The sequence below is a fragment of the Peromyscus maniculatus genome, chromosome 10, assembly GCF_049852395.1.
Source record: "Peromyscus maniculatus bairdii isolate BWxNUB_F1_BW_parent chromosome 10, HU_Pman_BW_mat_3.1, whole genome shotgun sequence".
Classification (NCBI taxonomy): domain Eukaryota; kingdom Metazoa; phylum Chordata; class Mammalia; order Rodentia; family Cricetidae; genus Peromyscus; species Peromyscus maniculatus.
This window is the reverse complement of record NC_134861.1, coordinates 66085590-66208381: the sequence shown is the minus strand read 5'-3', so window position 1 is coordinate 66208381 and position 122792 is coordinate 66085590. Positions and strand designations below refer to the sequence as shown.

Here is a 122792-nt window from a genome sequence, read left to right as displayed (position 1 = left end):
TTAATCAGATCTTTGAATTGGTGTGTGCACCCTGTGAAATAGTTAAATAATCCATGCAAAACGCATTGTTAACTGACACAGAAAAAATAAATAAAAACAGCTTAGATTTATATTGACCTCACGGGCTACCTAAATGCACTCATTTTAGAATCTATTATAATGTACTTAGGTTGCTATTTGAATTATTAGATATGAGCTGCTTTAATTAACATACTTTATGGAAGAGAAAAATGCTAAATAGTGTGGAGTAAGAGAATAGGAACAAGGAAGGTCAATTCGTATTCTCAGATGATGGGGAGTCAAAGAAAAGAAAAAAAAAACACTGCAATATCTGCTATTCTGGGCAACAAGAAAGAAAAGAAAGGAGGAAAGGAAAGGAGAAAGACAAAGAGGGAAAGTCTATCAGTCTGTAACCCCGATATGCTCATCTGGCTCCTTTAATGGATTTCAGTGGCTATTGTAGCAACAGTTCCCTTGCTGCCGTGCAAGCATAAACAGTTACTTCTGCTTTGAACTGTTTGCTTCTCAAGTAACTCCATGGTACATTTCATTCCATCTCTGAATTTGGGCAATTCCAGGTGGTGTGGAGTGATTAATGATGCAGCCTAGGACCCCATCCTTGGGTGACACCCCTGGGAAGCCGCGATTTAGCAAGGCGTAAAGGCAGAAGATGGCTGGGCACGGAGCCCTTTTCTCCATGGCCACGGTCTTTGCAGTACAGTTGTTCCAGCTGCCAAAGGCTTTCTGGTTGCCATGGAAACCCCTGGGCTCTGTGGAGAACTCAAAGCCGAGCCTCTGAAGTTAGGAATCAAACACACGAGCTCCACAAATGCAAATGAAATGCACTTGAGCCTGGGAAACACAACAAGATCACCCCTGTCGTAGGCTACGACGCCTTTGACTGCGGAAGCTCGTACAATCCATTTTGTGGGTCTCGTGTTTGTAAAATGAGAGAGTCCCTGCCTGGTATTCTTCATTACTGTCTGCTTCCAGTGATGGGAGAAGTACGTTGCAATTCGGCACACCAGAGAGCAGGCAGTAGCAGGGGGTGGGGACTGAAACGTGCTTAGAGGGAATGCACCCAGACGGCTGGCTCATTCATTCACTGGAGTTTTACATTTTCCATCTCTAGAGAGCTCATTTGTGCAGGGCATTGTGTCAGGTCCTACCTCTGAAAAGAGAAACAAGGCACTGTCCCGGAATCAAAATTAATTAACGGTAATTAATCAAAAACAGCAGGATTCTCGCAAGCCCGAAGAAAGTCTACGAGGCTCTGTCCACACGGGGACAGTTCCCTGGGCTCTCTCTTTAACGACAAATTTAAAAATAAATAAATAAATAATTCCTAGCTCAGGAGAGGAGAGAAGTAATGACCAGATATACTCCATATACGGGTGGGCAGCGGAGAAACATCCTTTCCCGTGGGACCCTGATTATCAAGGCCACGCCAATGTTTCTCAGGGGCTGGGAGGGAGAAGAGGTTTATTTTTCTTTTATTAAAAAAAAAAAAAAAAAGATAGAAAGCAAGAAAAGAAAAGGGAAAAAAAGGAGAGCCCTTTTCCCCACTGGGCTTGATTTCTAGTATGGGAAACCCCGCCTTTCTGGAGCACTGATTGGTCCAACTCTTCTTGAGATAATTTATGCCCGCGTCCACCCTGTCTGATTGGTTCCCCAGCTCAGTTCAGCTGGGAGTCGCATCCTACCTGGTTAGGAGGTGTACTGTCTTTCCACACTCGCTTGTACTCACTGGACTGCTGAGGCTTGAGGCAAACTCTGGGCTGAGGGACTCAGCTGAGCAGAGGAGAGACCATAAAAGCGACCTGATGGGTTCTCCTCGCAAAGCCTTCCTCTTCTCTCCGTCCCTCCTGTGGAGTCAAACTAGGGGAGTGAGGTTGATGTTCCTGTTACTAACCCTGCATTTGGGAAACTGGTGAGTAAATTCATGGACTTGAAACTATCTCCTTTATTTTATTTTATTTTATTTTTTTTCCCCAAAAATCATTCTAAGTAATTTGCCTTTCTCCCGGAAACGTGTAATGTTGGCCATCATTGTATTTTCTGATCTGTTTACTTGGAGACAGCGTGAAATTAGCCTGTTTCTGAAGCATGGAGCTTAGTTCACTTGTTTTTGAGTTCTATGGGATTATAAACAAATAGAGACTCCATCTCCCCAAAGGGAACTAGGAGTAGAAATGACTTGCGCACTGCATTTGGAAGTGAATGCTGCTGATTAACTTTCTGAGTGATTCTGCATTTTAAAGTTATTTCAGAAACTTCTGTTACATAGCATGATGTATGTGATGCTACTTGTATACAAGCCAATCTTGTGATTTTTTTCCTCTTCATTTTGGGGTAACTTTCTTGATTAAGTCAATCTTTCATATGCTATATGTGACCATGTATCTATCAGCTATGAAATACATATATGTATATGGATACATATATATGTGTCAGAAAAAGCTTTGTATTTTATTAGAATCAACTTTCAAAGTCCTCATTGTAATTGGTTGCCTATTAATTAAAATGCATAATCCTATGAATGTCTTAGCTGCATTTTTGTGTGATATGAACAAGTACAACTCTCCAGCCTGACAGGAACAAGACTGGACTGTAAACTATTTCAAAAACTTTGAAGTCATGCTGATAGTGAAAGAAAACGCTCACACTTGGACTCAGAGAAGACAGAGTGTGAAAGAAGTTGTTTAAGACATAGATACTTTAAAAGTTTTTTATATATTATACATGTATTGAATCACTTGTTTTATATATATATTTACATTCAAAGTTAAGGTATTTCATGCTTTAGAACTGCTTAGAACTGTGGTAAGGCCAAATTACTCTGAAGATAATTTTTGTATATAGATTTTTTTCTCATTACCAGTAGATAGAACATCTATGGATACTCAGAACGTAGCCACTGTATAATAGCATAATTAATATTGGCCTTTCTGAATTTAAATTTTGATATTTGGTATGTTTATATTTCATTTGGGTATTACAGTGTTATTTGTCTTTTTGCCTTAGGATTTTAAATGTTCTCTATGTACAGACAATGTAATGAATGATTTACTCTGTGTAATGCTCTGTAATGGTTTATGTCTTTGAATATATCACATTTTATAGAAGATATTTAATTAGAACAGGTACCTTTACACAATTGCAAAAGTAAAGTCAGATTGGCCCAGTGGTTTTCTGGAGTAACAACCTGCATGGTCTTTTTGTCTTTATAGCTGCACATTTCTATTTCAATCATGTAGGGATACTGTCTCACAAAGAGCATATTGTCTATCCTGATATATGTTTCATTTGGAATAGATTTACATTGTCTTCAGTGTAGCTGGCTACCAAGCTCTCATCAAGATGATAAGGGGTAAAGAGCTCTGCGGTGCAGTGGGCAGGACACTCACTGGGTGCATGCTCTTACCTGCCACAGCTCTTTAAACTCACCGGATACAGTAGTTTCATCTGCAAAATGAATTGTAGCAGTAGCCCTTTCTGACTGCTTCAACTGTTCAAATTCAATACATCTGAGATTTGAAATGAAATATGCAGTGGTTTATGGGTCTCTTCACAGGTCTGAGTAGTGAAAAGGAAAATTCTAATGTGACTATCATCTTCTCTTTTTTTTACTGTATGTAAAAAAGACTGAAAATAAGTTACAAGGTTCAAATTTAGAAATGATTTCTTTTATCTTTATTATATAGATAAACAGGATTTCTTTGTCAGATGAACAAATACATACTGAAACAAATCTAAATATTGCTACTGTACTATGATCTGAGTGCTTTGGTATGAGCTTTTATAATTTCATTTTATAAAGCAGGCAAATTTGTGATGAATTTTACATTCTTTCAGTATAGATTTGGAGAATATTGCCATCAATACTTATAAACTATGTATGGTCATAAATATTACTCTTTTTCCCCTTGTTCATTTGAGGTTTCTCTTCAGAACAAATCACTGACAATTCTGTCTGAAAGAATTTCAATGTCATACTAGTTTCTAAAATATACATTCAATGTCATCTATTTGGAGATTTACTAAGTTGGATTCTATTACTTTTTATATAAAATCAATGGGGAGATCTTGTTTCCTCATTAGTTTGCATGAAGAGCAAAGGGAGACAGTGTATTGACTTTCCACATTGCTGAATTATGAAAACGGATCCTCCTGTTATATCTAAAAGCTCTGGTCATGGATCCTGTGCTTCATTTTCCAGGAGAGTCTGTGGCATTCTGACAACTTGGTTTATATTTCATCAAATTGATTTCATTTTTTGTAATTTTAAAACAAATGAAAGTGTAATAAAGTTTAGAAAGAGATGAAAAAGTGTCTTGAGATTTTAGCTGTTCTAAAAAGTAACCCATAATAACCTTTGTCTGAGAAGTTACATGTTTATAAAGCCAAAGAAATATAACATATTTAAAATTTTTCCATCGATTAAAAGAAAATATGATTGTAACATTCAATTTTCCACATTAATCTATTCAAAAGCACTTACTTTTAAAATGCATTATTTCAGGTCATTTCATAAATAAGTTTTTGGGTGTTTTTTCTTGTGTTTATAGCTTTTATTTTTTTTTCTTGTAGTAAAAGCCAATGTAAATACTACATGATTACTTACTCAAAAGACCCAGAGGTAAAATGATTTTGAGATGATTATCATCATCATAATTGATGAATATCCTCAACAGAGAATCCTTTAGATTACCTAGACACAGGATACAGTCCAGTTACTTTCCATTCCATAGACTGAAATACTTGTTGACTGAGCAATAAAGGAAATGCTTCATACTGAATTCAAGTTTCATAGATATTTTGCATCTATACACATGTGATGAAATTTGTTTAGGAATGTAAGAATGAAAGTAGAGCCCCAAAGAAATAGAGGCAAAGTATGATAAAAAACCGAATAAGGACTGTTGGGGTCCTGGGAAAATGAAGGCCATAAGTGGCAAGCGACTTTCTAGATGAGAGAGAATGAGTGGGAACAAGTTAAATGAAAGATTTCAGGTGAACAATTTTACTTGGGAGGCATCAGATGAGAATTCTGGTCTTCATCATCCAATTGCAATTTTACTTTCAACTGTGTGACTTTATCCTGAGTGATTTCAGGAAAATTTTTGGAGCACGGAGAATTTATTTCCCCAAGTTACTTCAAGAACATTAAAACTATTTGGGAAGAGGACCTATCATATTATAATTTGAGAAGAGGGACATAGTAAGAAACATTCTATAGACTCATCATAATTCTAATATTGTTTATCTTGGTTAAAGTGGTTGGAAATACAGTAGAACTGAATATTGAATCATTAGATATTATTAAGCATCAATTAAGTTTTGATGAGATCATCCATTTACTTATTCAAGCATATTTATTGAGTATCAATTGGGTATAAACAGTTAAATATGGCAGGTTTACTCTAGCAAATAAGGTAAACACAAACTTTATGCAAATGGAGGATGTTTCTTTGCTTGGTTCTATATGTGGGGAATTAAAGAAAAATATCTTTCTTATAGTTCTTCACTTAAGGATTAGACTTTGTAAAATTTCCCCCACTTATGTTGGGTTATTAAAGGGATTTTATTATTTAAGTCTTGTTGAGGCAAGTATATTGTTGAGATTTCATGGGTGCTACTTCTCTGTCATGTCTCTGTCATATCTAAAAGACACTGTCTGACACAAGGTGTCATGATCCTTTGGCATGTACAATCTTTCCACCTCCTCCTCTTCAGTTTTCTCTTAGCCTTAAGTGTATGGTGGCATTGTGGGTGAGTTAATTGGGGATGAGTACTCCATGGTCTCTGCATTTGGACCAGTTGTCGATCTCTGCAATTATCTGTATTTGTTGGAAAAACAAGCTTTTTGATGAGAGGTTAGAGCTACTCATGTCTCTGAGTATAAGAACAAGTGTTGAGAATACAGTTAACAATTACATTGGTTTAAGGAAAAGGTGGTAGGAAATGCTCCTCTAGGGTTTATGATGTCTCTAGTCATGGGTAGTTGGCTAGGTTGCAGAATCAGTCATTACTTCCCTCCTATTGAGTAGGCCTTAAGTATCATTAGACAGCTGTTGGCTACCCTCCAATTAAATATTTCATTATTATACTATTGGTGTTTTTTCATCAGTTGGTAATTGTTGTGGTTAGCTGGCTTTATGATGGGTAGGAATCACAATTGTTTTTCTCTCTTGGCAGGTCAACAGCATTTTCTGATAATACAGGAGCTAGTACTCAGAGAAGCTTTCAGAACACTCTCAGCTTGGTTGCTCCAAGTCCTATGATTGAACTGTGTATTCTCTTGAGCAATAGGGTCTTACCTTTGAATTCTGGGAGGCAGCCAAGAGCAATGGTAATACCCTTTATTGTTCTGAGAGTCTATTTGACCCACTTGACCAACAACAGGCAGTATCTCATGACTGATATTGAGGGTTTTGTTAGATAGTCTGTGGCTACTGGGGTGAACATTATAACCCCATAATAAGAAGCATTATAACTCCATAATGTTTGTCTTTCTGGGTCTGGTTTACTTCACTCAGGATAATTTTTCTTGTTCCATCCATCTGCCTACAAGTTTCATGATACTATATATATTTTAACAACCAACTAATATTCCATTGTATAAATGTACCACAGTTTTGTTATCTATGCTTCAGTTGAGGGACATCTAGTGTAGCTAGAGTTTTCCTGCCTAGCCCACAGTCAGGACAAATCTCTCTCACCCGCCAGTCCCACAGTCACTCAGACCCAACCATGTAAACACAGAGACTTATATTGCTTACAAACTGTATGGCTGTGGCAGGCTTCTTGCTAACTGTTCTTATATCTTAAATTAACTCATTTCTATAAATCTATACTTTGCCACGTGGCTTATGGCTTACCGGCATCTTCATATGTGTTTGTCATGGTGGCGGCTGGCAGTGTCTCTGACTCAGCCTTCCAATTCCCAGAATTCTTCTCCTCCTTGTCCCGCCTATACTGCCTGACTACTGGCCAATCAGTGTTTTATTTACTAACCAATCAGAGCAACACATTTGCCATACAGAACATCCCACAGCAATCTAGGTTGTTTCCAGGTACTGTTTTTTTACAAATAAAACTGCTATGAACATGTTTGAGCAAGTGTCCTTGTGGTAGGACAGAGAATTCTTTGGAAATAGCTGGAACTTGAGATATATTGATTCCCAATTTTCTGAGAAACTGCCATATTGATTTCCAAAGTACCTGTATTAGTTTGCACTTCTACCAGCAATGGAGGAATGTTCCCCCCTTGCTCCACTTCCTCACCAGCATGAGCTATCATGTATGGTTTCGATCTTAGCCATTCTGAAAGGTGTAAGATGGAATCTCAGAGTAGTTTTGATTTGCATTTCTCTGATTGCTAAGGATGTTGAGCATTTCTTTAAGTGTTTCTCAGTCATTTGAGATTCCTCCATTGAGAATCTTCTGTTTAGATTTGTACCACATTTTCAATTGGACTATTTGGTTTGCTGTGTCTAGTTTCTTGAGTTCTTTATATATTTTGGATATTAACCCCTCTGTCAGATATGGAATTACGAATTTTTCCCCCAGTCTGTAGGCTGCTGTTTTGTCCCATTGATGAGGTCCTTCGCATTACAGAAGATTTTCAGTTTCATGAGGTCTTATTTATTAATTGTTGATCTTAGTGTCATGTTATTGGTAGTCTGTTCAGGAAGTAAGTCAGTGAAAATTAGTTTTCTCCAGGAAAAATTTCCATTAGCTTATCTAATCTGACTGCTCATCCACTGTACATAAGAGCAATACTAAATAAATTCAATGAGATATGCATATATGTTGGAAGGTTTATGACCTCTCTAATTATGAAAAGCCTAGCTATATACTTATGATAAAAAAATAAAACATGAAAGAGACCAAACTTTGGATACTGCTATTTGCCTCATTTTTAAAAAGGAAATAGAAAGACACAGATACTTTTAGAACATATAAAGGGTTGTCTTTCTCTTAAGTGCTGAATTCAAGAAACCCAGTGTGTTCTCTGACCGAACCTGCATTCTTTTTTGTTTGTTTGTTTGTTTTTGTTTGTTTGTTTTTAGAGACAGGGTTTCTCTGTGTAGCTTTGGTACCTGTCCTGGATCTCACTCTGTAGACCAGGCTGGCCTCGAACTCATAGAGCTCCACCTGGCTCTGCCTTCTGAGTACTGGGGTTAAAGGCATGCACCAGCACCACCAGGCATAGAACCTACATTGTTAATACCAAACATTTTTTTTTTTTATCACAGATGCATTTTAAGTCAAATCAATGGGTGTGGTTCTGGATGGAAGGGAGCTGGAGAGGGAAGGAAGAAACAATGGGAGTGTGATGTAATGGAGAAGAGGAGAGAATGGGAGAGAAGTAGGAAAGGCAGAAAAGAAGAGAGAGGAATGGAAACTTATGGCAGTGTAGTTGTGGGTTCATTGATGCAGGCACAGTAAGTAGAAAATCTTGTGTGTACCTATCACATAGTTCACTGACTGTCTTATGCAGTGCTAGATTCATTGTTTAGGGAAAACACTCGACAATCTGGAGTATTCAATCATTAAAAATTGACCACAGAGAAAAGATTAAAAGCAAGAACTTACAGTTTAGGTAGAATTTGTTTTAAGGAATGGTTACTTATTTTTCAAGGTTCTATAGAAAAATCAAGGTGAAACTTATTATGCATGGGTATACCACACACTACGACCAATAATGAAAGTCACAGGAAGCCACAGTTTCTCTACAAAGAGATAAAGGATGGCTCATCACCAGACCTATTCAAGCAGAAGCTTGTTAGAGTGTTCCTGTACTCAGTGGGAGGCTGATGAGATTTATGGGTTTTATCTATTTTTAAGCAGTATCTAATTTTCTCAGTACTAAAATAGTTTGGCCAATTGAATTCTAATGCTTTAACAAATAGCCTTAGCTATTAATCCAGTCAATGAATACTTCTTACCCATTATTCATCCAACAACTATTTACTCAGTACTCACCATGTGTTAACCAGCATTTTGGAACCTGGTGCTAATGTGGTAAGCAAGAAAAACCTTTGGCCTCTTGTGTTAGTAAGGCATAAAAAGGACACAGATATGGTACTTATGCTGGATACACAGAGATATGATGTAGTATTACTATGGAGCCCGAGTTCTCTTGCTCTGTATATTGGAGGCTTGTTAATATAAACAAGCAAATGCAATAACATTCTGTAAATTGTCTCCCATATGCTCAATGAGGTGAAGTGTTAATGGTAAATACTCTGCCATCAATGCAAATCTAAGCAAAGACAATATTCTATGAGCTGTGAATTCAGCCTTGAGTATAGAATGATAGCTTGTGTGTGGGGTGTGATATTAGAACATTTGGTAGCTTGGGGAAACTCTATTTTGATCATCTTGTGTAGCACTAAGTAGCAGCAGCATTTCTGTAAAGATTCCTTAATTTCCTATCACAATGAAGTTCTGAATGATAGGAACCATTTTCTGTCAGAGACAATGTAGTATGCGATTTGACATTTCTCTTTATGTTTTAACAGATGAATAGCAATATTGAGAGACTGTACCAAGCCACAGGGACATGAAAACACACTTGAGATCCTGGACTCTAACTTGTAACCGTTTGGGTAGCTTAGAAAAATCAATGCTTAAAATAAGTTACGTTTAATATTTACATTTTACTATTGGTGTGATCAAGTTTTGGAAATAGCTTTAGACCTGTTAGAATGAAGGTTTCTGGCCACTAATCCATCACTGTGTGGACTTCTGAGCTGATCTCTTCTGTTTGTGTAATATGTGAATTGTTTAAAGCATGGATGCGTCTGCTCCTTAGTCATCCTAGATGCATGTACTCACCAGAACACTCATCTAAGACGTAATTCAGGGTCTTCAACAAAGAGTACATTTTTCACAAAGAAGCCATGTTGACTAGATTGAATGTGATCTCACTGAGACAACTGCCTTCTATAAGGTAGGTTGTTATTTGTGCAAGTGATTTATGAACAAATGCTCATTTCCAGGATTTGCTTAGGAGTAATTCCTTTCTAACAGCCCCATATAGTCACAATTAGCATTGAGGAGAAAGAATGATTGCTTGTTGCTGTTACACTCATTTGTATCCCTTGCCTTCAGAAGGGAGTGTTCCAAGAGGAGCTTATGCTAATGAATATTGTACTCGTATTTTAGAACCCAGGACAAGAAACCCAGGACATGGTATGGGCCTCTTATTTGGATGTACTCATGCTCCATTCTTTCACTTTTAAGATATTTCAAAGTGTTCTATAATTGAATAAAAATCAACATGATGCCTTTACTTTACACATTTCTTGCAGACTTAAAGCATTTATCTGATGCATAAGGCATCAAAGATTTAGAAAATGTCAATTTCTCAAAGGATTGTGTCACATAACAATCTAATTTATGTCCTGTCAGGCTCCATGGATATAAAGTGAAATGGTGATTTGGCTGTTCATTTTAATATAATTTATTCACAGTGGCCATTTCAAAAATATGCTGTACTGAAGATTAATGCTAGCTTTCTCCTCCTCAAAAACAACAACAACAAAAAAAAACCATAATACTTACATGAAAGTATTTGCCAAAGACATTTATAATGTTTGGGCATTCACCATATCCTGGAAGACTTTTCATAAGACATTTAATTGCTTTGTTTTCTAAAGTCACTTTTAGTGGCCTAGGAAGTAGGCCAGCACTTAGGCAGGCAGAGAATTTTCAGAAGATCAAAGTTCAATTTCTAGAATTTACATTGAGGGGCTGGCAACTGTAACTCCATCTCTAATCCAGTGTACACATTGCCCTGTTCTGTCCTCCATAGGTATCTGTGATTGTGTGTCCCCACTTCCACATATACAGAGTTAAAAATAATCTCTCTTTTAAAGGACAAAGTTAACCTGGAAAATAAATAAAACACGGACAAAAATCAAAATGTTGGTAAGATATGTGTTTTGTTAGCATTTTTTGTAGCTACATTACGGATCAGTAAAGAAAACACAGATTTCAAAATTAGTATCCAAAATATTAAGAAAAGTATTTTTATCATTTTCTCTTTTTATCGTCTTCATATATATATATATATATATATATATATATATATATATATATATGTCTGTCATCATGATTTTTTTTAAAACTCTACTCTGCTATTATTCTGTCTCTTTCTCATTAGTGAAATTTTCAATTATATCTCTAATCTGATTAAATAAACTATATTTCAGAAGTTTAGGAATTGTCCAAAATCTTTTTGAAAGCAGCAATGCCCTCACCCCTAAAGGAGAAGTTATGGGCAGCTGACAGATGCTAAGAGAGGGAGATTCACTCTCCCTGGCTGCCAGTAGGAAGCTCAAGCCCTCCCTGTTGGACAGAACATATCCATGTGCAAAAGAATAGCACTAATAGGACTTAAAGGTTGTTAAAAATAAAAACAAAATATAAAAAGAGGACATGAAACTGGGGAGGGTATGGAATGGGCACTATGGGAAGTAGGAGTGAGATAGTATGTGTAGTTATTATCAAAATACATTTAAGTATGTGAGATTTCCAAATAAATATAAAATAATGCAAGATAAACAACAGCAATTAAACATACAGTATGAAAAATGGCATATTTATAGATCAATGCATTTAATATACTCCTTTTTTAATGGTTTAGTATTTTATATTACAGATGAACTCTGGTTTATTGAGATACTCTTTAGCAGACTTTCAGTTTTTTTAATATGATTGTTGTGTATATATGTGCATATACTATACATGAATTTTACTTCAATATGTTAATCAATATTTCCAAATTACTTCACACAGTGAGACTCATATTCTACTAATGGTTGTAAAATACCATTTATCCATCTTCTCACTGGTAATGGACCATTTAATAGTTTGCCAGTGTTACGCTTAAAAGTTTTGTTAACTTTTTTGTCTTCCTCTTTAAAATTTATTTTTAAAAAACTTTTTTTTTTCATTTTACATACCAGTCTGGATTCCCCCTCCCTTTCTGCCCCCCCCACTTCTTTCCATCCCCCCCCATCCAGTCCTCAGAGAGGGTAAGGCCTCCCTTGGGGGATCAACAAACTCTACCATACTAAGTTGAGGCAGGACCAAGCCCCTGTCCTCTGTGTCAAGGCTGAGAAAGGTATCCCACAGTAGGGAATGTGTACCAAAAAGCCATTTCATGCACCCAGGTTAGGTCCTGGTCCCACTGCCAGTGGGTCCCCAAACATATCTAGCCACACAGCTGTCACCCACATTTAGAGGGCCTAGTTCAATCCCATGCATGTTCCCCAGCTGTCAGGCCAGAGTCCATGAGCTCCCACCAGCTTGGGTCAGCTGTCTCTGTAGTTTTCCCCATCATGATCTTGATCTCACTTGCTCCTGTGATCCCTCCTCCCTCTCTTCAACTGAAGTCTAGGAACTCAGCCCAGTGCTTGGTTTTGGATCACTGAATCTGCTTCCATTCCGTACTGGATGTAAGGTCTATGATGACAATTAGGGTAGTCACTAATCTGAATATAAGGGAAAGTAAGTCCTGACACCCTCTCCATTATTGCTAAGAGTCTTAGCTAATGTCATCCTTGTGGACTTTTTAATGTATTATTGATTACTACCAATGAATGTTAACATAATTCCACTTTTGAATTGCCTTTCACCCTTTTGAATTATCATATACCTATTGTGATATATATTACTTTCTTGTCTCTAGCGTTATCTAAACTGAATGTTGTCACATATCTCTTAATTTTTCTCTCATTAAATTTTAACTTTCTTCCTATTGTCTTTTCTATATTTTCTTTAATAGTCAGCAGTTTATTTCTTTTTGGAATTAACTGTATCTGCAATTTTCTTTTATAAATCTGATTTTTATTCATTAGAACTTAATCACAATTTGAACATAATTTGCTAGATATTCATTATTTTATTTCTAAATGAACTAGTCATTTTTTTGATTCACTAAATGTCCATATCCTTGAATCTGATTCATTGACTTATTGTGGTTTTGCTGAGTTAAGAATTTTTAGAAATTTATTTTTAATATTTTTTATTATTTGAGAATTTAGTAAATGCATAGGATGGTGGTTTGAATAAGACATGTCCCCATAGGTTCCTATTTTGAACACTGTCCCCACTTGGTGCCACTGTTTGGGGAGATTTAGGAAGTATGTCCTTGTTATATGTCATAAGTCAATGGAGCACACATTAAGATTAAAAGCCTGGAACTATTTCTAGTTCAATCTCCCTGCTTCCTGCTTGTGTTTGAGATTTTGAGTTCTCTGCTGCCTGTTCCTATTTTCATGGCTGATATTTGCTGCAATGCCTTCTGCAATGATAGACTCTTATCCTTCAGGAAATGTAAGCCAAAACGAAATCTTTCACAAACTGTGTAGGTCATGGTGTCTCATCACAGCAGTAGAAAGGTAATAAATACACATACAGTGTGTTTGATTAAGCTCACCCTCCATTCCTCATGTTCCAAATCATACCTCATCTCCCACCTCTACTCCCTTCTACCCTTATGTGTTCTATGTTTCTCTTTTCTCCACATGTCCACTCAGCACTGGCAGTTAGTATGCTCACAGTTGTGGGAACATCTACCTGCACATGAGTATCCCTTCTAGGGAATGAATCCTTAAAGAAAATGGATGCTTTCTCCTAGCAGTCTTCACTAGCCAAAGGATCCTCAGTTGAGAGTAGAGCCTCTTGCCACATTCGTGAGAAATATTTGTGAGAACAAGTCTACATTTCCTCCTTGAAATCTACCACTTGAGTAATCTACTTATTGGAATATTTCTAATGTTTGTGAATAAAGAAGGAAAAATTAAAACTAATGAATTTTTTTAAAAAAAAATCACAAGGAAATACTACTATAGGAGATTCCTAAAATACACACAAACACAAAACGCTTAAATGAGTTATCTTGTTATTGGATGACAAAGCTATTACTGTAGAGAAGAGTCTAACAGTCTAGTGTCAGGAATGGGTTACTATTCTTTGAAGTTGTTAAAAAGTAAGGTCCCATAGCCTCCCTTATATTACAGCTTAGTGCCAATGCTCTTGGTTATCCTTTAGAAATTTCTAGTAAGACCTTATTACTGACAATACCATGCATGAGTCATAGAACAAAGAGAAATCAAACTGGAACTCACCTGAAACATTCACATGTACTGGCTAGCTTTCATAGTGCTAGGAAGACCAATACATACTGCCAGATTATAAAAATTATCACCAATCTTACCAATCTATAAAAATGACTTGTAGTGTGATAAATGTTTATTTGTATAATAGTATCACAACTGTCAAGGGACTAGACACCCATCACTTTATGATTAGATTTAACACTCACTCCATCAGATGAAAAGCACACCAAGCACTATTGTTGGGTAGACAGGTATATAGCTACTCAGGTCATAGGAACTATGGCAGAACAATCTGCTATTGTTCTGCTATATGGACAAGTTATTAAGACAAATACTGATGACTTATTAAGCCCATAGATTAGTGCATCTCTCAACTATTATTGGAGAAGAATATTTTGCATTACATGGTGATTAACACAGAGATTCAACTGGGCAAAATGTAGATAATGAAAGAGTGTTGAATGTTAAGTCATAAATAGGACATCTGTATCACATTCTTTCTTAAATACTCAAGAAACATTGTGGAAGAAAGTGCAGAAAGATTACAAATGCTGGAGTGGGTGTTTGACTCAGACACAATGGGGCATTTGCACATAAGAGCTCTAATTGTCATGACAACATGCAGAAGATGAATTTTCACAAAACTCAGCATTGAAAGGGGAAGATGAGATTGAAATCTCATTCCTAATGAGGAGTTATTGACAACTGATAGCTGCTAGAAGAGGGAAAGTCAGCTTTTTTACAGGTGTTGACTCTGGGAGGTAGACTGTACTCCAGTGAATGGTCATACATCCAAAAGAATGTGAGTAGTACAATTTGTACTTCAAGTGGCAAGTGGGCAGGAGGATACAGAGTTATGTATGTAAGGAAAGAAGTGAATCTCCATGGAACTAGGAGAGGGTGTTGAATATGACCATTGTTTAAAATTTTCAAATAAATTCTAATAAAAATGAAAATAAAATAAAGATTATTTGGCTTTTCATGAGCCAAATCACAGGTGGGGTCTATAGAGGAGATACAAATGTATGTATTCAACAAAATTTGCTCAAATATTTATAAGTGATCTGTCACCTTAATTGTTATTTTGGAGTTGATATTCAGTAAGTGGAAAAAGTGATAAACATATAATGTATATGTGACATATATTTATATATATATATCACATATATATCAGCATAAATACGCATCAATTATTTTCTTTGCCTCAAGGTTTTGACGTAATTTAAATATAAATTAAGTTTTTAATTAATTATGTGTAGTATTTAGAACAAGAAACTATGGACTGAAATATGTTGGACTGCAGTTACAAAGCCAGATTCTACAACTGCTCCTCAGACATTTGCTGTAATAAATAAGATTACCCTGACAAATCATGGCACATTTGAAAAATAGTGCCTCAAATTTTTGGATTTACTTGGACTATATAATTTTTTTTTTGAGTAAGACCATCTACAAGAAAACTTTAGACACCTAATAATTGTTGAGCATAAAATATTGACTATGCCTAGATTAATTCAGTTGAGCAAAGTAGAACTAAATTTGTTAAAATTCGCTTAAGAAATGTATATGAAAATATGACCTCACTTTGTTTTTCTACCTAAATATTTCCACAGTAGTAAAAGATTCTGAGTAATTATTTATTCCAGACTTATTATTTTTGTGTACATAAAATCTTGCTTAAATATTTCCAATTGACAATGGAAATAAGGAGCCTTTCCAACACTACTTTTGACAAATATTTACATGTTTAATGAATGCTCAGAATGTATTAGAAAATCCATTCGTTAGTTTCCCCTGTGTTTTTGGAATTGTGTCTTTTTTGCTTCTTTCCTACCAGTAAATATAAGAAGGATCACATATCTTTTTTCCCTTAATTTTGTTTGTCAATGTATTTTGAAATATATAATTATTCTCATCCTAAAACAAAACTGCATTCAAGCAAATGAAACAAGCCAAGTATATGGCCATGATCCGTGTAGAAGAGGAGATGCATTGATTATAAGAGCCAGAGCTGGTGACCCCAAGAAAACAGTATCTTCCTGGCACAACAAGTTTGATGTGCATACAAATTCACAAGGGCTGTAGCATGCACAAGACTTGTACAAATTTAGTCAAGTCAGACAAAAATCCCAGCATGGAGAAGAGGAAGTAGGCACAAAGTTCCACTCCAACCAAGAAGCTATTGCAATTGACAGATTCTTGGAAGAGAAAAATCACTTTTCTTCAGTGTGTTCCTTTGGGTATATAAGCACACTCCAGGACTGGCCTCGTGTTGGTGAACTATTTACCAACACAAAATGAACTATATGATCTCTGTGTGTATGTGTATGTGTGTCTGTGTGCTGTGTGTGTGCATGAGTGTTGTTGTTGTCATATTTGGTATTTTTGTTCTTTTGGTCTTTGTTGTGTTTTTGAGAGAAAGAGTGAGCAAGACTCAAGTTGGGTGAGCTTGGACAAAAGCAGGATTTGGAAGGACTTGGCGTAGGGGCAAAAGTATGATATATCCAAATATATTTTATGTCATAAGTGAAAGAAAGCATTAGCCATTTGGCAAGTGACAACAAGCTGCTATAGATTCTTGAGGGAAAAAAATTCCATCCAATTCCTTGTTTACATTTGATCTTTTGCAGGATCTGTTTAATTTTAACAATTACATACAAACTCACTTATATGTACTTTCCTAAAACTGGCAGTGTATGTATCTGGGAGGAATGTTGTGATATTGATCAAATCTAGATATATTACTTACATGAATTATGACAATGCTAACTTATTTAATACTTGGGTGATCAAGAACCAAGACTAGATAATTCATGGACCTGGGGTAAAACCAAATATTGTTTAAAAATGTAAACATGTAATCAAATTACTCCTAGTAACATTCTACTAGGATCTCTTGATGGCTTTGCTCAGCTATCATCAGAGAAGATTCCTCCTGCAGCAAATAGGAATAAATACAGAGACCCATAGTCAGATGTTATGTAGAAAGTGAGAGACCCTGAAACACTCAGTCTTTAAATAGAGGTCTCCATCAAATCCCTCCCATTAGGGCTCAGAGAAACTTGCAGAAGAAGAGGTCAAAAAAGTGTAAGAGCCAAAGAGATTGAGGACACCAAGGAAACAAGGCCCTCTGAATCAACAGTATCAAAGCTCTTAATTCTCACAGAGCTGGGGAACCTGCATGGGACCAAACTAGGCCCTCTGAATGTGGGTGACAGTTGTGTGGCTTGATCTGTTTGTGGGGGTCCCTGGCCGTGGGACCAGGACTTGTTCCACGTGCATGAACTGGCTTTTGGAGCCCATTCTCTATGGTGGGATACCTTCCTCAGCCTTGATGCAGCAGGATGGGGCTAGGCCCTACTCACACCTCAACTTGGTGTGCCAGATTTTGTTGACTACCCAAGGGAGGCCTTACCTTATCTGAGAGTGGATGGGGGGAGTGAGATGTGAGGAAGTTGAGGGGGGCAAGAGAAGGAGAGGGAAGGGAAACTGGGGATGTTATGTAAAATGAAAAAAAATAATTAAAATAAAAGAACTCACAGAGACTAAGCTTATCTGAGGATCGGAGGGAAAAGCCAGCCACTATATTAAATGTTGAGGTCAGGCTGTGGTAGCACATGCCTTTAATCCTAGCATTAAGAAGGCAGAGATTCATTCAGATCTCTGTGAGTTCAAGGCAACACTGGGAACAAAGTCAGGACTGGTGGTACACACTTTATTCCCAGCACTAGGTAACTACAGAGGTCCGTATAGACAGACAAGAAATAATAGAGTTGAGCAGAAAGAGGAAGTGATGTAGCCGGGCAGAAAAAGAAAGTGAGATGGCAGAACACAGAAAGGCATGTAGGTGTGGGTATACAGGAAGTAGCTTTCTTTGGCTGAAGCATTCTAGCGGTAAGAACATGTCTGCCTTCCCTGATCTCTCAGTTTTTACCTTAATATCTGGCTCCAGGTTTTTATTAAGACCATTTAGCAATTTGTCTTACACTAAGTCAACATGCTCAAGATCTGCTCAGAACTGTACCAGGTCCTCTTCGTATATATTACAGCTACTGATTCAGTGGTTTTATGGGATTCCTGAGTGTACAAATGAGTGGGTCTGTGATTCTTATGCCTTCTCTTGGACTCTTTTCCTTCTGTTTATTTGTTTTGTCCAATTCCAGTGTGTTAGGTTTTGCTTTTATCTTTTATATTATATTATACTATTATCCATGAAAAACCTGTTTGTTTTCTAATCGGAGACAGAAAGTGCATGGATCTGAATGGGAAGGGAGGTGGGGTATTAGAGGAGGAGAAGGAGTTTTCAATAAAACGGTAAAAAGGAATGTATATAGCTACAAAAATTAAAAACGAAACAAGATTAACAATTTTTACTTTAAAAATTCCTACAAGAAAACAATTATATCTTTTTTCCCAGCTACTCTCCACATGACTTATGCATGCCGACAGCAAAGTTAGGCAGCTATGGGGCTCTTCATAGTACAGCACCTGCCCTGCTTCAGTAAAGACAGCTGTGTGTGTGTGTGTGTGTGTGTGTGTGTGTGTGTGTGTGTGTGTGTGTGTGACGGCTCTGATCCTTTGCTGTTCTTCAGCCTCACTGAACTGACTTTCATTTCATTTCATTTGTTTTATGCAAGTCAGTATCAAAAAGGACCCACATCTTCTGCCAGTACATCTATTTGAGTCTTCATGGAGAGTTTTCCCCCTGACTACAGAAGGGACCACCTTCTAGATCCCCAGATGTGTGCAGCCCCTTTGCTTATTGTATTGTTTGCGTTTTAGAAGTCTCCTTGCTAGTCAACAGTGGTGCTTAGGAGACTCTATCCCACCTCATTCTGATTGATTTCTGAGAAACACAGAGTACATACCACTTTACCCTTTCAGAATGCAGTGTTTGTCCAGTGCCTAAAGATTTTCAAATATATAAACTATAAAATATAAGAACACTCTGAATCAAAAATTTTTAATGACTTGTTTAAGCTTCACAATTTCATTTAAAGATTAATACTAATACAGACTTTAAACCTTCTATCTTCTATGAAATTTCCACTGGTATTAATTTATTCACCCTTATATGTTCATCACTCAGAAAGATGCTAAGCTCATAATTAATACCCAATAGTTATTGTAAATAATATATCATCATTTGTTAAAGTAGCATTAAAATTGAAAATAGACTATGATTTACAGGAGGTCAGTTGTCTAACAAATTTGTCCAAATAAATAGTTGCCATATATTCATCATTATTCTACCTTACTCATGTATTATTATCAGTAACCTATTTTCCTAGCATTCAAGGGAATTATGTAGCATTTCATATTCATTATATTTACAAAATGAATTATGTGATTATATCTATCAATATATTATATATGTATGTGTGTGTCATCTAGTGATAAATATGTATAGAGTAAAATGCAATAGCTATAACATTATTAAATTTGCTATAACATCCTGGCAATAAAGAGAGAGTAAATCAAAAGGTTTTACCCCTTAAATGGTTGTTGAGTTCATACATAGTTGAAAATTGTATTAATATCTATGGTGTTATAATTCCAAAAAGAGTTCTAAAATTCCTAAAAGATGAAGTAACAATCTCATCCTCTTATCTCACATATGATTGCTGGGCCTATAGACTTATATAACTCTGTCAGTTTTTATTTGAAATTAGGCCCTCAAACTTCCATAACAAACATTTGCCCACTGATTATCCCCAACTCTTGGAGCTGACAATCTAACAACTACAGGACCTTTGGAGAAATTATTTGTGTCTTATATTTAATTATCACTTAAATTAAATTAAGAAGTCTCAACTTGAATTTATTTACTGAAGGTTTAATAAAAATAGTAAAATATGGGAAAAAATTCTTTAGTTTGATACTCACCTTTCTTTGAAAGGGTATTTAATCACAACTTCTTTCTCAGCTCAAAAAACCAACACTAATGACTATACCAATTATTCTAGTTAGTTTTATTTATTAATATTAACAGTATTTAAGATTCAAAAATTAATCTAATTAAATGTACAGAATGATGATAAAAATAAGATCAAAACTTGTAGTCACAATATCTAAGTATACTATTTCCTTTGAAAATGTTTAATGGTGACAACTCAGGTTATTTGTCCAAGTGTACTTATCCTGCATCATTTAATGTCTATTACTCATTCTTATTTCTGGAAAGCCAAGTTAGTATAATCTCAAAAAATAATAGTAAGAGCCGGGCGGTGCTGGCACACGCCTTTAATCCCAGCACTCGGGAGGCAGAGGCAGGCAGATCTCTGAGTTCGAGGCCAGCCTGGTCTACAAAGCGAGTTCCAGGAAAGGCGCAAAGCTACACAGAGAAACTCTGTCTCGAAAAACCAAAAAAAAAAAAAAAGTAATGAATATGTAAATTACCAAATTTGATATTTTAATAAAATTAATAGGAGGAGGAGGAGGAATTTTTCTTGTGATGATGTAGTAATCAGTTAATTAGTCTCAAAGTGTTGAAGTGTGAGTAACAGTTAGAAAATGTGTATTATATGTATTACCCAGAGATTTTCTTCTATATATACTCAATGCAATAGGCAGTAATGAACCATTTTTTCCCAGAAAATATATAGGGAATACCTATGTGAAATTTATGGCCCTGTCAGTGGATGTCACTTAAAATTATAACCTTCTTTCAAACCATGGGAAGCGGGCAGATCAATAGGCTTTCAGAGTTTAAGGAAACTCCTTAGGCAATTCATTAAACTGATCTGGATTACACCCTATTTCCTTGTAGATTAATGGAAGAGGTTCCCTCGTGTGTCAGAATCAGAACACATTGCCCTTTTTATGTGAACTATCTATAGAGTTACTCTATAATTCATCATCTAAACTAGGTCATTCTGCAAGTGAGAGGGAGGTGTTTAAAATTATTCCAGGGAAACAGGTCTACAATAGTCCCGTCCTGCGAAAACTTAAGAATATTCATCTTGGGGATGTGGGGTGGCTTGGGAGAGAGGGCTGGGGGGCAAGAGGAGAGAGCGGGTGGGATTTATGGGTGTTATGTTGAGTGAGTAGAAAATTTATTAATAAAGAAAAATGAGGAAAAAAAAGAATATTCATTTTATGCATGAAAATTGATCTGCGGTAGTTTCTTGATTTGTTTTAGGCACATGTATGTTACCAGAGTGATAAACATGGCCCCTTTCCTGGCTGTATGGTGAGGTTCACTTGTCCTTACTTAAATTCTCTCTTAAATACCAGGTAAAAGCACTTATTTTATGAAAAAATAAGTAATATAGCATCAAAGTATTTTCATGTGCCATAATGTGTCATCAGAGAACTTTTTGTAGTGCATTACAGTAAGAACTCATAAGACATGATACATATGACTCAAAAACTTTCTTGAGTGACTAGTTATAAAGAACTGTAGAAGCAGAAGCTTCAGAGTGTAATACAGATGCCAAAATGAGAAAAGACATGTTTGAGATATTTGAGAGAAAGATGTGAGAAAAGTTAGTGGGAGGAGGGGCCATTAGAAGAGAGAAGCTTTGAGAGGGAAGAGGAAGCCTTAGAGGAGGGAGGCATCAGGCAGGAATGGATTCACTACTGCTCCCTCATGTTCTGTTATTGCCTGACAGCAGCTGCTGTTAGCGGGGATCTGTATAATCTCAGGGCTGCTCCCTAGTGCCAGCAGCTGGATGGGCTGAAGAGCAATGTTTCCAAGCAAGTGAGCTAGCAGCAAATTTCAGGACTGTCATGACAATTTTGTTGACAGAATAATGTTTTGTCTCTCCCAATAAAAGGCTCCATCTAATTATTTATGTTTTTATGATTACAAATTCAATTCAGAACAGTTTTAGTTATAGATGAAGTAGCAGTTCATTTTCAGTCTATGATGTCTACTATATTAGCTCCTTTCTGTGCATAAATATTACAAATTATATACTGGAAAACTGTATAATACTACTAAATAAAAAAGCTTCAAGCTGGATGGTGGTGGTACATGCCTTTAATACCAGCACTTAGGAGGCAGAGCCAGGCAGATCTCTGTGAGTTCGAGGCCAGCCCGGGCTACCAAGTGAGTTCCAGGAAAGGCACAAAGCTACACTGAGAAACCCTGTCTTGAAAAACCAAATATATATATATATATATATATATATATATATATATATATATATATAGCTTCTTTAGTCTTATTTGTATAGAATATTAAGTATTTTCTTGCCAAACATTTAGAATCATTTTACACATTAATGATCATAGAGACAAACTGCTTACTCTTATTTTTCATATGATATTATGATCATAATATCATATTATATAGACTTGGTTAAATAATCCTGTGTAGGAGACTTTTATTTCCTACCTGCCAGTTCCCAAAATAACCTACATGGAGATTTAATATTAATTATAAATGCTGGGCTAATTGCTCAGGCTTGTTACTAGCTAACTCTTAGATTTTTAAATTAATCCTTATTTCTTATCTACCCTCTGCCACATGGTGGTGCCTTCTTTCAACACGGCAAGTCCATCTTTCAAAACTCCTCAGACTCTGCCCTTCTTCCTAACATTCTCTTTGCCCCATAAATCCTGCCTAGCTATTGGACAATCAACTTTTTATTAACAAGGAGAGCAACATGTTTTTCACAATGTACAAAAGGATTATTCCACAGCAACCCTGGAGACTGATTCCCAGAACTTATGCATGCTACACAAGTACTTGAACTCTCAACTGCTTTGCTAAGTTACTAGTTTTTTTTTTCAGATTATCTATAAACATTAATTGATTAAATATGTACAATCTATTATGTGCATATTTTACTATTTGCTAAAACATATTCACGTTGTTTAAAATATATGCTGTTTCTTAATTCAAGAAACACTTTTGTGTTTGATGTTTCTCAATCTCACTTGTTTGAACAGATCTGCCCTCTTCTAGGAAATCTTCATTAGATCAGGAATGTCACATTATTTGTTTTTGCACTTCCAGAACTTCACACATTTTAAATGCATGGTAATTTCTCCACAAATGAATGAAAATTCTGTGTGGGAGACAGAGTTCCTTAGAAAGACTTTTTTACAGAGAAGGCATAATTCATTGATAGCCACACTTTCAGAAGTGTGATCCCTTGAGGTTATTATTTTACCTTATGGGAGCCAAAGAATGAAAGATGAGTGAGGAAGCTTTATAGACTGATGTAATCTAACAAGCTTCCTAATTAAAAATCATATATGTTGTACTCCTTCAAAGTAGCAAACCCATATCCCACCATCTGGATTATGCAGTAAAGATAAATCAGATGATTCAGGGAAACTTCATAAGGAACATGTTTTCAGTTTATATGAATCTTTAGAAAAGAAAAAAATTTCTATTTTTATTCTTTAACCAGTGAGGTAGTGTAAAACAAGTCCATTCTTACTTATGAAATGGAGATGATATGAATGCATTTTCCCCCAAATTAATGCAATTTAGATGACATAATATGTGGAAGGAACCACCACAAAATACTTTGTAGGCACAGTTCCTTAAAACCATTAGTATTTGCTATGCACAATTGCTGATAATAACAATGAAACTATCAGTCATTATAGGATACAATTAGGAAAATTACATAATCAAGACAGAAAGACTCATTGAGGTTACAATTGCATCAATTTAAATTACTTATAGACGTTTATGACAATGAATCCAGAAACACTTTTAGTATTAGTAAAGAAAAATTAGTAATGAATATTTAATTCTTATAAATGAATAGGTGTCCAAAACCTGTCAATTTTACACTAATTTCCTATCTGTTTGCAATATCTGCATATCCAGTAGAGTGTAACAATTATGTGTCAAAACTGGTATTTTTCATTATCCAAATAAAACCAATATGATAATAAAATATGTAACAAGTGTTCTGAAACTGATTTGGATAGCTGGAAGGAAGATGTAAAGAAATTATCACTAATGAAATTCCTTTCTGTGATGAGATGAAATCAGAAAAGATAGCTCTGTAATGTTACCAAGGTCAGTTTTCTCTGCTGCCTGGGGAAGAGGGGGATACAGCTCACTGTGAATGTGTGTTTTTTTCTTCATCAAAATGTTGCTACCATACAAACTACAGTGGAAATACTTCAGTTTATTGAGAAATTTGACTACAATCATGTTTCAATAGAAGGTTGAGTGCTTATATATTCAGTGGCTCTTCCATATCTACCAATATTTCCTTCTGTACAGGAGGGATTGAGAGATGAAAGGAAATCTAAAATATAGCTTATTAACAATGCCTCAGTCAATATAAATTGGTATAATAATATTCCAGGGTGGCTCACCAGCCTGGATTCCAAAATTTCAGTGTTTTTGGTGTCTTAGTTTGCCTAAATATGTACTTATTTACTTTAGAGAAAACAATGAGAAATATTGAAGGAAATAATATAGGGTTCTGTTGCACAAATCTTTTTATTTTTTTTTAATTTTTCTTTTTTCTTTTATTTTACAATACTATTCAGTTCTACATAACAGCCACAGATTCTCTTGTTCTCCCCCTTCCTGTCCCCTACCCTTCCCCCCAGCCCACCCCCCATTCTCACCACCTCCAGATCAAGGCCACCCCCGAGGACTGAGATCTACCTGATAGACTCAGTCCAGGCAGGTCCAGTCCCCTCCTCCCAGATTGAGCCAAGCGTCCCTGTATAAGTCCCAGGTTTCAAACAGCTATCTCATGCAGCAAGCCCAGGACCTGGTACCACTGCCTAGATGCCTCCCAAACAGATCAAGCCAATCTACTGTCTCACCTATTCAGAGGGCCTGATCCAGTTGGGGGCCCCTCATGAACAGCCTGGACATGAGTGGGAGCAATGAATGGTGAGGGTCGAGGGAAAGAGAGCAGGAGATCCCACCTGGATCAAGAACAGAGAGGGAGAACAAGGAATAGGGTAAATGAAGACCACATGAGAAAAGGAAGAAACAAAGTGCTAAAGAGGCCTGTTGCAGGAATCTTAAAAGTTCTTATTAATAAAGTCAAACCTGAGGCGAGTTATTGGGGTCCATGCTGGTAGATCAGAGAGACAGAACAAGCCACAGCTATCTCACCTCGCCAGATCCTCAGCTGGTCTTGTCTCCTCAGACTGGAGGCCTCTGAGTCCTCATCTGGAATGGGTCTCAGCTGAACTGCTGCTCGAAAGCCTGAAGCTTAACCAGCCAAAATCTTAACCAGCCAAATGCTTCTAGTTTCTGGTCCTCACGCCTTATATATCCTTCTGCTTTCTACCACCACTCCCTGGGATTAAAGGCTGGCTTTCTTGGATTAAAGGTGTGTGTCACCATGCTTGGCTATTTCCAATGTGGCCTTGAACTCACAGAGATCCAGAGGGATTTCTATCTCTGGAATGCTAGGATTAAAGGTGTGAGTGCCACCATTTTCTAGCCTTTGTATCTAGTGGCTGTCTGTTCTCTGACCCCAGATAAATTTATTAGAGTACACAATATTTTGGGGAACACAATACCACCACAGAGGCCCACAGAAATCCACAAAGATACCCCCACAAAAGACTGCTGGCAATGGCTGAGAGACAGCCGGGACTGACCTACTCTGGTGATAGGATGGCCAAACACCCTAATAGTTGTGCCAGAAACCCCATCTAAGGACTGAGGAATTTGGATACTAGGCCCCAGGTGGAATGCTGGGAGTCTAATTAGTGAGAAAGAGGAGGGTTTATATGAGCGAGAATTGTTGAAACCAAGGTTGGATAAAGCACAGGGACAAATAGCCAAACGAATGGAAACACATGAACTGTTGCACAAATCTTAACTGGTCTTATAATATAAAACCTGGAGCCGGATATCAGGGTGAAAGCTGAAAAATCAGAGAAGCAGAGCAAGCCATAGCCACCACCTCTTACCTCACCAAATCTTCAGCCAGAAAGTGTGAATTTTTGTCTCTTCCAGTCCTATATTCCCTTCTCTGCCCAGCCATATCACTTCCTGTTTCAACTTTCCTAGTCCTGGGATTAAAGGTGTGTGATCCCAAGTGCTGGAATTAAAGATGTGTGCCATTACTGCCTGGCTCTGTTTTATTTTTAGTTTTGGATTAATCTCATGTAGCCCAGTGTGGCTGTGAGCTCACAGAAATCCAGATGAATCTCTGCCTCTGCCTCCCGAATGCTAGGATTAAAGGTGTGTGTGACCGCTGCCTGACCTCTATGGCTAATTCTGTGGCTACCTCTGTCATCTGATCTTCAGGCAGGCTTTATTTCCTAGATTATAAACAATATTATTACCACAGGGTTCTATGAGGAGAATGTACTAAATACTTTAAAAACAATTCAAGAAATGAAATACTTTGTGAAATTCTTGTCACTAGATGTGTATGGTAATTTATCATTTGTGATAACTATTGCATTCTTTGAAGTGTAGTGGAAAGCCTTCATCTTCATTTAAAAATTTCCCACAATTAAAGCAGTATTTCATTGTCTTTACTGAGCAGTGCAAGTGTCAGAATCTCAGAATCACCGATATTTCATGGGTCAAATTGACTAATTCCTCAGGGGATTTTCCCAAGCTATAATGTAATAGAATAAAGATAATGTGTCAGAAGCATGACACTGTGGCCTGGCAATGACCTTGAGACTCTACAGAGCATATTTCTTGGGTTGTACAAAAAATGCGTCCTATTTATTTTATTTTCATCATCATTTAAAAGAGATAAAATAGAAGGGCAAAGAGCATACTCAGGCTCCCTGCTTATTTGATGGGGCGTTGGTGAGAGGAACTGATGAGAGTTTAGGTAAGTCAGTTCAAGGGAAGAGTAACTAGTGCATGTCCATTTGTTTCCTAAATAGGGAATGAAAGTCAAATATACTTTCCTATACATAAAATAGGAAAATACAATGTTAAAGTATTGTGGTAACAAACTAGTCTGAAATATCTGTGGCTTACAGACCTAGGCTACTTGACCACTATAGTTCAGGTGTGGCTTGTCCATTCCACCCTCGTTCTTAGACTGAACAGATGGAGTGGGCTTAAGAGTAAATAGTCATCTAGCATTGCACATTTGTGTGATATTAAACTTTCTGCTTGGCAGTGATGAATGATTTATTGTTCAAAACCATTTAAAGGGTCAAATATGACTTTAAGAGGCCAAGATTTGTGTAATCCACTTGCAGAATGATAGTCAAATCAGAAGCTAGTGGGCTGATAAGTATTTCTGGATAGAGAAGAACAAACAGACATTGAAAAGGAAAAAAAAAACTCATTATATGCTCAAAATATCAGAATCATTGAGGAAATGAGCTAAGAAATAAAATTCTGTAAAATTAAGCTTTGACTTATTATATTAACATTGCATTATTCAGCTTTATGTACTGTGAAAAACAATTGATACAATGTATGTGAAGAAAAATCTCATTTTAGTCCCTGATTTTGGAGGTTTCATCCCATCATTGTTGGAAAAGCCACATGTCAGAAAGGTAAAGGCAAGACTGGACAACTTGCTTACCTCCTGGAAGTCTGGAAGCAAGAAGATCAGAAGACAAAGAGAATGATGTCCCAACATGCCTTTCAAAAGCCTGTTTCAATTACCTAACTTTGCATCATTAGAACCCATCTTTGAAGATCATACTAACTTTCTGTGTTTCCACAGACTGAAGACCAAAATTTTATTCATGAGTCATCAGACAACACTTAATACACAATCTACAAACACAAACGTTCAATATATGAGAAATTGTGTACATTTTCTAACATTTCATGGTGATAGGAATAAATGTGAAATAATAGTGCATAATCGTTTGAATATACTAAAATGAAATTCATATAATTTAGAATAGTTAATTTCCTTGAGTTTGTCAGTAGTAAGCTTAGATTTTAGACCTTTTTCAGTGAATAACTAAAGACAATAAAATAGGGGCTGGCACCAAGTCTAGAACGATTATCATCGAGTAAGAATGAAATGATTGTGTAGCTTGGTCTGTTTGTAAGGCTCCTAGCAGTGAAATCAGGACTGGCACATAGCTGGCTTATATTACTAGCCTTGATGCAGGGGCAGGAACTCAATCTTGCCTCAACTTTGTTCAAACCCATGGGAGGCCTGCCCATTTCTTAATGGAGATTGAGAAGGAGTGGATGGATAGGGGAGTATATGGGAGTCGGAGAGGGGGAACTGGAAGAGAGGAGAGAAGGGAAATTGTCCCTATGTAAAATTTTAAAAAGTTATATATATATATATATATATATATATATATATATATATATATATATATTCTAAAAAAAGAAAGCGGTGATTAAGTTTTCATGATAAAGAAACTACTATCTATTTGTTATATATCTAAATATCTATAACTGTGTCTGTATCTGTCTTCAATGTCTCTACAATTATTTGGTAATAAACTGAATCCACACATTTATTATGGATGTAGCTGCATTTCTATGCATAGATGCAAGCAAATGCAAATATATGTGCAGTATAACATGAAGAAAAGAGAAGAAGAAAGGTAAGAAGATGAATAGGGGCTGGATGTAGGTAATGGGCATGAGTTAGGAGAAAAGATATAAAGCTAATTGTTTGTCAAGTTCTAATTCTGTCTTTGAGATTTTGGTTTTGATTTTGGTGGTGGATAAATGCCTATAATATATATGATACTGAAAGTATAAAATTTAATGTGAAGCTACACAGCTTCTGCTGTGAATGACTGTTCAAACTGTATATAAGTTCACTGAGTTGTATTGACTTTAAATCTGATTAACTTTATTGTGTGATATTTTTATTTATTTGCAAAGTTTTATAGTACACTTTATAAAATTAAAAAGAAGCAATAAGAATCAATCAACATTTTTAAAAAGAACATAAGCTGGGTTAGGAAATACTAAAATATTGTTGTAGTTGTGTTCCCAGTTTTGTGGGTAAAGCGATTTATGTTTATCTGTTTCCAATGGCATTCAGTTTCTCACTTAGAAACTAAATTCTTAACATTTAGAACTCAAGGTTCTTTGTGTTCCTTAAAAATGTATTAAGAAGGAAAGTGTCCCTGTCTTGATCTGATAGTGAGAAAATCTTTTTTGAGATGTTTCCAATATTTGTTTTAGCATGTATATTATTTTTTAAATTTTTAATGTGTTTCTTATTTTAATACTACCTTATTAGTTAATACAGTTTAAAGTAATATATGTATGTATATATGTGTGTGCGTGTGTGTGTTTTCTGCGATCATACTACCATATGTTAGAATAATTTTGAAATAACTTACATATATAAACGCATGGGTTTTGATGAAACTTTTACTATACAACATTCTCTTTGAATCATTTAGCGTTGATAAAGCAGATGATGAAGATGATGAAGATTTAACTATGAATAAAACATGGGTCTTGGCACCAAAAATTCATGAAGGAGACATCACACAAATTCTCAACTCATTACTTCAAGGTTATGATAACAAACTTCGTCCAGACATAGGAGGTGAGTCTGATGTATCCATCTGGGATTTTGAAGACCTCACTGGTGCTATTTTAGTGTCTTCTCCTATCCAATGCATTCTACAGATTGCTATGGCTGAGGATGGTTAACTGCAGTGGTCACTGTCTTTGAGGAGGTCACAGTCTGAGAAGACACAGAAAACAAACACTTTCAATGAGGTTGTTTGTCAACTGGTAATATAAGAAGTGTTAGCAGAGAGTTCTGATGAAATTGCTTGGAAGACCAAGAAGAAGCTCATCAAAGGGATGGCGTTGAAAAGAAAATAAAAGGTTCCAGTTTGGTGGCAGCGGCACACATTTAATTAGCATTAGAATTATATGTAGTGATGGCAAAGTTATTGAGGGTAATCAACTTTATTCAAGACGGTGTCTCTAAGTCCGTTGCAAATATGTACACATTTAATACCACAATGAACTGGCAAACTTCTCATAGTAACCTTAAAACAAAACCAAGTAAACAAAAATCCATATTTTAATTGATATTTTGTTAAGATTACAGCTAACAATGAAATCTTTTACATATTTAAATTTCCTAGTGAAAATATATTTAATGATGTAAGTTATTTTTCCTTGAATAACATTTTTTTGTTGTCTTTTGGTTTTGATGTTTGTTTGTTTTGGTTTGATTTTCTTTTTAAATATTCTTCTCAGGGGCACTGCAGGAGTGAGGGGAGAATATGGAGGGACTGGGAGCTGAGTGGAACTAAGGTTCAGGATGTGAAATTCCCAAGATTCAATAAAAAAGTTTTGATAAAAGATGTACAAAGCTGCTATAAATATAAAAATATAAATATTGTTAAATATATTTAGATATGTTTAAATTTTATGAACAGTAATCATATTTTCGTAAATGTAAATTTAGCTTATATAAATAAAACCAATTTTGTATTTCTACTCAAAGTTGATTAACCTTCATTATTTATTGTGAGAAAACTCTGAATTTATTTTAGTAATATAAAGATGTGATTATTTTATCAGTAATGAATACTTTACTTCTTTAATTTCATTCAAAGTGCCCTGGCAGGACTATAGTACAAAGTTCAATAGTTTTGATTTGTTTTTGATTATCAGAGACCTAACTCACAATTCGGTGGTATGTAGAAATGATGGTTGCTATGATATAATTTTGACACTCTGCTTGTTACTTTCTCTTAGTGTATATCAAGTATTATTATTCTATTGAAACTTCAAATACCTTCTGATATAGACGATATTTTGTCAGTATTTTATATGGTCTTTCTTCTACAAATAAGATTCAATCATTTAACAACATTAGCCAAACTTTAAATGGATTTGATTTACTTTTATTAGAAGTAAATGTGCTTTTGACTGTGGATTTGTGTACTTTAGTGCAATGTCCCTAAGGTTGGAAAAGGGTTCGATCACCTGGAGCTGGAAGTACAGACAGTTTTGAGCAGCCTGACATGGCTACCCAGAAGCAGTTTCTATTTTCTGCCAAGGAAACGTGTACTCTTAACCATGGAGACACCTTTCCAGCCCCAAGCCAAGTTTTCATGTTTTCAAAGCTTAGTCATGGAACTTATTAAAGTAACTTTTAAAAACTGCCATTACACTATATTAGGTATTATTTTTCCTGGGACATACTTAGGATGAAGCTTCTTCATGCATCTATTCACATCTTTACCTCAGTATAAACCACACATATTAATGTATAATATATAATACACTTTATAAGAATCCACCTATGTTTATGGAGGACAGCCAATAGTCATGTTATTGTTGGTGCTCTCTATGTGTTTTGAAAAGTGATTTTAGTGACATATGCAAACAGGTTGCACTTTACCCCCCTTTTCGTCACTGTCTATTTAAGATCAATGTTAATACTTCCTTAAAGTGAAAAACAACCTTTGGAAACTTATGTTAGGTTAGAGTTTGACTTGTGGGAAAAATCTACAATATAGAAGTGTTTTAGTAGATGTAATTATATGCAACCTTTAAAATTCTTTTCCAAGTTTTGATGATAAACTATACAATGGATTTGCTCTATTTTTAAATTACCCAAGTTAAATAGTTTATATTATACTTCTGTTTTTAATGTTCCCATGATTTCAACATTTCTCTTTATTAACTTTATTTATCTTTATTCTTTTTATTAACAATCTGTTCTTTTATTTATGAAACAACATTGAATAACCTTTTACATTTTATTCTTATGTTATAGAATCCAATTTTTGCTTGGCCAATTTTCTTTTTTATTTTAATTTTCTTCATTTTACATATCAATCACAGTTCTCCCTCCCTCCTCCCCTCCCTCTCCCCCTACCTCTTCTCCACCCCGCCCTCCATCCACTGTAGCTGGTGTTTTTCTGTGTCCTGCCTGGTCCACAGCCCCTCAGATCCAAGTAAACACACAGAGGCTTATGTTAATTAAAACTGCTTGGCCATTAGCTCAGGCCTTCCACTGACTAGCTCTTACACTTAAACTCAGCCCATTTCTGTTAGTCTGTATGTTGCCACGTGTTACCTGTGTGCCATTACATGCTGTTCCCTGGACGACTACAGGCTGGTATCTCCTGGCTCAGCCTGTCTCTTCCCAAAATTCTCCTTGTCTGCTCACTCCACCTATACTTTCTGCCTGGCTACTGACCAATCAGCATCTTATTAAACCAGCATACAAAAGCATTATCCCACAGCAATCTGTTCTTCAAAGAGGATAAGGCCTCCCATGGGGAATCAACAAGGTCTGACACATTAAAGTTGAGGCAGGGCTAAGCCCCTCCCTACTGCATCAAAGCTGAGCAAGGTATCCCGCCATAGGGAGTGGACTCCAAAAAGCCAGTTCCTACATCAGGGATAAATCCAAGTCCCACTACCAGGAGCCTCACAAGCAGACAAAGCCAGGCAATTGACACTCACATTCAGAGGGCCTAGTTAGGTCCCCTGCAGTTTTCCCCAGCCCTCCATCCAGAATCCTGAGTTCCCACTAGCATGGGTCCACAGTCTCTGTGGGTTTCCCCATCATGAGCTTGACCCACCCTGCTCATACAATCCTTCCTCCCTCTCTTCATCTGAAGCCTAGGAGTTCAGCCCTCTCCATGATTGCTAGGAGTCTTAGCTGGTGTCATCCTTGTAGATTCCTGGGGATGTCCCTAGCATCAGGCTTCTCCCTAATCCCCTACTGGCTCCATTTATCAAGCTCTTTCATTTCTTTCTCTCTCTCTCTCTCTCTCTCTCTCTCTTTCTCTCTCTCTCTCTCTCTCTCTCTCTCTCTCTCTCTCTCTCTCTCTCTCTCTCTCTCTCCTTGTTCATCAAATTCATTTCCTCATGTTCTGATCCTCTATCCCTATCCTTCTCCTCCCCAGCCATTTCATTGCTGTAAAAATATTTGCTTTATTCCATTAGTCAAAATTAAAATTGAGACATTAAAAATATCTATATGTGCTTTTCAGTAATCTGTAATGTTAACATTATAAACCCAATCTAAGAGAAAGGAAGAGATCCTTGGCACAAGGCTTCTATTTGATCCTTAGATCTTCTAACTTCATGCCCCTCTGACACCCCAAATGTTTGTGTTTATATGACCTTAATAATTAATAGAGAAAGGGAAATGGTATTTTCTGGTTATTCAAGACCAAGTGGTCAGCCCCCAAATCATATACATATACATGATCACATATGTATACATATGTATTGATATGCAAGACCAAACACTAAACATTCTAAGTAGAATGCACTTATACAATTAGGCACACATACATATCAATATTTATATATAATGTAATAATAACAATAAAAGAAAAAGTCATTAATGATTTCTTTTTTTTATTGAAAATACCTTTTTTTTAAATACAATACATTCTGATTTTGGCTTCTCCTCTCCCTTCTCCTCCAAGTTTCTCCACCCCTCCCTTTCCATGTTTGTTGTTCGAATCTAAGATGGTCTTTTAATAAAAAACCTAGAGCCAGATATCAGGGTGAAAGCTGAAAGATCAGAGAAGCAGAGCAAGCCACGGCCACCACCTATTACCTCACCAACTCCTAACCCTGAGCAACTGCACAAATTCTCAGACTGAAAGCATCTGAGTTCTCATCCAAATGGGTCTCAGCTGAACTGCCTTAGTTCCTGTTTTCCTTATATACCTTTCTCCACCCTGCTGTCACTTCCTGGGATTAAAGCATGTGTGCTTCCCAGTACTGGGATAAAAGGTGTGTGCCACCACTGCCTGGCTCTGTTTCCAGGGTGGCCTTGAACTCAGAAATCCAGACAGATCTCTATCACCTGAATGATAGGATGAAGGGTGTGTGCCACTACTGTCTGTCCTCTATGTCTAATCTAGTGGCTGGCTCTGTCCTCTGATCTTCATGCAATTTTATTATGGCACACAATATATCACCACACATGTTGATCCACACTCTTTCTGTATCTTGTTAGAAAACCTTAATGTGAGGACTCATACTAAATAATACCAAAATAAATACTAAATTAAATGAACAAATCAGAATATGACAAAACAACCAAACAAGAAAAAAAGCCAAAGATAAAGCACAATAAACAAATATAGACAGAGAGACACACGTGTTTGCACACATAGAATTCCCATACAAATCCCAAACTGCACGCTATAATATATATTCAAAGACCTGTAATGAAATTAAAAAAAAAAAAAACCACCTGACTTAACATTATGAGATAAAGAACCTTAAAAGATGCTTTTGCCTTCGTTTTGTGTTGGCCATCTACTGCTGGATATGTGGCGTTTCCTTAAGAGTGGTTTGTTTCCCCAGTGAGACTAACCTAGAGAAAAAAAAATTTCATTTGCAAGTAGTTAACAGTGAGGGGTAGCTTTTGATTTATGGAAGGAGCCCAGTGTTCCCTTCTTGCGTCTAAAACCCCATTTGGTGCAGACCAGTGTTGGCCCTGTGCATATGTTTGCTAACCCTGCTGTGTCAGGATTTGATGGAGAGATCTCATTCATGATTTTCAGTTGGGAGCAATGCAGGGTACAGTGAAGGGATTGGAGGGAAGAAAGGGAAAATGGAAAATTATGCAATGTCTTAAAGAGAGAGAAAGAGCATTGTCCAGTTGAGTGCCCTTTACTTTGAATTTGCATAATAGCTTTATTACAGTTGCAATCCTTTTGCCTAGAGTATCACAAGAGTGATGCAGTCCCTTTTCAGCCCACTGCATCAGGAGGATGTGATACTGCTTTGTCCAAGTCCAACTTATTACTTGTGATATTAATGTTCTTCATACACTTAAGTATTGAGTCTTCCAATTTAATTGAATTAAAGATATTATTTTTCCCTTTTCTGGTTAATATATTTTAAAGTGATAGTGTGAAACTATGCAAAAGTATTTCATCACACCCCTGTCCATTATTCTAGAATTATCAGTGAGTCATACCTGTGACATTTATTACTGCTCTATTTTCCAAACAGACTCAATATTGCCATTATTCATTCCACACATATTGGCTGTAATTCTATCATAAGGTACAATGGCTCTTTCTCTTACAGTTGTTTACCTATTATTACTAGATTCATCAAAGACCACGAGCAATTATTTTGTTTTACACTTCATAATCCATCATTGTCATTATTCATTGCATTGTGCAGTGTGAAACATTAAGCCACAGGAGCCTCTTATAATTTGTTTCCTTTGTCTGTGTCTGTGTCCCTATTGTGTTATAAACTCCTGGTTTCTTTGATCACATCGGACATTCTAGCTCATCTTGACCCAGAACTAGAATTCACTCATCCACCAAGGACATTGAGTTCTTTGTACTTTCATTTGATTTTTAGAATGACATTTGGAATTTAAGATCTAAGCCCCAGGTGTATTCATCACTACTTAGTTTCATTCATTTTTTTCTCTTCTCAGTGAATTACAGTAGGAATTTTCTATACATATTCATAGGCTTCAATACTCACTGATTTTCTTTTATACATGTACTATGAGGCATGACTTTGCACTGTAGTTTTGACTTAATATACAAACATTACAACTTTCATTCTAGGCCTCAGTTCCTTCTTTTTACAGCTTCCCTCGCCAACAATGAGAACTTGATTTTCATGTCTATACAATGTATTCTCATATTTGGTCAATCCTCATAAAGACATATTATTTCAGAACTTAATAAATTTCTATGCACAATATATATCTCTGAAAACAACTTTCCTAATGAATGAAAAAGTCATATAGAATTGTATGCTTCATATTTAATTTACTCATACATTTTGAATTATTTCCTGTGTTTGGTACAAATTCTGAATCTAACTACATTTTCCAAATTGTTATTGTGTTAACTCAGTATCATGTATTATTTTATTACTTGAGATTTTCTTATTATATATTATATTTAAAGTATTTAATTATTTTTTTTATTCTCTAGTATCTTGTTTATATACATCAACAGAGCACTAACCATGGTTAATAAGCATAATATGGAAGTAAAATATTTATATTCATATATTTTATAGCAAATTTCATCTCATAATTTTACAGTGTTATTAATTTTCCATGTTTCCTGGGATATTCTTGCATTTATGCTTGAATATACCAATTTTACTACCAATATATTGGTCCTAAAAATCTTAATAGTTTTATTGGAATTATACTGTATTTGTAAATTTACTTCGAGAGAACTGTCATTTTTTTTAACATGACATTGTCTAATAAAGTGATGTGACTGACTCTTCATTTCTTCATATTAATTTGTGATCTCCATGCTTCCCATATGGTTTATTTTTACATGTACTCTACTTAATATTTTTAATGTTGCAAGAATTGTTTTCTCTTCCATTATATTTCATAACATATTCTACCATTTCATGATGTTTATTTTACAAATTATTTTCAAAATATGCTATCAGAATCTATATAATTACTCTAAGCTTTGTCAGTTAACATGCAGTATCAATAATATTCAGTAGTAGTCTAGTCTTTATATGTTCTGCTACCTCACAGAAAACAACATTTTCAAATTTGTTTTCATTTTGTTCTATATTTTAGTGTTTTTCTACAGTATCAAATTTTAATTTTTTATCATATTAGTCATTTTTTTGTTGTTGAAATTTTCTGAGTCATTACTTCTGTGGATAGATTTTCCTTACATCATTTATGAGTGGAAAACCTTTTCTGTTGACTTGGTCTTTATGTGTAGAACATACAGGTGTAAAAGCGTGGGTTCATTCTTCCTTTACAGAGTTTTCTCTTGGTATGGTATTTCACCTCTGGCACACTTTGCTTGTTCCTTTTGAAAAGTGTAATGACAATCCAATACTTTTTTTCTTGTAGCTTATTAGATGTTAAGTTTTTCTGAGGGTTCCTGAAAATTCAAAAATATTTCAAAAGAACAGCTTTATTAACAAATGCCTAAGAACCATTCAGTTTAGTTAACTTCCCTCCCACTTAATTTAAAATAAAATCAACTGTTTTTTAATGCAAGGAAAAATTATTTATTTCACACTATTGCATTATTATTTCTATCCCAATGTATTGATATCTTCATTGATTCTATTATAGATAAGTTAGTAACAGTTGCCTGCCTTGTATTTATCTTGTATTTAACTTTTTATAATGATTACAACCTATTACTGAATTTCTTCTGTATTTACTATTGGTCATCTGTAATTCCATCTTTGTGTTTTGTTTCACATAGTTCTATAGTTGGCTTCTGCCTCTTGGTTTAAAGGACAGGAACTGCACCCCAGGCTTACTGTCTGGATTTCTGGTTCAAAGTGATTAGTCTTAATTTTCCAAATTCTTGTTTGAATAGAGCAAACTACTTTGAGTATTTTCCTGTGAGGTTTCTACTGTGCATTGTCTGTAAGCATTTTTTGTCTGTAAGCATTTTCTCCATAATTGGATTATGATGTTGTTTCTTTTTTAATTATTTTTGCAATAATTCTTTTGTCTAATTATTTTATGATCTGGAGACTTTTTCCATAGTTTCATACTTTCAATCCATTGATGTTCTCATATGGCCACTTGCACAGCTTTAGTGGATTTAGTGGCTGTGGTGGTGGTGTTTCTTCTGTGTTGGAAAAGGAGTGAATTACATACAGATTATTGGATTCTATTTCTTGTCGAAATATATAATTCTCATTTTGCTACTTTTCTTTTTCCATTCAATTTTTAAAGCATGTTTCTATTTTCACTTTTGACACTGTGCTTTGCCCAGAAACACCTTGTTTTGAAGAATGTTCTTTTATAACACATTTAGTCGTAGATTCCTTTCCTTTTACTATTTGTTGTAGTCTCAGAACACATTTTTAAGTACCTTCAGATTGATGACACACAGGTTCACTTTAATGGGATTTTCACATCAATCTCAAGCCTGTTACCGACTCCCTTCTCTCACAAACTTTATTTCAACCTTGTTGATAGAAGAAAACGTCTTACACAGAGTGAGACTGTGCCAGAGGTATTTCTAACAGAATTTGTTCTCATTCCACTCTCTCCCCCACTTCATTCTCCTTTATCTCTCTTTCTGTCTTTTTCCAGAAAGTTGTTTTGGAATTTGAACATAGGTGTCTTCTCTGTACTACTATTTGTTCCTTTTTGTTAGACTACTGTCTTGCTGGAAATATTGGAACCTAAGGCAGATTATACACATTTCTTGAAGCAATTCTTTGGCCACACAGAGATTAATCTTCTTTAATTTCTTCTGGGAAATATGGGGAATTAATGATTATTGCTTAATCTTAATAATTAAACAGTGTTTCCAAAGTATTTTTATCAATGGATTTTTTTTTTCTACTGAGCAATAGTGATTTTATTTGCTAGCCTTCAGCTATGGGTTCAGAACCTGGCACTAATTATCTCTGAAGTAACTGAAAATTTTCCTCATTCTCCCATACATTTCACAGCTGTTTATATTCGATTTGTCGGTATCACATGTACAACTTTGGGACAACAGATCCCTGGAGAAGTTTCATGCAGAGTTCCCAACCCCGCTCTATGTCCCTTTTCTTGTTGCAAAGAAACCCTAGCTGTCTCAACGGCACTGACTCCTTTTACTCTTCAGCTTGGTGTGGTAGTGCAAGCTGTGATACAGCTACCTGACTCTGGATGGATAGCATGATGCCAAGAAAAAGTATTTTTCCAACTTTTAAAAAACTTTAATTTTGAGTAATTTTGCCTATAAACAATATTCACAGTCAATCATAGGGGCAGTGAGTCAATATGATAAAGCAGTTACAAATTTCTGTTATTTTTTCTTAATTCTGTAGTTTGTACCTTATAAACATTAAGCTTGGTTTCCAAATTAGCCTGAAACATTTTCTTTAATTTTTTACATTCATGTTTTCTCATCTTCTGTAGGGCTATAGATGAAAGGATCTGATTGAATACCAGTATGCAAGAGTTACCTATGATATATAAAATGGACTCATAGTTAGGAAATATATATTTTGTGATTGTTAATGGAATATTTTTGTCAACACTGAAAAACAAGTAGAATAAACTGAAAGTCTCCCATTTTTTATAAATAAACATGGAAACTAATTTTTTTCTTTTTGTTTTTTTTCAAGACAGGGTTTCTCTGCATAGTTTTGGTGCCTGTCCTGGATCTCAATCTGTAGACCAGGCTGGCCTCGAACTCACAGACATCTGCCTGCCTCTGCCTCCTGAGTGCTGTGATTAAAGGCATGTGCCACTGCCACCCAGCGAGACTATTTTCTTATTAGTAATAGTTTCATCTTGGTATCTTTTCCTTTTTGTAGTCTTATGAAAACACAGTTCTTAAAAATACATTGCACATGTATTATCCAAATTTTGTTTCTGTATACAATAAACAATTAGTTTACATATTAATAAAATAATAATACAAGAATCAGAATATCTTTATTAACAGCAAATATTATATCTTGAACTAAGAGTGATCCTTCACTTGGATCATCAGTGGCCTTGATTTATTGTGTTGGTCAGCAATACTACCAGTAACAGAATGTCACATGGCATGAGTCCTAACACCAGAATTAATATTTGCCTAATATACACAGCTTCATCTTTTTTTTTTTTTTTGGTTTTTTTTTGAGACAGGGTTTCTCTGTGTAGCTTTGCGCCTTTTCCTGGAACTCACTTGGTAGCCCAGGCTGGCCTCGAACTCACAGAGATCCACCTGGCTCTGCCTCCCGAGTGCTGGGATTAAAGGCGTGCGCCACCACCGCCCGGCCAGCTTCATCTTTTAATAGGCTCAGAAAATTGATATTATGGAGTCAGAGCAACTCATTAATATATAGAAGTTCCTACATTTTAATATGATAAACATGTCTTATAAAATAAATACCCTAAAGAGTTATTTGTTTTTACTGTAGGCAGTATCCAGTCTAAGTGTTGAGTATTAAACACAGAAAACAAATATTTGTTGATTTATGAGTATAAATGAAAAAATCTGATTATGAAAGAGTTGTGTGTTTAGATCAGTTGTAATTGCTTAGAGATAGCAATAAATATACTTACAAATTCAAATAAGGGACCTGTTATATTGTTGCTAATTGGCTTCATAAAAATTATCCTTTAAATCCTGGCTGTAATTAGCTTAATTATCTACTTATTGCCTCCAGTAAATAGTTAGCAGAAATAAATGACAATTAAAGGCACTCATCTCAGAAGTCATCACTCTCACATAAAATTCAAACCTCTGAATCACGTGACCTATTTTATTTAAGACAATTACATGAGGCTAGCAAGTTAAATTCCCTTTTCTTGTGCTTTGTCAGTTTGAAAACTCAACTTTCTTTTCAACTAATTCAAAATGACTTATTTATATTTCTGGTTAAGTAAATATGTGTACCACTTAATAATTCTTTTTGTCTGAGGGAACACATAAACAAATCTATATAGAGAATGAATGAGCCCCCAAGTACAGATGCTAATCATTGCAAGAGATTCAAAAATAAACATCACGGCTTTGTGGGCACCGTTTTTCAAAATGACTACCAATTTCCGCTGAATTTTTGTTGCTTGAAGGCTTTGCTGTATATACCAGTAAATCACAAGTGAAAAAATATTGAGACTGACAGATTCAGCCCTATGTAGACAAGAAAGGCATCCAGTGAAGGCTAACACAGCCCTTGAACATGGGTGATGAATATCAGGTCAGAAAGGGAAAGTGTACAAGGCTTACCATGGTAGAACGGTGAAACAAACCTCTTTAACACCATACTGTGATGCACACAAACCTCTAACCACAAGGAGAGTTTTCTCCTCATGCATTTTCTTTATCAAGTTCTCAGGAAGACATAATGGATCCCCTTGCAACTCTTGTCCTTTCATGTCCACTTTGTACATACCTTATGTCTGTTCCTCAACTAGAAGCCATTGAACCAAAGATTAAATGACCCTCTGCATGTTATATTGTGGAGGTTATGAGTAGAGTTTAAGAAACTATCTAAAACTATTCTTCATGGCAGAAAGGAACATTGTAATTATTCTGGTAAATCTCATTAGAGGGAAATTTAAAAAGGAACAAAGGACCCCAATCCCATCGCATATGGGACTGTATTGGATAAGCTTTTCTAATAAATAATATCACTGTGTAACCATTTTTTAAAATGCTGGTCATTTAGGTACATTTTGATAGGTTATACAAAGATGTACCATCTGAAGACTACCTGAGAAATTCCTAATGGCAACATACAAAGCAAAGTAAATATGGATCCTAGAAATATCTATGTAGTGATCAGTAAAATCCGACTATCAACAAGATAAAGGAGTATTGTTACCAAGAGAGAAAGTAAGGAGGAATGAATGGATATTTACAAGGTCCTCGTGTGTTCAGTCCTGGAAGCAGCATCCTACACACATTGCCTCCTTTCATACCCATTCTACAGGTTTCAGTATATGCCAGAACTGGCTCTCAGGAGACACGTATTATATATCTTTTTAACTCTGTGTTTAGTTACTTCACATTGTATATTTAAATTAGCCATCTGGGAATAATTAACCATTTAGAAATCAGCAGAAGTTAGAAATCAAGACCTTTCACCTTACTCTCTGAGAGCAAGGCTGTTTTTCACTCACCAACAAACTCAATCTTCATTAACATTAAATATTATTTATATACAAAACTATATTCTAATACTGAAGGCCTAGAACTAACTGTGAAAAAATATGATAAAATTTTTTATTGAATTTAAAGTCTTTTATTTAGTTGGGCAATTTTTAGACATCTACAATATCTGTAGGTTGTACCCATGAAATAGTTACCTCATGAATTTTTATCTATATAACTGATTTCAAACTGAAAAGTTTATGATTCTATAACAGACTGTTTCTACATTTCATAATGAGATATATTATGACTGAAATAATAAAATGTGATTCACTACTAAATTTAAGATTTCTCTAGAACAGTCCTTGATATCATTGACCATTCTGTGTTACTTTGCAGTGAGGCCCACAGTAATTGAAACTGACGTTTATGTGAATAGCATTGGGCCAGTTGATCCCATAAACATGGTGAGTAAAAACTGTTGCAATACAGGATTCCTGAGTGTGTGTCTTACAGGAGAATGATTAAGTGTGTGATTTACGATAGCTTATTGTGAAGTAATTGTTTTAAGATTGCAATTACTATTGTACCGGTTAGTTTGCCAATATGGCACAAAGCATTTTCATCTGGGTAGAGAGAGCCTCCATTGAGGGAAAATGACTCTATCAGATTGGCCTGGATGCAAGTGTGTGTGGGGAATTTTTTAATTAAAGATAGATGCGGGAGGACCAAGCCCACTGCCACTGTGGGTAGTGCCACCTCTGGGCAGGTGGTTCTGGGTTGTATAAGAAAGCAGGAGGAGCAAGTAGGCAGAATTCTTCCAAGGTCAAAGCTTAAGTTCCTTCTAACAAGGTTTTACCCTGCCTGAGGTCTTGCTGAGGCTTTCCTTAATGATGGATTGTGACCTGCGAGGCAAATAAACACACTGTTCATCAAGTTGAATTTGGTTGTGGTTTTTATTACTGCAATAGAACACAATCTAGGAAAGCTATGTGTCAAGCATTGGCCAGTGAAGCGGAAAACACTCCTATGGAAGAATTAGTAACCTCTTATTCTAATGGATTGACTTCCTAGTGCGTAAATGATTTTATTGGATCTATCAAAAGTCAATCTCTGAAGAATTCTGGGAGAAGAAATGTGGTGATATTTGTGTACCCTAATAAAATTTACCTGAAGATCAGAGAACAGAACAAGCTACTAGATTAAACATAGAGGACAGACAGTGGTGGCATACACCTTTAATCCTAGCACTCATGAGGCAGAGATCTGTCTGGATCTCTGTGAGTTCAAAGCCACCCTGAACTACATTAGATTGACTCAGTCTAGGAGAGAAAACAGAGATAGGCAGTGGTGGCACACACCTTTAATCCCAGCATTTGAGATCTCATGCCTCTGCTTGGGAAGTCACATGGCTTTAATCCCAGCACTTAGGAGGAAGTGATATGGTGGGCAGACAAAGGTATATGAGGCACGAGGAGACAGAACTAAAGCCTCTTCAGCTGATGAAGCTCATTCAGCTTGAAGCCTTTTGGCTGAGGAAAGCTTTTCAGGCTGAGGAGTCCTAGAGGTACGAGGTTATTTTTTCCTTTGTCTCTCTGATCTTTCAGCATTTACCCCAATTTCTGGCTCTGGGCTTTTTGTTAAAAGATCATTTTAGCAATTCATGTTACAAACAAAAAATAGAAAGCCCAGTGGGACAACAGCCTGAGATTGAAAGACATGATAGGGAAAAAAAAAACTAACAAAAGAGACATAGTTTATAGCAGCAATATTGATTAAAGTTATTAATTAAAAATTAACTTTTTAATGTTCTAGGGAAGCTACAAGAACTCCAATCTAGGAGCCACACTTTAATGGGTTCAGTAATGTGCTGTAATATATGGCTCCTTTAACTGCCATCGTGTTTAGTTTTCTAGGGTTGCTATAAACAAATAGAGGCCTGACCCAGGGAAATTCACCTCTAAACTGTGAGGGGTAGAAATACACGTTCTTCATGGGCATTGCTCATGGGTGCTTTCTCCCCAGAGCCTCACAATGCTTCTCTCTGATTGCTCGTTCCTGGGGTCTTTCAGTATGTTTTTAAAGATTTGTTTTTCTCCTTAAAATTATGTAAATGAAATGATATAAATACAATATTCATGGGTAAAATGCTTAAAACAATCCAACCCAAAAAACCCAAAGTTTAAATTGAAAAAAGTGTGTGTGTGTGTATGTGTGTGTGTGTGTGTGTGTGTGCGTGTGTGTGTCCATGCACATGTTCATGGGCTTATATCTCTGTCTTTTGTGTGCATGTATGGATATGAGCACATACAAATACTACATATATAAAGCAATTATGGATTTATGATCACATATACATTCAGACTCATATCCAAAATTGCTTTTTATGTATTGTACTTACTTGAGATTGAACTGAGAGTCACAAACATGCAAGTCAAGTGGTCTACAAATGAACCATGTTCTTATGTCATTAATCACTTCTAAGTAGAGAACTATCATGATATGCTTAAAATTGCCTGTTTCTTCTCATCTGAATACTACTACACCATATTAATTTCTCTTTCTCCTGGATCAGCAGTTAAGCACACAGATTGCCTCTCCAGAAGACCTATGTTTGATCCCTAACATGCTAATGAAAACTTATAACCATCTGTAACTCAAGTCCCACAGCATCTGGCACCCTCTGTTTAGGGGAACTGCACACAAATAATGCATGGATGTATATGCAGACAAGACATACATACATACAAATAATAAAATAAAATTGAATAACTCTTCTGAATATGGTGTTCTCATGGCTGGCACTAAAGCTGTGTGCATTGATGGCTATAATGTCAGCATTTTGACTGTACCACAACTGGCATATTAGTCAACTTAAGCCAAGTAAGTATAAACAGGATTTTGTTAAATAGAATTTATTGGACTAGCCTAGAAGATGTCTCAATTATGGGATAACAATCAGGAGAAAGACAGGATTACAACCAGATCTTCGCCTAGAATTATCTTAACTTCTTTTTTTTTAAAGCTAATTAAAGGAAAATGTTTTTGAAACTACTGACACAAAAGTATGTTGAAAAAAATATGAAAAACACTGTCATAAAAGGGACTAATAAGAAGCTTGGGCAGAAGACAATTTTAACTAAGGAATTTAGGACAAACAAAACTCACATTTCATAAAATGAACAAAATTGCTTTGCTGTGAGTGTAGTCAACTAATGGGACATGAGTACAATTTAACAGACAAGAGGATAGTTTCACATTTTTTTCTCACTAATTGCCCATCCAATTCCAGTAAGAACAAAAAATATTCATGTACTCTTTTAACTATTTTATAGACAGGATATTTTCTTTGTTACAAAAATATTTTCTTTCTTTTAGAAGATACATTATAAGAACTAAAACTTCATTTCATAATTGGGTACAGATTTCTTCCCATTGTTTCAGGTCTGGATTTTAAATTTGAAATATCATATCTCTATTAAAATGGGGTATTTGATATTAGATGCATGAATTGATCATTTAATAGATTGTTTCTTTATTTCTTATACTGAGAATTTATATTAAAATGATTACAGAATATACTATTGAAGGCTGGAAAGAACTGAGTAATGGGAAGAAGCATTTTAGTTTGCTTACATTCTAATTAAAATGCTTAAATATAAATAAGAAAGCAGATGCATCCAGATATGAAGATAAGATAATGTCAAATGAGGGTAGAGTGGAAGTGAAATACTTTCTTTCTTCCTGGTGAATTTTCAGTCTTTGGGAAGCAGATAAGATTTTACTTTATTGACCACCTATAACCCCATAGTTACCTTCAGACTAGTGGGTAAATTCATCAAGGGTGAAAGCAGTTCCTCCATCGAAGTCAAGAGTAAGGAAGCATCTAGAAAGTGGAAGATCGCCTGTACACCTACAGGTGACTACAGCAGAAGATTAATAGGTGTAAACACTGTCTCCTCATTGATGATTACAGGCATGCCCTGGATGTGAGTTCCTTAGTGGGAACACTGAAAATAAGAGAGTAGAGAAGCAACCATTAAAAACATGTTATGAGGGAGAACCCAGGCCACATCTGCTTAACATATTCCTTGCTATCCTAGTCACAAGAGTGGCCTGTCATGTGGTGACAGAATACAGTTTCTGAAACTGCTGGACCTTTCTTGTTAAAGTGCCTAGCTGGCTTTGCTAAAGGAGACAGGGCGGAGGAACAGGACTCCAGATGTGAGGTTTGTAATTCAGAGATAACCTGGAGAGTCAGTGTAACTGTGTTCCAAAATAATGAATTACCAGATTAGACTACATGGCCAACAGTACAAATAGGATTGGGTCAATTGAGTAAATAAAGTGAAATTATATTAGTCAATATAGAAATAATTAGCAAACAGGATCATTTTCAAATTAGTTTTAAAAGAAAGGGAAACCCAGGGAAATTTTTAAAACAGATGTATATGTAGAGCTGCCAAGTCAGAAGCACAGTTTAAAATGGAATGGAGATAGAGCGTGGCCTTCTTCAAGCACAAGGAAGAGAGTTTGTTCTGTTTTGTTTTGTTTTTCACATATTTAGTGGAATGGGGAATGGTCAAAGCTGTGTTTGTGTGTGTGTGTGTGTGTGTGTGTGTGTGTGTGTGTGTGTGTGTGTGTGTGTGAGTGTGTGTGTGTGTGTGTGTGTGTGTGTGTGAAAGAGAGAGAGAGAGAGAGAGAGAGAGAGAGAGAGAGAGAGAGAGAGAGAGAAGAGAGAGAGATTCAGGGTATGTATGTGTCCATGTCTGTGTCTGTATCTTTGTGCTGAGAATAATTAATTAATGTGTCTGATTTTCACCATATTGTCCTTTGAGTAAGAATGGTGAATGCTGTTGCCTCTAATCTCTGTTTGTTGACTCCCACCTCATTGACTCCTTTCTTCTTCTCAGTTACTTTGGCATTTAAGAAGAAAGGGCCAAGATGGAGCTTTTACACATCAAAGAAAATATTTTCTTCTCCTTTACTATATTAATAGAAAATGTCACTGTGCCAAGTATATTAACTTGAAAAATTATGGACAGGAAATATGGCACAAGAATAAGCCTGTTTTTTTCTTCTTCTTCTCCTCAGATTAGGTAGCTTGCATGTGCTGTAGAGTGGAAAAAATGATTTTGGTACGGGGCGGGGGGGGGTGAAGAATAGTGGTGTATGAAGAAACACACCTGAACTTTTGTCTTTTAAGTTTATTATTTCCTTGGTTTTATGATACTTAAAGTCTTACCACCATAGATTAACTTCTGTACTTATACACCCCTATTAAGTTTTGTCCCCAGTTACTTAAAATCGGCTTTTTACCACACACCTTATTTTAGAACACGATAACACATTTTTAATATAGCACTAGCAAAGAAAAAAATCAAAGTTATATATGAGTAGCATTTCCTTCTCTTGGCCTCTTGGCTCCAGCATGCACTTGCTTATTATATTGAAATTGTATTAATGTCTAAGTGCCCCCAAATTTAAAATGTCTTGCCTTAGAAAAACCCTTCTTTGCTGTTGTTTTGTAGGCTTTGTTGTATATATCCTCGAAGTGTTTGTTGGCTTTTATGATGTGTTTGTAGAGGTCAACTTTGTGGAAGTTGTTCTTCCACCTGTTGCCTTGGATTTTGAGGATGAAACTCAGGTCACTAGACTGACATGGGAAAGACTTTTACCTGATGATCCATCACACGTGCTCAATGCTTTTATTTTATTAGAGTTTGTCATACTTATTGTTGCTCATCTTAAAAATTTTCATGCAATTGCTTCTCAGAAATATAAGACCTCTTTCTACGAGAGATGGAAAAAATTAAAAAAAAATAAGCAGGAAAACTGCCCTATTTTGAAAAAAAGAGACCCATTTTTCAGCAAGTAGATAGATGTAGATATCAAGATCTATGTATGAATCCATATTGACTAAAAATGTTATTGGCGAGCCCAGTGCCATTTGTTAATAAAGAAAATTTGATAATAACTAGCTTTCCTGTATTGTGAAACAGATGTGGGGGTGGGATTCAGCCAAGTAGTTCAATCACCAGTAAATCTGGTAAGGAGGAAGAAAGTATGGGAAGGAGGGAGAAAGGAAGAAAGGAAAGGAGGAAGGAACCAGCTGTGTAATTGTGAAGGTACAGATGTGGCAGTTGTGGTCAAAACTTCTTAAATGTCGTAGGCCTTTAGGAAGATACTTCCTTGCATCATAATTTGGGCAAGAAAAATCATGAGAGCATGAAAAGACAGAGATTGAAAATGTAGAATAATTATTTTCAAAAATATTAGAGACACTAGAAATAAAATGAGAATGCTTTGCGGAAAATTATATTTAGTCATCTGTGCAATGAAATATTGAAATATGTATATGAATACACTTGTATCTTACAAATGGTGTTTCACACACCCACATCTGAATCCTAATGGCTTTTCAAGTTTTATTTTCCAGGAATGTCTCTGAGCATCTCTGAAGATCTCTTCGGGTTTGCTCATTTCTTCCTAGAATTGAGATCATTTAGGTAAAACTCAGACTACAGTGAAAATACAAACATGATCCTATAAATGTAAATCTTCAGTTTATTTCAACTGAGAAATATGACGCAAAACTGACTTAAAAGATGAGCTGAGACAACATGAAAACAAGTGGTGAACACACTCAGAAAACAGGATAAGTTTCTATCTATTACCAAATACACCCATTTTCTCCTGTCCGAAATAGAGAGGTGGATAATTATTGTTACCTATTCCAAAGCCAAAGGAAGCCAGCCATTTCCAGTATGATGGCACCATGATGGGGATTTCTGGGTTATCTCACTTTGGTTAGGCTTACCAGTTATTTGTCCAAAATACTGTCTTTTTGAAAAAATTTTATGTTATTACCATACATTATAGCAGTTTTTTTTAATAAAGCAAGCTAGCTTCTATAATATGGGTGAGCATCATACAGGCACATGAGAACTTAAGAGAACAAATTCCGTTCATCAATGAGGGACTTGGCCTCCTGAGTGCCAAGCTTAAGACTGGAGTGTCACCTCATCCCTGGTCATCCCTGGTCTCTAGCTGCCTGTTGGCTCTGCAGATTTTAGACTAGTCATACCTAAAACACCCCAGGAGGCGGTGTTATATAAGTGGCCCCTCTCCTTCACCTCTCCACCTAGCCTATTTGCTCTTTCTCTGGACAAACTGACTAAATATACAAATCCATGGAGATAGTTTTGTGAAGATATGAGTGCTTAATGTCTAGACTATATGTTGATCCTGGCCACCCTGTTTTTCTAGAGTATCCCTAAGGCCAGGGAAGCTCTTGTCTTTGATATTATGGCTAGAATTCAGTTGTTCTGTGACCATACTAATTTTGATATTTTACTTTTTGAAATTACAAGCAGAGTATCATGAAACTTATACCTGATAGTAAATATATGTTTAATCATGATACAGAAAATCAACAAATGAACTATTAAGACTTTGGGTTCTGCTGGACAGTGGTGTAGCACGACTTTAATCCCAGCACTCAGGAGGCAGAGCCAGGCAGATTTCTGTGAGTTTGAGGCCAGGCTGGTCTACGGAGCAAGTCCTAGGACAGGCTCTAAAATACACAGAGATACCCTGTCTTGAAAATACAAAAACAAGACAAACAAACAAACAAAGACTTTGGGTTCTTTTACCCCAATTTTAGTAGTATCTGGATTGAGAGCTATATTTATATCTCAGAAAAATTGAGAATTTTATATCAAATTGACAAAAGCTTACAGAGGTAAAATGTCCTGTGTATTTGAGGAAAGCACATCTCTGACACACAAAACCAAGACCACTTTTTTTTTCTGTGAGATTGGCATTCCATCATCTTAATATGTTCTGCATTTTAGAGTCTTCTGACCAATTTATTAATAACAGTGCCTTGTATTTTCCAAGCTTCTGACTGCATGTGCCTTATATAAACAAGTCTTTCTGAAATTTCCCCTAGCTAAAAATAATCTCTACCAGTTTATTTCTATTTATGTATACCTATGCCGACTTCTATTGATTTTCAAGTTTTTATTAAGCTCACATTCATATCTAAGAGGTTTCCATTGTTGTCCTCTTAAAGCAAACAAATTGAAAGATCACAGTAACTAGACTGTCAAAAACTGTTTGCTGAACCTGTTAGCAAATTAATAGGCATGATATTGTGTGATATTTGCAAGCTCCATTCACAGAGAGAAACAGACCCCAGATTCACAGTCGCAGTTGAATACAGGATTCAAGGGAATTTAGTGATTATCTTTCATTGTATTGTCACATGACCTCAGTGTTCTCATTTGAAAATTTGAGAAAATAAAACTCATCAGATATTCTATTCGTTGTGATATTCTGAAGCAGCTTCTGTTTTCACAGTACTCGAACAAAATATTTTTGATAATTGTGAGTTGCTCACTAACACTCATATGAGTTCACTATACATCTCTCTGCCTGTGTGCATCTTTCTATAGCATGCAGCTGACCATGGTTTAATTTATAATTTTATTTTGGCCATTTGATTAGGTAGCTTAGTAGATATTAACATGAAGGTAGACACACACGATGAGAATCAATCAAGCTGCAAAATAAAGTTATACATCTATATTAATTGCTTAGAGGGATTATGCATTTTGCATTTCTTCCATTCCAAAAGCAAACAGAACCCCACCTGCAACACTGAAATGTCTAATGATTTTAAGTGTGAGATGGGGTACATAGTTGTACTATACAACTTTGGTTACTGTAGCAATATATACTTAAGGTTTTATAGGACTATTTTATAAATCAGAGTAGCACATTTTTCACATTTATTCATTTTGTTGGTTAAATTTCAAGAAGACAGTAAAGTTTACAAGTCATGTCAGACCTCAAGTATCAAATGTACTGTTCCTTATCTCAAAATGTTTCTTCCAGAAGCTATTGTACTTGTTCTGAGTCAATAGAAATTCCAGTTCAGATTTTTTGTATTTTTATGCAGATGATTATAACCTTTAAATAGGAACATGAAGTACAAGAACATAGTTTGATCATTTTCTGGAAATTACTCTACTATGAATGAGTAAACAAAATTGGATTTTATGATTACACATAAAATGGCACAGACTTTAATAACCTTCTTATCTCAGTAAAGCATTTATTAAGGATTAGCTGTTTAAAGGGGCTTGGGACTACAGCTCCTGCAAGGCTTTGTGAAGGACAACTTATTGAGAAATAATGCTCTGTATCTCACTCTCTCTGTCTCTCTCTCTCTGTCTCTCTCTCTGTCTCTCTCTCTCTGTCTCCCTCTCTCTCTCTCTCTCTCTCTCTCTCTGTCTCTCTCTCTCTCTTTCTCTCTCTCTCTCTCTCTCTTTTTTGATCATAGATTAATTGTGAGTAGCAACCTTTCACTTTTCTTTAATATTTTCTATTTAGGGAAATCTGAGCTTTTAGAAATCTTAATCCCTCCAGCAGCACATTTAGAATTATGTACTATGACACAAATTTCTGTGCAGAGCATATGGACATGCAGGTAGAAAGCTCTGGGTTTTTTGGCCAAGCATTGGAATTAATAGATTCCTTGAAGCTTTTGAATGGTATTTATGTTGTTCTCAAAATTTTATTACTGAAAAAATAGTTCTCAAATCCCTCTTTTGGTGCTATCTTAGGAATTTGAAGTGGAGTACACTTAAATGTCATGATGCTCCTTATATTAGTCAATGCTCATTATTTCCCAGGCAACAATCCTGCCTAGTTTCTTATGATTTTTCTGCTGTATTGCCCCATGTAAATGTATGATTTTATTCCGCTAAGTAATATTGGCTATATTCTCTTTCCAGCATGTTCAGGTCCTTCTTTCTGTTCATATTTAATGTTACAAACCAACTTTTCATCATTGGCAAAGTTACTGTTGGGCTTAAAAGAGTTAATCATTTGAGTATGTGAAGAGGACATTTAAATAAATCTCAGTTGATATCCAATATTTATTAAGTGCCATTTGTCCTGACCAGGAAGAGAGAAAAGAATGTAAATAAAGATGATATATGTCTATGCATTTTCCATCAGATTCATGCATCAGTCAGGCCAGCGACATTTGCCTTGCTAAACAAACGCAGAGATTATGTAGCATGCCACTGATAATATTCAGTAAGTTCTTTAAGAATCTGTACCACAAGCATGTGATAAAATGAAGCTCCCCTCTCAATTTATCTCTAGATTCCAGTAACCAAATGGTAAATATTCTTGCTGCAATCTAGGATTTGATCCAACTTCCCTAATGATAAGGCGAATTCCAGCCTGCTTACTCATTAGTCTCCCTGGCTTAAAAAAATAGATATTAAATATTCATTAACCAAACTCACAGTCATGCTTCCATTCTTTATGGTAAACATTTACTTTCTGGAAAACTGACCAATTGCAAATATCACATCAAGAAAGAGGACTCAATCTTCCCTGCCACACGTAGCCAATATGGGACTTCATATTTTTAAACTGTTTCTGCTTCCTTTTAATATCAGAGTTGTGTACACATGCAAGCAAGCTGTTACACAGAGACCATTTTTCTTCCTGTTCCTTTCCTCCATACCGTGTATTGTTGTACTTCCTTTAAGTTTTTTGAAAAATTGTAATGCTTATAAGACTCCAGGCTTTTTGTTGGGATATAAAAGTGGGTAATACCTGATCTGAGGGCTCTTTCTTAACTATATGGCTTGCCACCCTGTAAGCAGAGTGTTCAGACCTAGGTCCTCACTATGAGACCTGAAATATGAATTTAACATTCAGCCTTGTAATGTCCTTTGGCAATTATGAACTCTGACATGGGGAAGAGTTCTTTATCTTTCACCATTTGATGATTTTGCAAATATTTATTATTGTGACATATATTTCACAAAGTGGTAGAAAGTTTTAATAACAGGAAAACATATAGAACCATTAAAGTGATGTTTAGCATGTTATAATTGCTTAGTTCATTTCTTTGTAGTCAATAAAAGAAATTTAACTCTACCATACTGAAATAATGGAAATCAGATTTTCAGATTAAAGACATTTTAGTAATTTTAGGTAATTGGATGGATATTTACTCCTTAATTTTGAACATGTTATGGAGGTATGATATAAACATAACCTAATTTATCGTGGTTCACAATAAGGTAATTGGTAATTGCTAAAACTGACAAATTATGAAACTAAAAAAAAAAGAGTAAAAGTTAAAGCCACAGAAGGCATCTAGAATTACCAGATTTCACTTTACATGGGTCATTTAAAATCACTTTAAAAGAAGTTTAAAATACCAGATTTATTTTCTCCCAAAAGACTGAACCTAAGCGCCATTAGTTTATAAGAAATTTATGCTATAAACTTTTAAATTTATGAGGAAAACATCTGAAACGATCACCTGATTAACGTCATCATTTTTTAATCTTGTAGGAGTACACCATAGATATAATTTTTGCCCAAACCTGGTTTGACAGCCGTTTGAAGTTCAATAGCACCATGAAGGTGCTTATGCTTAACAGCAACATGGTGGGGAAGATATGGATTCCTGACACGTTCTTCAGGAACTCCAGGAAATCTGATGCACATTGGATAACAACGCCCAATCGCCTGCTGCGGATCTGGAGTGACGGAAGAGTTCTCTACACTCTACGGTAATATTTATTATAAACTGCTCTTACATTATCAATTACCAAATAAACCTTCTTCACACCAGCAGAGCAAGACACAAGGGCCCCCTTTCATTTGCTAAAATCTAAAATGGTAAACTATTTTGGTGATATATTTTTATTTTCAGAGTTGCTATTATATGAAAGGTCTGGGGAAAATATTTGGATTTTCTATTTGGAAGGAAAAAAAGGTTTTGACCCATATTTTAAATTTTATTCATTTATTTGTTTGATCATTTAAATATATTTATTTTGCATGTATATGAATTTTGCTTGTATTTTTCCTGCACACATGCCTGGTGAAAACCAGAAGAGGGACTTGGGTCCCCTGAAACTGGAGTTACAGATGGTTGTAAGCCACTATTTGGGTGCTGGGAACTGCAATATCAGTGAGTGTTTAGCTCCTGAGTCATCTACCCATGCTTGACTAATATTTCTAAGTATCAAATGGAAATTATGCGATTTTCCCCTTGTAATTTATTATTATTATGATTTTTAGCATTGTTGTAAAACATCGCTGTGGAAAGATTGATTCATGAGTTCAAATCTACTCAATTTATCCCCTTCAAAATATGCTTATTGAAAGTCACTTCCTTATTTTTATTATTTTAATTTTATTTTGGAGATTATATTATAGTTAAATTTCTCCCTTTCCTGTCCTCTCTCTAAACTTTTCTATATAGGCCTCCCTGTTCGACTTCCAATTCAAGGCCTCTTTCTTCACTAATTGTTATTGTGTTCATGTAATTATGTGCATCTCTATGTGTATATGAATATGCATATACATATATATTCTTAAATATAACCTGCTCAGTCCATATCATGTTGCACATGTTTTCAGGTCTTACCATTTGTCATGGGACAACCAATGAGTGCATTGTTCTCTAGGTCCAATGAGTGTACTGTTTTCTGGGTCCAATGAATGTACTGTTTTCTGGGTCCAATGAGTGTACTGTTTTCTGGGTCCAATGAGTGTACTGTTTTCTGGGTAGACCACCTCTCCTGCTCCCAGCTTTCCTCAGTTGTTTGTAGTTCTTTGTGTAGGATTGAGGCCTCATGGGGACTTTCCTTTTTGACCTTGGCATGTTTATTGGCATCATCTTTGAAAATGATCATGCTAAATTCAGAGAAAAAAAATCATGCATGGCCTTGTATAATGTATTGCTTTCCTATGCCTATGAACATGTATTTCCATATGTATATATTCATGAAGTTCCTGAAGCTTTCTTTTTTACATGTAAATATAGAGATTATAAAGTAGCTACTTAGTTGGCTGAAGAAATGTTTGAATTTTGTACTCAATAGTGAATGATGTAATATTTATCATTAAACTTTGAGGTTATTGTTGTATTCTGTTTTACCACAATCCATTACAGAATGTCCAAATGATGTTTTAAAAATCAGATAAGTAGTTTTTCATTTTTTAAAATAATTCTGCCTTATGTAATATTTATTTTCTGTCTAAATAGATTAACAATTAATGCAGAATGCTATCTTCAACTTCATAACTTTCCTATGGATGAGCATTCCTGTCCACTTGAATTTTCAAGCTGTAAGTGAAAACATGTGATAATTTTACAAAATTGAGTTAAAAATACTTTATTATCATACAAAAAGAAACAAAATATTATTCTTGAAGTAAATTGAATATTATTCAACTTTTAAGTTAAATAAATATAAATAATACACTTGTTTACTGATATTAAATGAAAAAAATAGATGAAATATATAGTGAATATACATACTACAAAGTAATCTTTATTTCAATGCCTTTCACTTTATTTTTCTACATTGCTTTTATTGAAAATAGATTTTTATATAGTATATTCTAATTATAATTTCCTCTCCCACAACTCTTCTAAATTGCTCCCCATCTCCCCTCCCATTTGAATCAAATCCATTCTATATCTTCTTTGAAAACAAACAAGCATCTAATGAATAACAAAATAAGATAAAACAAATAAACTGGAGAAGAAAAATAAACAAATGTTCGTTCTTCTCATTCTAAATACTCAAATGAATTATAAATCTAGGCTTGCATTCAAATGTTTTTACACAACTAGAATAAAAAAAAAGTTCAAACTATATAAATCTTCCTAATGCAATATCTAACTTTGTAAGATTGGCTTTTAAAGTATGTTTCAAAAATGGTTCAGCAAAAAGTGTTTACTATGTAAATAGTAAGTATTTAGAATATTTTAATGAGTTGGAAAATCCAAGGTACTCATAAGTTTATTTAATTAATTTATTAAATAAAGAAAATTAGTGAATTGCAGAAAAGCGTTTAAATCTCAATAATTTGAAGATTAAAAACCCAATCTATTGTTTTCTTATAGTGTGATAGTTGGAATTTCTTTGTTGAAAAATTAATTATGTTCAATATTTATTAATACAATTATATTCATGTGTATTTTATATAAATATGTAAGTGTCTATATAATCACCAAGTCTTAGAAATATGTAGGCATTTTGAAAGTCCTATTGGATATATTGATAAGTTACCTAGGGTGTTTCCTTCTTAGAAATCATAATTTTTGTTCAGAGTCTGAGCCACTGCCCCCTAGAGTATGAACTAGACATTCCTAAGTTTTATACAATGTTGCTTCCTATTTATCTCCAAAATTCTTTTGACTTCACTAATTTCTTGAAATGCATTAATAAGTTTGCCATACAACTCACTTCCAGACTAACCAGCTCAGATTTCAGTTTTTCATTTTCCAAACTTTGTCTCAGGAAGATAAATTTTAGTTCCCGGCCTAGATGGGATTACTGTGAGTGCTCAAGACAAATATTAAGGATTTCCCACTCACTGTTCATTGTTTAAGGTTCCATCCCTAACTCTGGGTGTGATCTTCACCTGGCTTTGATTGGTATTACTAGAGACTCCTAAACTCTTATAAAGGCAATTGGATGTCAATGGCACAAACATATTGACTGTATCACAGTTTTTCAGGTTGGTTATATAAATCTACAAGGGAAATTCAAATTTTCACTTTCAGTAGTACTTCATAGCAAAATACAGAAGATTCTATCATAGCCTTATAGTAACACTCAATGCCACAATTCTGTGTTTATCTCACAAAACTCTGTGACTATGTTCTATAGTTTCTGTACCTATGACTATGTAGCATGAATTATGGAGAGATGGCTCAGCCGTTAAAGGCTAGGCTCACAACCAAAAATATATGAATTATTAGAGGGTCTTATTAATAAAATCAAACCTGATGCCAGGTATTGGGGTAAACGTTGAAAGACCAGAGAAACAAAACAAAGCCACACTGGAAACAGCCAGGCATGGTGACACATGCCTTTACTCCCAGGAAGTGATGGCAGGAAGCAGAAAGGTACGTAAAGCATGAGGACCAGGAACTAGAACCTGGTTAAGCTTTTAGGCTTTTGAGCAGCAGTTCAGTTGAGATTCGTTTTGGATGAGAACACAGATGCTTCCAGTCTGAGGAAACAGGATCAGCTGAGGAATTGGCGAGGTGAGGAAGTTGTGACTTGTTCTGTTTCTCTGATCTTTCAGCGTTCACTCCAATACCTGGTTTCAGGTTTGATTTTATTAATAAGACCTTCTAACAATTCATGGTACATGAGTAAGAGCTAGCTAGCAAAATACAATATAACAAGAGAAAGAGACAAAAGAAGAAAATGAAAGAGAAACTCTTAAATAGATCAGCAGAGATGACAGATATTTTATTGAATATCCTGCAAAACAATGCATTTATTTGAAAATATTTACAGTGATTAGTGAACATTGATTATGTAATATTATATCCCAACTCTTCTGTAGAAACAATCAAAATTTTCATTTTTATTAAAATATTCCCCCAAATTAAAAATGATCACAAAGAGGAAAAGATTTTAGCCATGGGAAACCATATAACCAGAAAAGTAGGCTTGCAATCAACCCAGACATGAAGAGGTTTTAAAAACATGTTAATATCCTGTGTTGGTTTTGACATATTTGGAGGATGAAATCTAGTAGAATATAGCAATTACCATACCACAGTAGTGTAGACTTCTAATTCTAGCACATGAGTCTGAGACCATTCCCAAGTTCCAGGTAAATAATGATTGAGACAAACTGAGATTTATGAATAAGAACAACAGGGTGATATCAACAAGTTTCCCTCATTCTCAAACTACTCTGTGCTAAAATAAAACTCATATCTGTAATCAACATTACGATTATATAATCCCTTGAAGCACATACACACACACACACACAAAGCAAATTTCAGTCAGTAATTTCTATATTTGGCAAACCGTATAGTACTGAATGAGAGAAATATTTCAAATAGCCATTGTTTGGATGTTGTTGGTATTGCAATGGCAATATGTATAAATTTTGCTAAACTACGTATGCTTTACTACAATTTTCTCTCTAGATGGATACCCTAAAAATGAAATTGAGTACAAGTGGAAAAAGCCTTCTGTGGAAGTGGCTGATCCTAAGTACTGGAGATTATATCAGTTTGCATTTGTAGGATTACGAAATTCAACTGAAATCTCTCACACAATCTCTGGTAAGGAGGAACAGAAGCCAGTGAATAACACTGGTTTTGAATGCCATTGTTACTTTGATATATAAAGTAGAATGTACATTTTATATATTTTACTCACTATAAAATATATCTATTTCTTATAGGAGATTATATTATCATGACAATATTTTTTGACCTGAGCAGACGAATGGGCTATTTCACAATTCAGACCTACATTCCATGCATTCTAACAGTTGTTCTTTCTTGGGTTTCTTTTTGGATCAATAAAGATGCAGTACCAGCCAGAACATCACTGGGTAAGACTGTGCTACTATGTCATAAGAACTTAAAGATTAATAAATAAAACTTCATTGATTCATATGCTAGAAATATTCTCTAGACTACAACGAGGTGATAATGTATAAAAACAAAGTTTAGTTTATACCAAAATGAAAGAACTTAAAATAGTAAAGGACTTCACATAGTAAAGAACTTGACATTAGAAAACCCATATTTTTTCTGTAAACAGAACTTAAATATATATAAGAATTCACAGAGCCCTAGATTCAACCCAAGAACCACATAAAACTGGGTGTGATAGTGTACAACTATAGTCTTGGCACTCCGGAGAAAGATCAGAAGTTCAAGGTCATCCTGATCTACTTGGGTAGTTTGAGGTCAGCCTGGGTTCATAAGACTTTTGTTTTGTTTTGTTTTTTAGAAAATTCTGTCACAACACAATTGGTTTAAGAGGGAAAGGAAATGTATGTTATTGTATTATTTTATTTTAAGATGTGTCACATTTGTTTATGCCATGGAATATTTGTTTAATGGTGTAAAGATGTTTAATGATGCAAAAAAAAGCAGAGAAGAGAAAATATCTGAATCTCATTTAATAAATATTTTAATTGCTTTAAAACAAAAATTGATTATGCTTTAGTAGGATCACAAGTCATGAAAATTCACTTATTAGTTAATACTGGAATTAAAGACTGATGCCTAGCTGTTCCAAAAGACAGATATCTGGGTGGAACAGGAGCTTCCTGGTTTCTAAAACATCAAAAACAATGGAATTAATCTGTTACTTTTAGAGTTTCTTGTGCAATAACAATGATTACAATAGTAATTTCTAATTCATAGTTTGAAAAATAGATTATGATCTTCCTAAAATAGTGTGTTTTAGTGATCACATTAGACAAGAAAATTAAGGACTGATTTTATATGCGTTTTAAGAAAATGATAATCTATTGTCTTTGTAGTATTACTCAAGGAAAGCTTATTAATTAATTGATTCATTTTCAGTGTAAAGGTTGAATCACAATGCAGTTATAGTTGTATCTAAAACATATAAAGTTCATATCATCACATAAGAAAATATTACATTAGTATATTAGTTTAAGTTACTTTGACTGTGTAAGGCAAAGCAACAAACAAACAAACAAAAAAACCAAAACAACAACAAAAACCCCTCCAGTAACTGTTGTTTCAAGTTAGTTGAAAAGTACTTGTTCTCACTGCACACGTCCAGAGGTGGTGGCTCCCTGTGGTGGTGTACGTGGTGGCGAGAGGGATTCATGGACATCTGGTTTCCAACTGCATTGTGGGTGACTTGAGTTTCCATGATCATCTCACAGTTTAAGGTGGCTACTGGCTTCTGGTCACGGTATTGCAGTAGAACAAAGAAGAAGGGAAAAGAAGAAAGGCATCTCTAGCACCGTTGAGTCTTCTAAACATTAATTCCTGGCTTTGTTCCCCTGGCAGTATCATAACCTGTGATCACACTCTGCTGCAGAGGAAGTAGCCAATGAAATTGTTCTTTAAGAAAACCTCCTGCCAACTAAAAATATTTATTTTTTGACTAAGGAGGAAGGGAAAAGTGAATATTAGGAGCCAACCTGAAATCTATAGTAATTTGAATCATTAAACTTTCCTACACAAAGAACACAGTGAATATAATGTAGCCATGGTTACTAGCAATTCTTTCTGGCAATCATATCCTTTGTTTCCATTGTGTATTTCAGCTGACAATATTGTTAAATTAGACAAAAGAATAAAAATGCTCTGCTAAGTTACTTTTAATCATCTATTATTTTTTTCCTTTATTCACAGGTATCACTACGGTTTTGACTATGACAACCCTCAGTACAATTGCCAGGAAATCTTTACCTAAGGTTTCTTATGTGACAGCAATGGATCTCTTTGTCTCTGTTTGTTTTATTTTTGTGTTTGCAGCACTGATGGAATATGGAACCTTGCATTATTTTACTAGCAATAATAAAGGAAAAACCACCAGAGACAGGAAGCATAAAAACAGGACTTCGGTATGTTTAATTTTAATTTTTAATAGTATTTTTGAGAATTTCATACAGAAATGTTGTATATCCATCATTCTCTCCCCTTCCTTTCTTCCTCTTCCTCCCTCCTTTCTAAATTCACAACCTTTACTTTAATTATTATTATAACATGGCCATACATGTGGGATGTAATGAGGTATAAGAGGTGGGACCTTGTAGAATTTCTGCTGTCTGCTTTGGCATGTCAACTGGTGTTGGCATGATAGTCTTGATCAGGCAAGAAGGTTGTTGATAATTCATAGGTGTATTTCCTTGTCGTGTCTAGGGGACATGATCTCTCAACAGCCATCCTCAGCCACTGTATAGTACAATGTTTCCATTCCCTCTTCCATGACTTTCACTTAGCCTCAGGTTTGGGAGAAGCATTGGGGCTGGGCATACCATAGTCATTTATTCTCTGAATTTCCACTACTTCTATATCTATGTAATTGTCTCCATCTCCGGCAAAAAGAAGTTTCTTTGATTGGCAGGGAGAGTTACACTTCTCTGTGGGTATAAGGATAGATATTTTGAAAATGACTGGAAATCATATTAGATTAGGAAATAGAATACCAGATTTTTCTCTCAAGCATATGAACTCTTCTGCCACTGGTAGATGGCTATATTTATATCACCACCATGAATTAATTCCCTTATGTAGAGCTGGCATTAAGTCACCACTGTGGATACCTTATCAACACCTCATTTTAGTTAGATATCTTTTTCTTAATATCCACCCTGTGTTTTGTTATGTAAATGGGATGCTTGAGAATCTATGATAAAATATACATAAAATTAAATTAAAACTAGATTACCTATAACTATCCAGTCAGAAAACCTTGTTTTTAATCTTCAATAAACTCTATTAGGTCTTCCTTATAAAACTTGACATTTATTTTTTTAAACATATTTTATACAATATCCAATCTTGATGCTACCATCCTTCATTTCCACTACTCAATCTCCCCCACCCCCGGATTCTACCGTCACATCATCTTCCCGACTCCTTGTTCTTGTATAACTATTGATTTATTTTAACATGCTTAGACTTATTAGTCTGGCCCATTTTCACACATACATGGGATCATCTACTGTGGCCTGGATAATTTTCTAATGGTCATAGACCTAAGGAAAAATGACCCTTCTTTTTCTGGCAACCATCATTTCACAATAATTCCTCATCTAGTGGGTGGGTTTAGAAGCCACAAACTGCTTCAAGCTAGAATTTTTAACTGGCTGGATCCTGTGCAGGTAATCACAGATGTTGTGAGTTCGTGTGTGGAAAAGCCACATCCAGAGGACAAGCATTTCAACACAACCTCTACTCTACATTCTTTTGCCTCATTTCCCTGAAATGTTCCAGGAATCTTTGTGGGGGTGATGATGGTGATGTAGTCGCTCATGGTTATTCCCAACACAGTGACCACTACCCATTGAAACTAGGAACTTCTCTGACAAAAGTTGGAAACAGCGCAAATCTACAGATCTAGATATAAGTACTTATAAGGAAGTTTGAGAACATGATCATTTAGGAGAACAGCATTAATAAGTTTTCCTCTACAGTCTAATACTTCCCTGTCCATGAGTTTTGATCCTGTTTTCAGTGCCTCTCCTATGAAACAGGCTTCAAGTCCAGTCAAGAGACCAGCCGGTTACTCCATAAATATAATTTCATTATTGTATAGTGCACAGGCCCTGTTTAGAAGGTCAGTAACAGAGTAATGTAAGCCCACCCATGTCCTCTCTTCCCCACCAGCCTGCATAACACCTTGCAGTGCTATGAAAGATAGGCAGCAGGTAGAGTTTCCTGGCCAGCTCAGGAATGATTTCTCCGTAAACATCACCAATGCATATGGCTTCTTCTACAGCAGGGTCCAGTTATGGTGAACAACCAAGAGTAATGACATAAGACTGTATTGTTTGGGATGGTATTGAGGCCTCCCTGACCAAAACTCTTAGGGAGGTAACTGCATTTCTTCAACTAAGATTTTATTTTAATAACCTGTCTCTGCTTGGAGTAGTAATGTCCACTAATGTGGAGTGCTTCTGTTCAAACTCATTCTTAAAAGAATATATTTTTTAATTAGCTTACACATGAATGATGTTTCATGAGGTTTCTTTCTACATCCTTAGTTTTGGCTAAACCATTCCCTACCCCTTCCCCCTCCTCAGTCTTTGTTTTATTTACTGGTCTATTTGTTGTGAAGAGACACCATGACCAATATAACTCTTATGGATGAAAACGTTTAATTGGGAGCTTGCTTAGAATTTAAGAGGGTTAGTACATGATCATCATGGCAGAAAGCAGAGAGGTATAGAATTGGAACAGTAGCTAATAGCTTTACCTAGTTCACAGGCAGCACACACACACACACACACACACACACACACACACACACACACAGAGAGAGAGACAGAGACAGAGACAGAGACAGAGACAGAGACAGAGAAAGACAGAGACAGACTTGGACTGCCATGACTCTTGAGACCACAAATCCCATTGTCAGTGACAGGTCTCTTCCAACAAAGCCACACTTCTTAATCCTTCCTAACAGTCTACCAACAGGGAAGGAAACATTCAAATCTATGAGCCTTTTGGGGGCCATTCTTATTCAAGCCGCCACAGTCCCCCATCCCCACTTAATCCTTTATTGACTCTCTGTTACCAGTTCCTATTATTCTATCTTACTGCATTTTTACTTGATTTGTAAGACCATAGGATCCCAGTATGCTTTTCATGCACACTTCATTTTGGTTAAGGCTTCCCATAGGCCTCCTGTCTACAATCCCTGTTAATCTACCAAGTGCTTTAGTGTTTCTGCCCCAAGAATTCTTCTTCTCTATTTTCATTTCAAATGTATTCTACCACCCCTTTTTCTAAATGCATCTCCCACACTGAAAGCCCTCTTCATGTTTCTTAGTCTCCAGACATGCTATATATTAAACTTACAGAGGAAGACAACTGAGAGAGAATATGCAATATTTGTCTGTTGGGGCCTAGGTGGCTTCATCATGTATAACATTTCCAGTTCCATCATCTGCCTGCAAATTTCATCCTTCATTTTCCTTTAGAATTGAGTAATATTCCATTGTATATATGTACCACATTATGCATCACATTTTCATTTGTCAGTTGATGGACATATGGATTGATTCCATTTCCTAGCTATTATGAATAAAACAGCAGTCAATATGAAAGTACAAATATCTTTATTGTAACCAATAAACTGCTTTGAGTGTATGTGCAGGAGTGATTTAAACTAGGTCATATGTAGATCTCTTTTTAACATTTGGAGAAACCTGACTACTGGTTTTCTGAGTAGCTGAACTAGTTTGTACTTCCATTATTAATATGTGATACTGACAAAAAAAAATCTAAGATTATATGAAAGGATCATTCCTCAAGACCAAAATAGCTTTATTCCAGAGACACAGGCATGGTTCAACAAATGTAAATCAATGTGTTATATCTATTCATATAGACTCAAAGACAGAAATCACATGATCATCTTAGTAGGCACTTAAAATGCCCTTGTCAAAATTAATTCAATATTTCTACACGATAAAAGTTACAGAGTCTAAGACTGGAGGAGCATGCTTCAATGTAACAAAGGTATGTATAACAAACACATGGCCAACATTCTTCTAAATGAAGAAAACCTCAAAGCGTTTCCACTAAGATCGGGGAAAAGACATGTATTCTCATCATTTATATTCAATTAGTGCAAGATTCTTTAATGCTACATAATTTTCTATAAGTGGAATAGTACTTAAACTTATTTAAGACATATTTTTGAAGCTGGTTGTGTTTTTCACACTTGTTATCCTAAAACTTGGAAGGCAGAGGTAGGGGGACCGTCATGTGTGCTGAGCAATAAAATAAGATCTTGCGTCAGTACAACCAAACAAAATATTAATACATCAAAGATTTCTCTTTAATTTCTATTTCACAAGTACATGTAAATTTCCAGTAATGAGTGGAATACACAATTAACTTACTTTTAGAGAGTAATGAATCTTTTAAGGTTAAAACTCAGAAAGAGCAGACTAGCTGTTACATTTTTTTTCTGGTTTCTGTAGAATTATACTCCTTCACTCCACATTCCCAATCACAGTGACTAACATTCAGATAGCATCAAATTCAACGTTAAAATTGATTTTAATAATTCTAATACTGACAAAACTATCCTTGTGAAAATCACTGAACATGGTTTACATGAAACCATGTAAAATACTCAGCTCTACCTGGAACCCCTAATGAATGTTAGATATTGCATTCAGGTTGTTATAATTGTTATTATAAATTTAAATTACAGTCAATTATTTAATTGTTACATCCACTCCTCCAAAAGGGTAAGGCCTCCATCAGTTGCTGAACGAAGGTTTTATGATGACAGTTAGAGTATTCATCAATTTGATTACAAGAGAAGGCCAGTTCAGGTACTCTCTCCCTTACTGCTAGGAGTCTTAACTGGGGTCATCCTCGTGAATGCCTGGGAATTTCCCTAGCACCATGTTTCTCCCTAACCCCATAATGGCTCCCTCTATGGAGCTTTCTCTTTCATTACTCTCCCACTCCATCCCTCCCCCAGCTCTACCATCGAGTTCCCTCAAGTTCTCATCCTCCATTCCCTCCTCTCTATTGCACCACCCACCCCCAGTTTACGCAGGAAATCTCATCTATTTTCCCTTCCTGGGGTGACCCATGTCACTCGCAGGTCTTTTGGGAGCCCAGAGCTCCAGCTCTCTGCTCTTCATTTTAACATCTTCCTCTGTTCAAAGCACTTAGAAAAGTAGGCTTTCATTTTACCAATATTGATAACGTGACAGTATGCTATTGATGCCAGTAAATACTTTCAGGACAGATTATGCCAAAACTCACATAAGATCTCCATCCTGGACAAGCAGCTTGAAAACCTGCTATAATGTGTGCACCATAAGGTTCATGGGATCAAATTACTTTAAGTTTGGGGGCTCAATGTTTGGTCCTGTTTTCTTCTTTTTTATGCTATTCACTTTAGAAAATTGGATGTACTTTTAATTCTCCTTTTATTTTTCATCTCATATTTTAAGAGTTAAAGCCTAGTAAACTGCATTCAGGTCTTATGATGGTCAATGTCAAAGAGGACATTGCGAGATGTAAAAATATAAGGACTTGCTTCAACCCACAAATCTGTGCCGGTCACAACTTTGCATCAATTGAAAAGATCAAGTGGATGACATGATATCCTGCCTAAACGGACAAAGTACAAAAGAATGATGATTTACACTTGAATGATCACTGCTAGATTTAAAATAAATATCATTATCATTGTGAATACAGGTTATGTGGCGGTGTGGTCTCACACATTCCAGAGGATGCATTAAGAGGTCAGAGGAAAACATTGTGGGTTTCCTCCTTCTGGGAATCAAACTAAGATTGTTATGTCTCCAAGGCAAGGATTTCACACACTGAGCCATTTTTGCTGCTTGTTTGCTGATAAGTTTTAAAGAAAGAAAACTGAACATTTTTTCTATTTTCTTATAACTCAGACCAAACCTCCTCTCTATTTTCCATTTCATCATTTATCCCTAATTTTAAAATTTAAATGCCCACACCTGTGTGTAGTAATTGTCTTTATTTAATTTTTAAATTTTTTGTTAGAGAGTCTCAGAATAAAAAAAATAACTGACATTAACACACATGTAATATATAAAGCCATGTGAGGTTTATAGTTTCTTTACACAGATATATAACACAGTTGTATTACTAACCAAAACATACCTTGTGTGTGTTTGAACAGTTATCCAGTACAACCCCAGGTCATAAAATATAGAGCACAGCTCCAAGTGTAATGTCGACTCAGGAGAGCTGAAGCATAAAATTGGAAACTTAAAATTACAATATTAAGAACTATGAAAGTCTAGACATAATTTTACTGTAGTTATGCAAGAACAATAATCATATGTTTAGTCTGTTAATTTTAGCAACAACCTCAGCAAATTAAACACTAAAAATGGAAAAGAAATAACAATGAGATGACAGTATTGACGTATTAAGTGGCAAATAGCAATAGTTCACACTTGACATATTAATTGACTGGAGTGTGTAAAATATTTTTATAGACATTCAATACAACCTTTCTCTGTCTTTCATACTTGCTGAGATACATATTTCATTAGCTCTTACAGCATTAAATGACACTTTGAAAAACTGGGACCAGCAATCAAATTTGTATTCCTGCCTGGTTTGTTTTCAGCCTCATGGTCTTGTTAATCTAATGCACTGAAATTGAGAATAGACAGCTCTGTCCATCCATCCATTTTGTTTCACATTTTCCATAAAACACATTGTGGGATCTGTGTTTTCCATTTCTCCCAACCCAACAGTGCAGCCCAGACTGAGCTCCTGCTGAATCTTATGCTTATATGATTGTCTTCTTTAGAATTACTGCTCTCCCTTCTCTCTCTCTCCTTCCATAAAAGATTGTACTTTCATTAATATGCTAAAAAGTCCGAATAGTCTGTAATCCACCAATTTCCCTCTCAATTGTTTATGATGAGAAATCTAGACTGCCCTGAATATATGTGTGTGTGTGTGTGTGTATATACATATATATATATATATATATATATATATATATATGAAAATACACCTATATATTTATGTGCATGTATTGATTCATATGAATGTATATTTCTGTATAAAGAGATGACATCTGAGTACAATATATTGAAAAACATTATGCAATTTAATTAAGATGTCTTCTACTTTTCACATTAAGTAGTTGATTTTATCTTTCTGTCTTCCTTCCTCTCTCTTTTTTCTCCCTTTAATCTTTCTTTTCTTTCTTTCTCATTTCTATTTTTTCTTTAATTATTGTTTTTATTCTGCCTATCAGTGACATCTAAAGAAATGCACAACCCATTAAATATGAGGGAATATGGGGGTTTTATCTCTTAATAATAGGCACTATTAAATGATTTAGTACAGTTATTGAAAGAAGAATCTTAGGTTAAGAGTGCTGGACTGTAAAATCAGGACTATTGTGGAAGAGGTAAAAACTATAGTATCAGTAAACCTGCCATCACATCACCAATGATGAACATTTTATGTTGAAGCTTCAATATGTATAGGTTATCCGAAATCTCATCAAGCCATGAAATACCTACATTTTGAGACTGATGTATAAAACTGAAGACAATACTTGCTTAATTTTAGGCTCTCAAATTTGTTAAGTGTAACATGACAGGTATTTATTTTCATCAATGTAAAGGCAACTGGGAGACAAAAAGATATTGAATGTGTACTCTCCTTCCAGGAGTGTTTAGAGTTAGGTGTAGACAAGCTTCATAGACAGTGTGGTGTCCAGAGTTCTAGTCTTGGCATTCATGTAAATACTGGACATAGTACTGCTGTCTCAGGAAGCCTTGCACATTTACCTACCTCAGACTCCAGTGGAAGATGCTGTTTGAAAAAGAGACAGGTAGATAGCTCATATGCATTAGCTCAAGATTGACCTCTAGCTCCTTTACAGACATACATCAGCTTTTCCCAAATGGAGACTGTCATTTATAGGGTTGGGAGACTCATCCACATTATCTTCACTCTGCTTCAGTTCCTATTTTCAATAGCACATTGTTCCTTGAGCTATTACAATATCTCCAAATTTATCGCCCTTCCTATTTTGCCAATTTAGGACACACATTATGCGTGCACATTCATTTAAGCACTCATGTGTATCCATGTGTAAACACATGCACACATCCACATAAAATAATAATAATTTTCAGATTGAAAGTAATCCTATTGGCTATGAGAAAATTATCAATAAGAATTGTAGTTTCTAAAATGTTTTCCAAAAGCAAGGTGTTTAAGTAAAATAAACACCAGTAAAGTGAAGGTTATTTTTTTTTATTTATTTCATTTAATATTTTCTTTTTTCCCTTTTATTTTATTTTACAATATCTTTCAGTTCTACATATCAGCCATGGATTCCCTTGTTCTCCCTGCTCCTGCCCCCCTCCCTTTCCCCCCAGCCCACCCCCCATTCCCACCTCCTCTAGAGCAAAGCCTCCCCCAAGGACTGAGATCAACCTGGTAGACTCAGTCCAGGCAGGTCCAGTCCCCTCCTCCCAGGCTGAGCCAAGCATCCCTGCATAAGCCCCAGGTTTCAAACAGCCAACTCATGCAATGAGCACAGGACCTGGTACCACTGCCTAGATGCCTCCCAAACAGATCAAGCCTATTCAGGGTGAAAGGTTATTTTTAAAAGAGCATGAGAGCTGCTCTTCCTGAAACAGACAACCACCACAAATCCGGGCCTATTCTAGCTATACCTAACATCCATGGAGTACAGAAGACACTGTGACACATGGTCTGTGAGGTACAGATTCATCGACAAATAGTATTGAAAAGACGGTTATGCGAATGTGGGTCACAGGGCACTCAGAAAGTTTTCCTTTCATTTCAAGTGAAAAGAATCCATTTGTAAAGCATTTAAACTAAATCTAAAGGAAGTTTGGTAGAGAGGAATTTCAGAAACAGTATTTCACTGTTCAAGCAGTAGTTTGGAGAATAAGTTGACATTTTCAGAAGAATAAATTTGGGAGAATGTTTAAAACTGAGAAAACCGCAGGAACTGAGTTGAGGCTTGTAGATTGGAATTGGGGAAGACTAGCTTATGTCCATCCATATTGTATCTAATGCAGTAGCTGTTCAAAACTGCTTAGGTGGATTCAAACTGATATAAGCTGAACAAGATTCAATACATAATATCTCCATAGCATTATTGTACCATGTGTGCCAGGTCTGATAGCCACATGTGGCTTATATACTGGCCATAATCAATACAGCATATTTTTGAAGTTCCCTTGGAAATCACTGGCTTTCAACACAAGAGATTTAGGGACAAAATTACCCATGTTGAGTATAGACCAGAGTTTGTGGACAGCGTGTGCATCATGTTAAAACTATAGCCCTTGTCCTTTCCACTCTAGTGAGTCACAGAAATTTCTTAACAGAATGGTATAGCGGCATCTATGTACTGTAAAGATAACTAGAGATAAGTACACAGTGTGTAATCTTAAATTGTGGAGGAGGTGGGGCCTCAACTCAGAGACTACTGTAATAGCTTCAGAAACAATGTACTAGTGAAAATAAGAACTGGAACCTCAAGGGAGGATAATGTGTTGGAAGGGCCTCCTAAGCCTCCAATTCTCAGTCTCCTTTCCATAAAAGGCTAATATCTTTCCCAGCCAGTACATGTCTGCAAGAATAAACATTCATCTATCCTTCAGAGGATGTAATGGAATAACAAACACCTGTGTCAATTTGCAATTTCACAAATCATAAAAGATTTTCTTTTTCTGAAATGGTATTTGACAAAGCTCCCGGGAGGTGTTTTATGATATTGGTGATATGTAAAATGCAACAAAAAGGGCTGCTTAAATAATTATAAAAATGTCAGTGGATGGTGGGATGCTTTATGAGACAGTAATCAGTAAATGTCAGTTGCAAAAACAGGTGATTTGCTTTTGCGTGCGACTAGGCCACTCACAGCGAGTTTTCTGTTTTGTTGTCAAAGTAGCATCCTTTCATGTTACTCTTCTCAAACTAAATAGATAGATTGATGATTAAATAAGACTCTCATTAAAAATCTAAATTTATATTCATAGTATTTGAATATAGTTGGGGCAAAAACAGAACAATAGAGTGTATGTGAGGAGTGAAGGCTCACTCTGCTTAGCACTCTTGGTTACAGATTTCAGAATTAAAATTATATCTATTTTTTGTGGTTTTCTTCTTAAGGATATTTTCACTTATTTCTAATATGAGTGTAGAAAATTTCAAAACATCAATGATAGAAAAGGAAAAACTTATTTTATATGAAAGATGGCTTTTTTACCATCTTCTTTTCATATATATACTTATATATATATATATATATATATATATATGTGTGTGTATATGTGTGTGTTTGTGTATATATATGAAAATATATAGCACATCCATATATATGAAAATATATAGCATTTCCCCTATTGGTTAAAGTTTAAATTCATGTTTATGAACAATTCCAATGCCACTTCTGCTCCTTCTTACCTCTAAATTTTATCATGTTTTATAATGTAAAAAAAAATAAATAAAGACCAGTTTGTTGTCCATTTTGATCAGGTCAGTCCCCAATGCCTCATCTCATTCAATGCTACGCTTCCCGACCATTTTCTCTCCTAACTCTGTGTGTTCTTTTTTCATACTCATTGAGTCCGCTAGTAAGTACTGGTGCTACTGATATGTGCAGAGGTGTATGGCCATTTACTGGACCGCACGCCTGAAGATATGAATGGGCCCTCATGAGGCCCTCTCCACTTTACCCTGGGATTAGCAGGCTTCATCTTGTACAGGTGTTCTGCACTCATTCATAGGTTCTGTGAATTCCTGTGTGCAACAGCCCTGTCACATTTGGTGACATCATTTCATAGCAGATGTCCATTGCCTCTGGTTTTATAACCTTTTCTCCTCCTTTTCCACAAAGATTCCTGAGCCTTGAAGGTGGGTGTGAGATTCCACTTCTATAGCTCTTATTTTCTGCCCTTTGAACTTTTGTTAAGTCTTTGCAAAAGAAAGCTTCACTGATGAGGGTGAAGAGGCACACTAATTACATATTTTGATTTCCTAGGTACCACACAGTCCAGGTTTTCTTTTTGTTATCTTTTCCTTCTAAGTATATTTTTAATTAGTTTACAAACTGGAAGGATTTTTTTTTAAGGATTCTTCATATATCTTACCTTTTCTTTATCCCATTCCTTCTCTTTTCCTGTCCGTGTTCCCAACTCCTGCCCTCATGCCTACTTAAATCCCCAGTCCCCAATATTGTCCAGATGCTGGATTACCTATCATATGTGTTCTATCATCTTTTCATGAATTTTACTTTTGTGGCAAAATCACATTTCCATCTAGCTTTCTTATACAAAATTCATTTTGTTAAGCCTTCCCTCACCCCTTGTTGCTTAATCCTTATCATCTTCCCACCAGCTTGAATTATTCTGCCCCTCCTCCTCTCTTCTTTCATTTCCCCATAATTCTCCCTCCCCATCTCCCTTGACTGAATCCCCTTCCATGGATCATTTCTAGTAACCTAACTTTCACATGTGCTCCAGAACAGAAGATAAAAAGCTGGGGCCCTCCACTTTATTAAGATAAGGTCTTCCCCTCATCTAGGACTCACCTAGTATACTAGCAGGGATAGCCAGCTTGCCCTGGGGCCCTGTGTCTCTTGCCTCCCAAGCTCTGTGTTCACCAGAAGCCACCACACCTGACTGGCATCTTGTTTGCATCCTGAAAATCTATGCTTTCCTGCTCAGACTTGAAGAGTGAATGCTCTGTCCACCGATCTGTTTCTCAACCTACATGTTCTCGACTTTTCATATTTATTTGTATTTTCTCACTATTTAGAAGTGCAGTAGCTTTGAATGAAAGTTCAAATTTTAATAACTCGATATCTTTTTCATTGTTCAATATTTCCCATAAAATATTTCATGTCTGTGAGATACAGCTTTTTAAAACATAACATAAAGAAAAATGAATAACTACATTAGAAAGAATGAAGCTCAGTAAAATGATTTTTTATAGTCTTGTCTTTCTAATTCACTGCTTAGATGACAATGTAACAGTGATTTTAGTGAGATTTCCATCCGATGGCTTAGTTAAACCAAGACATTCAGAAGTCCTGAAGGACAAAGGATGAATAAAGCTGCAGACCTCGTGTCATTTTAAAGGATTCCTCTTTTTTTTCTGGTAACCCCTCTTGTTAGCCGTGTGTGTATGTGTGCTTTACCGTGAATTTTATAGTCCGCTGTGACATGGAATTTTCAGAAAGCGATGACCACAGAAAAGGACCAGCAGTAAGTGCTGTTCACGTGTCTCCAAATGCTTGCTGTACATGCCCCATCCATCACGCTGGCCTGTAGTACTGCAATTGTCACCTTGGTGTAGCAGGCATCTCAGAGGCAGAGGAGCAAACACATTTTCTGTTCAAGTTCACACAAGCACTGTTTCCTGGGAGACGTCTCTCCCAATTGCGTCTGACTCTAAAGTGCTGGATTTATGTTACACAGCATTTGACTCTTGCCTGAGCTACAGTATTTTCAAATATTATTTTTTATCACTGATGAATAGTCAGATCCTGAGTCAGTACGGTTTCTCAGCAGGTAAAGATACATTGCTACAAGGACTGACAACCTGGGTTCAATCTCAGGCCTGAAGAACTTTACGTCTGTCCTGCAACACATGCATGTTCATTCTTTCACACGTGCATATAAATACACACACATACATACAAAGAGATCTTATGCAATAAAATTCTTACTCAGAACCTATTATGAAATGTTAATTTGATATTTATCTCAAATAATCCTGGTAAAATAGTAGTTATCAGTATCATCAAATAGAGTTTGATTTTTCTATATTATGTTATAAAATTTACGTAGGCCATGATATGATATTCGCAGGGAAGATTGCTGTATTGTTCAAATGAGCCTAGTTTTGCACATCTATTGCCCAGAAAGCTGAGTTTTTAAAATCCTTGTAATGTGGCTCTTTGCACTCCTATTTTACTATCTTTTTTCTGTCCTTTCTGGCTTTTCAAACTATTCTCATTATCAGAACATCTCTCCTTGTTATTTATTCTCATTATAACTAAGATAACTAAAATATATAACATTCAACATCAAAAAATATTTGTGGCATTATAATTATGAGTGTTCAATACCATAGAAACATTAAGTTTATTGTCATTTTATACTTAGATTGATGGTTGACATTTTTGTTTTTGTCTTTGTTTTTTGTTTTTTTAGTTTTTCGAGACAGAATTTCTCTGTGTAATTTTGGTGCCTGTCCTAGATCTTGCTCTCTAGACCAGGCTGGCCTCGAACTCAGAGATCTGCCTGTCTCTGCCTCCCGAGTGCTGGGATTAAAGGCATGTACCACCACCACCCAACGACAATATTTTTTGTAGATTAACTTTCTACAAAGTTAATATAGTGAAGTTTTATTTCTAAGTGTATTTTTTCTATATGTGTTTTGGAATAGGAAAAAAGTTAACTATAGTAGTAAATTAAAGTCTAAAAAATATATTACAATTCAACGTAATCAATATTTGGAAGGTTTTTTTGTTGTTGTTGTTTTTTAGACCAGGCTGGCCTTGAACTCACAGAGATCTGCCTGCCTCTTCCTCCCAAGTGCTAGGATTAAAGGCGTGTGCCACCACCGCCCAGCAAGTTTTTTATTTGTTTGTTTGTTTTTTAAATTCATTATCAATTGCTTCCTTCATCTCTGGCAGGGGTATATTTAGCTTCCTTGATTCTGTTTTTTGGTCTCACAGTCTCATTTATCATTTTCTCAGGTATCACCAGGTCTCCATGCTGGATCTACGCTGATACCCATGAACAGTATTTCTCTGCCTCAAGGGGAAGATGATTATGGCTACCAGTGTTTGGAGGGCAAAGATTGTGCTAGCTTTTTCTGCTGCTTTGAAGACTGCAGGACAGGGTCCTGGAGGGAAGGACGGATACACATACGCATAGCCAAAATTGATTCCTACTCGAGAATCTTTTTCCCAACAGCTTTTGCCTTGTTCAATCTGGTTTACTGGGTTGGCTATCTTTACTTATAAATCCTACTCATAGATAAATAAAAGCCTGGTTTAGTCTAATATACTCAGTTGTATTCCAGTAACAATGAAGTTTAAATTTAAAATGAAGGAGTCCATTGGTAAAAATCTGAATGGTACTGTTATGAGACTAGGGCATTCATACATGAATAAGGCAGAAGTATTCAGGTTAACTTATCTAAGTGGACATGAAATTGATTGTCAGGTATAACACATTGAAATCGTAACATATATTTTTACTTTACTTTTCTTTATTTTGCTTGTATACTATTAATATTGGGAGTTAATACTTCTGTGAGACATATTTTGAATATGAAATAATTTTAATACATATTTTATTTAAATATAACTATTGCTTATAATGAACTTAATGCCTAATATTAAAGTATTCTTTGCCTAGATTAGTCATTCATTTGATTTTAATTCTTGTTTTTACTTGCCCTGATTGGGATATAGAATGTTTGAAACAAAGCCATGATTTTCTCTGATTTATTTCCAGGATATGTAACTCTCAAGAAGAAAATAATATGTGTATTAATTCCTTTTTAAATAATTTCCCTTGTGAACTGTTAATTTGTAATTGTACATCTTTATGGATTTACAGAATAAACAGTGCTGTTATGTCTTATGTTTGAAATGTAAAACAATTCAATCAATCTACTTGACGATTACAGTTTCTAAATGACCAGTTTTATCTGTAATCCAGTTGATTTCCTGCTCAAGGGTTAAACAGAACTCAAGCCACGTTTAATATGAAGATTTTCAAACTTCGATAGAAAATACTAAAGCCATTTTGTTTATTTTTGTTTGCAATGCAAGGTGTGTACAAAAATCAAAGTTAGTTTCTGCTTTGTAGGATTTACGAGGTATAAAGAGGTTAATGCTAAATGTTACAATGTAACAACAAAGAAATCAAGTGGGAAATGTTCTGTTTTTTCATTATGTGCTACAAAAGAGTGTCACAAGTTCAAAAAAGCATTAAGTTAAAGTGCTTGATTTAACAGTGCTTAAAGAATCATCTGGCAAACTAACTGCAGGTTGTCTTGAAGATAGACTTAAATATATTCTATTGACATTTCATATAGCAGGTATGTTTGGGAATATACCTACTGATTTCTGAGGTGAGTTTTACAACTGTGTTACAATCACTGTGTTCTCTCTTTTAGAAATGTGGGAAGCCTCAAAATTCATCTTACAAATGGCCTTTGTGAATGGCATCTGTAATGAACTTGAGTGAGGACATCTCAAAATCCCTTCAGAGAGGAGAAGAAAGATTCTAGAGAGTCTCACTGTAGGGAAAGCTCATCACAGTTGCCAGTGCTACATCTGTGAGCAGAGGCTTCAGTTTGGATATAAAGAGCACACATTTTCACTGTGGGTCTGGAGAGGTGGCTCAGCATACAAGGGCATCTTATGTTCTTACAGAGAACCCAGGTTCAGTTCCCAGTTTACAACAATCTGTAATGCAGGGAAACTGAAGCTCTCTTCTGGTGTGGCTGAGAGTGCATGGACATGGGTGCACATACATACATGCAGGCGATTACATACAATAAAAATAAATAAATCTTAGAAAGGAAGACATTCTCAAGGTTCACAGCAGCTATCACAATGAAAGGTTTCATGAGGAAAGGCATGTTGAGTTTGAAGAGGAAGCTGTCATGTGAGCGTTTGACACACGTTTTTATTTCAGTAATTGCTCCACGTGGTGTAGCGGTGTCTGGGTGAAGCTTCAAATGTATTACAACGTGTGTTCCCCAGCTAAATACAACTCTTCCATCTTTCTCACAAACCTCTTAAAAATACACAGGATTTGAGGGACACTAAAATATTGACTTTTTTAAAAATATGAAGAGCCAAATATAAAATTTTGACTATGTGTATATTAACTTTTAGATACTCCACTCATTTATGTTGACAACATTAAATATTAGTAGATGTCAATAAGATGAACATTCATTTAAGGGATAAATGAGGTATGGAGCATCCCTTAAGGCATAACATGCTTCACTATATTTTTATGGCTATTTACATATTTGTAGTGGTGGTTTGCTCATTGTTAACAGTGTTTAATTTCGGGGCTCTTTGAAATGTATCTAAGCATGACTACTTGTTAAAATATTTTTAAATGCTTGATATAAGTACCCTCGAGTTTCTCATTGATGTTGACAATATTTACAAGTGAAAATAAAAATTGTTAAAAATATTATGTTTTTACATATATTCCTTGCATATGTATACATCATGAAATAAGCACTTTGTTTTAAAGCCATTGGTATTGCATTTAAATAGTAAAATTAGAAAAAGAGGCATGCAAACCTAATTTCTTCTACATATAGTAACAAAAAGATAAAATTTTATTTAGATATTTAAGGAATCAGATAGAGCTTAAAGTTTATTTTTAAGGGAATAAAACCCAATTCTTTTTTCTTCTTATTTTCAAATTTAAAGTCAACTATGATGAACTATTTAAATAAATATATCTTCTTTCTCTACATGAGTTGAAGTAATTTATTAGGTTCATGTGGACCCTTTTCCCCCTACACTCATGGGAAAATGATGTTTAATACTAGCATAGACCAAAAACATAGCCACCAGGAATAACAAGTAAATGTCAAACAGGGAGATGTAAAATCACTTGAAAGGGTGTTAATTCATATAGACCCAGTTTCTAGTTACACAACCAGTATTTAAAATTTTTTGAGAAGCAGAATGTGCATAGCAGTATTTTATCGACAGCATTTTATATACTGTGGAATTGCATCCTAAGTGATTTTCTCTGTGTTTCCCATTGTACCCAGAACATTATTTTGAACAGTAATGTGCCCCACACATGTTAAAATGCAAACAAAAGAAGCATTGGCTTCATATTTGCTAGCAAAGCCTGGCCATTTGGAATGACCTTTGGGACTGACTTGTGTTTTTCTCTCAACTTAAAGTGACATGCCCATACCACCCTGCAACTGAAATAAAATGATGGCAATCAGAAACACAATGCCAACTGGGTCTGCCCTTCGTATGGTAGGACTCTGAAGATCTGAATATTTTGTATGTATGATGTACAGAAAAAAAAGGATGAAGAAATTACTCCCAATTTCTAGTGGTACAAATGCTAAATATCTTAAAATGGCTGTTGTGACATTTCCACCCCAAATTTATAACCATTTGATAGCTATAAGTGGGTTTTCCTATTGCAGAAGTGTGGCAAGGATGAAAGTAAGCATTATCACAGAAATTAGTTAAGTGTGTGTGTGTATACATATATATACATATATATATATACATATATATGTGTGTGTGTGTGCACACGTGTGGAGAGAGAGAGAGAGAGAGAGAGAGAGAGAGAGAGAGAGAGAGAGAGAGAGAGAGAGAGAGAAATACAGATTATGTGACTACAGGCATAAACACATTTGCTATTTTGCCGTTTATCCAATCACCAGTTAATAGCTTAAATTTTAATGATCCTGTTTAAGGTTATTTTCTTGTATAATTAAAGTATAGATCATACTCAGTCAAACCCAAAAATGTATTAACTTTAAATACATTTATTGAGAGGTTCCCCTTGGTTGAAAGTATTCTCTGTTCTTCTGGTGCTGAGCCATTGGCAAGAAGGCAACTTTCTATGTTGTCTGTCCTTTAAGAAAATAGAATCAACCATTTTATCACTGAACAAAGTTATTGGAATATGGGAACACAGTGAAAAGGAATTTTTTGCTTACTTGCTCAACTCATTTAGTATACTTGATGACTTTTAAAAACATATTAGTGAATTCTCTCTTTAATTTTAAAGCGTCCAATAAATTATCTAATTTTTATATCAAAACTTTATTATTTAGGTTAGTTGGAGAATTTTCCTGTCTTCCTACTGAATTTTCTGATATGCTAATCCATGTTTTATTCTAAAACAATTTTAACCTATAGGGATTTAACTAAAAACCATTTCATTTTAGAATAACTTAATTTAATTTTTAGATTAATTAATTTTAGATTAATTAACATTGCATTGACGTGTTTGAGTACAAAAGTGCCATTAATAAAATTGCAGAGGTGGTATGCTACAGGTGTGCATGGATTTTGAGGGTCAGAAAAATAATGAAGTACACTGTAGGACTGAAAGGTGGAGGTCACACTGTTGACAGAAGTTATCAGTGGTAAGTGGCTAGTGTGCAGATGCACTTTTTGTTCCCAAATAACTGACATGGAGAATTAAAATTATTTAGAAATGCTTGGCCAATTGCTTAGGGTTATTGCTTTTTTTTTCTTTTTTTTTTTTTTTTGAGACAGGGTTTCTCTGTGTAGTTTTGGTGCCTCTCCTGGATCTCACTTTGTAGACCAGGCTGGCCTCAAACTCACCGAGATCCACTGGCCTCTGCCTCCTCAGTGCTGGGATTAAAGGCATGTACCACCACCGCCTGGCCCTCTCAGGCTTATTGCTAACTAGCTCTTAAAATTTAAATGAACCCAGTTCTATTAATCTTTGTGTTAGCCAGAGGCTCATGGCATTTACCTCTCTTGGATACTGGCTGGCAACTCCTCAGACTCCACCGTCCTTCTTCCAAGCCTTTTCTATGTCTGATTGTACCACCTATACCTCCTGTCTAGCTACCAGCCAGTCAGCTCTTTATTAAACCAATTGGAGTGACAAAGCTTCACAGTATACAAAAGGATTGCTCCACAGCAGTAGTTAGCATGGAATATAAGAGAAAGAGGCTAGATATTAAATTTCAAATAATAAACCTAATTAACTAAGATATGGTGTGTTTTGAGGCCTGGCATGAACATCTTAAGTTCATCTTAAGTTCAGTACTTGCATGTTTGTGTTTAGATACTAAAGCAAATTTTGGATATACTGCAGTCTTGTTTACTATTGTACTTCAATCTTATTTTAATTTACATAATCTATTTTTGTCTCATTATGGGTGAATAAAATGGATTATATCACAAAATATAAATGATAGGTGATCTACCCATGTAATTACTATTTTTTATAAAATGTTTTCCTTATTAAATGTTTTCCACTCCAAATATCACTTCTTTACAACCAAGAAATACACCCTTGGTCCTCCCACACACTTGGACAAAAAGAAAGCAAATATCATTGTGTGTCAGGTTGTAATGTGGCTACTGCACAGACTTGATGACCTGATTTTGGTCATCAAGCACCCTTGTAACATACTACACATGGTGGTACATGCTTGTAAATCACAGTGTTGGGAGCCAAAGACAGGCAGAACCTTGAGATTTATTGTGTAGTTAGTATGCTCAAATCAGGAAGCTTCAGAGTAGATGTGAAAGCCTGTCTCCAAAAGTGAGGTGAAGTTCAATCAAGGAAACACCTGGTGTAGACATCTGCACCTCCCACATGCACTTACAAGCACACAAACACAAACACATGGACACATGCATACATCAAATGCACACATACAGTTTCATACAGACAAACAAACATAAGCACACATAGCTTTATATGTAAATAAGCCATTATTGGACCTGATAAATCCTGGAAGTGGATTTTAAAAAAAATGGCCTACAAACAACCTCTGATTATTTGTCACAAGAAATAAATGAGTATTTCATCCTTAGACAGTGAAATTTACAAGGACTTGGTGAGTCTGTGAGAAGATTGAGATAACTGGAAAGTGGGTAAGTAAATGGGGATTATACAAAGATTGTAGAGCAGAATTTACTTAAAAGAAACTAGTTTGTGTCTTGATAAGTCACTGTAATAACAGTTATTTGCATCCATTAAGTGTGCACAGCCACTTCGCATAATAAAGTAGCAGGCTTGTGATTACAGTGACTTTTGTTCTGCTTCTGCCTCCTCATTTTAGGGAACATTTGCAAATGCCTCACAAAAAAATTGCAATTTTTGAAAACATTTTGTACCTTTCTGATTCTAAATATAAAGTAAATTCAGTAACTTTTTATGACATAAAGAGTTCTAGGTTGCATTTTCCTAAAATGTGTCCTTTTGATAGTTTCGCACATGCTTCCCTTGCTCCAATGACGTCAGCACAAAGTCAAATCCAGATTAGGTTGTTCCATAGTTTTCTCAATCAAGAAAATCAATCACTTTTTGGGAGAAAAATTTTAAAGAAATTGAGCTATAAGAGGTAAACATATTTGTTCATGATTGGCATTGCTAAGTATGTATTTCTGGACTATTCTAACAATTGGTGACTTGATTTAAGTTAGAATTTCCTAGGTGAATCCAAAGGCAGGAAGCAGGGTGTGGTGTTTCTCAGGTATCTTCTGTGTGCTGAACCTTTAAGGAGTTGGGTGGGAGTATTTTAATTTCCAAAGAGAGGAGATCAGTTTCACAATGAGAAGACAGAGGCTCAGAATGGAAGATCAGGTCTCCAAGCTCATGTACTTGGAAGTTAAACTTAATTTGTGTAACTCTGCTCATATAAACTGTCTTTCAATTATACGGAATCATCCTGATGACAAAGCAATTGTTCATTTTCTAACAATTGAACATGTTGCTTTTACAAAAGCGAAGTGAGTTAAAGAAAAGCCTGCTCCATTGTGTTCAAAGGGTAAAATCAACATCCCAAGGTATTCATTGATAGCATAAGAGCATCTTTGTTATTCCCTTGTTATTTTCCAAAGCACATTTTGTTTCAGCTGAAATCCACCTATAGTGAATATGCTTTTAGAAAGACTGATTACGTGGGAATGGTAGCAAATGCTTTAATCTCAGCCCTGTACAGCTTGGGTCAAAATGATCATGAGGTTGAAGGCAACTGGGCTACCCAAGTAGACCCTGTAATGAAATAAAGAAACAAACAAACCAATAAACTAATAAAAAGCAAACATACTATGAACCAAAACAAAATACAGATTTTATGACTTTTTGAAAAAGACACTATAAAATACAGGCTACCAATTTCTTAGGTATATACAAACAACTGCTCATTTACATAACACCCAGGCAACTACTTGGCCTTAAGGAGATTTTAGTGGGTACACCAGAATCAAATAGACCAGACAACTAGAATATTACTTACTCTCTATCAACTTACAAAAGAACTTTGCCAATACTCATTTCACAACAGATTTACAGTGTCAATTACAAAGTGCCATATCTAAAATATAACTTACTTTTACTTTTCTTAAATTTTAAACTTTTAAAGATCTTGCTTAAATTGAGTTTCCTGTAAGGAAGCAGTGCAATTGATTTTTTTTTCCCCCTTGCCTTTCAATTCATCTTGCAAAGACTGATTAATCACTTCTATATCTTTTTGAAAAGAACTGTAAATCAACATATATGTCTGTTTCATTAATAGGAACAAGTGATTGATTAAAATTATTTCAATACTACTTGACCTAGATAAATTAGTAGGATAACCTAGAGGTGGGTTTAAAATTTCTTTGCAACTTAAATTGACACAAGATTCTTTAAATAAAACATAAGTGATAATTATAAATATTATTTTTATGATTTCTCCCTTAAAATAGTTTATGACAATATCTATTAAGTATTATCATTCTTCACAACAGTAAAAATCCAGGCAGTTATATATGAACAACTTTTTTGACATAATATTCATTTCATATTGTACAACATCATGCTTTCTCTCTTCACTTCACTAGTTAATATTTTAATTAATCCAATTTACATTTCAAATATCCACAAAAGAGTGCACCAGAGAACACCATTATGAAAAAGTAGGAGACACTCTTGAATTAATGCTGTAAGTTAGGTAGTCTGCTCCAATGTAGTACTTAGATTTGTATTGTTTTTAGCTTCTTGGCTTCAGATAATTTGACTATTTTTGTTGTTATTTTTGTTTTGTTTTTTTGAGACAGGGTTTCTTTGTGTAGCCCTGGTTGTCCTGGAACTCACTCTGTAGACCAGGGTGAGCTGCAACTCATGGAGATCCACCCACCTCTGTCTCCTGAATGCTGAGATTAAAGGCATGTACCACCACTGCCTAGCTTAGCAAATTTTTTAATGGACAGATATTTTAATTAAAATTCAAAATTATGAAAAATAATTAAACTGGCAGTTACAAAAATTAATGGGCATTTAAAAACTACCTCTAATCTTAAAATGTTAAAAAAATAATATTTAGGGTTTATGTCAAAACCAGATATAAAGTCTAAAATAAACCCCTACTTTTATCTGTCTTTCTCTGAAGATGCTTCTTCCTTCATTTTTCTTTTGTTTTTACTTGTTTAAGTTTATTTACTTACATTTTTTCTTTCATTGAAAATAGACTCCTAACCAGGCAGTGGTGATGCATGCCTTTAATCCCAGCACTCAAGAGGCAGAGGCAGGTGGATCTCTGAGTTTGAGGCCAGCTTGGTGTACAAAGTGAGTTTCAGGCCAGCCAGGGCTGTTACACCAAGAAACCGTGTGTGTGTGTGTGTGTGTGTGTGTGTGTGTGTGTGTGTGTGTGTGTACTCTTTTATTAAACAATATATCCTGGTTATAATTTCTGCTTCCTCTATTCCTCTCAGTTCCTCCCTATCTCCCTGAATATCATGTCTTTTCAAAGCTTACTTATAATTCAAAATGTAGGACTTGAAATGCTTTTTATGTAAAATATTAATCACAAATGTTAACAGGGTTTTACTACATTTGCTTTTTCTGTTACTTATTTCTCATTACTATCAGCTAATCTATTGGATAGAATGAACCTATATGAAGTAGTTCATTTTCCAAACAAGTAGGGAGCCTGGGGTCTCACACACCATTACATGTAAGGGTGTAGGGCTTTGCTTTATTCATCCCACCCTCCCTGAATTTGCTACTCAAGGATGAGTAAGGAACATGAGAAAATTCACACCCATCTCAAAATGCTTTCAATGTGTTTTCAGGGGTGCCATGTGATGCTGAAACTGTGTGAGTTGAAGCTCATAAATCACACACTTTAGAAGATATAGGGAGGAGTTAGAAAATCTACACAAAGAATTTTTGAAGTCTGGAAACACGTTAGTTATAAAAAATTCGGACATAGACCTAAAGGACAGAAAGAAGGTAGAGGAAGAGTTAAAGTACAGCTGTAGTTCTTAGGACTTACGTCTGCCTAGGACTAACAATCCCTATTGTCCCTTGGGAGCTTGCTTGGAAACTTCAGATACTATGAGAGCCAGTTCTCAGGGAGGTGGCTTTCAGGACATGTTCAGTCTGGTTGCTCCAAACTTAGTGTCCAAAGTGTGTAATACCTTCAACAATGACAGTTTATCTTCATGTTCTGGAAGGTAATCAAGGGCAGTAGTAATGGCTGGTATTGATTTTGGAAGTCTCTTGTGTTCCTCTGACCAATAACTGTAGAAGTTTATCACAGCTAACATTAGGGTTATTTTTTTTTAAGGCAGTCTATGTCTTTTTGGAGAGGAGCATTATCACTCATGTGACATAATTCCATAACACACACACACACACACACGCACACGCACACGCACACGCACACACACACACACACATTTGGTAGTTTTGTGTAGGCCTATAAAATATGTTTCCCTATGGCTTTTCCATATTTCCTTAGTATTATTTCTCCTCCCCTTTCTCAGTTAAAGCCTTCCCCATTTTTCTTCTGAGATTACAGGCAAGAGACATCAAGTCTGGCTTTAAATTCTGTAGCTAGTTAAAATGACCTCTTTAGTGTTTCAGGAGTTTCATATTTGTGTGTGTGTGTGTGTGTGTGTGTGTGTGTGTGTGTGTGTGTGTGTGTGTGTGTGTGTGCAATCACACACACACGTGTATGCTTATATGGAGCACAATATCAAAAAGATACTCTATACCTGTATTCACTGGAAAATTTGTCAGACTGTCCAAGTAATCCAAATGCTCATATAAGGCTGATTAGATTACCAAAATGTGGGTTATATATGCAATGAAATATTATTATTTCTTTACAAAGAAAGAAAATATGATGCATGTGACAACATAGTGAATGTTGAAGCCAGTATTTAAAGTAATTAATTCTGTTACAAAAAGAAAATCTGTGGGCAATCCTATTGACGTTATGGATCTATATAGTCAAACTATAGAATTGAAAAGCAAATGGGAGCTGCTAAGGGATATGCTGGAGGTTTCAGTCTTGCAAGATACATATTATATATTTTATTTGTTTCAGGTTTTGCTTTGTGAGACAGAATATTCTAATATAGTTTAGGCATGCCTTGAGTTCATGATCATCTGTGGCAGGCTCCTAAAGTTCTGCAATAAAAAACTTCTGTCGCCATGCCTAGCTTTATACATACATTTTAAATATGTGTATATAGGTATGCATATATATATATTCATATCCACATTATTTCCATACTAGATGTAGGTATGTGCAATCAAGAATTATTTTTAGTAAAATTGGATTAGCTATTATATTTAGTAAAATTACAAGTTTTGCTGTGTAGCATAAATGAAAACAACTTTGCTTTGCTTCATTTTTCTTCCACACCTTAGAGTGAACTCATGACTTTGTGATTACTCAGCAAGTGCTGTCCTCATAATATACCCATGATATCCCATTATAGGAAGCAAAATTGAAAAATTGCAGAGAGAAATTCTTGTTGCTTCTCTTATTTACATAACTATAAACAAATCAGCTAGCCTTCCAATCTTGGTGGGGTTTTTTTTCATCTAAACCTGAGTAATATATATTCCTGATAACTTTAAAAAGCTAATATTTGTGAAAATGTTCAGCATCCTGCAGACACTCAAAAATTTCAAGGACCATTGCTGATTTTTATAATAAATGTTAGAAAAAGGAGATCTTTGGAAATAGTGATCTCTTGATTCAGAAGTGTAGTTCAGTCAGCACCAAGGATGGACACTGTACATGGAGGCCTAAGAAATGCATTCCCTGGTTTTCTCTAAACAGAAGCAAAACAAATGTCTCCTAAATCTCTCCCTGGTCACTGTGGTAAATCTCTGTTTTAAGAATGTTCCTCCAGCATCTCAAAAGCCCTGCATGCATATCCTAGCTTCCATAAAATGTGTGGTGGTATCTGCTTGAAATCCCAATATTGGGTGGTTAAACATAGGATGAAGAGAAATTCAAAGCCCTCTACAACTACATTGTTACTTTGAGGTCAGCCAGAGCCATAAAGTTCCTGTCTCCAAAAGTAAAATCAAATCAAATGGCCTAAATTATAAACCAACTAACCAGTGAAAACAAGCTGTCAACTAACCAGAGTTTGATTTAGAACTCACATAGTAAAGGGTTAAAACCCAAATTTGTAATGTTTCTCTCACCTCCACATGAGCGAGCATGCACGCACACACACACACACACACACACACACACACACACACACACACACACACACACACACGCTAAATGTTTAAAATGAAAGGAAATAAACAATTTTACTGTATAAGGATGAGTACACAATCTAGTCCCAAGTAACAGCACATAAGGCAAGATCTAGGCTTCTCCTTACCAAGTGTTTATCATTTTTCTTAATAAATTTATTTGGCTAATGTATGAAACCAATCTTTAGAGCTAGCTATCAGCTCTTGCCTTACCCATTCATTATTTCTAGAATTAAGACATAAGCCCCAGAGGTGAAAGAGTAAATTTAGCTACTTTGTAAGTGCCATTTAAACCTTAGACTGCTTATTTTAGAATTTCTTGTCTTTATGGGCTAAATAAAAAGTCATATGTGTTTGAAATAGTAGAAGTCTACAAGACTAACAGAAGCAAAGGTAGAGAGCATCGAGCATAGTGACTTAATTCACATCCATAGCAGACAGGCATGCTAGGCGAAGGCACTTCTCAGGTAACTCACATCCACAGCAGACAGGCATGCTTGGGGAAGGCGCCTCTCAGGTGCTTTATCTTTCACATTCTTTAGTGCTTGAGCACTGGCGAGAAAATGTGTTCACAAGAAATCTGTAATTATGTGATGGTCAATATTTGTATTGATCTCTTAACTCATAGTGCCATGAAATGCCAATAGTACCATAGGTTTTTTTTTCAGTTTCCCTGGAGCTTATTCCCATCAATTATTTTGATTTTTGTCTTTGTTGTACTGGATAGTGAACCTAGGTTCATTAGTCACATTGCCAGCCTTTGCTGTCTGCCCTTATTTTCATGACACCATCTTACTACATCGTCATGATGACTTAGGATCTTCTTTTTCAGCCTCCTATACATGCCTACACTATCACATTGCCAATAGACTCTGATTGAGTCATTGGAAAGTTATGGAAATAGATATTCAAGATCATGAAAATATAATGTAAAGACTGCCAAAGGGATTGAAAAAATCATCCTGGTTATGAATTTCACTGTTGCATTAAAAATATTCAAAGTGCATCTGGTTTGGACTATTTTGATGAATCTTAAAATATCTTGTGGAGAGTAGAATGTCCTTGCCATATGCTCAAGTCTTAGCTCATTGATTGGTTTATTGAGCTGTGCTGACTTCCTAGTGTAAAGCTGATTCATTTTATAATTCATCATGGGAAAAGCTAATGAAAACCTCAGATGCTTTTTCTGCTCTCCTGGAATATGTGTCCTTCCTAATGGTTTTTAAATGGTGTGGCTCTCAACCATGACCTTGATTTCATTTTTCCAAGATGAAAATTAAGATAGCATTTAAATTAAAATATGGTATTCAATGAAGTAAAGATGTTTCTGGTTCTTTAAAAGACACATGGACCCTATCATATTTCAGAGCTCATTATTTACTTAACTAGCATCTTCCAGTGTGATTTCCAGAAATGGCTACAGAAAACATTTCCCAATGCGTATGTTCTAACAGTAGGACTTTGACTTGTCTCGTGTCAAGTCAGACCTGGGATGCTTCTTCAAAATCTGGAGAGGCTTAAAAGGATGTCAAAGCATTGCAGTTGGACCAGAGAGACCTGAAATGCTTTCCCCAGTAGTATTAGTAACAGAAAGGTGGAAGATCTAGGGATGATGGGACAGCATTAACTGGGGCAGTAACAACAGCAGTGTACTTCAAGAGACAAGGGCACTGGGGCCAGATAAATTCAACAGTTGTTACTACATCTCCATGAGCATCTTAGGAAAGAACTTGAAACTAAACAACTCAACTGTCATGGGAATTGCCTCCTAAAATACATGAGAGAAAAAAAAAAACAGATCTAAGGAAACTTCACTCTGCTTCATGCTGCAGCATTAATGCATGTAGGCAATGCATCCTTATATAAACTTCCATCAAATAAAGTGTATTAAATAGAATTTCATGGTGGGGAAAGTGCGGCCTAAATATTACCATGATCTTCTGGAATGACAACTAAGAAGTCTGTGACCAGCAATAACTCATAGATATCAAAAAGCTGTAGCTTCCCCAGGCATTTTCTTGAGGCTAGATTTCTGACTTTACGGGTTGAATATTCAACATGTCACCTCATGCAAATGATGATTTAACTTTTCAAAATTTTTTTGATTTTATATAGTGTAGTGTTTATGTGTGTGTGTTTGTGTGTTTATGTGTGTGTGTGTGTGTGTGTGTGGTGTGTGTGTGTGTGTTCACATGGCTGCCTTAGCAGGCTTGTGGAGGTCAGCAAATACCTCTCAGAAGTCCTTTCTCCCCTTTTACTCTGTGTGTTTCACGTATCTAACACAGGTTTTCAGGCCTGGCAGTAAGTGTGTTTACCTACTGAGATAACTTGTCACTTACAATGACAAATAAAAGCATATTGTTCATAGAAGACACAATCTAATTGCAAACTCCCTGTTTGGCTTTTTATAATTTTCCACGTTATCTTCTATGATGATCCTTGAGCCATAGATGCAGAAGTTGTATTGAAATACATATTTAGGATTGGGCTCTATAACTCTGTATTTTGATTGGTTGTAGTTTTCTGTAAAAGTTTAGGAATATCAAAAGCTACAATCCTAAAGTCTCAAGTACATGACTAACTAAATGTGAACTGAACAAGGACAATAATAGACATGTTAACTTGGATGGAGGAAAGCCCAAGAGGACTCAACTATACATAAAGAACTACAGGCAACGAAGAAATGGTGAGAGAAGAAATAGTCTTCTCCAGTGAAGAGCACAACAATTTGTTATTCAATACCAAAGGGTCATCCCTGAAGATATACATATTGGCAGTGTTATATAGACTGAGCAGGTTGTGACTATGTGAGATATGTGTATGTATATGTAATAATTAATGAAAAAGCCATAAATTTTAAAAAGCAAGGGCATATGGGAGGGTCTAGAGAGGAAACTAAAGAGGAAAATCATTCATTTATATTATAATTTCAAAAAATAAGAGAAATAATTTTAAAAAGCTTAGTTTGCTTAAAGTTTTAGAAAATATAATAGTAATATATATGTTCATTTACAAATTTACCTTTAGCATTTCAAAGAAAATTATATAAAACCAATTTGCTCTTTACTTTAGACAATATTATAACTGTTAAATTTTAAAAAAGCAAGTAAAGACATTTTTTTTTTTTTTTTGGTTTTTCGAGACAGGGTTTCTCTGTGTAGCTTTGCGCCTTTCCTGGAACTCACTTGGTAGCCCAGGCTGGCCTCGAACTCACAGAGATCCGCCTGGCTCTGCCTCCCGAGTGCTGGGATTAAAGGCGTGCGCCACCACCGCCCGGCTGTAAAGACATGTTTTAAGGGATTTTTAAGATATATTTTTCATTCACAAAATTAAATCAAACTAATTATCAAACCTTAAAATTTTACTCTTTAATTTTCTTTCCCATAGATAAGCTTCAGGCAGCAAGTTACATTTTTATTTCTCAAAGTCATCTTAAACACATGAACTCTATCTGTGGATGATTTGGTTCAATCTCTTAAAAATGTCTAATGGGGCAATGAGGAATGAGGATGAAGGTAGAAAACAACCATGCCAAGAAACAGCACTTTGTTTCACAGGTTTGAATATTACTTCACTGTTTCACTTCATTATTTCAGTTCTTCCCTGTGAAGCTGATCTTCTAAAATTAGAAACAAAAACTTTGGTACCGGAGATATCAGTTAAGGGTAGTAAAAGGTTAAGTAAGATCTGTATTTGGAGTTAACCTCATGGCAGAAACCATACACACTTTCTTTGCTCTATACCCCATAATCTGTCATTTGACAACCATTATAAAATAATTATAATATGTGTGTATGTATATATGTAATATTAATTATTGGAGAGAATGTGAATTTGAGAAGGATGGGTGGTGCAAATAATGTAAATAAAGTACTCATGTGTGAAATTCTCAAAAACAAATTCTTTCCAAAATGAAATAAAGTGAAAATATTTTCTATTAAAAATTCATGGACTATAAAGAGCAAAATAAATGACTGTACATCCTCATTGGAAACAATGTCTTAGTTAAAGTTTCTATTACAGAGGAAAGATACTATGACCATGACAACTCTTGTAAGGAAAGCATTAATTGAAGGGGCTCACTTACACTTTAGAGGTTTAGTACATGATTATCATGGTGGGAAATATGGTGGCATGCAGGCAGACATGGTGTTGGAGCTTAGAGTGCTACAAATCTTATCCAGAAGGTAGTAGGGAAGTCAACTGAGACACTGGGCAGTATCTTGAGAATAGGAAACCTCAAAGCCCACCCCACAGTGACACACTTCCTACAACAAGGCCACTCCCACTCCTAAGAGTGTCATTGCCTGTGAGATTATGCAGACCAGTTACATTCGAACTACCACAAATAGGAAGACTCAATAAACAGTAGTAATGTGAACAATGCATTGTTCTTCTACATGATATTGTTTCAGAAAGATATCTTATTCCAAATTATCAAACAACTATAAACATGAAGATACCATCAATTCCAAAGCACACAGACAAAGTAAGAGATTGAAGGTAGATTAGCCTCAGGGTTGGTGAGAATGGCTGCTAATGAAATGATACCTTTAAAAGCCACACACACACACACACACACACACACACACAAAGACAGTAATTTAACAAATTCTAAATTTCTTAGTGAGCACTGGAAAAGGATAGGATATGTTAATAAGCACTAAATATTTGAATAATCTTGATATCACTTTTAATTCTTATTAAAATCATTATAATCTATATTTAGGTTCTTTGTGCAATGACTTTTAGAGATGGTCAGCCAACATGGACAAATAAATAAACACAATCCTTCAACTCACTTCTTCTCCTATTGCCTTCATTAGCTTTCCCTATGGATCTTTTGCAATACTAAACGTTAAATATAAAATTATCCCCTGAATTTTCATGAATGAAACCCAATGTTGTGATGATTACATTTGTGTTTTGTGTTGGTTTATATTCCTAAACCCAGAGTGATAAGAGTAATTATATTTCTATTAACAATAATTATTTGATATGTAGTATGCCTAGAAGTTTTATAGAATTCTGGGGAAAAAAATTCCCATTAGCGCCAAATAAAAAAGTATTCAACTAGAATATTAAGTTACAATAAATACACTTTATCATTGTATGTATGCATCTGTATATATTATGTGAGTGAGTGCATGTTCCTGTGTGTGTGTACTATGTGTGTTGGTACACGCATTGAGAGTGCACATGCACACACAGGGTCAGTGTCAGGTGTTTTTCTGCATATTTCTCACTTTCATAGTTTTAAGAGGCCTCTCACTGAGCCCAGGACTCATTAATTGACTAGAGTGGCCAGAAGGTTGTAGGAAATCCTATTTTCACAAGCCTCACAGATGGGGTTGTGACTGGCCCATTTACCACTTTCAACAAAACAGGAACTAATTCTCTCCCCATTAGCTTCAATAGTCAACTCTAAATAACCTAGAGTTTTCTGAGGGAATCTCAGTGGATTGTCTCCATCATATGGGCCCATGTGCATGCATGTGAGACATTTTAGTTGCTATTTAATGAAAGAGGGTTCAGCTAGTGAGTTCTGGGCCAGGGCTATATAAGAAAGCAAGCCAGTAAGCAGTATTACTCTTTGGTTTCTGCTTCAGTTCCTGCTTGGATAAGTGTCCTGATTTCCCTCATGGGGACTGAGTGGAAGTCAAGTTCAAATAAACCCTTCCTTCCACAAGCTTCTTATGGTCATGTTTCTGGGTTGTATTTTTATTTTTAATCCATTTTACATACCAACCAGAGCTCCCCCTCTCATCCCTCCTCCCATTCTCCCTAAGCTATCCTCTGCTCCCATCGGCTCTCCACATACCCTCCTCCAAAAGGGTAAGGCATCCCATGAGGAGTCAACAAAGCCTGGCACATTTAGTTGAGGCACGACAAAGACCTTCCCCCATGCATCAAGGTGTCCCACCAAAGCCAGCTCATGCACTAGGGATAGAGCCTGATCCCACTGATAGGGGCACCTCAAACAGACCCAGCTACACAACTGTCTCCCATATGCAGAAGGCCTAGTCTGGGCCCAGGCAGGTTCTATAGTTGTTGGCCTAAAGTTCATGAGTTCCCATGAGCTTGGTTTAGTTTTCTCTGTAGACTTGCCCATCATGATCTTGCCACCTTCCCTCATATAATCCCTCTCTTCAACTGGATTCTTGGAGTTCAGCCTGGTGCTTGGCTGTGGATCTCTGCATCTGCTTTCATCAGTTAAGAAGGTGCTGTGATGACAGTTAGGGTATTCTCCAATCTGATTAGCTGGGTAGGCCAGTTGAGGCACCCTCTCCACTATTGCTAGTAATCTAATCTGGGACTGTCTTTGTGGATTTCTGGGAATTACCCTAGCACCAGGTTTCTCCCTTATCCCATAATGTCTCCCTCTATCAAGATATCTCTTTCATTGCTCTCCCAAACTGGGGATGAGGCAGGGGGATAGAGGGGAGGCGATGGGGTAAGAGAACATGAGGGAACGGGATGGTCTGTTTCTGTTTTTTAACAGAAAAGCAGCATGGAATATGTTCATGTACTTTGAAACTTTTAGAAAAAAAATCCAACAACCCAGCAATTTCATATATAATGCATACTTTTGAGAATAGCACAACAAATTCACCAGACCAAAGGGCCAATAGTTCTGAATTTCTCTTATTGCATTCCACATTGTAAATTATTTCACATATTTATAGGGTGTATGTTTGAGGTAAATTCTGGAAGTCTATCCTATAAAGTAAGTGCTTTTTGTTGGTGCGTATGCAATGGTGTGATGCGGGAAAAATGTATAATTTTATAGTTGATTTATAACATACAGAGAAGCTGCCATAAGAATAAACATACAAGAGATCATTGGGAGCAATGGTCCAAAAAGTACCAATTGAAATGAGCAAGAGAAGGAGAAGAGCATCCAATCACCATCTATGAAAGAAACGGACTGGGAAGACATGGGTTGGAACAACTTGAAATTGCAGTCCAAGGAAAAGAACGATTTGTTAACACCAGAGAATACTAAACCATTTATCTAGTTAGAAAAGTTCTGAGACTCAAGAGTGACAATACATTGGTGGTCTTGTCATTTTAATCCAGCAGCTGTGAATCACTTTAGAGAAATTTACAATTAGCACTAATTCCAGACTGGGATATCTGTGCAGTGCACTATTAAGGATTTTACACCCAGGACTCACCCAAATTTCTCAACTAAAAACTTAGTAGCCTTTATTTATTTACTATTTGGTTTTTAACTCTTTCATACTGAGATGGCCCACTTCCTTCCTTTTCTTTCTTTCTTTTCCTTCCTTCCTTCCTTCCTTCCTTCCTTCCTTCCTTCCTTCCTCCCTCCCTCCCTCCCTCCCTCCCTCCCTCCCTCCCTCCCTCCCTCCTCTCTCTCTCTCTCTCTCTCTCTCTCTCTCTCTCTCTCTCTCTCTCTCCTTCCTTCTTTCTCTCTTTTTTCTTTTTTTCTTTTTTTTCAGGACAGGGTTTCTCTGTGTATCTTTGTGCCCTTCCTGGATCTCTCTCTGTATACAAGGGTGGCCTTGAACTCACAAAGATCTGCCTGTCTCTGCCTCCTGAGTGCTGGGATAAAAGGCATGCACCACCGCTGCCACCACCACCCGGCTCCACTTTCTTCTTTAATATGCAATTTGCACTGATGCTTCTTGGTAGTGACAGATACCTTTGCATTTGAGAGAACATTGGACAGAATGCTTAGTGTCCTGTTTCTCTATTTAGTGAGTAAAAAGCATTGCCATTTATAAGAAGTATCAGCTATGTCACCTATTATTTCTTGGTCTTATCCAAATAATGCTTATGGGAAACCAGAGATGATTTACTGATTCAAATGTAGTTATTCCCATCCTGTCTGTACAATTTATTATGGCAAGTGTTGCTCAAATCTTAAAAGGTCTTAGAATAAAAAATCCAGAGCCTGATATTGGGGTAAATGCTGAAAGATCAGAGAGACAAAGGAACAAGCCACTGCCTCGCCTTACCTCTAGGACTCCTCAGCCTGAAAAGGCTTCAGTTGCTGTCTCCTCACACCTTATATACCTTTCTCCACCCAGCCTTCACTTCCTTCCTAGTACAGGGAATAATGGCATGTGTGCTTCCCAATTACTGGGATTAAAGGTGTATGCCACCACTGCCTGGCTCTGTTTCTCTCCTAGAATGAGCCAATCTCATGTAGTCCAGGGTGGCTTTGAACTCAAAGAAATCTGTCTGGATCTCTGCCTCTCCAGTGCTAAGATTAAAGATGTGGATTCCACTGCCTGGCATCTGTGTTTAATCTAGTGCCTTGTTCTGTTCTCTGATCTTCAGGCAAATTCACTAGGTTATGCAATATATCACCACAGACTGGATGAAATTATTAATGCAAAAAAAAAATCTCTTGAGGATGGGGACATGTCCAGTAGTTATGAGTAAGAGTAATATGCATTTATTACTGTTACAGAGACCCTGAGACTGGTTTCTAGCATACATGATAGGCTTCTTTCAACTGCCTCCCACCCCCTCTCTCTCTGTCACACACACACACAGATAGTTGTATCACAAATATATAAATGCTATAATAAGAAAAATATGAATAGCCTAAACTGCAATAATTTTACTGTTATTTGCTATTTATTTTTAATCATATTATTAGATTTTTGATGAGAAAACTAACAAATGCAAGTATTTACCTATAACTAGTTACTAAGGATGTATTGTGGTATATAGTATGTACTCTACTCATGTATTTCACACTTTTCTCTCAATTACTGTTTTCTTTATTCCTCAAATATACTTGCTATCAGCTTTTTTAGACATATTTTCATAACAAAAACTCACTCCTTTGTCTTGACCATATTATCTTCCCTAAGTAAAGATTCTAACTCATAAAGCATCCTGACATGTATTGTTTCAATTCTGAATCCTAAGAACCTATGATTTCCTTGAATCATGTGACCCCAGGGTATTAACCATGTGGGAGTTATTTATTATATATACCCCAGAGGAAGTTCTGGAAAATATTAGTAATTATTGCTGTACAAATTCAAGAATGTGACTGTTGCAAAAAAAAGGGGGGGGAGGAAAACTGGTTTGCATTATTGGTTTATTTTAAGAGATTAATAAACGATTAATGTGACATAGAACACAGCTTGAGGCAGATATCTATTGGTATCCATTACATGAAAGCTGTATGTACATGCACAAACCACAAACTTTACCTACTACCCAGTATTAATATTTATATAGAGTAGATACACACAATGTACCTGCAAGGGTGAATAAACTGTGTGATGACAGTACCAAAATCTGAATAGTGACTGTAAATTTTTCACTTGCAATTTCTGGAAGCTGCATTCTTTGTAGCTAAACAGGAACCCATGTTAACAGGGTAGCAGTAATATGAGTGTTGCTTGTTACTATACTAACATTGTAACCTGATCAATTAGTATATTCTTGAAGCAGCAGGTAGGAGAGTCTCACTGAGATGTGCTAAGAAGAAGATAAAATAAACGCTAAATTCATTATAGTTGGTAGGAAGTAAGGTAGAGCCGAGACTCTGAAGGAGGGGTGGTGGGGTGGTAGGGTTCTACTTTTGAGAAATCATGGGCATTCTAGATGTGCATGTACATATATCTATCTATTTGATATACCCAAATAAGGAAAGTAGTCTATTTCTATGAATAAAATATAGTTTTAAATCTCATACCCGAAATATAATATGTTCTGAGTTTATAATATACATGTATAACTTCCTACACTAAAAAGAAAAAAATGATAATACTAAACATCATCATCTTTATCACTATCCCTATCCCTTCCATGACTCAGGGTTACTGTGAAAGAGAAAAGTTCATCCGAGCCGAAGAGTGTATGTCTTCAATGAATTATTATTTGCCACACATTACAGGAATGTTGTACGCATGAACTCTCAGCATCTATGACTACATGGACAAGACCTGTATGAGATCAAACCACAGATCCCAGCACAGTCAAAGGCAAGGCTCACGAAATACCGTTCTTATCTGAGACACTACTGGCCACTGATGCCTGCTGAAGGATGGAGAATGTATTTTTTCAATGTGACCCCTGAGAGGGCATGTGGTCCTTTAACCACATATATAAAGACAGCACTAAGTAGACTCAGTGGGGTTTTTGTTAGAGAAAAATGCACTTGAAGTTAAGAATGAAAAGTGGTAGATAGAAAAAGCAGAGATAGGAGAGGTAGTAAAGAGAAAAATGAGGGCAGATTTGATAAAATCATACTATACACATATATGAAATTCTCAAGAAAAAAAGAAAAAAGACATCGCAAGTGCTCAATATATAATTATTGAATTATACTATCACTGATCATTGTAAGATAAAAGACAGCTAAAATATTATGGATTATTTTAAAATTTGAAAGTTATGTTTTTCTTTTTTATTATTTTATTAAGAGATTTTCTATTCGTTTTACATATCAACCACAGATTTCCCTGTGCTCCCTCCTCCCACCCCCCAGCTTCCCCCGCCCCCCCGCACGACCCACCCTCTATTCCCACCTTCTCCAAGGCAAGGTCTCCTATGGGGAATCAGCAGAGCCTGGTACACTCAGTTGAGGCAGGTCCAACCCCCTCCTCCCTGCACCGAGGCTGTGCAAAGTGTCTCACCATAGGCACTAGGATCCATAAAGCTGGTTCACGCACTAGGGATAGGTCCCAGTCAATTTTTCTTTTAGTCAGTATTTTAATATGTGTTCAACTTAAAGATGATATAACTTCAGAAAACTAGTAAGATATTTTTATAGCCTTCCTACTGTTTCTTGCCAGTTTCCTAATTGTTTTATCCACTTATTGAATTAAACAAATTCTTTAAATGATTAAAATAATTGTAAAAGTACTGCTCCATTAACAATTGAATATCTAACAAAAATATCTAATGTATAAATAAATAGGATATATCAGTAAATTAGTCAGGTTTATACTTTGATTTTGTTGAAGTTTGTTGAAATTGTACAAAAAATGGCCTGGAATCAATTGTATCTCAAAATTTACTAAGAGAGGTACTGACTCGAAAACTAAAAAGAGCAATAGAGAATAAGCCCCTAAATTTAGATAGTATTGCAGGAGTTCAAAGTCTTACTATTCAATTCTACTTATTTGGGAAGCTAAAAGAATCCTTACATTCAGATAATTAACAGAACCTTTGTCTTTCATATATGGTGTGATTCTTAACACTATCATTTTCATATACTCAAATAAAATGAATTAAGCAATATAATGTAGACAAGCATGGTATATAATGTCATTCTTGCCGAGGTTTTTTTGGGGTGGTGGTGGTGGTGTTATTTATGACAAGAAGCTTAATGTATGATGGTACAATGGCAATGGTGGTGATTTGTAAAACCCATCCCCCTCTCTCACACACACAAACATACAGACATTAATGATCATTCTTTTATACAGAACACCTTTACTATTCAATTTTTTGTTTGATTTTTACTGTGACTACATTTGTATCCCAGGATTCTAAGGCCTGTGAACAAGGAGAGACAATGGTGAAAATTCTATAGATGATCTCACTGTCCCACTATCAGTTTTTAAACAAAAATGACTTATTATTGTTATTTATATCCCAACCAGTTTTTCCTCCCTCCTCTCCTCCCAGTTCCTCCCTCCTCTCCTTCCAGTCCCTCCTCACCATCCTCCCTATAGCTCCCTCGCTCACTCCTCCATTTCTATTCAGGAAAGTGCTGGCCTTCCACTGATATCAACCAAACATGGGATATCAATTTGCAGTAAGACTAGATACCTCTCCTCATATTCAGCCTGGACAAAGCAATCCAATATGAAGAATAGGGTCCCAAAAGCCAGCAAAAGTGTTAAAGAGACAGCCCTACTCCCATTGTTAGAAATCCCACAAGAAAACCAAGCTACACAATTATTATATGCAGAGTGCCTAGATCAGTCCTATGCAGGCTCCATGGTTGTCAGTTCAGTCTCTGTTAACCCCTATGAGCCCAGGTTACTTGATTCTGTGGTTTTTCTTGTGATGTCCTTGACTCCTCTGGCTCCTACAATCAATCCTTCCTCCCCCTCTTCAGCAATTTTTTCTCCCTACAAGATGAGGAGTGGCCAACCAAAGATTGGTCCAGCTTGAGATCCATGACACGAGAGAAGCACACCCCTGACACTGCCTGGAGTGCCAGGACCCTGAGGCTGGATAGCCCAGAGACCCAGGATAGAACTAAACAGGACCAGCAATTAAAAAAAAAGTTAATGAAATGATCCCTACTGATATTCTGCTATACTAGTAGACTGGAGCCTAGCACAGTCATCATCAGAAAGGCTTCCTCCACCAATTGATAGAAACAGATGCAGAGACCCAGTGTCAGTTTTTAGTCATGAGAAGATATTACCTTTTTTCCAGGTGTTCAACTTATTGGATAAGGATCATCCACATCTAAGAAGAATCAATGTATTTTTTCTCTGCTTTTCTTTTTAGGTAACTTATATAAATGTATATTTCATGCAGAAAAAAAATTCAAACCTCTATTCTCCCAAATATTGTTTGTTAAATTTATGTATGTATCTGTGTCATAAGATTAATAATATATGTGACTCATGATGCTCTTTATATTCAATCTGTTATAGTTCATCAACTTTAATACTTATTTGGGAGACATCAATTGTTTGGGAGGTGAGCAAGAAATTCAGTACAATGTTTCTTTGGATATTTTAGAATCACTGCTTATTTTTGAATGATTATATTCTTTCTGGCTCAATAAGATATTCTGAAGTTTATTAGACTTTTAGTGGAATCAGTCCTTTTTCTTCATTGGGAATTGGTGTTTAGTTACTAAGACACATTTGTTAGGTGTGCTGACTGTGACTGGAATCCCTTTGTTCTAAATCATTGAAGAGTACAAAAAGCAGAATGTTGGGGTGTGTGTGTTTGTGTGTGTGTGTGTGTGTGTGTGTGTGTGTGTGTGTGTGTGTGTGTGTGTGTGAAAGAGAGAGAGACAGAGACAGAGACAGACAGAGAGAGAGAGTACTGAGCAGTGTAGTGAGATAATGAATACAGAAAGGGGAACAAACAGATCAATAGATCTTAATTGGACTGAGCTGAGGTTCAGTATATCTGAATACAGTGATAATTTTATAAAGAAACTATTACCTATTAACTCATCTCAGTATTCTCAACTAATATTGCTCTTTTTATTTCCACTCCCACTGACATGAAGAGTTTTCTAAGTGTTTTTAATGTAATTCTATCCCCATAAGACATTGTCAGGCTGAATTGCAGTCATTACACTTGGAAAATGTTCTCTCTTCCCCTTGAAGATAAACAACAGAGTCTGTCTAACCAAACTCCCTAAACGATTTGATCACAGGATCATCCTTCTCCATTTTTGCAAAAGGGGAATATAATCAAGTTCTAATAGCACAGATGTATTCTGAAGAATGACAATCTAGAACATTTCTAAAGAGAAATGATCCAGATGGAACAAAGTTAAAAAGAACAAAGCTTGTTCACATGTCAAACAGTACACAAGAATTCCTCTATTGCATTGGAAAGAGGGGGATACTAAGGGAGTATTTTGTTTTGTTTTGTTGTTGTTTACAAGAAAAATTCAAGGAAGGGCTTATCCAAGGTATGCTGATGCTCTTTTCCTTGTCTCATCCTTAGAACAGATAGATTACAGTCTATACATGTTAGGCAGTCCAAGATGCTGGCATAATAACCATTTATAAAAAAGATCCTTAATTTGAATCAAATTCAGGAGACAAATTGTCATGCTATCCATGCGGAAACATTTGTCTTTTTTTCTGTAGCTGCAGTGATTTCAGTTATGAGGACTTGGGATTACAATGGAAAAATTGTCATACATGCCTAGAACTGTCTTCATAATGTGTTTATCTCTCCATTGCAAACTTTTTTTTTCAGATTTCAAAGAAAAGTAAGTGATTGAAATAATCCCAGAAAATGGTAGGGTGTTTAGTAATAGGATTGGAAATCAATCCTTCCTGGACTTCACAGAAAATTTTTTTTTGTTTTGTTTTGTTTTGTTTGGTTTTTCGAGACAGGGTTTCTCTGTGTAGCTTTGCGCCTTTCCTGGAACTCACTTGGTAGCCCACGCTGGCCTCGAACTCACGGAGATCCGCCTGGCTCTGCCTCCCGAGTGCTGGGATTAAAGGCGTGCGCCACCACCGCCCGGCCACAGAAAATTTTTTATCAGCTCAAATTATACATGGAGAACTTGTATCAACACACACACACACACACACACACACACACACACACACACACATGCACACAGAAATAAATCAATAATAGAAATTAAAGTTAATACATTGTGTGTGTGTACATATGAGAGAGAGAGAGAGAGAGAGAGAGAGAGAGAGAGAGAGAGAGAGAGAGAGAGAGAGAGAGAGTAATATAACACAGTGAGTGAAAACATTTGCTGTGCAAGAATGAGAGGCTGAGTTCAAATCCCAGCACCAAATAAAAATAGACATGGACACAAATGCCTGTACATTCGGGGTTGTGGACTTAGAAATGAAAGGATCTGTAACTGGAGCTTGCTGTCCTTCAGCTTCATCCCAGACTTGTCAGTAAGTTAATGAGGACTCTTGACATCGTACTTTAGCCACTGCGTATAATGGCACAAGCACATATGATGTACACAAGTGTGTGCATGCACACACACACACACACACACACACACACACACACACACACACACAAATGTAGTCATGGATATGTAAATGCATAATGTCATTACACGTGCAGATACTCAACTGACATTATAGAGTGTCATTTATTGCTTTACCTCTATGTGTTTTTTCTTTTTATATAAAAAGATTTGTAACACATGGAAAGGACAAAAATCTCTAAAATATCTCAGAGGTAAAAATTAAGCACAAAAATTCTAAATTTCAGATTTCTTGAAATCAAGTCTTTGATGTATCTATTGACAAATGATTTCTTTTTCTTTACTTTTGTTTAAATGTGTTTGCAGATGTATGTAGGTATGTGGACCCACATACTTACATGCAGAAACCACATAAGGATGCTAAGTACCCTGCTCTAACACTCTGCATTATTCCTTTGGGACAGGATCTCTCACTGAACTGGGAATCTTGGACCCCTCCTCCCAGCACTGAGGTTACATTCACACATGGCCACCCTGGCTCTTTATGTAGTTTCTTGGGATCCAAATGCAAGATCTTAGGTTTTGCACAGCCAATGTTTTTACTAATTGAACCTTCTCCCTGTTCTTTGTATGATTTACTTAATTTAATATAGATGACCTACTTATTTCAGTATTTTGAAGTATACATCATGCTTCAAATATGAATGTTGTCCTTATAGTTCACTAGATACAATGTCACTCATTTGAAATACAGGAGTGAAGAACACCTGGGCCCCCACTATGAAGTGAAGGATGTAATAAGGTGTGAGATGAAATGTTAGAAGAGTGAAACCAATATGTATGTTAAAGTAGAGAATTTCTTGACAGTAATATCACTAATATTTTAATATATGAGCATCAGGAAGCTTGCAAATATGGTGTGTCCATAGAACAGGAGGATTAGGTATGCTGAAGGAGGCTCCCATTGTGAGATATACCATGTAGCATCTTTATTTATTTCTTCAGGTCTGATCTTAGAGGAAGTTTGAGAAAGTAGAAGGTACCATGAACTTTCAACTCTCTATATTTATAAAGGTAACAATATAGAGTTCATTCATGTTGCATGTACTGAAATTTACATTCCTTACATGTCTTTTCATAACTCCATTCAATATGAAAATGGAGATTATAAAAGATTCCATCCTGCTAGATGTGACGGGATTCCATGTATCACTAGAATGCATATATAATTAATTTTATTATTGTTATAGTTTGGAGGCATTGGCATTTTGGAACAGGATCTGAATATGTAGTCCTGGATGACCTTGACTTCACTATAGCCAAGTTAACTTTGAACTAATAATGATCTTCTTATCCCAGTTTCCTAGTATTTGAACTACAGGTGTGTACTATACCCAGTTTAAAATCTAGAATTCTGATAAACACTTGTTTTTTTAAGTTTTGAAGAAACAAAGTGTGTTGTTCCTATGGGATGGAAGAACATACATAGAGCTGGACAGACTGACTTGAGTGGTATTAGGAAAGATAGGTACTAGATTTTCAGTTATGTTAGAGAGCTAGGCACACTTGTTTAATCCTTGGTAAATTGCACACATACACAGCCGTGAGCTAAAACACTGACTGTGAGAAAAGCCCCTTTTCTGGAAAGGGTGATAGATCTCTTTTTGCTTTGATATAAAGTTTATATGTAAAGGCCAAAACATTGCAAATATGTGAATAAAGTCCTTTGTTATAACATTTGTGCACAAACTTAGGAATTTGTAGGTGTCATCTAGGTTTCTGAAAGCCGGACACATTTCTAGATTTTTTCCCCGGGACTATTCATAAATAAGCCTGTGAGAAACAGCCCATAAGGCAGTTTACTGGCTTTCCTTTCTTCCTCTCAGGGCTGTTTCTTTTTCTTTCTCTCCCCCCACCCCAATCTTTCACTTTCAGATTATCTCTGCCTGGTCTCTCATTGCTCCGCATTAAGTCTAATGTTCCTCATATTACTCCCTGAATTCCCGTGGTAGGCACTGCTGCTCTTTTCACCACAGCAGATCAGCTAACCAGACTGTTTCAACATTTTCATCAGAAAGGTGACATGGGATTGTCTAGTCAAGGTTTTTATTTGCTGGGAGACCGCAGGGAAGCCAAGGAAGGTTAAGTGAAATTGACTTCTTTGCTCTTCCCTTTGAGTTGAAGCTGCCACTGTCTTGTTGCTTGTTTACTATGACATCCAGTTAACTGATACCAATATGTTCTTCAGACTGCTCTCCATGCTCTTACGTGGGTCTTCACTCAGAAATACATATGGCTTCCCGTCTCCTAAAAGAACCCCCTTTTTTTCCCATTACAAGGTTGTGATTTACCTTGTCACTTCTGATTGTCCAGTTTAAATTCCTCTTACCTCTTCTATCTTCTAGCTGTATAGACCTTCCTACATTCTTACATGCTTCTGGAACTTACAAATGCAGTACTCCTTCCTCCCTCCCCCACTACATATCATTTTCTGCTTAAATCTGACTATAACAAACTACAGGGCAGAACACAGTAGTCGTTTTTCCTTTCTGTATGATGCCCAAGTTATCCTCACTGTCCTTACTCTACATTCTACTTAGCAATTTTATACACACACACACACACACACACACACACACACATGCATTATATATATATATAATATATATTATATATATATATTAATTGTTTTAACTTTGTGTCCATTACTCTGTGCTCTACACTACCACGTATACACATTCTGTGTGGTAAACAATGCTGAAGCTAACACTCATTCTCTTCTTTTCAGATTAATGCTCTTTTCTCTACTCTATACATTTTCATCTCTTCTGAATGTCTTATGGGTTCCCGTAGAAGGTCTGCATATATTCATATTCTTGACTTCATTTACAACTTCCTTAGTTCACGGTGCTTCCAGGTTCCTAGTTAGCGATCATTCCTTGAATAGGAAAACTGCTCTGTGTCCTCTAACTTCTTAACTCATTAGATGCTACCTGTAAGTCACCACCTCTAAAATCATGCCAGTTTCATACGTTAAGCAAGCATATTTTATTTCGTGTTTCTGCTACACTTTCAGTGTAGCTGGCAAACATTTCCATTATGATATATTTGGCACATTACCCTTTTTTCTGTCTTTGCATATACCCATACCTTAATAATTTCAAGATTTATGGATTTGTGCTATGTGTTCATTGGATTTCTGTTAATTTAAAAACTATATCTGAAAGAATTAACTTTGAAAGCTTAAACATGTTTATATTCATAGGTTCAGAAGTTTGAATCCATGGTCAAATGTCTCTTTTCTGTTGGGGAACATGAAAGACACTCCAACATAGCAGAGAGCCCGTGACACAACACCATGCCAGCTGAGGAACAATAAGAGGCAGAGTACCAATATCTGGTTCAGAGGCATGCTCCAGATGACTTAATTTTTTTCTATTGTAACTCGTGCCCTAAGACTTCCACCATATTCACAAAACTCCATCAACTTTCATAATGGAGCTCTGAGAACACTTTTTAAATCAGTGTAGGATGTGACACTCGTGTGTGTGTGTGTGTGTGTGTGTGTGTGTGTGTGCATGTTTGTGTTTCCAGACAGGGTTTCTCTGTGTAACAGCACTAGCTGTCCTGGAATTGGTTTTGTAGAACAGGCTGTCCTTGAACTCACAGAGATCTGTCAGCCACTGTCTTCCAAGTGCTGGGATTAAAGGTGTGCGCCACCACGCTGTAAGGAGACCCCATGACCAAGGTAAGAGCTTATTGGAGCAAACGGTTTCATAGCGTGAGTCCATACTTACCATGGTGAGGAACAGGACAGCAGGCAGGCAAATGAGCCAGTCACTGGAATAGAGCTCACATCTTGAGAACAGTGACAATGAGCTCACTGCGAATGACATAAGCTTTCAAAGCCACAAAGCCCACTCCTAGTAGGCTGCCTCCAACAAGGCCAAGCCTCCAAATGTTTTCTAAACAGCACAACATACTGGCAACCAAGTATTCAAACATATGTGCCTATGTGAGCTGTCCTCGTTGAAACCACCACAGAAAATAGTGTTAGTCTATTTCTCTCCACTGTTGTTTATGACTGGTTTTTATTTGCTTATTTTAGTTTACCTTCATCGTGTTATATAACTTGCACGGTGTTTGAAAGTTAATAATTCTTCATGAACAGGGCATATATTAAAATGTACTCTATATAATGTGTTTTAATAATTGAAATTAATGGATTTTCTTTAACAGTAACCATTTGCATTTTTGTAGTTGCAAAAATATTAACCTTATAATTTTTGTTATACTTCCATGTTAACAAAAATGCTTTATGATCTGAAAGCAAAATTATAAAACTTTATTTTTAGGTAAAATAATTAAAATGTTTCAAGTCCCATGATAAATATTTTCACACTTATTTGCATAATGGCAGTTATTAATTTACCTTCTCTCTGAGAATATAAAACATTGCCCCTTCAGTATAAATACCTCATTTAGAATATTCTTATAGTCTCATATATTTGTGCTACTTCAATAAAAATAAAACTTACTTATCATTTTTAAGTGTACATTTCTTTCCTTACAAATTAAGTTTATTTTTTTTTTTTGGTAAGTAATACATATGCTTCGTTTTGAATTAACTGTGTGTGTGTTTTCTACATTACCCTATTTTAAATATTTCAATTGGATTCATGAAAAAGTTGATATAGCCAAGTAGTAGGGCATCTATTGTAAATATTTGCCCTGCTTCATTCTTCCTGTTGACTCTATATTTAGAATTATTATGGCACTTAAAATGCCTTTATAACTCCTCCCCTGAATTATTGGTATTATTAGAGCTCATCCTCATTGTGACCCCCAAGCAAATACAACTTTCATCATCTTTCTCTTTAAATGTAAGTCAATGAACATGCAAATAGATTCAATGATCGACAGTGGCCATTTCAGAATCTTAACTCAGGTTTCAGAGCACAGAATCCCTATTCCTTATCAGTATGTCACATCATCTCCAAAATATCTCCTTAAGCATAAAAATGTCCCTATGTTTTAAAAATATTCTTGTTTTTGCTGTTTTTTACAATTCTCAAAAGTATTCAAAAAATACAATTATTTTGGGTACTAAACTATGTGATTCCAAAAACTTACATGGTTTAAGGTTATAATATATCACTTTATTTTATAATAAAAAAACATTTTTTTTCTAGTTTGGACCCTGATGATACATATAATTGATAAGAATTCAGATGTCTGCTATGTTTTAGATGTGGATAGACAAATGAGGATCTTACATCAGCTACTGTAGACGGGAACAATTTCTCTTACATTCACTCTGCTGTCCACTTTAATATATGAACCTAGTTGCTGACCTGCTGGAATTGCATTTGACTTTTACTCTTAGAAATGAAATTCAAAAATGTCAGCCATGTATTTTTTGAAATGTCATTATTCACAAACATTTGGTACATGCTTTCATAAGAATTTTGATTTCCCATGAGTTGTATGAGGAAAATGTTGTAAGCTTGTGATAGTGCCTTCTATGTAAACACAAAATTATGTGATTTACTAGAAAATATGTTGGTGGAACAACTTTTCATTGACAATGATCAAAATGGTAGATAAAATAAGCCTCCAGTCCTGAACTTTTACAAATGAGAAAAAGGGTTTAACTAATGTAATTATAAAAGACACTACTTATAGCCCATCAATTAAAGTGAATTTTTAAAAGGAGTAAAATCTATTCCAATTAGTAAAAGTGCCGCTGACCTTGGTTTTGAGTAATAGGTTATGTTGTATTTAGTCAACCAAGATTACAAACAGTCGTTTCATTTTTCCTGTATAGGGCACTGTAATGGTCATTATATTGTTTGTACAGTTGTTACATTTTCCCCAAGAGATACCAGGAGAGAATCTATGCTAAAATGTTAACACCAAAGTCTGGGTATCTCCACAGGCCACACTTGTTGCAGATTTGCTAGTGGTGGTGGCATATCATAAATGTGCGCTCCACTTGCTGATGGACACTGAAGAGCAGCTCCCCTAGATTTACAATACAGGGCCTCTGAGTTGCAGTGGTTTAGTATTGGAAGGCTTTATGTTCAAGGGGGAAGAACAGGGTCCTTATTTGACTCCTTATCTCAAAATGTTTCAGCCCTATAATTTCTACAGTTGTTGAGAACTTCAAGTGAAAAATCTGAGGAAACAAAGTGAGATGAAGACCAGGAAAACTACTGTGCTTCTATAACATTTCAAAGGATGCTACATAATATAAAAATCAGTGTGCATTTATTTTTATTAAAATAGGTCCAAAAATGTGTTTGATGTGATTGTTATTTTATTCAATAAGGATTACATCATGAATAAAATGCAAGAGACTATTAGCTCCCTGAAAGTTTTCTTTGATTTTTTTTCAATAAATGTTGAGAAAGAATAGGGTATTGAGATTATCAATCTGTACATTTAGTGTACACTACAAAATAATGTTAGGTTGTTATGGCATTATTGAACTGAGGCTTGATGAGAAAAATCTGTAAAAATTTACTTCCAGTACATAGTAATCATTTTTGTTAAAAACTGATAATGATTGTTAATACAAATTAAGGTATAAAAATTTTCCTTGGGATATGTGTTTTTGGTGTTGCCAATATTGGTATTGTTTAAAAAGAAGAAAAATATAGCAAATATATTTTAAAAATAAATTATTGTGCTAATATATCCATTGGATAACATAATCCTGTTATCAGAAATTAGGGTGAGGACTAGACAGGTGGACAAGTGTATTCTGGGAAGTGACATGCCAAGGCATGAGAAGATGATCACCACACAGCTGGAGTTGCATGTGACAGTCACTTTCAACACAAATGGAGGTCTTCTGAGAATGGGTTAAACTGAGTCAGGGGAAACTCTTCTCAATCATGGATAACACCGAGCATTTAGTGGGTAAATATAGCTTAAGATATATTTAGAATAAAATTAGAGAGTACTCAAAATTCTATATCATAAACCTACCACAATATCTTATACAGACTTAACTTGTACATAGTCTAATTCATCCTGCTTCTTCTATTCATAAAATCATTTTGCTATCACATGTCTACATGTTTGATTTCCTTGTATTTTATTTGCTTCATTTCACTGCTGTTTTTGTTTTTATGTCTAACCCACCCTTGAATAATCCTCATTTATGTATCATCATTAAACTATGGGGATGATTTAAAAAGTGTACATTGTCATTGTATGTATGCACATACTTAAAATACATGTTAAAATTAACAATTAACACTTCTAGGAAATATTCAGTTGTTAGTATGCACTAGCATACCTCAATGTTGATCTCAAATATTAGCTTATTTTACCAATACACAAATTATGGTAAAGGTACAATTTTTCTACTTAGATATTAGGAAACGGAGGCATACAGAGGAAAATTTTATGACTTGCTCGGTATTACATAATTATCAGGTGATCACATGTATAAAATAGATCATCTTGAGGATCTAACCCATACACTACTTCTTTTATGGACTGAAATGGGTTTCAGATTTCTTTTCGTATCTTATATACGATTTTTAAATGTTTGGACACATTAGTGCACAAATGTGATTGCTACAGACTGATGTGGCTGAATACTATTCTTTAGAATGTATTCTCAACATTTCTTTAATAGTTCTGTTGAGAAACATGCATGAAGGGCTTTCCTCCTGGTGGTCTTCGGCTGGTCCAGGTCTTCCTTTCCCTTTCTTCATGCATTTTAAGAGCATCTATAGCATATGCTGGGCATGGGTATCTCAAGATAAGAGGGAACTGACTGACACCCACACTCTGCCTCTGTTCCTTCTCTAGTCCTCTCCTTCAGTGTTTTAGCCCAATGTGCCATAGAACCCCAAGAGTTCAAAGTTCAAGCCCCAGTAGTTTGCAGGGTCCCTCAACTGTGAGATTGCAGGTACAAGCATACATGGCTGTGTGGTGGTATTGTGTTCCCCGAAATATTGTGCACCCTAATAAACTTATCTGGGGTCAGAGACAGAACAGCCACAATATTAAACATAAAGGATAGGCAGGGGTAGCACATACCTTTAATCGTAGCATTCCAGAGGCAAAAATCCATGTGTTCAAGGATACAGACAGGCATGATGACTCATCACGCCTTTAATCCCAGAAAGTGAGCCTTTAATCCCAGGGAGTGATGGTAGAAAGCAAAAAGGTATATAAGGCATGAGGACCAGAAACTAGCAGCATTTGGCTGGTTAAGCTTTTAGCTGGTTAAGCTTCAGGCTTTTGAGCAGCAGTTCAGCTGAGAGTCATTTGGGATGAGGACACAGAAGCTTCCAGTCTGAGGAAATAAGACCAGCTGAGAAATTGGCCAGGTGAGGTTAGCTGTGGCTTGTTCTGGTTCTCTGATCTTCCAGTTCATCCCAATACCTGGCTCAGGTTTGATTATATTAATAAGAACTTTTAAGATTCCCGCTACATGGCTGTATTTAATTCCAAGGCATTCTAATCTTGGGGGAGGGGCAGGTACTCATAAGGATATGTTTCTGCTGTCTCTTGCTTACCCACTCCATATTGTGTGTGCATGTGTGCATTCATGTTTTTGTGAGCTCACGCTCGTGTGTGTGTGTGTGTGTGTGTGTGTGTGTGTGTGTGTGTGTGTGTGTGTGTCTTTATCCTAAGGATCTGCTGTTAGAGGAGATATTATAAAGAAAGGCACTGTGGTCCTCTGTGGCTATTGGGTATGAAAGCAAATATCTCTACACCAAAGTGTTGGTGACAGAACAAGAAAATGGTTCTACCTAAATGATGAGCCAATGATTTTAATTGGAGTTACTCTGGAAACTGGAGGAAAGGTTACTACAGGAGCATAGGAATATACAGGTGCTATGCTACAGAAGAGTGTACATTTCCAGAGATTGCTCACTGTTAAATCATATGTCCCCAGAAAAGGAAATGTCTTTTCTTACACACTGCCTTCTCTTTGCCTATCCTCATCATTGTCCCCAGCCATAAGGAATGCTTCTGATTCCAGGCTTGTGAGTTTCTCCTACAAGTTATGAGACCCACTCACCTTCATTTCAGAACTTGCTGGCTCTGTTACACTGAGAAGAGAAAGGTCCACAAATCCCTCCCTTTGGCTGCTGGATCATCACCTTCTCTCACTTGCCAAATTGCCAAATTGACATGTTTAAAGGGCACAAAAAAAATCTGAATTCAAAACTGTGCTGTCACCAAAAAAAAAAAAAAAAAAAGGTGCAAAAGGCTTCTTCCATACATCTGTGGAGGAAAGCATCATGGGCCACATGACAAAGAATTTCCCAGGCCCAGGATGGGTACAAATCTCATCCTCTGCCTCACACTGGCACTATTTCAAAAAAAGAGAATCTTTAAGACTCCATTTCCTTCTGCTATCACTTAAATAATAAATGCCTGTAACAGAATGGAAACCACAGAAGTAACCTGGGCCTTAGAAATTCTTCAACCCAGGAAAAGACTTGTTAATCTGTCTCACAGTTAAATTACATATCTTTTGTCTCAAAGCTTTTTACAAATGCTAAAATGACCATACATATAGCAGGAAGGACTTTAAACTTCATTATATTATATTTTGGCTAAAAGCTATTAATCCATTTCCTTTAGCAATGTCTGTTCCTTGACTCTTTCGAAATATTGAGGTGTTTAGTTTACACACCCAAATGACCATCCCCAGGTGGGCTCTGTCTCACCAGATGCTTTTTGCAACTCTTAAAATCCAGCTCAGGCTCAGTGGGCGGAACTTACTGTTAGTTATTTAGCTGCGTTGTGTTCTTACCCTGCAAGGAAGTGTCATGAAACACGACAGAATCGCTTGTAAGAGTTTATTAGAGACAAAGGGATAGAGTGTGCAGGCCTGTGGGAGAGACACGTGCGTGGAGAAGAGGAAGAGGAGAAGAGAGAGAGAGAGAGAGAACCGGGAATATGGTGCTCTGCTTTAAAAACCAACTGGGGGCATGGCCAGGTCACGTCACTACTCTCCACGTGTGCCTAGATCACATGGTCACGTTGCGCGCTTACGTGGCCATGAAACGTCATGGATCCTGGTTACACGAGACGCCTTGACCCGGAAATGCCTATCCTGACTGGAATTGGCTAGGCGGAAGTGTCCGCCTGGTATATGCGACCGTGGGGGCGTGTTGTGAACCCTTCACTCACTGCATTGCACAAGGACCCTAATTTGTACCTAGAATATTTACAATTCCCTGCTCTTCACAAACAATTCTGTGGTAAGCGTTCCTTAAAATTCTCCTTTGAGCCCACACTTGAATTAGACTGCAACTGCTCATTCATGTAAATACACACACACAATTCTCCCATTATTCTTGAATTTGTTTTCACTTCCACTAAGAGGAACTTACATAAAGAAACATCTTGTCCTATGACTCTAAACACTTACTGCTTATCAACTATTTTACAGACTATCTGAGGAGAATATGAAGCCAGTATCTTTGTAATCTGTCCCTTTCTAATGACTAATGAGATTAACAGCTCTTCTTACACACATATTTTTGATGATTTCTTAGCATACATCAGTGTTAAATACACAGCACCACACACACACAAACACACACAAGAGTAAATTAGACAAATATAATTCAGTGGGTTCCCATCATCATATTTTCAAATGATGAACTTAATTATCTGCCAAGACTTCCAGTAAATCTGCTTGCATTCTGCAATTTTTCAGATGTTAAAAATGCTGTCCTATGTGGATAAAATAAAAATAAAATCAAACATGAGTAATGGAGAAATTCAGTTCTCTGATGGTTGTGGCCTTTCCTCTTGGTCAGTCTAAATGCTCAAGTATTTCTTGAACCACACTTAAAGATGCAGGAGTCCTGGCAAACTATATTGAAAGGAAATCTTTTGCCAACCCAAGACAATTCTGTGTAAATGCAGTAAAGAAAGAAAACTGTGCTATTACTGAGTTAGCATTAACTGGAATGTGCATTTTCTAAGCAATCTGCTGTTTAGAAAAAAAAAAAAAAAAAGGAAATTTCACTATTGTATAGAGCCAAGCAGTACAACCCGGAGCACACTGTTCTTCAGGTAAACAACAAACAGTCCTCAGAGAGCACTCAACAGCACCATGTACAGGATGTTCACCTTAAATTTACTTGCTGATTGGAGTGATTATTTGCTATAATTAATTGACTGGCTAAGAATTAAAATATATTTCTGTCCTCAATGATCTTGAAGCCTGCTGTGTGTGTAACTACTCAGCAAAAATAGACAAGGGAGCATTGTTTACATGTAACTTATTGATACCTTCCCTTTAAATCATCTCTAGATTGCTTATGATATTTAAAGCAATGAAAAGGCTATTTCATTAGCTGTAACATGGAATTATTTAAAAAACAGTAACAAAATTAAACAAACACAAAATTAAACAAAATTAAATTCAGTAAAACAAAATTAAAGTCTGTAAGCATTAACAACAGACACAAATTTTTTTCCTTGAATAGTTTCAGATATTTTATTGAATTTGTGACACAGACACCAAAGCATAAAGACAGTTGCCAATGCTTTATGTAAATAAATTATTTTGTTAAATCTCCGTATCTTAACCATGAGAAAGTAGAGGATGAGGATTCTTGTGTATTATACAATGACATTATCACATAGACACTAGTGAGATGTACTCTGGTTCCCATGAGGATGACAATTCAAGCTTTCCCTTGGTTTGGGGTTTTGTTTTAAAGTCCCCCAAGACACTGTGCAGGAGGTACTTAAATGCCCCAACTCAACAAGCCCTGTGTGCTCCCAGCCTAGCTTCTCTGCCCATTGTTTCCAGTTGCCCGTTCTTGCTACCTTCCAGCCTGGGCAAAACCCATTTATATTTCCCTAAGGCCAGCTTCTAAAAGGAGTGGAGACTTTTCTGCAGGAAAGGTCGGAGAAATGCTATGCTTGGCTGAACTAGCAACCTTCCAGTTCTTTTTCTTTCCTGGCCTCTTTTTGATCTCTCTGAGGAATCCTCACTTAATTGATTACAAAGGGATCTGTTTTTGTTTGAGCCCATTTGTGATTCCTCTTCTGCTGTAAGTTCATGTTTGGTGTTGGTTCCCTATTTAGATTGCCCTAAGAATTCCAAGCAAGAGAATATTTCCCTTTCCTGGAGGGGATGGGGATGGGATGATGTAGTGTCTGGGGGGGTTGGTGTGGGGAGGGAGATGAGATAAGAGAATATAATGTCTTGATTACTTTGATTACCTGACACCAGCTTTTTTGCCTCCTGTAGCATAGGAGCCAGAGGGAGATTCAGTTTGAGCCTAGAAGTGGCAAGGAATCAGATGTCTGGTGTGTAAATTACGAGGGGACACAAAGTTGTGTCTGAGGCAGCTACAGGATTGAAAATATTGCTCTTTGAGCTTATGCTTGATTGTCTCAAACTCTACAGAGTATATAGAATGATTGCTGATTTAATGAGGAAACTTCAGCTCTGGCCATCAAAGCGTTCTCTCTCCTCTCTTTCTCTCTCTCTCTCTCTCTCTCTCTCTCTATATATATATATATATATATATATATATGTGTGTGTGTGTGTGTGTGTGTGTGCATATATATACATATACATATGTATATATACATATATATATATATATATATATATATATATATATATATATATATATATTTACTGAGGGTTTTTTTGGGGAAAACAGACTCACTCACTGGTACAAAATGAAGCAACATCATTGCCTCTTCATCTCCCAGGGAAAGATGGGAAAAGCTCTAGACTAAGTCACAGAGCTGTGCTCCAGGAAGCCTTCCAAGAGAGAGCTTGAGACCCCCTCCCCTTTCCCTTTTTAGGGGTCACATAGGAAGACAAGAAGCACTATCTCTATCAGGCCAGACAGCCCAAGGTCATGGGAGTAATGAATTCCCACTACACTTCCCCTTTTTGCCTTAAAAAGAAAGTGCCTGGAGAGAGAGATGTAATGGAACACAGGTAATGCCACAAAGCCACATGGAAAAACATAGATTAATAGAAATGGGTTTAATTAAGATAAAAGAGTTAGCTAGCAAGAAGCCTGAGCCATAGACCAAACAGTTTGTAATTAATATTAAGCCTCTGAGTGATTATTTTGTAATAAGCTGGTGTGGGCTGGGTGCAAGACAGGAAAACTTCTAGCTACACTTAGCCACCATCAAACAAGCTTCCTCCTGCAGAAGATGGAAATAAATGCAGAGACCCAAGGTCAGACTTTATGCAAAGTTTGAGAAACCTTGTAAGACTCAGTCCAAAAAGGGATGTTTCCATCAAGTCCCTCCCTCCAGGGAAAGGAAATTCTGTAGAAGAGGAGGCAGGAGTACAAGAGACAGAGGAGTTGAGAACACCAAGAAAAGAAGACCCTCTAAATCAACATGAGCAAAGCTCATATAAATTCACAGATATTGAGACAGCATGAATAGATCCATCACAAGTCTGCAGCAGATCCCATGTGTATATTTTGGTTTTAAGTTTAAGTTATTCCTGAATGTGACAACAAGTTTTCAAAGAATTTCTGAACGCACCAATAAGTCTCTGTTTCTTGTGCATTCTCTTGGGCTCTTTTCCTTCTGTTTGCTTGTTTTATCCAATTCCAATGCATTAGTTTCTGTTTTAATTTATTATATTTTATTTTATTATTATCCTTTAGAAGCTTGTTTGTTTTCTAATGAGAAATAGAAAAAGAGTAGATCCAGATGGGAAGGGAGGTGGGGGAGAAATGTGAAGGAGTAGATGGGGAAGCTGAAATAAGGATATATTCTATGAGGGAGAAATCTGTTTTCAATAAAAGGAAAAAATGCTTATCTCCCTCCATACCTCCCATTTCTCAGCAGTCACTGCGTCCTAGCTTCCAACTCCAGCAGGCACCCCCTATTCAACCACAGGATATGTCTACCAGAAGACAAAGTAGATTGCCTGCAGATCTTTTCCTGTCTCACTCTGTTCCCCTAGATTCAATCCCTCAGTCTCATTCCTTGTTTTGCAACAGATCATCAACTGCACCCTCCTTTCCTCATTGCTTATACTTCCTGTGGATCCCAGAGACCAAATCATCACTGTATTCCAGCATGCAACTCAAACAGATACCCCTACTCAATCACAGGCTGTACCAGCCAGAAAATCAGGTAGGCTGCCTGAGACCTTCTCTCTCTCTGTTCTTCCAGACCCAGTCACCCAATCTCACTCTAGCTCTGCAACAGAACACTTACAGCAGCCTTCCTTGACCCCTGCTCCCATCTCCTGTAGATCCCAAAGGTCTCCCCTTCTAACCTTTTTTCCCCCATTGGTTGTGTTGTTCCAGAACCCAGCTTCAGCAGACACCCCTTGAAAACTCAAGGGCTGCTTCTCCTAGGGCAACAAGTAGGCTGAATGCAGGTCCACACCTCCATGACTACTCCAGAGATCCAGTACCCCCAGCCTCATTCCCAGCTCTGGAGCAGGAATTGTCCTGTGGTCTCCCTTTCCTCTCTGACCCTATCTGTAACAGATCACTAAGACCTTCTTCACTAATCTTCCTCTCTCCAAATCATCCTACTATCCCAGCCTCCAACACCAGCAGGCATTCTCTGTGAAAAAACCAGCTGAGCAGTCCAGGAAAGCAGGCAGCACACAGGCATCATACTATCTGAAAACACAGAGAGGAAACCTAAACCAAGGAACAAAATATCCACCCAATGAAGACTAATCCAGAAATCAGCACCTAGACATACAATCATCCCAAACCCATGTTCCTAGACCCCAGTGTAAAAACACAATCAATAACAGTCAGGGGAATATGGTTCCACTAGAGCCCAGCTATCCTACCAGATCAGGTCCTGAATATTCCAATATAGCTGAAACACAAGAAAATAGACTTACAACCAACTAGATGGTAGCGGTCCTTAAAGAGGAAATCAATAAATCCATTAAAGAAATCCAGGAAAACCACAAACAAAAAATTGAAGGAAATGAGTAATGCTCTTAAATCCTAGAAAACACAAACAATTAAAGGAAATAAATAAAACTGTTCAAGACCTGAAACTTGAAATAGAAGCAATAAAGAAAACATATACTGAGGGAATTCTGGAAATGGCAAATTTTATAATATGGCCAGGAATGACAGAGGCAAGCTTTATAAACCGAATACAAGAGGTGGAAGAGAGAATCTCAGGTGATGAAAATAGGATAGGAGAAATAGATACATTAGTCAAAGTAAATGCAAATTCCAAAAAGCTCCTGACAATTTGGGATACTATGAAAAGACTAAATCTAAGACTAATAGGAATAGAAGAAGGAGAAGAATCCCAGCTCAAAGGCCCAGAAAATGTCTTCAACAAAATCATAGGAGAAAATTTTCCTAACCTAAAGAAGGAGATGCCTACAAAGGTACAAGAAACATACAGAACACCAAATAGATTGGACCCTTGGCACATAATAATCAAGACATTAAACTTACAGAGCAAAGAAAGACTAATAAAAGCTGCAAGGGACAAAGACCAAGTAACATATAAAGGCAGACCTACTGAAATCACCTGACTTCTCAATGGAGACTCTAAAATCCAAAAGCCAAGACAACATGCTGCAGACTCTAAGGGACCACAGATGACAGCTCACAATAAATACCCAGGAAAACTTACAATCATCAAAAAAAGGAGAAAATAAGATATCTGTAATAAAGTCAACTACAAACAATATCTATCTATAAATCTAGCCCTATAGAAGGTGCTGGAAGGAAAACTGCTACCTAAAGAGGTTAACTAGAACCATAAATAATATATACCACCAGTAAATAAATAATCTCACACCAGTAAAACCAAAAGTAGGGAAACACACACACTCACATACACGTAAACAACCACCATCTACAACAAAATAAAAAGAATTAGCAATCATTGGGCATTGATATCTCTCAAAATACGTTGTCTCAATCACCATTAAAAAAACACAGAGTAACAAAATCTATGTGAAAACCCTCTTCAACATCAAGGATAGACATTATTTCAGGATAAATAGTTGGAAAATATATATCTAACAAAGTAGAATAAAAAATAATCTAATAAGATGGGTAAGGACATGACATGCTCATAAAAGGAAAAATCTACCAAGATGACATTTCAGTTCTTAACATTTATGCTACAAACACAAGAGCATCCAAGTCTGTAAAAGAAATACTACTACATCTTGAATCATATAGTAATTCTTTTTTTGAACTTACATGTTTATTTTATTTTACAATTTAATTTAATTTTACATATCAGCCACAGATTCCCCTGTCCTCCCCCCACACCATCCTCCCAACCCACTCCCAATTCCCATCTCCTCCAGGGCAAGGACTCCCCTGGGGATTCAGCTCAGCCTGGTAGATTCAGTCAAGGCAGGTCCAGTCCCCTCCTCTCTTCACCCAGGCTGAGCTAAGTGTCCCTGCATAGGCCCCAGGCTCCAAACAGCCAGCTCATGCACTAAGGACAGGTCCTGGTCCCACTGCCGGGGGGCCTCCCAAACAGTTCAAGCTAATGGACTGTCTCACTTATACAGAGGGCCTGATCCAGTTGGGGGCTTCGAAGACCCCATGGCAATAGGAAGAAGCAAAGTGCTAGACAGGTCCCCAGAAATCCACAAAGATACCTCCACAATAGATTACTGGCAATGGTTGAGAGAAAGCCCAAACTGACATACTCTGGTGATAGGATGGCCAAACACCCTAACTGTCATGGTAGAACTCTCATCCAAGACTGATGGAAGCAGATGCAGAGATCCACAAGCAGGCCCCAAGTGGTGCTGCAGGAGTCCAATCGGCAAGAAAGAGGAGGGATTGTATGAGCAAGAATTGTTGAGACCATGAATGGAAAAAGCACAGGGACAAATAGCCAAACTAGTGGAAACACATGAACTATGAACCATATAATGACTCTTACACATTGATAGTGAGAGACTTCAATAACCCACTCTCACCAATAGAATGGTCATCTGTGGTGATATTGTGTTCCCCAATATATTGTGAACATTAATAAACTTATCCGGGGTCAGAGAATGAACAGCCACTAGATATAGAGGCCAGAAAATGGTGGCATACACACATTTAATCCTAGCATTCAGGATGCAGAGATCCATTCGGATCTCTGTGAGTTCAAAGCCACACTGGAAACAGCCAGGCATGGTGACACACATATTTAATCCTAGGAAGTGATAGCAGAAAGCAGAAAGGTATATAAGGCATGAAAACCAGGAATTATAGCCTGGTTAAGCTTTTAGGCTTTTAGCGGCAGTTCAGCTGAGATCCATTCCAGATGAGAACTCAGAGGCTTCCAGTGTGAGGAAATAGGATCGGCTGAGAAGTTGGCGAGGTAAGGTTAGCTGTGGCCTATTCAGTCTCTCTGATCTTTTAGCGTTCACCCCAATAGCTGGCTCCGGGTTTGTTTTTATTAATAAGACCTTCTAACAATTCATGCTACAGTCATCCACACAAAAAGTAAAGAGAGAAATACTGGACCTAACAGACATTATAAAACAAATGGGCCTAACAGAACATTTCACCAAAATGCAAAAGAATGTAGCTTTATCTCAGTACCTAATGGAACTTCCAAAAACATTTACCATATACTTGGACACAATGCAAGTCTCAAGAGATTCAAGAAAATTAAAATAACTCTCTGAATTCTATCAGATTTCCATGCATTAAAGTTGAATATCAACAACATAAACAACTGAAAGCTTACTGACTCATGGAAACTAACTCTCTATTGAATGAAAAATGGGTAAAGACAGAAATAAAGAAATTAAAGGTTTTCTAGAATTAAAAAAATGAATATACAGAATAACAAAATTATGGGACCCCGTGAAAATGGTGCCAAGAGGAAAGGGCATAGAACTAAGTGTCTAAATAGAGAAAGGAGATATCTCATATTAGCCACCAAACAGCACACTTGAAAACTCCACAACAACAAAAAAAAGTAATCACATCCAAAGGCATAGAAAGCAAGAAATACTCAAACTGTCTGACTACTGGACAATGAGCATTTTATTTATTAACCAATCAGAGCAACACATTCACAGCATACAGAGTGATATCCACAGCAAATGCTTCTCAAAATATTCTACAAAATTAGAAACAGAGTGAATATTATGCACTTTATTTTTTGAGGTAACAGCTACACTGATACCCAAACACATAAAGACTCAACAAAGAAAGAGAATTACAGACCTATTTCATTCATGAAAATTCATGCATAAATATTCAATAAAATACTTGTAAATAGATTCTAAAAAGAGATCAAAAAGATCCCTCAATATGATCAAGTAGGTTTTATCCCAGAGGTGTAAGGATGGCTCAATATAAAAAGATCAGTAGATGTAACCCACCATATATACAAACTGAAAGAAAAAAAAACACATTATCCTTTCACTCCATGATGAAAAAGCCTTTGACAAAATCCAACACACCTACATGATATAAGTCCTGGAGAGATTAGGAATATAAGGAACATAACTAAACATAATAAAGTCACTTTATGACAAGCCTAGAACCAACATTAAGTTAAATAGAGAGAAATTCAAAGCAATTCCTCTGAAATCAGGAACAAGACAAAGCTATCCACTCTTTCTATACCTATTCAATATGGTCTTTGAAGTTTTAACTAGAGCAATAAGACAACTGAAGGAGATCAAGGGAATATAAATTGGAAAGGAAGAAGTCAAAGTATCATTATTTGCAGATGATATGATACTATATATAAATGACCATAAAAATTCCACCAGTGAACTTCTACAGCTGATAAATACTTTCAGTGAAGTGGTTGGTTACAATATTAACTTAAAGTAACAGTAGCCCTCCTAAATAAAATGACATATATACATCAGTATCCCTTCTATGTAAAAATGACAAATGGATTGAGAAAGAAATAGGGAAACAATACTTTTCACAGTAACTTAAAACAATATAAAACATCTTAGTGTAACCAAGCAAGTGAAAGACATCTGTGATAAAAACTTCAAGTTTTTGAAAAATAAATTTAAGAAGATATCAGAAGATAGAAATATCTCCTATGCTCACTGATAGGTAGGATTAAATTGTAAAAATGGCCATCCTACCAAAAGCAACATCCAGATTTAACTAGCAATCCCAACATAATCCAACACAATTCTTTACAGATCTTAAAATGACAATATACAACTTCATGTGGAAAAACAAAAGAAACAAAAAAAAACCTTGAATAGCTACAATAATCCTGAACAATAAAAAAAGTGCTGGAGGTATCACTGTCCCTGACTTCAAGTTGTATTATATAGCTATAGAAATAAAAACTGCATGAACTTGGCACCAAAACAGGCAAATTGATCAATAGAATCGAAGTGAAGAACCAGACACAAATCCAAACACATATAGAGATTTTTTTTATATAAAGAAACCAGAGATATACAGAATAAAAAAGATAGCCTCTTCTTCCAGTAGTGCTAGTCAAAGTGGATGTCAGCATGTAGAAGAATGCAAATAGATCCATATTTATCACCATGAACAAAACTCAAGTCCAAATCGCTCAAAGACCTGAACATAAATCCAGGTAACACTGAAGAGAAAGTGGGCAATAGCTTTAAATACATTAGCATAGGAGAGGAGTTTCTGAACAGAACACTGATAGTATGTACTGTCACTAAGATCAATAATTAATAAATGGGACCCCATGAAACTGAAATGATTCTGTAAGGCAAACAACACCATCAATTGAGAAAAACCTGCAATGTAAAGAATGGGAAAAGATTTTTCCAGCTCCACTCCTGATAAAGGACTAATATCCAAATAAATAAATAACTCAAGAAACTAAATATTAAAAACCCAAATATTCCAATTAAAATGGGGTACAGATTTAAACAGAGAATTCTCAATAAAGGAATCTCTATTGGCCAAGAAACACTTAAAGAAATGTTCAACAACCTTATCCAGCAGGGAAATGCCTATCAAAGCTATTTTGAAATTCCATCTTACACTTGTCAGAATAGCTAGGATCAATGACACAAGTGACAGCTCATGCTGGCCAGAATGTGGAGCAAAGGGAACACTCCTCCACTCCTGGTGGGAGTGCAAACTTGTACAGCAACTATGAAAATCAATGTGGCAGTTCCTCAGAAAGCTGGAAATTGATTTATCTCATGACCCAGCTTTACCACTTTTGGGCATATACTCAAGAGATGTTCCATATTACCAAAAATACCCCTGGTCGACCATGTTCATTGTGGTTTTATTCATAATAGCCAGAAACTGGAAACAGCCCAGATGCCTCTCAACAGAAGAATGGATAAAGAAAATGTGGTACATTTACACAATAGAGTATCATTCAGATGTTAAAAAATGACATTATGAAAACTGCAGGCTTCCTGTGGCAGGATGGGGTTGCATTCAATTGAGTTGTTGGCCAAGGGATCCCACAGAAATCCCCAAAGAACCCAGGCTGAGACTAAGACCAAGTGTTGTTCTCCACAAACTGACAATGGGGCCCCACTGCAGAGGACAAGAGACACAGCACTCATTGAACATTGAGAAGTCGAACTGGTGCCTACATGGAGCCTTCAGCTCTATTTTCTAGTCTCCTTGGTGTGGGAAGATATGCTATAGGCTACTACAAGAGAAATCTGGACCACATCCCAGCCACAAAACCTTTGACCTACAATCTCTCCTGCCTGCAAAATACGTTAGGACAATAGTGGCACAGAACTTGTGTGGGGAGTTGCCAACCAATGTCTGAGTTAAGGCCCACTCCATGAGAAGTAACCCACAAGGACACTGCCTGGGTAATCAAGAACCAGAGACCCACTGTAAAACAAAACACTACTGGTCTAAAATAATCAATGCAATGATTCCTAATGATATTCTGCTATACTCATAGACCAATGACTTATCCAGTCATCATCAGAGAGGCTTCCTCTGGCAGTAGATGGGAACAGATGCAGAGACCCACAGCCAGATGTTATGTGGCAAGAGAGAGTCTAAATTGGAGGTCTCCATCAAATCTCTCTCCTCAGAGCTCAAGGAATTTCACAGAAGAGGAAGCAGGCAGAAAGTTTGTGTCAGAAGTGATAGAGAACACCAGGAGAATAAGGCCTTCTGAATCAACCCTGCAAAGCACATATGAGCTTATAGAGACTGAACCAGCAAGCAGAATGCCTGAATGGTTATACACCCAGTCATCTGCATGCATATTATAGCTATTACCTTAATATTATATGGGACTCCTGACTATGAGAACAAGTGAGCCTCTGAGTCTTTTGCCTGCTCTTGGGACTCTTCCTCTTGTTGTGATGCCGTGTCCTACTTTGATATGATAGTTTTTGCTTCCATTTTATTATATTTTGTTTTGTCGTGTTTAATTGCAATATCTTAGAAGACTGTTTTTTTTCTAATGAGAGACAGGAAGGAAGTGTATCCAGAGGTGAGAGGATGTGTGGAGGAAGTTTGAGGAGTAGTGTGAGTGGAAACTATAATCAGGATATGTTGTATGAGAAAATAATCTATTTCCTATAAAAGGAAAAAAATGAGCCTTGTTTGGCTCAGCAGTGAAGAATATCTTGAAAGCACCCTGCAACTTTAGGCATTCGTATTGAAAGTTAGGGCACAGTTAACCTTTGAAAGCTATTAGTATAAATGTTTTTTTTTTTTCAGCAAAAGACAGGAGACCCTCTTAAATATCATTTTTTTGGTGCAGAAAGAAATTTAAACTTTGGCAGAAAAACAGATTATAGATTTAATAAACTGTAGTACAAAGGAATTTAGTTTGTTAGAATAGCTCAATGCACATTATTATAATGTTGTACTACACAGCTTTATAATTGTTGGAAAAGGAGTCAATGCCAGAGATAGAGTCCAAAAATAGTACAAACTCACTAAAGGCAATGATGCTAGATCAATTAGAAATACTGCACTGCTGATAGTACAGATTTGAATGTTCTGTAATTATATTCCATTCCTGGTAGATTTAGTTGTCTGGTTTTAAAGAGAAATAATAATTCTCTAAGTCTAAACTTATTTTTCTGTAAAATAAGTGTTGAGATAACAGTTGAATCATGAAATTGTCTGAAGAATAAAATGTGATGATATACATTCAAATTCTTAGCTGAAAAGCAGGCCACGTGGTAAGAATTTAATGTTAGCAGTTGTGTCCAAGGGTAAAATAATTTATGCATATTTTCACATATGCTGCTCTTAACACATTTTTTAAAAATTACCCTTCAAACTTATAATGCAAAAAGCTTACATGACTAAAAGTAAAATATTTTTACCTCATCTAGTATCACTGGAAATGTTCTCAAGGCAGTGTCTAGAGCAGTCAACTTTACATAAATGTGTCCTAAGCTTTTATGTAGCTTATAGAAATATTCACTGAATTAATGTAATCTGTCCTATTAGAGTGTTATCTTTCCAGGACACCAGGAAGCAGGTGGACTTAGCTAATCTAAGTGATCATTTGATTTATTTTTGCAGTATCAATGAAGATATGTTTAGCTTTAATATTGTCAAGTCTTTATGTTTATTGCTCAATATTAGTATGACTAATAATACCAAAATAAGACAATACCATAATTAACACAGTACTATAATTTTTACAAATTATAAAAGTTTTTAAAATTCATTATATAAAAAGAACTTCAAACACATTAGCTTAGTGTCTTGGTTAAGGTTTCTATTGCTGTGAAGTGACATCATGACCACTGCAATTCTTATAAGGAAAAACATTAATTGAGGTGGTGTCATTATCATCCTGGCAAGAAGCATGGCTGTGTGTTTTGTAGCTAGAGTTTTCCTGCCTTGCCCACAGTCAGGACAAATCTTTGTCACCCGCCAGTCCCACAGCTGCTCAGACCCAACCAAGTAAACACAGAGACTTATATTGCTTACAAACTGTATGGCCGTGGCAGGCTTCTTGCTAACTGTTCTTATATCTTAAATTAATCCATTTTCATAAATCTATACCTTGCCACGTGGCTAGTGGCTTACTGGCCTCTTTACATGCTGTTTGTCCTGGCGGTGGCTGCAGTGTCTCTCCTCCTTCTTCCTGTTTCCCCAATTCTCCTCTCTCTTTGTCCTGCCTATACTTCCTGCCTGGTCACTGGCCATCAGTGTTTTATTTATATAGAGCGATATCCACAGCAGTGTGCAGGCCTACATGGTACTGGAGAAGTAGCTAAGAGTCCTGTATCTGGCAGGCAACAGGAAATAGTTTCCAGGTCACACTGAGCAAAGCTTGAGCAACAGAGACCTCAAAGCATAGCCCCACACTTTTCCTCCAAGGTAGCTTGATCTGCTTTAGAGGCCCCC

At 36.1% G+C, this 122792-nt stretch overlaps 1 protein-coding gene across 1 annotated transcript; it reads left to right on the top strand.

The window, feature by feature from the left end:
- The first annotated feature begins 1424 nt into the window (after window positions 1-1424).
- On the top strand, window positions 1425-76124 carry Gabrg1 (gamma-aminobutyric acid type A receptor subunit gamma1). The gene is made up of 9 exons (XM_006979670.4): window positions 1425-1930; window positions 29406-29554; window positions 41931-41998; window positions 52923-53143; window positions 54628-54710; window positions 57550-57687; window positions 57810-57962; window positions 59755-59966; window positions 73364-76124. Exons 1-9 carry the CDS (start codon window positions 1641-1643, stop codon window positions 73631-73633), a joined length of 1584 nt encoding a protein of 527 aa, XP_006979732.2. The 5' UTR covers window positions 1425-1640; the 3' UTR covers window positions 73634-76124.
- Window positions 76125-122792: the final 46668 nt, after the last annotated feature.

Excerpts from the sequence above, each read along its gene's own strand:
- Gabrg1 (XM_006979670.4), top strand. The coding sequence starts at position 1,641 with ATGCCCGCGTCCACCCTGTCTGATTGGTTCCCCAGCTCAGTTCAGCTG. Across the intron at positions 54,711-57,549 it reads TCCACTTGAATTTTCAAGCT|ATGGATACCCTAAAAATGAA; the intron begins GTAAGTGAAAAC and ends TTTTCTCTCTAG. Across the intron at positions 57,963-59,754 it reads ACCAGCCAGAACATCACTGG|GTATCACTACGGTTTTGACT; the intron begins GTAAGACTGTGC and ends CTTTATTCACAG.